The following is a 107,461-nucleotide window of genomic DNA, read 5'->3' as shown; positions in this document are numbered from 1 at the left end:
CTAATCCCGAACCCTTTCCTCGACGCGTTCACCATCGCGGGCCCATCTCTTCGACCCTTCCAGCGGGGGGCCTCCCTCCCGAAAAGTGACCGCTACGACTGCAATTTGGAAATCAATTAATCCAATAATCAAAAAATGATTCCTTGCATCGTACTCCTGCCAATCGTGCGATCAAGTACGTCTTTGAACCGTGTTTCTGCGATGAAAAATAACGATTTTGTTAAATTTGCTAAACACGTGGCTGCGGACCACCGGAAAATGGCAACAGCGCTTGGGGATGGGCAAGGTAGCGGGCTGTTTGAATGAGTTACGAGTATGATTTGGCCATCTGCTACCGCTCATTTGCACGCCAAGGCTTCAGTTAATTTCAATTTCAGTTAGGGTCAATTTATTCCATAAGGCGGATATTGAAGGGTTCAAGCACCTTAACCAAAAGCGGGACTCTTGGCTACCAGTTTGCGGTTTTGAATGACAGAGCAGTGGCGCCGACCCCATGGGGCCCGAGGGGGCCCGAGCCCCCCCAACAATTCGTTACAGACGTGAGGAAAAAATGTGTCAGGCTTGTTGATTTTCCCCGGAGTGTCCAGATATCGAGATTTGAGTGATCAGGGTTCTAATGTTGATCATATGACTCTTCTAAAATGATCAAAAAACTTAAAATTCACTACTTATAAAATTTACCGGGGCAAGGTCCCCGGTTTTGGCCCCCTCCCAATATTTTTTGTAAGTCGGCACCCCTGGGACAGAGTAAGTGCAAAAACAGGAGTGTGCGATTGAAATTGTCTGAAACAATTAAACTTTGACCTTGGGATTTCCCTCTCATTAAAATGGCAAAAAAGTAAAATTTTATTTTATTGTTTTTTTTTAAAGAGAGCGACACACTGCAATTAATTGACATTTTTGTGACCACGTAACAACGCACAAATTATATCTACATCTACATATCGTATCACCCAGTAAGCCGCATAAAAGGCGTGTGGACTAGGGTGTTAGGACACCACCCATTTACAGATAAAAAGGGAATTCGAAATTATGAATAGCGTTCATTAAAGTCCTTTATCTACCATCACTAGGAAAACTATCACCTCATCAGTCACGATAGGATTAACAAAGTTGGTGGTGGAGTCGGTGCCTTTATACACCAAAGACTGCACTCAAAGGTCCTGGATACTTCGCCTCAGGTCTACGAGAAACGACCCGAGTTCCTGGTCATCGAAATAGCGGGGGTAACTTTTTCTAAACTTCTATTATTCATTATCTACCGACCTCCAAAAGTTGGGCATATGTCAGATATTAAAAATGTATTTTCTAAATTTAGCCCAACGTTTAAAAATATTATAATTGTTGGTGATTTCAATGCAGACTTGTTCCGCGATACCTATTACAGCACATTCAGCATAATTTTATATATTCCAATGATCTTTACCTTCTACCGTTGAATGCCACTCATCATACTGAGAACAGCCACACGCTCCTCTATCTTTTCATTGTTGACTCACGAGATAAAGTCTCTTCTTTTAGTCAATCTCCAGTTCCATTTCTGTCGGCCCATGATAAAATTATGGCAACTTATAAATTTAATGTTACCAAAAAAATCTCAGCCTCCTCTGGTTATTAGAAGTAATGCGTGTTTCAATGTTGAAACTTTCCAAAAATGTGTGCAACTTTCTCAATGTTAATACAATGCTGCAAAGCTTCAACTCTGTTTTCCATGAGTGCCTTGATCGTCATGCTCCAAAACGACTCATACAGCCTAAGTGTTCCAGAGCTCCATGGTTTACCCCAGCAATAAAGGAGCGAATCAAAGAAAGAGATAGACTTAGACGCAATTTCATTCGGACGAAAAATCCTGCCTATTACCAATTATTTGTCATACAACGCAACCTTGTGAAAAAGTCCTTGATGAACTCAAAAAGAGAGTACTACACAAATGCGCTCTCTAAACCAGCCTATCCCAATGAACTCTGGAAAAAACTTAAAAACCTGGGACTCATTAGAAAACCGGACAATTCAATCGTAAGTGGGCTCTCTCTAAATGAACTAAACAGCTACTTTTCAACGAGTGGTATTCCTCCCCTGAACTCAGCTGATGCTCGCCTGACTAACTTTCCTTCTCTTTTCGCCTTTGTGCCTTATAACGATAAAAATTTTTACTTTAATTATGTTACGCCAGACGCTCTGCGTAAGGTACTCACTGCGTCGAAATCTAATTCAGTTGGTATAGATGACATCTCTGTTAAATATTTGAAAATTGCTTCTGATGTTGTGACTCCTGCTCTTCTAGAAATATTCAACTCTTTGCTGATGTCTGGAATTTTTCCCACACTTTGGAAATCTTCCCTTATTCGTCCGATTAAGAAAGTCAAAAGTCCGTCTTCCCCTTGTGATTACCGCCCAATATCAATACTTTGCGCCATGTCTAAATGTCTTGAAAAGATAGTATTTCAACAAACTGTTGATTACCTCACAACAAATAAGTTATTCGATCCATTTCAGTCAGGTTGCCGCAAAAACTTCTCTACTCAAACGGCTTTAATCAAAGTTTCTGATGACATCAGATCTTCTATTGACAAAAAATTGTTGACCATACTGGTACTGTTCGACTTTAGCAAAGCCTTTGACTGTGTAAACCATAAGTTGCTCCTACAAAAATTGAGAAATCTAAATTTTTCCTGTTCGTCATTAAATTGGTTTAATTCATACCTAACCGGACGACGCCAATCAGTAAAAGACTCCAATGGTAATTTGTCTGAATGGGCGTCTATCTCACATGGAGTACCTCAAGGATCAGTTCTTGGGCCATTACTGTTTTCGTTGTACGTGGGAGACCTTTCTGCATGTATCAAAAGATGCAAATACATGATGTACGCACACGATCTCCAAATTTATATACACTGTCGCCCGCACGATTTCTCCGAAACTGTTAAATTAGTAAACGACGAAGTAACTGCTATTGTGTCATGGGCTCAACACAACTGCTTAAAAATAAATAGTAATAAAACCAAATCAATGATAATCGGCCACTCTAGGATAATTTCTTGGCTAAATATTGCCGATATGCCAACGATTGAAGTTCAAGGAATTTCAATACCTTACACAAAAGCGGCTAAAAATTTAGGGGTCATATTTAGCAATACCCTTTCATGGAAAGATCACATTTTATACGTGTCAAATAAAGTTAATGCTGCTCTTCATCAACTAAAACTCCATAAAAAAAAACTTCCTATCCATGTAAGAAAGCAGCTTGTCTCAACTCTAATTTTTCCACACTTCGACTACTGTTGCCTGGTGTTTTACGATCTTACAGCCGAACTTGTTATTAAGCTTCAACGCCTCATGAATTCCTCAGTAAGATTCATATACAACTTGAGAAAAGATGAACATATAACCCCCTATCTTATAAAACTCTCCTGGATGGACATTAAAACAAGAAGAAAGTTTAAATTGGCCTGCTTCATGTTTTCCCTCTTTAAAAATAACGAACCGCAATACATCATAGATTTCTATCCCAAGAGAACAACTTTACCTAATGTCATTACCAGAGCCGATCCGAACTATCTCCATATATCACATTATAGGTCCACGACGTTTAAAAATCATTTACAGTTGCCGCCTCAAAATTATGGAATAGCCTCCCCATAACACTTAAGGAATCTTCATCCCTACAAGTGTTCCGCAATAGACTATACTTGGTGTTAGGCAGCTCATCCTGATTGGCTGCTTGTACGTTGCATAGACGTGTTTTGTGTGTTCTCTATTGATGTTTTATATACTTTTCCTACGCTTTATTTTGATTGATTTGAAAGTTTTTGTAAATGTTCGTTTCTATCGATTGTTTCAATTTATTTTCCTTCCATTGTATTAGATTGACCTTAAAATTTTGTTATGTGTTAATTTTTGTTAATTTGTTCAAGTTGTTTTCTGCTGCACTTGTTTGACTTGAATCTTTTGTGCATGTTGGTTTCTGTTGATTGGTACAATTTATTTACTTCTGTTGTGTTTAAATTGTCTTGAAGTTTTTGTATAATCCCATTTTTTGTTAATTGGTAATATTTTATTTGGTTAAATTTATTGCTGAGCTAAAATCTGGCTACATATAAATGTTCTAACGGATGTAAATCTGAGAATAATAAATTATATTATTATTATTTATGGCTCGGGGGAAAAGCGTATTACTCTATCTATCCGTTCGACTAAATATCTCTCTTAATTTATCGCTTTTGTAGGACCTGGTTTATATTGTGGGTCTCTAATGTTCTCCGTGTCACTCTTAAAGATATCCATTCTCGGTTGTTCAAGCAATTTAAGTCTTGCATTTTCTAAGGACAGAGTAAGTGGAAAAACTTGAGTGTGCCATTGAAATTGTCTGAAACATTTAAACTTTGACCTTGCAATTGCCCCGCCATCAAGTTGGCATAGCAGTGAAATTTTATTTCATTTCAACCCATTACCGGTCGAGTAAAGAAATACGTGAAAATATATATTTTTTCTCTTCATTTTGCCTAATAGCATGCTAAATAAGGTAAATTGAAAATATGGGCCGCCAAAAAAATTTGCTTGTGGTAAAAGAAATTGTTGCGTTATCGCAACTTTGGCCGAATCTGGTATCTATAAGCAGTTAAGGAACCCACATTACAATATATATTGCCGTCTCATAGGAATATGCCGTTTTTACTGTCAGATATAATCCTAAGCCTTTTTGTGACATGCATATGACAAATTTCGTCATATTGGACAAATAAAATCCTTAGATATTATGTTTCCAATCAGATGTTGTATTAATTGACCTAGATCCACTATAAAATAGACATACTTTACGGTTTGAAAGAAATAAGTCAAAGGGAAAAGTTTCTCAGAAGAGCATGTATTTCGCATTTTTTCATTGGCATTTATTTTATCATTGCAGATTGAATTACGACAATTAATAACTATTTATGAAATACTCCAGCATTTTGGGAGCAACACGATACAAAATTTTGTACATTCATATATGGTTTGGCATTTACACTGTCGTTTCGGCAACTACTTATGGTCTGAATTTTTTTTTTTAACTCTGTGACCAAATTCGTCCTTTCATGCTTCACGAATCCGCGATGATAGTCTGCAATAATCTGCAAGATGAAAAGAAGTTATCGAAAAACACACGATGATACGAGGGTTTAGGGGTAACCTTGAGAAATTCAAGAATAACAGTTGCTTCCAAGCCTAACTTCCGATCGAAGTAATTTCCTATCGCCTGTTTGAACCCTAAAGCCGTCTGAAATAACATAAGCACCTAAGTTAAAAACTAAATAAAAAAGGCTTCTTTTTAAAGAACATTTATGCACTGTAGTGACCAAAGTAAGGTACCATTTGCTCATCATTTAAAAAATAATGCGCAAATATACCGAATTGTAATAACATTTAATTCAAGTCGTCAAATTGAGGTCATAATTTACAAATCTGTCATTTTTGCCCAGACAGGACTTGCCTGAAAAGTGTAGATTATTTTTTATTAATCTAAATATGCTTTGGTTCAATGATTTCCGAACCAAATCCACGCCTTATCGTCTTCTTTCGATCAATATCTTGTTGTGGAAGTCGGTGGTATTGCTGAATCGTGAAGTAAGGAAGGACTATTTCGGAATGAATGTACATAGTTTAGTTTTCCATTGCACCCGAAATACTTTCATGCATTTCATAAATAGTCAATATTTGTTGTGATTCAATCTGCTGTGATAAAAATGCTAATAAATAACTGGAAAATACCTTATCTTCTGTAAAAATATCCGCTTTGACTCATTTCTTTCAAAAGATAATGCATCTCTATTTTATATTGGATTTAGGTTAAATAATGCTGCATCTCATCGGAAACATAATATCTAAGAATTTTAACTATCAAATATGACGATATCTGTCAAAACGTGCCATAAAAAGGCGTAGGATTATATCTGACGGTGAAAACGGCATATTCTTAAGAGACGGAAATATGTGGTAATACGGGTTGCATAACTGCCTATAGAAACTTGATTCGCCCAAAGTTGCGAAAACGCAACTTTATTTTCCCGATCCGATATTCGCTTAATGTCGACTCTTTGACGAAATATAAGCTTCAAAATCTATTAATTGAAATTCTGAAGTTCATATGGACGAATAAAAAACTTAATAAAGGGAATAGTCACTCTTAGGAAAAATTATTTATCTAGCGTAACATGTGACTTGAAAATTGACACATTTTGATTAATTTTATAAATATCGAAATACTTATGAAATGTCTCACAAAAAATCAGTTTAAATTTACTTTTATCGAAAAAAGCGAATTCTCGCCGGTGAATTTTTTTATTATTATTTAAAAACCAATTTTAGGAAACGATAGAAATATTTAGGAAGTAAGATATGCCATCGCATGTTCTTTGATGAATTCTGTGCATTTTGGTACCTCATTTGTAGAGTTTGGTTGCGTATAAGTTGAGAATAAGGTATCTATACAGTAGAAATAATATAGAAGATAATAATATTCTGCATATACCATATACTCGCTATATAATACATAGTACTTGTGGAGGGATACAAACCAATATACTCGCATCACTGTCATCGAAACCGCTACTACATATATGTATAATTGTGTATATTCTGCATCGACAAAGTATACTCGCTATGTACACAGTACTTGTGGAGGAGTACAAACCATTATCTCCCATCACCGTCACCGGTCCATACTCGTGCAGAAGAATATCCTCGTTACAAGAATAATGAAGGTTGGTACAATATTACTCAATATTATTTTAATACGTTCAATTTGAGTAGCATATTGGAATGTTGTGCCATAAAATAATTTTTAAATTGGAGGTTTTTACAGTTATATATTTCATAAATATAAAAAAGGAAACACGCGGTGAAAATTTTAAACCAATAGTGTACAATATCGCAATAAATAAATATTTTACTTTATTATATAAATGATACTACTTTCTACTGATGAATAAAACACTTCATTAGAAATTATTCTTTACATACAAAAATGCTCAAGTTTTCACTCTGATGCTTTGTCGGCACTCCAGGAGTGCAGCTTTTTTTTTCTTTCTCATTTATTCTTTCCTTTCCCTTGGGCTACAACCTTGTCGCGGAGGAAAGGCTTGCGCGTTCCTATGACCCCTAGAGCTGCACTGGCGGGATTAATTCTAAATTATTCCCAGTAGGGCCACCCATGCCAGATAGGTCGAAGGGTAGGAGCCAGACGAAAGGTAGTCCACGTGATGGTGTCACGTGAAAAACACTGTTGGAATGGAAGTGGGAAACCCTACCCACTATCTCTTCCCTGAACACATGGAGTACAACCAAATGAGCCTCGGAATCTCATCGCCCGGGACCTGTCCGCAAAGGGCGGGTGTCGGGCACGGCAGCGAGGTCGGCAAGGTCCTCGGGGTCGTCAACATGCGAAATCCTTGCAGAGACTTATCATCACCAGCAGCAGCAGCAATGAAAAAAGAAGAAAAGAAGACCAAGAAGATGGAGAAGAAGAAGTCGCCTATAAATGTAGGGACGAGGAATGTGAGGACAATGATGAGGGCGGGGAAGTTAGAAAATATCAAAAGGGAAATGGATAAAGGGAGAATAGATATCTTAGGATTACGCGAGGTGAGGTGGAGGGATGGGGGGGACTATTGGACTGATGGGTATAGGTTATATATAGTGGAGGGGAAGAAAGCCAGCGAGGGGTAGCTTTAGTATTAAACGGGAAGATGGGTAAGCGTGTGGTAGGCATAGACCAGGTAAGCGATAGGATACTGGTGGTAGAAATTGAGGCGCGGTCCACCAACCTTGTGGTGGTCCAAGTTTACATGCCCACTAGCAATCATAGGGAGGAGGAAGTAGATGAGGTGATTGAACAGCTCGATGAAATAATTAGAGACACCGGGTAAGAAAAATCTGGTAGTGATGGGGGACTGGAACGCCTCAGTCGGGGAAGGGAGGGATGGAAACGAAATAGGAGATTTTGGTCTAGGAATACGGAACGACAGGGGAGAGAAAGCAACAGAATTTTGTAGGAGAAACAAATTATTCATCACAAACACGTGGTTCAATCATCATAAAGGGCAAAGGTACACATGGAAAAGTCCAGGGGATGTGGGGAGATATCAAATAGACTACATTATGGTAAGACAGAGGCTTAGGAATAGTGTGAAAAACTCGCGCAGCTTCCCTGCAGCGGATGCGGATTCGGACCACAATCTAGTGCTCATGAAATGCAGCGTAAGATTCAAAAGACTTATGAAAGTTAGGAAGGCGAAGAAATGGAATGTAGAAGCCCTGAAGGGGAGTATGAGGAGAGAATATCAGGAACTAGTGGACATTAGTATACGGGAGATTAAAAGTACACAAACTGTAGGGGAAAGATGGGATAATATTAAAACGGGAATAGTCAAAGCGGCGGAGAAGTCAATTGGTTACGTTGACAGTAGAAGGATAAAGAAGACGTGGATAACGGAGAACATGATAAGGGAAATGGAGGAGAGGAGGAAATGGAAGAACGTGGGCACAGAACAGGGCAAAATAATGTATAGACAAATTAATAATCGATTACGGCGTGAAACAAAGAGAGCAAGGGAGGCTTGGTGGAAAAGACAGTATGAGGAAATGGAAAAGTTCCAGAAGAATGGAGAAGTAGGCGCGTTGTACGCCAAAGTTAAGTCGCTATCGGGCGGCAAAAGAGGACAAGCCATGTCTAAAATTAAGGCTAAAGATGGGAGGATGCTAACCGAGCGAGAAGAGGAACAGGGTAGGTGGAAGGAACATGTGGAGGACTTGTATGACGGAATGAACAGACCAGAGAGATTGACTCTAGAGGAGGATAGTGCAGTGGAGGAGGATAATGTTGGGCCAGAGATATTAGATTCGGAAATAGAGAGAGCACTTCGTGATATGAAGGCTAGGAAAGCAGTAGGCGTGGACAATATCCCGTGTGAGCTTCTGAAGAATCTAGGGAAGGAAGCTAAGAAAAGGTTTTTCGAACTATTGCGCAAGATCTATGAGGAGGGATGTTGGCCGGAGGATTTCGTGAAGACGGTTTTAATTCCGCTTCCGAAAAAGAAGAAAGCTGTGGAATGCGGAGATTATAGGACTATCAGCCTAATATCGCATGCGGCGAAAGTGGTGCTGAGGATATTGAACAGACGAATGAAGGCGAGGGCAAACGAGTATTTGGGCGAAGATCAGTTTAGTTTCAGAAGAGGGAAGTCAACTCGTGATGCAATAGCAATAATGAGGTCCCTAGTGGAGAGGAACCTAGAATATATCCAGGACGTATGTGCGTGTTTCGTTGATTTTGAAAAAGCGTTTGATGTGGTGAACTGGGTAAAGTTAATGGATATCCTCAAGAGAATAGGTGTAGATTGGAGGGGTAGACGACTGATTCGTAATCTGTATATGGCCCAGACTGCGCAAGTGAGGGTAGCGGACGGAGAACCTGGGTGGGCAAGCATTGGCCGAGGTGTGAGGCAAGGCTGTCCTCTATCGCCGCTGCTCTTTAAGGCGTTATGGTAGTGACGGCTGGGAGCCGCTCTGGGCGACCGATGCCGATCGTTTTTTCCTCTGCCGGAGTTCACATACCACTCAATTGCGGAAAAACTAGAAGATATAGAGACTTGCTGTTTTCTTTATTGTATTTAGGAGACGTGTATTCACATACAGGGAGGAAATAAATAGTAATATGTCCTCAGGTGATCGAGAAAATCAAGTTGGACTTTGGCTAATTATAACTGGACTCCAAGCTAAAACATGAAATTTCTAAAACGAGTATTCTGTGGCTGCACCTTTCTTCCACAATCACCTTGAGACCCACAGTTCTATGTCAATTCGCGTGGCCTAAAATGGGTACACCGTGGAGTACTGCAGGCCCAAAACGGTGACGAAGGACGTGATTCGGGCCAATTCGAATTTCTTACCTCCCCTCGCCCCGCTCCGCCCTCCCAACAACGGCAACGTCGCAGAAAGTGGAATGGGGAGTGATATCCTCAGACCCTCAGACTAAGGCCTCGCTTCCGCCCGTCTCGCCGACGCATGGAGACGAAGCAAGTATCAGGTTACCTATCGTTTTAAGGTGAGGTGGTGAGGTCGAAGAGAAGCGAATGAAATTCGCTTGGCCTATCTCGATTTGTGGGGTGTAATGGATCCTGCATGAGAGGCTGTCTGGCCCGCCCTCCCACCCATGTTTGATGTCCGACTGCCGTGACTCCTCAGCTTCTTCGCTTTTCTCCACCTATCGTGAGGACCCGGTAAGAGAGAGCAGTCGCGTCTGTCAGTTGAATATCTTCTGTTTCAGAGGTTGTGTGTGTCTGAAAGTGAGCTGAAGATATGGCGAAAGGAAAGGATAAGCGTCGCAGGAAAAAGAAAAGGAATATCGGAATACGGAAGTAAGTCACCGTATTATTCTGCATCCTCATTCCCTGCACAATTTTCCCCTTAACAAAAATGAAGCTTAGAGACGGTAACATTTTTTGGTGGAAAATGCTGCTAATTAATTGCTGAATTTGTTCAAATAGGCAATAATTTATCATTATACAATCCAGGGCCGGCCTTAGGGCGGGGCGACCGCCCTGGGGCCCGCGTTCGTGAAAAAATTAAAATATACTATAGTTTTGAAAACGCAATTTCAACTATTACTGTATTGTATTGTAAGGGCCCCGCATGAAGGTTCGCCCCTAGCCCCGCACCTGCTAGGGGCGGCCCTGATACAATCTTATCAACCTAATAGTTAGCTGTTTAGCAGGTCAGGTTTCGTTGAATAACCTCCTGATAATCCTGTCTTGTGCATTCCCTTCATCCCCACTTACCATTGTCTCCTCTTCTAAATCAACCGTCCTTTTCTTTCGTTTTCTATCTCAGTTATTTCTACATGCTCCAGCCAGCTTTACTTCCTTGTTTTCATCAGTCATCTGTTTTACCCCTGCAGTATCGCTTAATATATCTCTCGTCTTCCCAACTGAAATATAATTATCTGCTCCACACCTACAAAACCCACAAATGCCTTCTTAATTTTTTATCTATTAGGGCTAAACAATACTCAGGTGATTTGTAACCATCCCGGCTATTTTTTAAATTTATAGAATAAGTACTAAGTCATTTTTTCCTACGTTTTAATCGCTCGATTTTTTACATTCCCTCATGCCATTATTTCCTGGTCTTATACGTTTCTCTTCAAAATTCAATGTTTAGTTTATTACATGTCTTTCTACCTCTCTCTCTCTCTTTTATTTTTTTACATTTTCTTCTTCATCGCATTTTAGCCATCATGTCTAGTTAAATCCGTGGTTGCTTCTCTCGTCTTCCACTCCGATACCCAGCGTCTCCCTTTGTTTTTTTTTTTCCAGTGCCCGTTCACATTGATGCGGTAAATACATCTTTCATTTCCTGTCTCCATTTATTTACAACTTCTACTTACTGTTAGTCAAACCTTTAGCTTAAAAGCTCATCTTCACCATAGTATGGCTCTTAATTCTCCTTAATCTTCAAATAATAACACATAATCACTAAATCTATCATCGTTCGGAAGCCGCCGAAAACTAATTCTGCTCACTTATTTCAATGACTCATCCCAAAATGGCCACATCCCTATCTTTTGTTCTTTGATAACCTTTCTATTTATCGAACATTTCCTCCACTTCTTCTCCTCTATTGACACTACCTGGCGTGTTCATGCATCTGGATGGCAAGTAGATTTTTAGTAAGTAAGTCTATTGAAATGTCTATCACTCTATCTATTTCCTAAAATACTTTATCAAATACAAAACTTCGTTTTTTATCATGATTCGCACTCACTGTCTTACTCTTTTATTCACATTGCCGTAATATTCATTACCTCTACATTCCTCTTCCTTCTGTCCCAGCCTGTTTCATTTACTCCAGTAGTATCCATATTGATTTTTGGAAACTCTCTTCTCACTGCATTGCAACTCTGTTCCTATCGTAAATCATATGGTGGGACAATTCCGGACAATTTTTGTATTCAAATAATTCCTGTTCCATCGCTGTTTTTCTAAAGCTACTTTTGTCTTAGATCTTCACTGCGGGGTTTTTCCGTTGCCTGTATCGCATCCCCATGCTGCTGATCAGTGTACAGCTCATCTACGTCGAGGAGAGACTCAATGATCACCGCAGCTCTAAGACATCAGAGCACCATGACACTTCCACTCGCTTATTGTTAGCTAGAAGGATTCTACGTCTCTGCATCGTGTTGAAAACAAATGATGCACGACACACGGTTTTTCACGGAGTTTATTAGGATGTGAATGTTCACTCGCAAGTAATTAATGCAAGGACTTAGCCAGCTGAAAACCCATTTCAATTCCGCATTAAAAATTATATTCAAATGAAATTGTGGCCATCTTGCGAGGCATTTCTTTCATTCATCTACGTTTTTATCGTTCTTTGCTGTCAGCGTCACCCGGATTGTAAAGCTAAAATAGTCGTCCAACATCGCTTTGCAAAAATTTGGTGTAAATATTTTCGCAGCAGTAACTATTCGCTTCTTGAATGTACAACCCTGATATTGATTACCGTCGTCAATAAAAACTTGTATTGAGGAGAGGAGGCGAGGTAATCAGCAAAAAGGATCAAGTACCCAGTCCTCCAACCTCTCGCTCCCCTCCCCCCACCACCTGAGGCGGATACCTATATATATGAATTTAAATTACCATCTCTTCATAATCCCTCGAGAAAGCGACCAGCATCATTCGGGAAACGTTGGGGCCACCTAAGAATTGACGCGGCGATTAGCCCAAAAGCTTTTATTCAACATGACGAGTACCCGCGAAAGTTTTAACGAAGAATTACATAGGCACGTGTCCTATATTCTCCTCATACTATTTTAGAGGATGATTTCGCTGTCGCCATCAGATCTAAAACTGAATGCGTCATCTTCTGATGATGGGTCTTTCAATCTTTTTGTTCCTTTGTCGGATTTTGGTCTAGGTTTTTTCATGGCGCCTTCACTTTCGCACCTTTTTCCTGACGGGTGCTGATTTCCACAGAGGCATTGGAAGAGAAGAAGTCGGGCACTCTTACACTTTATCCAGGTGACACTTGGAGTTCTTTTCTTCTAAGTAGGGTGAGGTGGAACAAACTCACCTATCTTCTCTTGCAGTCATTGAAGAAATGCATTCTCAGTCATAGAAAATTCTGCATTTTCTCTAGATTTTTATTGATTTGGCAAATGGCTCGTAATCTGAATTTCGTCTATAGGCACTACTCCAGCTTTCTTTAGGCCTGCCTATGGGTTGCTTTATATATTTGCACCAATTTGATCTAAAACAAAGGGAAACAGCGTCGGGAACTGATTCTTTGGAAGCACCGATCCTTTTACCAGCACCTTATTCTTTCCATCGGTCAAGAACGCCCTTCCACTTCATTTTGAGTGGCGAAAAATACACTACATCCAGTAGTTGAGTGAGGTAGGATGACTTAGGGGAGACAAACGAAGTATGCATCACAAAAATGAATAAAATTGATACTGAGGTGTGAAGTAAGATTGTATCCTGTTACCACCTTCTTCCCTTCCTATTTCTTAAAGAAGCTGGTAATTGGTGGCACAGTCCTTAAACATTAAAAGAGTGACTAAATTGTTGTGGGGAACTTGAGCCCAAACTCTGTATACACTCAAGAGCAAGAAAAGTAGCAGTGGGTTAGCAGGCTGGGCTCAAGTAGCCCGAATTTTTCGAACATGTGTACTAGTTGTACTTAACAACATACTGTACAGTTAATAGCTATTCAGGATATAAAAAGGTCTCGATTTGCTTTAACAATACACCTGGTATGAAATATACGCACTTATCTCCAGTTTTAGTTATTCCTAATGTCTATACAGACGAAAGTTTGCAGAGTGAAATAATTAAAAACACGAGTGTAAGTTATATAACCAGTACTGCTCTGAATTGCGGTGCTATACTGATGTTGAGAGCACGCAAAGAACCAAACTTCATTTTTCAGTTTTGGGCTCAAGTTAGCCCGCAGGGCTCAAGTAGCCCGTTTTTACAGCATGCAAAGTTGCTTTCCACATCAATTCAATGCATGTAACAAAAATTTATCGATGACAAATTTTCGTATTATCAATAAATCAATGTAAAATTAACTATGCCCACCCAATCATCTGGTGTAAACAAAAACCGCTATATTTGTTCCGCGAAGGGGTCCCTCCGGGTTTTCACCCCACTTCATCTAACAAATATCTAAGGTCTTCACTGACAGACTGACTTTTTGCTGGCCAAATGATCTTAATGATAGAAAAGCAATAAGAACATTGAAGAAATTCTGTGTTCCGAAAGGAGGATGAAAGAGCAATTTAAAATGCAAAGAATAAAGGAAGACTATTTTTATGTATTCAGTGTGAGACTGACACCATTTCAAATGTTATTTATTGATTCTAGCTTGTGGCATGCTAATCATCGTAAAGTACAACAAGACAGAAATATTCCAAGAAACTGTCCTGTTCTGGCAAAGGACAGTGATGCTTCTGCTTCGGATTGTATTGAAATATCCACAAGGTAGGTTGAGAATATATATAGCGGTGGCCGGTTGCGGCATTTATATCTCCTGTGAAAAGAATACTACTAGTCATTGCCATGTTAGGGCAACATGTTCTTATTTATTGAATATCGTTACATTTTTAAGCGTATCCAAGGATGAGGGACGAATAGAAACAGGAGGCAAGGGGTTAATTCAAGCAGAAGATACCATCTTTCTTGCGAAGGCAAACTGCACCCCACGCCGCAAGACGTTTGAAATGGGAGAAGCTTCCACTCCTCGTCTAGGGAGACAATCCAACGTCGACGAATATGATATGGGCATGCCGATGGACGTATCTCCTATCAAACCGTTTGAATCGCACCAAAGGTGATTATACTAGTACCATGAATAGTTGTTGGATACCTGCGTGAAGGAGGCGTTTACATTTTTTGTTTAAAATGTTTCTGCAGGTCTCAAGCGTCAATCATTGAGAGTGAAGAATCAGGGCTGGATCCTCTTCATGACAGGAGCCGTAGTATAGTCCAGCATTTCTATATGTTTTCCCAGATATTTTCAGATAAACACCAGTTAGGATGCTCATTTATGGACTGTGAATACGTAGGCGAATGGATGACTGGTCTCCTCTGTCACTGGAAGTTTAAGTGTAAAATGTGCGGGAAGGAGACAGTGATCCACAGTCAGGATGATTCTGGCACTGTGATGGACGTGAACGATGCTGCAGTAACAGGGACAATTGCTGGTGGCGGCGGCTACTCAAATCTAAGCCCCCTTTGTGCAGCACTCAACATGCATTGCATGACCGCCAAAACATATGCAAAATATGAAGATAAGCTGGGAGAAATAATATATAGTGTTGCATCGCAGGAGATGGCCACAGCAGGGCAGGAGGAAAGAAGAATTGCCTTAGAGGAGGGGTCATTTGACAAAGATGGTAGACCTGTAATCACGGTCATCGCTGATGGTATGTGGGGCAAGCGAAGTTATAAAACGAAGTATGACTCACTATCGGGGCAGGTAAGGAGTCAATATTAGGTACCTGTAAATTATTTAATAAGTAGGGGTTCTCAAATAGGCTAACCTATTTTTAATAAATTATAAGTAGTTACGCCTCGTGCAATTTTTAATCACTATGAAAAATATTTCCGAGGTTGGCTACATAGCCAGATGATTTTCATGTTGCTTATAAATTAGTGCACTTACATTTTATATATAACGCGCAGGCAAAAATTCCCTGCTGGAAAAAAAATTAATCAGTAGAAAAGAGTAATGGTATTAATATCATTTTAAGATGAATGTTTCATTTTAGGCAGCCATAGTTGGTGCACGAACAAAAAAGGTGTTATTTCTGGCAGTAAGGAATAAGTACTGCAGTTATTGCGCTTTGAGGGAGGCACGAAGCGAACCTATAGACCCAGCTCACAAGGTTAAATGTGCTAAAAATTGGGATGGAAGCTCGACCAGCATGGAAGCTGACATAATTGCAGAAGGTTTCGCAAAGAGTGAATCGATGCATAATCTTATATTCCACCAATTAATAGGTTCGCTCCCTGTATTTGAATTCAATTGCTCAAAGGGAACGAGAGAATATTCCAAACAGTTCAAACACTTATCTTGTTTATAATAGGTGACGGAGACAGTAGTGTCCACAGACGCTTACTGGAGACCAGCCCATACGGAATTGCAATGCCCGTGAAAAAAATTGAATGCATAAGCCACCTTCTACGAAACTTCTGCAACAATATGCGCAAAATTAAGGATGACACGCAATACCCAGCCCACCTTCGTCATAAACTGGATGCAAACGTCATGAAGATTCGCACAGCTATTTCCTGTGCTAGTATACACTGGAAAAATCAGAAAGGTATTAAAATTAGAGGTTATTCATGGCATATGCGACGAGAAAATACGTGTGATTAACCTTAATTTATTTTAACAGGTATCTCCATGCAAAACCGAATAATGGCACTTCGTAACGACATCATCAATTGTCCTAGCCATGTGTTCGGGCAGCATGATCGATGCGCCGATTACTTTTGTAAAGGGCCAGACGGGAAAGAGGATGAGGTTAACTTAGTGCCAGACTTCATAGCTGCTAATATGTGGACTCCAATACAGAAATTAGTTGAGAAGATGGCAAATAATTCAAGAAGTTTGATTTTTCGCGCTACTAATAGTATGTGCGAGACCTTGAACAGCGTAGCTGCGAAATATCTGAACGGAAAACGCATTAACTATGCTAAAAGTAAATCATTTGGAACCCGGTGTCATTCTGCAGTCGTATCCCTGAATTCCTCTTGCCATTTTCAAGGAAAGATTCACAAGGCAACAACGGGTGGTTACAGTCCTGGTAAGTAATTATCATAACCATCAAAATAATTTATGAATAGAGAGGAATGAAGGCATAGAAAAGTAGATTTAATTTTTTTGGAATGTTGACTGGGGATTCTTTGTGAAATAAGTGTCAAGACGTTTTTATCTCAGGAAAATACACCAAAACATTTGAAGATAACAATATGAGGCAGACCAAGAGAATGAGGGAACGAAGAGCGCAAGGGCTGCAAAGTAAAAAGAAATTGAAAACAGGAGCAAAAAGAGCTGGGCCTGATAAAGATTACGGGATGGTGGATGATGATGCACCAGAGTCACTAGAATTATTGGAACGCATGAAAGCCGATTTCATTGAAAAATTAAGCAGAATGACCGCAGAGGATAGATTTCAACTGCAGAAGTCTACAACGCTTCAAGTAGACAGAAGTATTTGGATGACAGAGCGTCGGAAAAGATTGTCCGCTTCCAATCACGGGGAGGTTTGCCATATGCGACCATACACCTCCTGTAAAAGGCTTGTGCATTCCATTTTATACGGATCCGTATGCACTCCGGACATGGTGAATGGAAAAAACATGGAGGAGATAGCGAAAGACCACTTGCGAAGCATGGGATACAAGGTTGAACCCAGCGGCTTATATGTTGATGAGGAGTTTCCATATCTTTCGGCTAGTCCAGGTAATATCAATGCTGTCTGTAAATCATTCAGATAAACCTCTTATATTAAAATTTACCTAATGTAAACTCATTCTATCAATTTAATTTTCCCTATTAGACGGTCTGATTGGAAGCGATACTGTCTTAGAAGTGAAGTGTCCTGGTGTCACCGCTGCCTCCTTTCCAACATTTGAAGAAGCTTTTAATGCAAAAAAGGTTATAAATAGTAGCATATGCAGCTAAATATATAAAATTTGGTCGTTTTTTCAGTTATTAATTGTTGACATTTGTAATTTTCAGTTGTGTTTTGTCTCTGTTGGTTGGTTACCAAGATTGTTTATTGATCTGTATTTGTTAACAATCCTTATGTGTGTGAAGTTAAAATACGGTACTACTAAAACTTTTAAAATATGAAGAGTTATTGCATTTAATTCATTTACAACTACCAGTGCTTTCCAATAAAATACCAACAGAGGTTATGGGCCCAGCACTGGTAAATTATAAGAAGTAAGTGAAGTCTTCATAATGTCGTCTGACGCATCCGGTATATCGTCTCACATTAAGCCGTTGTGTGGGCGTGAAGGATATCCAACTTGGAAATTTAAGCTGAAGGCGTATTTAATAGATCAAAACTTGTGGCATGCTGTTGATGGATACCCAAATGATGATCATACTGATGCTGCTTCAAAGTCCAGGAAGGATGAGCGTGCCCTAGCTAAGATTTGTTTGTGCGTGGACGATTCCGCTATCATACATGTAAGAAGATGCAAAACAGCTGCTGAAGCATGGAAAGTTCTTGCCGATGCATATGAAGATAAGGGTTTTGCCCGGAGACTTAACCTTCAAAAGACTTTGTACCGGTTATCCCTCGGAGATTATACGTCCATTGAAGAGTACCTAACTGCCGTAATGGATACCGCTCAGAAGCTTGCTGATATTGGGAAGGAGATTCCTGATGAGGATTTAGTTGCTATTTTGCTTGGAGGTCTTCCTTCACATTACGACCCCCTAGTAATGGCACTCGAGAATTCAGGAGTTGAAGTAACGGTGAACATGGTGAAAACTAAACTCTTAAATGAAATGTCCAAAAATGATGGTGCAACTGAGACTGCATTTGCATCCAATGCGTCTCGAACTATTCCGAAGAAAAAGAAGTTCCCGAAACGCGACAACTCTCAAGATGGTATCGTCTGCTATGGATGCAACCAACCCGGCCATAAAAAACCAGACTGTCCAAACAAGACCAAGAAAACGGCACAGACATCGAGTTCAACCCACAAGCAGCTACACAAGAAACAATACACTTTATTCTCGGATTTAGGTGTTGGTGGTTGTGCTCAAAGCAATAAAAATGATTGGTTTGTGGATTCCGGGGCAACTGCCCATATGACTCCTCATAAAGATATTCTGTTCAATGTTAAAAGTAACTCTGGTTTGGAGATTGTGTGTGCTGATAAACGTAAGTTGCAGAGTGACAGTATAGGTGATGTCATGATTCACAAAAGTAATAACAACAACAGTATTAGTAGTATTTCTGAAGTTGTTCATGTGCCTAATCTTGCTACAAATCTTATATCTGTGTCAAAATGTGTTTCAAAAGGTTTTGTTGTAGTATTTACGAAAGAAGGTGCTAAATTTTTTCATGATAATGATTGTAGTATTTCAGGGAATGTTTTAATGACTGCTCTTCCCAGTAACGGGTTATATAAGATAGAGTCACAGGTATCAGAAAAGTCCCTGGCTGCTACAACTAACCCTTCTCAGCAAACTCTTTGGCATTGGAGGTTGGGACATCTCTGCCGCTATGGTATGAATCTACTGAGAAATGGATTAGCTGATGGAGTTGATTACGCCCCTGAGGAAAATAGAACTGTATGTACTGCATGTCTAGAAGGGAAACAGAGTCGAGAATCTTTTCTTAAAATCAAAAGTAAAAGGGCGACTAAATGCCTAGAGTTGATTCATTCTGACCTCTGTGGACCATTCAGTGTAAAATCATTAGAAGGAAATAAGTATTTACTTGTATTTATAGACGATTACTCTAGAATGATATTTACCTATTTCATTAAAACAAAAGATCAAGTTAGAGTAAAGTTTCAAGAGTTTAAAAACCTCATGGAAAAGCAAACTGGCCAGAAAATTAAAATTTTACGATCAGATAATGGTTCTGAGTATGTTAATAGGGAATTCTCAGATTATCTTAAGTCAGAAGGAATTATTCACCAGACTTCCATACCCCGTACTCCTCAGCAAAATGGTGTTGCTGAAAGGGGAAACAGAAGCATTGTGGAGAAGGCTCGTTCCATGTTGCATAGTGCCAGACTACCTAAGTCATTTTGGGAAGAAGCTGTGAGAACTGCTACGTATCTCAAGAATAAATCACCTCATAGATCCGTTACAGGAATGACTCCAGAAGAAAAATGGACAGGTGAGCGTCCCAACTTGACACACTTAAGAGTATTTGGCTGCCGAGCTTTTGTACATATTCCAAAGGAGGAACGCAAGAAGTGGGATAGCAAAAGCAAGGAACATATATTTGTAGGATATAGTGAGAATAAGAAAGCTTACAAATTTAGGGATCTTTCTAATTATATGAAGGTAGTCCATGCTAGAGATGTTGTGTTTTTAGAAAATAATTTTTCCGGTGAGAGCAGTACTGATGCTCAAATTCCTTTGGATTCTTACAATGAAAATGCAGATTCAACAAAAGATGAAGCTGCGGCTGCTGTTAAAATTCTTTTGGATTCTCCTTGTGAAAATGCAGACTCAACAGAAGATAAAGCTGGGACTAATGTTCAAGAAACTGCTAAGAGTCCTAGATATCCTCAAAGGGTACGTAACAAGAAACAATTTCCTGATCATGTTGTTTTACAAGCAAAAAATTTCTTTGACAAAGAACCTACCACATTTGAAGAGGCTATGCAAAGTGAAGACAAAGAGCATTGGATGAAAGCAATGATGGAGGAATTAGAGTGTCTTAGAAAAAATGAAACTTGGAAGCTAGTGCGAGTTGCAAATAAAAGTGTAATACCATGTAAATGGGTTTACAAATTGAAAAGAGACAATGGTGGTAAGATCATCAAGTACAAAGCTCGTTTAGTTGCTAAAGGTTTTGCTCAAACTCATGGTATAGACTTTGAAGAAACTTTTTCTCCGGTAGTCAGAGGTTCAACTATCCGTTTGCTGTTGGCTATGGCAGCAGAACTGAATCTTGATGTTGAACATCTGGATGTCGAAACTGCTTTTTTAAATGCCACTTTAGATGAAACCATCTATATGACACAACCAGAAGGTTTCATAGCTGTAGGTGAAGAGAAGAAGGTTTGTCTATTACAGAAGTCTATTTATGGACTCAAGCAGGCTAGTCGTGCTTGGAACAAAACAGTTCACAAGTTATTGTATGAGATAGGGTATATTAAATCAAAACATGAACCCTGTGTCTACTTTAAACATATTGGAACTAAAATAGTTATTATTACATTATATGTTGATGATTTCTTTATATTCTCCAATGATGAGAAAGAAAAGAAGAAATTGAAGGAAGAATTGAAGAAGAGATTTGTCATTAAGGATCTTGGCAAGATCAAACATGCCCTGGGAATGAATTTTACAAGAGATGAGAAGAGGGGAGTATTCAAGATAGACCAGAAACAATACATTAAAGATGCTTTAAAGAGTTTTGGCATGGAAGATTGTAAGATTGTTTCGACCCCAGTTGACATTAGTCAAATGAAAGAGAAGGGTAAGGATATCATAGATGTCCCGTACCAGTCATTAATTGGAACTCTCATGTATCTCTCCGTCAACACGCGGCCAGATATTTCCTTCATTACTAGCTATCTCTCCCAGTTTAATAAGAAGCATACAGATATACACTGGAAGATGGCCAAGCGGGTACTTCGTTATCTAAAAGGTACTATGGAAATGGGACTCACATACAAATGCACTGAGAAGCCTATTTTTGGTTTTTCTGATGCAGATTTTGCAAATGATCTAAATGATAGGCATTCATACTCTGGATATGTTTTCACTTGTGCAGGTGGACCAGTCTCCTGGAGTAGTAGAAAACAAAAATGTGTTGCCCAATCGTCTTGTGAGGCAGAATATATTGCTCTTTCCGAGGCTACTAGAGAGGCTATTCATCTAAAACATCTTATTTCCGAATTATTTCAGGAACAAGAAATTATTACTATTTTTGAGGACAATCAGAGCGCTCTCAAGTTAGCAGAAAATCCTGTTTTCCATGATAGAATGAAGCATGTAGATGTGAAATACCATTTTGTTAGAGAACAAGTAGAAAACGGTAATATAAACGTAGATTTTCTCTCCACTGAGGAAATGACAGCTGACATACTTACCAAGGGCTTAAATCGTATAAAACATGAAAAATGTATGAGAGGTTTAGGCATGGTTTAAAAATAATTTTAAAAAATTTGTAATTCATTTGATGGAAATGCTAAAGAGCTGTTTCAGCACATCTTCAATTACGGGGGGGTGTTGACATTTGTAATTTTCAGTTGTGTTTTGTCTCTGTTGGTTGGTTACCAAGATTGTTTATTGATCTGTATTTGTTAACAATCCTTATGTGTGTGAAGTTAAAATACGGTACTACTAAAACTTTTAAAATATGAAGAGTTATTGCATTTAATTCATTTACAACTACCAGTGCTTTCCAATAAAATACCAACATTAATTTAACTCATTTATGCATTTAACTAATTTCCATTTATAGATTTGTAATTAAACTTATATTTTTATTTACTACTAGTCTACTTGCTTACCTAAAACTTATTTCGAAGGCCCCTTAATTTTTGATTTTCTGCTGTTGATACTGCCAAATTTATCGAGCAAATATCATAACATGACACAGCGTTTTGAATACAACCATGTCATATATGCAGTGAACAGATTCGCCCTAATTATTTATCATTATCATTACAGCTTCCCTATGTGCAGCTAAAAGATGGAAAATATATCCTTAAAGAGACGCACAATTATTTTTATCAGGTGCAAAGTCAACTAAGGATGACTAAAAGGGCCAGATGTTTATTTTTTGTGTATACGAAAGGTTGGAGCCACGAATTAGAAATAATTCCGCCCAACAATGAATGGTGGATGAAGGAAGTGGAGCCAAAGCTCACAAAGTAATTTTTTTAAACTTTTACTGAATATCCAATAGAATTGAAATGTGGAACAATTACCTCTAATTTTCTGTTATAGATTCTTCATGGAATGCTTGTTGCCGGAAATAGTCCTACCTAGGTACGGCAAAAGGCTTTGCATTGAAGATATAAGAGAAGCTGCTCATATCAGCAAGGCAACAGTGGAAAAGAGAGCGAAGATATAATTTCTCCAAAATGTAATTTAATAAAATATTTCACGCAGCTATTTACGTCGTAATATGTCTAATCATTTGGATTTCTGCTTCTCAATTTAAGATGTTTTATCCTATAGTATGTAAGAAATTTTTTTTGAAAAGTTCCTCTTCTCAACTGTATTTCCTCACTTCACTCTTTCTAATCGTATATCAACTTCCAAAATTAGTAAAAAAGTATTACTTAAATATGTTCACTATAGCTGCCAGAAATGTTTTTGTAACTGTATTTTTATATCTTGATTGTTTATTAAAAAGTCTATTCATCGTTTACACCGATAATATCTCTTCCCAAGCTAATGTTGTCCAACTAAACCGTCCAAAATTCCTTCTCCTACACTCGCAATCAATTCAAACATCACAATATTGCAAAACCCCTTTACTTCATTCTTTAAAAATCCCAATATTTTATCAAAAACTTCCTCAACTTAATATGGAAGACTTAATTTTGTGTTTTGAAAAGAATAGGGTTGTTCAAGCCTATCAAAACGGTCTAAAAAAACGAATGTATATCACTTCTGATGTAATTTCATTTTGATTGGGATGAATGACAGATGCGTTGAAAAAGTAATGATGGAATTATTAGCAATCAAAATTCGAACAATTTTAAACGCCGCCAAAAACGGTCGGCCATCTTGAAATAGAGGTGATGACGAAACAAGCCTGTACGGCTGGCCTGTACCCTCGATGCCAAGCTGAGTACTCTGCATGCCGACTGGACATTTGCCAAGGTTATTCCTTATTTTGAAATGGCCTATGTTGTGCATGAAGCTTCCGGATGGATCAAGGCGACATGAAATCCATTCTTCAAGTTAGACAGGCAATGTATGTAGCGTTGACAGGAATTGAAAGTTTTGTATTGCTGCATTTGCTAGGAAACTACGTGCAGTGAACTTTCATTGTGCTTCTAGTGCAAGTGAACACAATTTGTGCCCTTAATGTACCCCTAAGTGAATGATTGCATATAGACGATGAAGTAAAGAGTGAAGTGAGTTGTGAATGTAACTGCTTCGACGAAATTATTTATTTCTTCCATGCTAGTTCAATCAACCCTATACATTTCGATCTAAGGTATCTAACTATTGCCTAGGGGATATTTTTCATATTTGAGCTAGTTGTGCTTTAGGGATACATCGAACGCATATTAATTTTCAATCGTTTGTTCGCTTCTAAGTTCCGTTTGATTTTATTACCTATTCATTTTGAGCATTCACGAGTGTTTACATTTCACGAATTTCGTTGCGCTGTTGTTTGTTTTTGTTTTGGTCATATTTTGGTTACGGTAAGAGTACGGGTAAGAGTAATAGTGAAATTCGAAGTTTTTTGATGTTACAATAACCGGTTTAGCTATTTGTTTCAGCCTATTCATTTCATTGTCCTCGAAATGTCAATGTGAAATAACGTAAACTGATTCTAAGTCGTTAGTGATGAGTGAGAAGTGAGGTGTGGAGAATCTTTCGAACTTCAAGGAGTGCAAATTCTTTTAGCGTGTGCATAGTGATTGGAAAACCGATTATCATGTTTTATTAGTGTTTTATATTTATTGTGAGTCAAGTTTTTCATTGAATCAGTTGATTCGGAATATATTCGAATAATTCGTATCAAAAAGACAACTCGTGAAATGTGTACGTTGTAGTGCTATTTATGATATGATGAGCAATAAATATGTACAAGTAAGGGTAATTTTGCTTATTATTACTCTTATTTAAGGATAAATTTGGATTTTCTTTAAACACTGATCTGGCGGCAGACGCTGGAGATCTTGAAAAAAAGTGGAATAACCCTGCTGAGCCACTTAAACAACACTGCAGTAGGGCATCTACAGGCTTGTGACGTCACACATCAATTCAAGATGGAAGTAGGGCTTTTTGGCGTAACGTAAAATTTGTCACTGTTTAAAGCCTTCTCTAAACATGTACAATGAAGAAAATAGCATAATATTATTGTCATTGCTCCTTCTGAAGCACGATCTTTCGATTTCTTAAATAAAAAAAATATGGTGAACAACCCTATTGAAGAAGCTATTTTTGAAGCTGCAACAATTAAACGAGCTCAAGGGTTGAGGCTATTGCTTTTACTATTGCCGATTCTCCCAACGAAGTGAAACTTCAGAGGCACAAGATTTTACTCCGTGACACTTGGAAGTTTCCATGCTCCTACTCAGCGAAGTCGAAAATAATTTCTTTCTCTCCCTCTCCATGGCTTCAAAGCTGGGTTTACACGTCGAAGTTGACTACTATAGCATTTAACTATTACGCGCGACTCGTAAGGGTAGGCAGAGAGTGAAAAGCATCGGGAAGAAGGTAAGAATCGATTGAGGTCTTCATTCAACATGTTAGTGAAGTTGAAGCAGTTAAACTAGGAACGCAGTAGGAGCCGATGGCTGTGTACATATCGCAAGCGGAAAATGCTGATTTATCTAGGAGGGAAAAAAATATAATGACAGATTACTATTTCAAGTTACTTCTTGTGAGGGATCATTGGTTAGCCAAAAATTCATTTAATTTTCTCATAATAAAGAAAGATGAAATTATATCTATTTCGCAACTGTCAATTCTTTTGTTTTTCTATATGAAGCGTATTGGCACTCTTGAGACTTATTTGTTGAAATTTGTCGCGAGTAATCCTTTTGGAGCTACTGCTATATCAGCCTGCTTCAACTTTTGAACCCAGCTAAGAGTACTAATCTGATACTCGCTAGTCAATCTCCCTGTGTTGACTGCGACACGGGAGAGCTGGAAAGGTGGGCCTTCGTATGAGGGGCTGAGGGGAGCGGTCCCCATTCCACTTTCTGCGACGTTGCCGTTGTTGGGAGGGCGGAGCGGGGCGAGGGGAGGTAAGAAATTCGAATTGGCCCGAATCACGTCCTTCGTCACCGTTTTGGGCAAGGCCGTGAAAGAAGTATAGGCCGCCGGCTTACCTAATGTTGTGGATAAGACACCGCGTGAAGACCTGGGGCGCTAGTGAAAATTCATCAAGTTCAGCATCCTATTCGATATCCTTCATGCTATTACCAACATAATCCTTTTAGTGTGAATTACTTTTCATTGGCAAAATAAAGAGCAGTGCAGCGGAAGAAACATATTTTAATATTGTGTAATGTTATCTGCGGATACATATGAACGATATTTTATACGGATTAATGCATATTGTGCAAAAGTAACCTACGCCACTGTACTATGCGAACATTGTGCAGTTGCTTTACCTGCCTATGTTTTTGTTGACAGAAACATTCGTTTTGCTCGAGGTGTTACCAGTATTACTCAGTTATCTCGTTATCTGGACAATTAAAACATGAAAATAAGTGGAAATAATTATGGATGTTCGATATTTGAGTAAGGAAGGATGTGTCCTTGAATTGAATTTCTATCATGTTGAGGTGTGAATGTTGGACGTGGTCAACTCTATGGAATAGGTAATTATTTTAATTAAATTCTATGACTAGAACCTCTTTGATTGTGCACCTTATCCCATTTGCTTTTTTTCTTCATAGTGTAATATATGCTATTATTCATCAGTCACATATAGCATGAGACATTGGACGTGTATGGTGTATTTTGTTAAGTGAAAATTGGCGTATTCTATTGAAAAAAGCTCTTCAATTTCTATCACGTTGAGGTGTGAATGTTGGATAAAGATCAACTCAATGAAATAGGTAAGAACTCTAATTACATTCTATGAATATGACCTCTTCGAATGGGAACCTATCTTATTTTTTTTCTTCACAGTGAAATTTATGCTATAATTCATCAGTCGCGTATAGCATGAGACATTGGCTTTGTATGCTGGACATGGTTAAGTGAATATTGGCAAGATCTGTTGTAAAATGCTCTTGGATTTCTATCATGTTGGGGTGTGATTTTTGGATAAATTTCAACGCAATGGAATAGGTAATGATCTTTGAAATTTAATTTTACGATTACATCCCCTTTGATCTGAACTGGAGTCTTTCTCTAGTAGAACTTTTTTTCTTCGCTGTGTAGTCAATGGTTTCATTCATTATCCTCTTCTATCGTGAGACATTGGATTTGTATGATTGAGGTTCTGAACTGTTGGGTGCCCTTTACTGTTGAAAAATCGTAATTTTAATATTGTTCAAAAGTGGTACACCCATAGCTGGTTCTGATACTAAATATCTACCAAATTTTAAAATTTATATAAGTTTCTTTATGGAATAAGAATTCTTATGTTTGGAAAAACTGGCTCATACATTAATGGTGTTGTTTCAGCTATACTTGTGGCAGTCCTAATGGAGCTAGAGAGCTGGTTGCCTAATGGAGGCCATGTTGCAGGTTATTTTATGCTAATTCCAGTTTTACAGATCACATTAAATGATCTAGTCTGAGTAAGGTTACAGTAATGAACTGAATTTTACAGTCAGAGTGGAACATGTTAAATTTAAATTTACTTCAAGGGAGTCTTGCAAAGTTTTAGGTGTAACAGTTTCTCAAGGGCAATATTCAGAATTATGTACGTATGTTTCAATCAATTGGTGATCAGTTGAAATGCTATTTTACACTGCATTGCTTGTTATTACTTAAGTTATTTTCTATGCCACATTTTGCTTGGCATTGTCACTCATTCATTTTATGATTTGTTGAGTTGAATATTCACAAGTGGGGTGTGGCCACTCAGTCCAGCTAATAATTAAGCTAATAAATGAATCACTCAACAGATTTGATCATCATCATGACATAATGTAATAGCTTAGCCATGTGGTACTTAATTTTATCTTCAATAAAAATGTAAGGAAAAAGTCTCACCAACAGAGAAACAAGATAGTCGTTCATTATCTGGTTGTAGATTAAGTCTTGTGAAGTACGGACTCAGAAAGCCTCAGATAGGCCCTTAGTCATGTGCATCTATTTTATCATCAGAGGTTCTATTGCATTATGTCTCAAACTCCTAAGTTATGACTTAATTTAGATGTTCCACCTGTCAAAAGAATATTCTTTAAATGTCGAGAGTCATCAAATTTGAAACATCTCACTCTCCAAATTTTCAAGTTCCCCCACTTTAGGTGTTTCTGAATAGGCACTTGTCCATTTTATTTATGTCAACTCAAGCTGATTTTTTAATTCAGTTGACATTTTTTTTCATTTGAACCTTGACTTCCAGCCTGAAGAAGCAGACTGGAATGCCTGCTATACATGCCATCTTCAGATGGATAAATACAGCAGAGAACTTGAAAGAATGTTGCATAACCCTTCTGCAAAACTTTCTATCTAATACTTGTATCTCACTGGAAATAGTGTACAAAATGTTGGTATATGACACCTTTCCCATCTCTGCAGCTCAATTAAGACAGCACAAAGAGTGATGAAAAATATTTGTTCTCCCTTTTTTGTCAGTTTATGAAAATATTACTTAGCCATATTTCTGTAACTGCTTCAGATAAAAAATTGAAAATTTGGTAATTATTGCTCCAGCACTTGCAATCATCGTAACAAATTTCCACAAAATCTAAAATGGTGAGGTAAACACTTTATTTTGCATTGATATGGAATGGCTCGTGTTGAACTTGATGGAATTGACTATGTACTTTGATATTCATATCTATGGCCATCTCTCTTTTACCAGGTAACATATTGTCATTTATCTTTTTTTTTACCTTGACAGTATCTGAATTGATGTCGTTCATCACCCAAGTACAATGTGAAACCTTAGATCAGGATAATGGAGCAGTTAAACTGATGAATGGGATTGAATATTGAAAAATTCCATTGGATTTCTAACATTCCAAGGCATGGAGCTTAGAGGTATGTAATCAACTTGATGGGATTGCTTATGTACTTTCGCATTCATCTTTATGAGTACCTGCTTTTTATTGGGTGACATATTTTTATATATTTTTTGTTTGCTCTGACAGTATCTTGAAACTGAAGTTGCTGAAGTGGTTCAACCTGCAGATTTCTCCTGCGGCAATGGACATGGAAATGAAGCTTTGCTCTTAACCAAATTAATAACCTTGATAGGAAAATATGCAAAAGTAAAATTTTTGACATTGCCATGGTGTACATCTAAGGTATTCCTTATCTTTGCCTACAGGCCATCTTATAGTCAGTGTTTTTATATCAATGGTGTAGCTGTATGTATTTGGAATTACAATGATGCGTAACCAATTGGGATCATGACCACTTAATTGTGCCATTAGATTTTTAAGAAATCTTTGTATTTCATTTACATTTTTATTTATTATGTTATGCAGTGCCATACAAAGTGTTTTTGGGGTAAAAAAGCATTTAAGGGTGCGATTCATAGAGACACTAAAATTCCTCACTTTACAAAGTCTCTTTACGGTAAAGTGAGAGTTTAGCTAAAGTTCACTTCAAAGGCATCCCCAGGATCTCACTTTATAAAGTGGAACTGTAGCTGCTTAAGTCTCGATCAGGCATTGAAATTTTGAGTGTTGGCAATGAACGCTTCATAAAGGTTAACAAAAAGTTGACTCAGGATATGAATTGCTAAGTTGTTTACAGGTTTTTGGGGACTAGGTTTCCATGTTGTATTGTGCAAAGATTTTATTAAGCTACATTTTCTCGTTCTCTCATTTTGTGTGCAGATGTAAATTAATACTGCGTTGTCCGAAGCTTTTCCCCACTAACTTTTTTGTATGATAATGACTGAGTTAGGTGAATAAAAGCTCACTTTTAATTAGCTTCCTGCATTGGAAATGCACTTCGATGTTTTCAGCAAAGTAAAGATACAAATGCTGATATTTTCACATCATTTTATGATAATCTTGCCTGTTTAACTGCACACGGTTGTTTGGACTACATGTTAGTCGAAGTTTGATGGTATAAGTTCATTGAAGGTGGGTGAAATAGTGAAATTCTCTCACGTTAACTTGAAACTGTAGTAATCAATTTGAAGATTTTCCAATCAGTGGTTGTCTCAGGTGGACGCATATTTTGAAGTAGGTATTGGTGTTTATTGAATTTTTTTGTTCTTACCAGTATTTTAATTCTTGGGATGTTGATGTATGGGGCTGTATGTATATACATCCTCGATAAAATATTGCTTAGCTGCAGATAATATGACTATGAAGGAAAGTATGTTTTACTTATTTATTGCTGCCTTTCATGGCAAGATACTATTTCATCATTGTAAACATTCAAATGACTAATCGAAAAACGAAACAAAAACTCTCTAGTTTCAAAATGACAGAAACAAGAAAATGTTAACATAATATGGAGGCATGTGGAAAGAGTACATAAAGCAATTATGGAATGAAAACGCTTAAAATACAATGAAACGTTTTGAAAATAGCATTTGGTTTGCCAAACGATATGAAAATCAAGTCTGCTTAAGAGGACCATTGGCTCCAATATAAACAGAAATTTGCTATCATTTCTAGGGGGGAAATTCTAGAATATAAACACATGCATAACCTAAGAACATAATTAGCTTGTTTTAAAAATCAACACAAATTATGCCAACCTATTCAACCACTTACTGTGCTGTAATTATCACATAATCGTAAAAATTTCCTAGGTAGTATAACAACTAATAGAGTTCAACTGCAGAAGTAATGGGTCATCTCCAGCAATACTGACTCGATATATTTTCCGGAAAGAGAGACACATTACGTGTCTGGTTATTTCTTGAAATATGCCTGTCTTCTGCTGAGTCTCACCAAAGAATTAATTCCTATTAATTTCCGTAACCCAAATATCTTCATATTTCAACTTCAAAAGCAGCCATATTTATTCATCCGTAAAGAACACTTTACCCTAAGTGAGCTCCGGTTGGGCACTTTACGGTAAAGTGACAATTCTGCCATTTTTCTTCTAAAGTGGTGTTTATGAAACAGAGAAAGCAGACTTTAGCCTGGCTAAAGTAGACTTTAGTCCAGCTAATGTATACTTTAGCTTAAAGTGCCGTCTACGAATAGCACCCTTAGGGATTCATTTCATTATTAATGTTGAGGTGCAGTTCTCAAACTTTTCTGTTGCACATTTGATTGTTACTTCACATTTGTGGATATAATCCCATCTTTTTGTATAATTGTTTTGCATCATTTTATTGTTCTGTGTCAAAGGCTACTGCGGTGTGATCACAATGTAATATGCAAGAAATCTTAATAAATGTGCTTTGTATTACTCAATTATTTTTTTTAGTGTTTTCACCCTAGCGAACCGTAATGGATATCAACTATGATAACGGGTCATTGGCCCGAGTTGTTAATAAATAGTAATATTGGTAATCCTTAGGAAAGGGGGGCGGGGAAAAAGGCTATTCAATTTGAATTTAGCGTTCTAGCATAGCCGAAGTTACTTTTTTGGCCGCTGCAAAAGTAGGATGGCGCTACAGTAGGCGGCCAAAACTTGCTACGTCATTTTTAACACGTACATACACATCTTTCTAGAGTATATAATCTTTGGTTTTGGGCCTGCAGTACTCCACGGTGTACCCATTTTAGGCCAAGCGAATTGACATAGAACTGTGGGTCTCAAGGTGATTGTGGAAGAAAGGTGCAGCCACAGAATACTCGTTTTAGAAATTTCATGTTTTAGCTTGGAGTCTAGTTATAATTAGCCAAAGTCCAACTTGATTTTCTCGATCACCTGAGGACATATTACTATTTATTTCCTCCCTGTATGTGAATACACGTCTCCTAAATACAATAAAGAAAACAGCAAGTCTCTATATCTTCTAGTTTTTCCGCAATTGAGTGGTATGTGAACTCCGGCAGAGGAAAAAACGATCGGCATCGGTCGCCCAGAGCGGCTCCCAGCCGTCACTACCATAACGCCTTAACGTGTACGCTGAAGAGATGGTAAGGGAAGCGTGGGATGAGTATGAAGCCGGGATAAAAGTGGGAGGAAAGATGTTCAAATCAGTAAGATTCGCGGATGACCAGGCGTTGATCAGCCAGTCAGCGAGGGGGCTTCAGGCTCTAGTGGATGCGTTATACGAACGTTGCGAGGAGTATGGGATGAGGATAAATCACAAGAAAACTAAGGTAATGCGGTTTTGTAAAGCATCACGAGCGAGGAATGTGAGACTTAAGATAAAGGTGGGTGGTGAAAAACTTGAGCAGGTTGAGCAATTCATCTATTTAGGCAGTACGTTAGAGGAAAACGGATACAGTAGTAAGGACATCAAGAAGAGAATAGCATTAGCGAAGGAGGCGTTCATGAACAGGAAGGAGCTTCTGAGAGGATCGTAGTGTAAGAGTTTAAAGAAAAGGTTAGTGAAGAGTTTGATTTGGAGTGTAGCTCTCTACGGTGCGGAAACGTGGACACTGAGGAAAGAAAACGAGAGAAGATTGGAGGCATTCGAGATGTGGGTATGGAGAAGAATGGAGAGGGTGAAATGGACGGAGAGGAAAAGGAACGACGAAGTGCTGGACATGGTTGGCGAGGAGAGGCAGCTTTTAGATGAGATACGCAGGAGACAAAAGGTTTGGATGGAGTTAGTGCTTAGCGGTGATGGGATGTTTAAAATGGTGTTGGATGGTAGAATGTTAGGGAAAAGAGGGAGGGGAAGGAAAAGAATAGGATTTTTAGATAGATTGAAAGAGAGTAGGCCTTTCAGTGAATTAAAGAAGACAGTGCTGGAAGGAAAGGGAGGCTCCCAGATCACTTCTTGAATACTCCATGGAAACCTACCTTAATCGGTAGAATACTACAATAATAATAATTTATTCTTTGCACGTAATGAGAATTGCACACTCGAAAGATTGATGTTTCTACTACGCACCGTATTTTTCCACATAATATCCGTCCAGGGGCGGATCCAGGATTTTTTCTGGGAGGGGCACAAGCAAGGCCGTATCCAGGATTTTGTTCTGGGTGGGGCACAAGGATACCTTGTAATACAAAACGAACGCAATGATAATGGGACCCTATTAAAAATCTTGCATATTTTTGAGGGTCTGGGGGGGGGCACGTGCCCTCGTGCCTCCCCCCCTGGATCCGCCTATGTATCCGTCCATTTATTTTGCCGTCATCCAGCTCGAAACAAGGGCGCGTATGCACTGTTCGTATTAATACTTGTTCTGGTCCCTGACTGTTGCAAATCTTGGTGAACCGCCGAACCGCCTTCTGATGTCCTCGTCCCTTCGGAGTAAGCCATATTTAATTTTCGCAATATGATTATCGTTAATAATACGCGGTACTTATGAATGGTAACATGTGACCACGATCTCTGATATCACGGATCATGCATATGTATAACAGCGTGGACAGAAATATATTACTGTTTCTATTCGAGACTTCATCGTTTTCCAACTCGGAAGATAAGATACGATTGATTTTGACTGCGACTGATATGAAACGAACACAGAGGCGGATACAGTTGGGGGCGCAGGGGGCGCCACCCCCTTACGCGCCCGGCCGTATTGCCAATCATTGCAGTACCACAATTATTACTTTTTTATATCATAAGATGGCATTGCCTACGTGAGTAATAAATTTAACTAAAATTTTCTTTAACTCTGCATGTGACTTAATTATTTTTTATTAGGATAAAAGCAAAGGTAACTCTAAAAATCTTTTGCGCCCCCCTCCTCGAGTTTTTTCTGTATCCACTGCTGAACGAACATGAAAGGGATCATCCCACTTTATAAATTTTCTTCCTTATTTTCTCTGTTTATCGAGCTCAAATATCAAAGATAAACATTTTCCCTGCCTCTCAGGATGATGCACAAGAGTAGTCGTTATATTGATATTATCGCCACGGAAATATTATCTTAAGCGGGTTAGTTTTTCTCCATAACCATATTGGGTGCTTTCCATTTGTTGACTAACACGACACAAGTCGACTCGTGCAGCGGCTTTCGTGTTCCATTCAATTTGTGTCGCTGACTGTTGTGACCATGGCCTCATTTAATGCATTAGTAATACAGTATTAAAGGAGGCCACGTTGTGACAAAAGCCCCTGGCGCTGAATCGTACGTAAAGGCCTGTTTACAATTTATATACATTATACCTTAACGCGTTCTAGTAAACGTCTGTATGCACGAACGATTTTTTGTGGAAAGGAACATGTTCGAATACAAGAACCAAAATTATGGAACAGGTTCTGTTTCCTGTTAATAATTTAGCATAATAAGTTGGGTGGTTATCCGGAGCATTTTTGCGTTCATTCATTAGACATTTTAGCATGATTTTAGTTCGTACGTGTCCAGGGGCGGATCCAGGATTTTTTTCTGGGAGGGGCACAAGCAAGGCCGTATCCAGGATTTTGTTCTGGGTGGGGCACAAGGATACCTCGTAATACAAAACGAATGCAATGATAAGGGACCGTATAAAAATCTTGCATATTTTTGAGGGTCTGGGGGGGGCACGTGCCCCCGTGCCCCCCCCCTGGATCCGCCTATGTACGTGTCGGTACTTACGTGTGAATGACAATCAGTGAGAATACAACATGGCCGCCGTGCGTAGGACGATACCATACGCAACGTAGAGGTCCCTCTATGATACGAAACGAGCCTGAGCTCCGTTGGATGCGATCTCCACACATGCCTCAATCTCAATGACGCAAATGAATGCTATGCACGGTGACGTGTGAGTTATTTACAACTCAGCGCCTTAAGTGCGATAAATGATAACCTCCAAAAAATCCAGCCCAACCTGTGATGTTTGTGATAATTTAATACATATAGCGATAAGTCGCAGATTCACTCGGTGCTTCTCGTACCGCGGTGAAGGATTTAGCTGAGGCAGTGACTTGTTGAAACTGAACGAAGTAGCTAAGCTTGTATCCCATAAGCACATTCTCTCACTGGCAATCTAGCGACAGTTACGTTCGGTTATTTCAGCTTTACCAGCTCCAGTATATAATCTTTGCTAGCAATGCTCCGTAGAAAAATAATTTACTTGTCTTGAGCCTTTTCCTGAGCGGTCAAGTCACTCAAGAGGGCGTAGCCTGCGGTGTTTCCTCTGCGCCCTGATTATGTAAATGTGACAGCGACGACGGCTAGAGATGACCATCACGTTCTCCTATCACGTTCCGCTGTATCACGCGATCATGTAAGCCACCGTCATCGCGCGTATCATACAGGTACGAGCGCGTGAGGTTGGTATCATTGAGAAATCTGAAGAGCCAATGAAATCCTTCGACACATCTCTGTCCAAGAATGCGTCGTCTGCGGAGTATTTGAAATAACAATAACAAACAACGAAAACATAAAATGGATGCAGTTCAAAGCTAAGTACTTCGCTTCGCCAATAGATAATATTATAATAAAGTACTCGTATTATGGTAAAGTTATGGGGAAAGTGTTGTATTACTTTCCGATGTGTGATAACGTAATCCATTATGCTAATGCTCGCCGGGAGATGCTGCAGTCATTATATTTACTATATCGTAGAGAATGGCCAAAAAGTCGTGATCTTGGATTGAAACTAATTAATGTTGAAATGATAATGGAAGTGTAATCGCGCTAGCGATTTGAATGTAAGTAGTTAATAGTTGATTTCATCATCATCACTGGTCAACAATCCTAGGATTGGTTTGACGCAGCTCTCCACTCAGTTCTCCTAGCAGCTAATCTTTTCACTCCTACGTATTTCTTCTCTTTCACATCTCTCTTTACTTGTTCCATATATTTTGTTCGTTATATAGTTGATTTATGATGATTAAAAAATCGAAAAGGAGTTTAACGATGTTCATGGTGAAACAAAACTCAGTACTATTCCACAAACTTTTATTGTAACAGTCTACTAGTTTCGACGTTTATACCGTCATTATCAAGACTAACCTGTCTGTTAAAATAAAAGTTTGTGGAATAGTTCTGAGTTTTGCTTCATCATGAACATTTCATCGTCCCAACGCCCAAATCAGTTGAGTTTAACGATGTTGATATGTTGGAGAACGTACTTGGCAAATGTTGATAATTAAACTTCGATATAAAGTAATTGACGTTTAAATCACGGATGTACTTCAATTAGCAGTACTTTCCAATTTGCTGTGTGGAAATAAAGCAGCTCTATCGAATTCACTACCGTGCGCATATAACAATTGAACAACGTGGGCAACTATAAAGTCAACAGAGCACTCCAGTTGAAATAATTAAGAATTATATTGGTTTTTAATCGGTTATAGGGCATTTTTAAATTAAATAAACAATAATTGTTTGCTAACATATGCATTTCGTGCTCGTTTTTATGTCAGCATATGCTTGTCACCATGGGTTTCGAACGTGATAGGCCGATGACGCTCGCAGCGTGATAAAGAGAGCGATCACGGTTTCATAATCGCTGTTATCACCTTCCGTCGTGGGAATCGCGTTGCCCCTGGCAACGACATCGCTCTCACCCTTCTCACAGTTACATAATCAGGGCGCAGGTGTGCCACAGGAGGTTAGTTGACTCTGTAGCCTTAGAATGTAACCTATTCTGCTTAGCGGCGTGGTACTGGTCCACACTTTACCTATTCCCTCAAGTGTGCTGCAAGCCTCTCATGCCTCAAAATTTGTAATTCTTCCTCTCCTCGACCAAACGCACCTCGTCATAATTCGACATTTTCGTCGATCGTATTGTCGTTTATGTCATACGGATGTCAGTGGCGGATACAGAAAAAACTCAAGGGGGGGCGCAACATATCTTGAGTTGTCTTTACTTTTATCGTAATAAAAGATGATCAAGTCACAGGCAAAGTATATGAAAATTTTATTTAAAGTGATTATAATCATGTAAAAGACAATGCCATCCTATGATACAAAAAAGTTACAATTGTGGTTTTGTAATGTTCGGCAATACAGGCGGACCCGCAAGGGGGGGGCGCGCGCCCCCTGCGCCCCCCATCTGTATCCGCCACTGGTTTATGATGGCTGCTGCAGAGCGAAAGTTACCCAACCGAAATCAAAACAAGTACCGTGTTTATCGTATTTTAATTCTACTTGGTGTTTTCGCCCACCCCTAAGGATTGTTAAGAATGTGAAATAAGTTGTAAGTTTTAATTTAGGTGAATATTCGGCTAAAATTGGCATTTCGATAAAAGCATGGGCGCTGTTATCGATATAACCGGCAACCAGATTCATTATACAGAAAGCTGTGTCTTTTTTAAACTAGCTTGCTTACGGACAGTAAATATAGGTTTATAGACTTTGAGCATGACGCACATTCGAAATGAGGACTAAATTTCCATGGATACATTAACCATTACTTCCCAAGGAGGAATGAAAAGTTCTTATGACATCATCCCAATGTTATTTTCAAGTCACGGCAAGGTTGTCACAACGTCATCAAAACGGTCCCTTGAAATGACATCCTCTGTGGCTCATGATGATGCCGTCATGATCTTAAATGACTAGCCATCATTTTGACTTCTTCTAAAACAGATTTTACAGGGAAAAAATGCTCAGAAAATTTACCAGGAAGGCCTTCCATTTGCTGTCTGAATGATTTCTGTTATCCCTTGGCCATGAGGCCGCAGATTTATTCACAGGGTTGTATCATAATTTTTTCTATTGCTAAGCCACTCAACAAGAAATGTGTATATTAGGGTATACATTGGAAACTGGTGCCCAGGGTGGGCTTGTAGGGTTACACTCCTGATGGCCGGGAACCAAGACGGAGCCCGCACTCCTCAGGAGAGGGGTGGAGAGGAAGGAAAATGGTAAAGGAAGCGCCGCAGTGATAGTAGCCCAGCAACGCGTCCAGGGTAGGGATAGGGAGGGAAGGGTTTGGGATGGAAGAATCACACACTGTCATCAGGGTATTGAAATTAATATTCTTGAACACATTAATTTTTTTAAGAAACATTACGATAACTCTTTTTAGCTGCAGATACTAGTCTTTTCCTTTTATAGGTTCCCTCTTTTTGTTGACTTCATCCATAACTACAAAACATACTTAACTACAAAAAAGGCGTTGCAGCGCCATCTCTGGATCAAACTACAAACTTGGAATGCAACTTGATTTTAACATTATAACTTTAACACTTTCCCTTGTTGATTAAAGTTGAATTTAACAACATGTTTACAATTACTGTCTCAGACAAAAAAAGTACAAAGTAATTGCTCACTGTCCTTTCTATTTTACATTAGTCCTGTTTTCACACACAAGATCTTCAGACGTTTCTTTGGCAACGGCTTCGTCATGATATCAGCCACTTGATGTTCTGTGGAGATCTGTTGAACTTCAAGCTTGCCTTCTGTCATCTTCCCTCTGATGAAAAAGTGGGAAATGGAATTATGTTTTGTCCTGGGATGAAACTGGGTTTTTAGCCAGTCACACCACTGCTGAGTGGTCAACTTGAATGACTGGAACTTTTATAAGTTGTGTTATTCCTCTGAACAGTCTGCTAAGCCAAAATGCTTCTTTAGCTCCTTCACTTGCTGCGATGATCTCTGCTTCAGTAGTTGAAGTCGCTACGACAGCTTGTCGTTGGCTCATCCATGAAATCGCCCCTCCTGCATACCTAATGATGACTCCAGAGGTTGAACAACCCATTGAAGTGCATCCTCCTAAATCTGCATCTTTGTAGATAGCCAGAAAACCCTCATCTACATTGCTTCGATATACTATCCCCAGATCCAATGTCCCTTCTATGTATCTGAAAACTCTCTTGACTCTTACCACATCCGCTTGAGTTGGATTTTCGATTGTCCTCAAAAGGAATCCGACTCTGTAAGCCAAGTCTGGTCTTGTGCCAAGCATCAAATACATCAGAGCTCCAAGCCTGTAAGGAAATCTTGGTGCCTCATCATCTTTCCCTGATGTGGAAAGTTCTGCACCTTTCAGAATTGTGGTTGATACTGGTCTACATTCTGAAAAATTGAAGTGTTCTAAAATTTGCTCTCTGACTTATCTCAATGAACCTTTCTTCTGGTTGAAATTCAAGGCATAGAAAATAGCTTGCTTTACAATGATCAATTTTTCAATAAAATCTTCCATCTCTTGTATATTTATTGCTACCATCAAGCCATCATCTACATAGATCACTAGTATGATCTTCCTATCATTCCTCTCTTGAATGCATAAACATGGATCGGCATCGCTGGCCTTAAATCCATGTTGATGCAGGAATGCTCCAAGTCGCTTATTCCAGCATCTGGGTTCTTGCTTGAGTCCATAAAGACTTCTCTTCAGCTGACAAACCTTGCTGATTCCATCTTCATATCCTTGAGGCTGCTTCATGAAAATGGTTTCTTCGAGTTCTCCGTAAAGGAGTGCTATCAACATGTCGAATCGTGTCCGGTGCATCTTCTCACTTGCTGCAATGCTGAGCATTGAGCGTATCGTTTACATCTTCACCACTGGACTGAAGGTTTTGCAATAATCGATGTCATGATGTTGACTGAACATCTTAACAACCAATCTCCCCTTGTACTTGTCAATACTGCCATCTGGATTTTTCTTGAGTCGAAATGCCCATTTTCAAGGAATTGCCTTTGCACCTGGTGGAAGCTCTGTCAAAATCCAGGTTTGATTCTCTTTCAATTAAGCAATTTCACGATCAATGGCTTTCTTCCACTCGACTGAATCCTCCCTTCTCAGTGCAACTTCAAAGGTCTCAGGATCCTCCATCACTCGATTGAAGAACTCCTCCACTCTCATGGTGTAATCTTCAAGATGTTTCGGTCTCTTCAAGGTTGATCGATTTCTCAGAAGTGATTCTACATCACTCATTGATGATCATTTCTCGATGTCGATCTGTGGCTCTTCTTCCTTCTCTTTTTTGTCAAATTAGTCTCAGGCCCGATATCTTTCAATGGTAGCTTGACTTCGTCCTTACTCTCTTGGAATTGAACGTCTCTGGACAGGATAACTCTGTGGTTAGTTGGAACATAGACTCTGTATCGCTCATCTCTGTCATATACTATTAGGAATCTTTCCACTGCCTTTTGTCCATCTTTTTCCTCTTTTTGGATGTAATGTGAATGTAGCAGGAGGATCCAATAATATGCAGATGTTTGATTCTTGGTTTCTTTCCCATCCACAGTTCATGAGGACTGACTCCATCTTCTGACGATTTTCCTGTTTTGTTAAGAATGTAAATGGCTATAGTCACTAGCTCTGCCCATATTGCATCAGGATATTCAACTTCACTGTTTGAGTGCTTGAAGATCCTTGCCATTTCGACGATTGTTCGATTCACATGCTCACTTCTACCATTCTGCTGAGGTGTGTTCGGCACTGTCAGTCTGTGTGTGATTCCGCTCTCTGCTAGAATGCACTTAATCCCTTCACAATCAAATCCTCCTCCATTGCCACTGAGTAGCTCTTTAATATTATGCCCAAGTGTCTTTGCATGTGCTAAGAGCTGTTTTAACACAATTTTGACTTCTGACTTTTGTTTAATTACAAAGCCATAACGAAACTTTGTGTAGCTCTCCTTGAACACAACTAGAAATCATTTTTGCTTTAGAAAAGATTCACAAAATGGGCCTACATCATCAGAAGAAAAAAGTTCTCCAGGTCTTGCTGCCTTTCTCCTAGTGCCAAACGGTACATGATGTGACTTGCCAAAAATGCAGGGCTCACTAATTTCTCTTGCCATCTTCACAGTGATACCCTACTCTCTCTTGAGCATCTCTCTCACATGTTGCTTGTCTTGGTGTCCCCGTCTCTCGTGATACAGCTGCAGAGTTGAATTTTCTGCTTCAACAACTTTGACCCATTCTTTATTCTTGGAAACAACTTGTTCAATGGCTGCCTTGTACAGAGTTCTGCCTTTCTTGGGACTTCTGTGCAGAACTACGTTTTCATTAACTTTCAGCCAGCGCTTAGTTGTCGTGGAATGAAATTTGCTATTTTCATTTCTATCTGGGGAGGCAAAACCAAAAACAGGTTTCTAGAAATATTTGGAACGTACCAAGAGTCTCTTGGAGTCATCTTCAAGGCCTATTTTCTTCAGTGAAAGATAAAATTTCAATGGTGCCTTTCCCGATGGCCTTGAGAACTTCACTTCCTGCTGCCTTTGAAACTCCTGGAACTCGACTAACAGATCGGGACAATGCGTCATATGCTTCATCGTTCCATTGTCGATCCACCATCCTGATAAAACTGTTTTGACTTGAAACACATCTTCAGTAATAACACCCACAGCTACATTGTTGTCCACAGTGTTGCTCTGAGGAGCGCTCTTCTGTGGTCGTCCATCAGCAATCCACTTCTTGCGTGAAATTACGCAATGTCATTTCTTCTTGCAGTTGTTACAAGTGTCATTTTCTTTTGACCTCTTTAAACCTTGACGTGACCTTGGTTTTCTGCTCTTCACGAACATTGCTTCTCCTGCAATGTCTCCCCCTGTGCTAACGCTCTTCCCAAAGTTTTGCTTGTACATACACAACTGGGTGATCAGCTCTTCAAAAGTCTTTTCTTCATCTTTCGACAAATTTATCCAGCTGGGTCTGAAATTCTCGTATTCACCCAGTAAAATTTGCAAGACTTGACTTACTAAAATCAGGTCTGGCAGCGCATTTTCATTTTTGGCTTTCAAGCCGTTATTTTGCTCAAACCACAAATTTTTTAACCTCGTGGTATGAGTCAAAACATCCTCTCCATATTCTAGCTAAATGCAAAAAACTCAGTGCATATTTTGAACAGCTGGTCATTGGATGACACCTCAAAATATAACTTTAATGCCTCCCACGCCTCTAGTGCTTTTTCTTTATCCATGATTTTCTCATAAATTACATCAGTCACCGAACTTGAAATGATTGACTTTGAGTAGCTATTTGCCTTACGGATTTCGCTTCCTTCTTGTGCTCTTTGATTTCATCTTCCGCAGCATTTGGCGACAGAGGCTCAGGTTTCACCAATTTACCATCAATTACATCTAGGGCTCCTGTGTGGTAATCTAACAAGTCCTGCAATTTCCTCTTCAAAGTTAGCCAGCCCACCTCTCCAGCCAGGGGTTTGATGTGCTTCGCCAATTCCATTCTTGAAGAACACTGAATTAACGAGACTTCACGGAAAACTTTATCTCGACGTAATTATCACAATGTTGCTAGCAACTCCCTAAGTATTTAAAGGCAACTAGCGTGAGCTTGGCATGCTGCATCCATAATCTATTGAAATTAAAATTCTAGAACACATTAATTTATTTGAGAAACATTGTGATAACTTTTTTAAGCTGCAGATGCTAGTCTTTTTCTTTTCTTTTGGTTCCATCTTTTTGTTGACTCCCTTAGTAACATACATAATCACAAAAGTGGTTACATATGTATGTTACTACAGGATATGTGTGGTTATGTATGTACAGGATACATACTATCAGTTTGGATGGAGTGAGTACTAGGGACTGGGAAGGAGATATTGAAAGCTACTAAAGCGCAATCTCTGATCAATCTACAAACTTGGAATTCAACTTGATTTTAACATTGTAAATTCAACACAATGAGGTCAATAGATAAGAGTATTCAGCGGGGTGTAGTCGCACACATCACCGCTGAAAGTCACAGGTCCATGGCTACATCTTTTGATCAAATAATCACAGATTGTGTAGAAATTTAGCCTCCAATTGTCAATTGTTCATGAAAGATGAGCAATTGAAATTTGAGCGTGACCCCTAAAGAGCCGCAGAGTTAAACGCATGGTGATTTTTATTTTCATCCATAACTCCATTCCTGTATAATGAAAAGTCATGATTTTTCTGGAGCTAATTAGTCCATAATGATCCCACGATTATCATTAACTATTCACTGCATTAAGTACTTCAGCTGCAAAAAAATTAAGTTTACAAAAAAATCTCGCTTGTACCATTTTTCAATGTCAGCATCTACAGGGAAAGGACATGCGAATACAGACTCATGGTTCAGTTTAAAGTAATCATTAATGTATGAGCAAAGATCCTGAGGAAAAAAAAGTCATGAGTCCGGCATACCTTTTACTCAAAAAATTCTTATTCTTGGTCGATGGAAAAAAATGGCATCTTTTTCGGGACACACAGAAATTACATGATGTAGAGGAGAGATAAGCTTATACTTATGGTATTGAACAATATTGGAGCATGCATTATCTCACTATAGTGTTGCTACTGGCTAGTAGAGTAGGAAACACATAAGCAATCATGTGAATGTATGCCCCCACATACTGTTGATTTCGTGAAAAGGAGATGCAGCAGTATGGGCATCAGTAAGAGAATAACGTTACCAATAGGGAAAGAGCTGATTAGAGGATCATTGAGTGAGAAATTAAACAAAATCCTAGTGAAAAATTTGACCTGGAGTGTAGCACTATGTATATGTTGCAGAAATATGAACCCTGTGGGAGGAGGACGAGAAAATAATGTAGGCCTTCAAGATGTTGGTGTGGAGGAGAATAGAGTGGATGAAGTGGACCCAGAGGTAGATGAGCATATACTTGAGTGGAAGGAGGGGAAATATGCAGGATACCATCAGTTTGGATGTAGTGAGTACAGTGAAACCTCGATATAACGACACCCCACGGTGCACTAATAAACACTCGCTATAGCGAATTGTCGCTTTACCGGAGGTGAAGCGAATAATAGTCAATATACCTGTTGCGAACAGATATACAGGAACAGGAGTGGTGCGGCGACAGATAAACATCTATCCGATAAACGTAAGCATAAATCCAGACGAAAGGTGATGTTTTTTTGCATCACTAAATTTCCTTACTCAAATAACGACGAACTATTCAAACAATTTATAAACGCCGCACTGAATAAAAATCATGCAAAGCATTGTTTCGTCAATCATTATATTTATCAAACGACAGTTTACCACATAAATTCGAGACTGAGCACTCCATTAACTTCATTTCTAACAGATCGCTAGCAGTTACAGAGGTTAAGGAGTCTTGATGAAAGTCTTCTGGTGGTGAAACCCTCGCTATGGCGAGAGCCAACACCGAAAGGGTCTCGTAATAACGAATTTTTTAACACGCTTATTATAGGGTCTATTGACGGTGCATCGGCTATCTCTCGTTATAGCGGGGGTCTCGCTATAGCCCGTACTCCTTTTAACGAGGTTCCACTGTACTAGGGACTGGGAAGGAGATATTAAAAACCTCTGTACAGTGTAGAATGCAAGGAAAGAGGGAAAGGAAAAGAATGACCTTGGACTATTTGATGGAATGAAAGGGAGTGGGTCTCATTGTGAATGGAAGAAGCAAGTAGAATTTGGGAGGGGAGGCTTGCACATATGATTCATAAAATGCTCCATGTAAGTGTGAAATATTCAGTTGATTACTCCAATAAAATGAGTGAAGGGGGTTAGGGTTGTGTGATATTAACCTGGCCTCAATTAATACACGAAAGTATATTCGACCACATTTATTCCGATTTTGAGCGATACAGATCTCTCGACACGCGGAAGTCCTTCTCTCTCGCCTTCTCGTCCGCGTCTCTCTCTCGCGGAGCCTTGCTGGCGCTATCTTCCGCGTACCCTGGCGGCAGCGGCAGGGACCTTAGGGTCCCAGGGCAATGACCTCAACCAGGTGGCTGACCTTGGTGATGGCGCTCGTAACGAAGGGCTCCACCATAATGAGCATGAATTTGACCCCCCTTGACCCTTAAAAAGATATTTTCTCTCATGGTAGATTAATCTTTCTTTAATATCACTCCAGGTAGAATGAGATAGCCAAGTGGGTAAAGGGTATAGCTTCTGCCTCAAATGCGCAGGTTTTAATATTGGGTTTAATGGACGTTCACAACAAAAATCCTGTCAGTGTTTGGTGGTTCAAGGAAGGAATTTCCCTCCTTAAAATGGAAATAGTGAACCTGTGGCTTATACTGGGGGAGCTCCACCTTTGCCTACACAAACCATAGAATGAATTTTAGCTCTGAGTGAGTGAATAGCACTATCATAAGATCTAAATAAACGAGTATGGATAAATGAGTCCTCTGTACAACATAGCTAAATTGATCAAATTATAGGTAGATAAGTGTTCCTACCAAAATTGAATCCTCAAAGACTGTGACACAAGATGGGAAGGTCTTTTGGTTCATATGCCCTACCAAACTTAGTAATTTTAGCTCATATAATGACATTTTCAATTTTATATTTATAAATATGTATAAGGCATCTCAATCCTCACATGTGGTGAATACATAATTTTTGTAGGAATGCAGTTAGAAATACTATAAAATTTAGTATGTGCTATTTAATAAAAGGATTATCCTTGAAATATTCCAGACGTACGTAATGCATCATGGTGAACTGGAACTCTCCTGACATTGTGGATTGGAAGAAAGAAGCTACTGATTTCCAGCAGGAGCTTTATGAGAAACTTGGAGATAGGACTTGGGATTACTTCAAAGATAATGAAAGATGGGCCCTGCAGAAAAAAGTTGGCTTCGCATTATATGGTGAACCATCAATATCATGTGATGATGAAAAAGATCTTGGCTACAATGGAGACCAAAAAATTGAAATAGATCGCATATGTAAAATAGTGTATGAAAAGAGTGGTACAAGTGATTTATATGTCGCATTTTTGTTTATTGTGGGAAAGACCCATGAAAACAAATTTCTTATTCCCATTATTAAAGTTCGCAGTGGTGATGATGCTGTATTTTTAGATTCACTTGGTCGTACATACAAAAATTGGTTGGATTTCAAAAATAATAACAAATTACCCAAAAGTTTACTTTGCTATCCTTTAAATGGCACGTATCAATCAAATGGTATGTATGATGTATTGCTTGAATTCTCCACATCGCCAGCTTGCAATGCAGGAGCAAGAGTATGTGGTGTACTTGATAAGACTACTTCTGGAGTGGGCCTTGTTGCAACAGGTGTTGGGCTGGCAGGGTTAGCAATCCCTGTTGCTGCCCCATTGGCAATAGCATCTTCGATAAGCCTTGCTGTGTCTGGAGTATATGGATTATTTCGGGGTTCTCAACATTTGCATGATCGGCATACTCATGAGCAAACCATCTCACCTCGTGATAGTGAGGCTCGAAATTGTTGGCTCTCTGTCCTTGGTGGTGCCTTTGGCATTGGAAGTGCAGTGGCTGTTACTGGAGCAGCAGCTGTGGCAGCAAGAGGTGGCCTGCTTGGGACCACAAGTACCTGTATCATAAATTTTTTAAATTTTGGCTCCTTGTCAATCAATGGCCTTGGCATTGTTAATGGCTTGGCATACCTGGTGGAGAGGGGAGAGAGGGGTGAATTGACCGCACTTGATGTATTTCAGTGGTCAGCTTCTCTTTTCTTTTTTTACAATGCTGCTGTTAATATAAAAACTGCAAATACAATAGTTAAAGACGTGCAGGATGGGATTAAGAGCGAATTTGTTGCTGGTATAGACAGCAAAAGGAGAATGAAAGCTTGGAGGAGATTAAACAGGGAAACTGTGGGTGAGGTTCCAACGATGGAAGGCAATGCCAGGTTAATTAAAGGTATCACCAATATTGGATCAAAAGATGAGTTATTTAGATTAGTCATCAAAGGACAGACAAAGTTTGACAAAGGGATAAAATTCAATGAAGGTGGATTCCTTATTGCGAAAGGGCAGATGTTTTTTGACACAAAAGCTGGAATTAACTATCGCATTAACTACAATGCAGGAGGAAATTTCTTTCATGCACCCAAGGTGAACTCAAGTTGCATTTTGCTGTTAATTCGGGAAACAATGAGGCTTATGAAGGAAGTGACATCAGAAATACAAAGGAACTCTATCATTATTGATGGTAATATAGTTTTGGAGCTGAATGATGACCTTGTGTCTAAACTAAGTGAAGTGTTCTCCAGATATTGTGACCCTGGACAAGATGAAGGTAAGGCAAAAGAAGAAATGGTATCCATGTTATCCCAAGCAGAAAAGTTTGCGAAAGATAGAGGATGCCGAACAAAGAAGACTTTCATTAGTTACTATGAGTTTCTTTTCCTCTACAAAAAAAGGTTGCTGAAAACGAAAATTAGAAAATATGAAGATAACAAGATGGAAGCAAAATCATGGTTTGGTGATGATTATAATGAAGATATATTCAACAATAAATGGAAAGTTCAAAATTCAGAGTGTGTCGAAGAGGAGTTTTTGAGCCAGATTAACAAAGAGATTGAATTTTCAAATGCAGATCTTTTAAGAGAGTTTGATGAACACAATACAGATGTCATGTGTCTCAACGAAGATGGAAGTGTTAAATTTCGTACATGTGCCAAAGCCCTTGTTCAATTTTATCGTTGTTTTGTCATTGATCTTGATGAAAGGCTGAGACTCCAAGATTATTTTAGAACAATTAGAAGAACAGTAGATGAAGAGAGTACAAGATTGCAAATTGATGTAAATAGTAAAAAGTACCTGTATTATGACAACAAAGTGCCAGTTGTTGTTATAGTACAGGAGACAGATGAGGGAAAATACTTTAAGAAAACATCCTTTAAACCATTTAATGCTCCAGAGGAAGGGTCTTGAAAAGTGAAAAATGATACCTGCATGAATTTAATTAAGAATGTTGGAGATATATAGTGTGTGTATTTTTGATAGCATTTAACTTCAGGCTGTTTTAGCTGGCCACATAGCATACACTTTCTTGAAGATGGAATAACACATTGATATCAGTATGTAGGGTGAATGCTAGCATTTAGAAGCAGAAGACCATTTTCCACCTTGTGTCTTTGAAGTGGTTTTTCTTGATTGCAACCAATAAAATGAATAGCTTTCCCAGTTGACAATGCTTGCTAGTGGCAGATGCAGGTCTGCACCCCAACCTTGACCTCTTCAGTCATATAGCTGTATCATAGCAATTATATTTTTTGCTTGCGTTGAACATTCTTTTGCATTTGATTTTCTGAGAATGTAAAAACAATTTACTAGCTGCTTCAAACATATCACAGTTACACCGAGTGGATACTTTTGTTTTCCTAATTTTCTCTTTAGTATGCTTACATTTTATTTACTGAAGCTAAAAATTCACTTTCTTGGTGACAAAAGCTTAAAAAATCCTGTGGCAAGTGTGTAGATGAGGTTATTTATTCATTGGCTTTTATCAAAATCCTGAAATTAATTATGGTTGATAGCTATGTGGAGCTGATATTATGAAATTGTAGCATTTTATGCAATAAGCCACAAAATGAAATAAAAATGAGTATTTTTCATTTGCAAAAAATTGTTGTAACAAAAGAAAGCGCTTAATTATTATTTTTTGGCATTGCCATGAGATACAAAATTTACCTCATATTTTTTGGGCAGTAAGTTGTAACTTCATGTCATTTATGGCTCATGAAAAATGTATGTGACATGAAAGTTGAAGATAAAGGTATCAATGATAATGTAAATTTGAGTACCACAGTGGGTTGATATTTGATGAAAGTTAATGAGATTTCATGTAATTCTAAGGAAATAGTGGCCTCAAGGGGTATATTATGTGCCTTTATAATATGTAATTCATAATATCTCACTTTGTGATCACCATCTGATTGTCAATGTTAGCGCTGCTCTTTCCTAGTGAGTAGACAGGCTAACTCAAGCCTAATCAAAAATTATACTCTGGGTAAAAGTGTAATGTTCTTAACTCAAGAATCACGAATCACTAACATTTTTCTGTAATTTATTTTTCTTATGAAGACTGAGACCAGTTGTTTTCTGTATTAATTTGTTCACTGCAGTGTCTTATTCTGCTCTTTTTCTTGCATTCATTTGCAACGTTTTTGTATATGACATATATTATCAAAGGAAATTAACTGTGATCTTATATATGTACCTAGTTCCTCTTTCATCTGCCTGGAAAATACAGGCTTTGTCCAATGCACCTTTTTGGTAGAGTTCAAGTGCCTTGTGTTTTATTGGGTTGACATTATAATATTTCAAGTGTGTTATAAATTAACCAAAAAGGGATTTTATCATTGTTCACATGAGATCCTGACTGGAGGTGGATTCAGTAGGGACTTTCACTTCTCTTTATAATCCTTGGGAATATAGAAATATGGTTATTTTAATACGTTTTACAGTTTTCCAAATTTTTGCATAGCCATTTTAATATACATGGAATACCTTTACATTGTTCACATTTTCTTGTGGTGGTGGGATGTAGAGTTGCTCGCCTGATAATCCTGATGTCATGGGTCCGAACATAGGTGGATCCAGGGGGGGGCACGGGGGCACTTGCCCCCCCCAGACCCTCAAAAATATGCAAGATTTTTAATACGGTCCCATTATCATTGCGTTCGTTTTGTATTAAGAGGTATCCTTGTGCCCCCCCCCCCCCCTGAACAAAATCCTGGGTACGGCCTTGCTTGTGCCCCTCCCAGAAAAAAATCCTGGATCCGCCCCTGGGTCCGAATACTGGGAGGGTTTTTCAACATCTAGGGCTTGGATGTGCGTAAACACACACAACAAGTTAAATATCAGAAAGGAATTCATAATCCTAATTTTGCTTGTAAAATGAAGTAAAAATGACAAAATACATTTTTACATTTTCACGTAACACACCTTTCCTAAGGTTTTCAAGAGGCCTGTTTTGTTGAAAAGTACTGCGTACCTATAGGGTATACAGCTGTGGCACCATTCAAATGAGTTGTATCATCACCCTCAAAACAATTGTCATTATTTGCACCTGGTCTTAATTGCAGACAGAGACATTATGACTGATTTTTGCTTTACTGCAGTATTAATCAATAATATACCTTTATGGGGGCATGTATTGATTACTCTGAAGGTGCAGTTGTATTCTGTGAATACATATCGTGATGCCATAGGAATTACATCTGATATGGTATGATCACATGGCATACACAAATACCGAATATTATGTGTTTATTTGTACATTCTACATGTTATAGTGATTGATTTCATGCCATTGGTACAACTTTCCTATCATGGTGAACTCTGAAATGTGTATTTTCATTATTGATTGTATATATGAAATGGCCCTCTGAATTTTACAAGGAAATTATTGAATGGCAATATGGATGAAACAGTATTTTATGCTATTTTGCTAATAAATATATTGATCCAATGACAAGAATATTTTATTTTTTGAAAGGATGCACCCCATAGAAAATGGCTGAAGCCTTCACTGAGAATTGAAATGTTATTGATTATTGAATTCCAACGGTGAAATTTGCCATGAAAAATTCATTTGACGTAGCTGGGATTTGAACAAATTCCCAATTGCCTGTCAGGTATGGTACCAGGCATCTATACCACCTCACCATCTTCCTGCAGGATGAATTTATGACTAGGTTTTCTGAATAAGGTTTTCACCTCCCATAGGTACGTATTGTGGCACAGAAAATGGTGGTTGTGCTCATAGAAAACCTTCTTTAGGTGGTATTCAATGACAGCCAGTTTACAAATTACTGCTATAGTAACATTTTACTGCCAGCAGTCAAATCCATCGGCGTATAGATACAAGTTTACTTTACTTTGACCATGATGGAATGATCATATGAATCCATATGGAAATATTGCGGAAAGCAATGGCAAAAGTACCAAAGGCATACCCAGGATCAAAACTAGGGGGCGCAAGCAATCTTTGTTCAAGTTGTAATATTTTTAAGCATGGAAAAGGTGAATGAAACCAATATTTTAAGGAAACTATTACAGCACTTTATTTTTTAAATAATTTGCTTAAAAAATTATTTTAGTTACATGTCTTATACTAATGTCATACTATAACCACGATTATTCAATCCTAGTCCTGATTTTCCCTTAAGACTTTTGCGATTTTTGCTCTCTTGGGGGGGTAGCTGCCATCTACTGCCGCTCGCTGGGTTCACCCATGAAAAGTACCCTTAAAGCCATGTATCCATGACGAAGTTAAATATAAAATCCTGATGGTACCTTCTAATGGAATCCATGTTGAAACCTTAATAGGAACGAGTATCTTGACCCTGAGCCTAAAAATTCAAATCCTTCTTCCCTTTATTTTCTTTCATTACGATGGTCAAGGTGTTGAGCTTCCTTAATTTTTTTCCAGTTCCTCTATCCCATGAGGCCCTAAAACAAAGGGCTGAATGAAGTACACATCTCTTTCAAGCTGAGGCCGCTTTCATGTAAGTGTGTATGGTATTGTGTTCAAATTCAGGGGCGCCGACTTATAATAAATGTTGGGGGGGCCCATATCGGAGGTCTTGCCCCGGGAAGAGGTTAAATTCAAAGTGTGTCGCAGCATCGAAACACAATCATGATTCACACCACCTGATTCAGTTGACCTGCTTAACCTTGTAATTATTTGTTTTAATACTTTGTTGAATTTATTTTAAAAGGTAACTATCGTCAAACATGGGAAATAAAAATTACCAATATATTTTTGTGATTTCACAAAGCATAATATAACTTAATTATTTTCTTGAATTATTGAGGGGGCTCCGCCCCCCCAAACGAATCTTTGAGGGGGCTCGGGCCCCCTCAGGCCCCATGGAGTCGGCGCCACTGTTCAAATTCCTTCATGAAGTTACTGCTACTCCAGGGGGCGGAGCTGACCATGCACAAGCACTTTTATTTTGATAGCAATATTCTCTATTTCTGATTAAGTAGGTAGTAGATTTCAGGCAGAATTCTGCTAGGTCATGCATGAACTTAGGTAATCCTTTCATGGTGCGAGATACTTTATTAGGTGGTTGTAGTCACTAACAGGTATGTGCTAGTATAGAAATAAAGTTGCAGCCCAGTCAGACCTTGTTCCCAGAGATTCACTTCCTTGATTAACTTTAATGAAGTGGATGGAGTACCTTGAGATTGTATTCCCATCAAATGGCTGCAATGTATGAGCTTGTTATTATGCAGTGCTATAAAGTGCTGCACTAATACAGCTTGTTAAGGGTTATAATAATATAATAATATTTATTGACGGGTATTGATTACCCATTTCAAACATATTGAAAGTACAGAATTTCACATAAAAATCATGCAACACACAGAGAAAAATTATCAATCTTAATGAAGAAAATAATTAAAATTATATTGAACATAAATAAAAAAATGAAGTTCACTCCAAAATCTAAGACTATCAATTACACCAAATGAATATGTCTATAATATTATGCAATATTGTTCAGAAGCTTCTTGAGCTGGTTACTTGAAAGTCTAAATAAGTCGATATGTCCTTAGGGATGGAATTAGAATCACGCATTAATTTTGATAATGGTGAAAAGAAAGAATAATTGGTGGAGTGATGTGGAATATTAAAAATGACAGGGTTTCTCAAACCATTGGTTGGCACCTTGAATGTAATGGCCTGTAGTAATTCAGGCACATCTATAGATCCATATATGGAACTCATAATTAGCCTATGTAAAAATAGGATACCGAGATTCCTTCTCCGCACACATAGCGGTTTAAGATTTAAAATAGAGAGGATAGCCTCATTGCCTAGATTATGTAGACCAAACCTGTACTTCAAAAATTTAAGAAATTTATTCTGGTTGTAGGAGAACTTCTATTTCGATGGCTAAGTTCTAACAACACGTATCTCAAAAATAGCTAATTTTAAGAAGAGACAAAAAACAATTAATTTATTTTAACTGTGCACGGAAATTAAAAAGCAAAAGTTCATAAAACTGAAAAAGAATCATTTAGTTGCAAGCAAAGAGTTGTTTTTTTTTTTGCTTGTATTTTTTTAATGTAATTACACTTTGTGCGATACATATGTTGTTCGAACTTCGCCATCGTTATGTACCTTGGTTAGGCTGAAAAGTCATTATGGGTTAGCTACCAATGAAGTCAGACTTTTGGTCATTCACGGGAGTGATTGACCATTAAAGGACCCTGATTAACTGGCTTTAAAGAAATTGCTCCAGAGGCTTGTCTTCAACAAAATTACCATCTTACATGTAGAAACACAGTTTTATTTTTGTTAATTGTAAGTTAGAAGATCAATTAAGAACATGAATGATATTAAAATCTCATACATTTCTAAAAAAAATATGAAAACCTTTTCGGTAGGCAATAGCAAAAAATATTTTTTTTCGGTTTCGCCCATTCATTTAGTAGTTTTTTTACGGTTTAAAAAATTTAATCCCAAAACGACATTTATTACCTCTTACTTTACTGCTTGCCGCTCCTATGGATTGTTCTGCGCTTTTGGCCTTAACTTTTGTATTTTTATGCGTACTTGTAGATATGCCGTACAGACATGGAAGAAGGAGGGGACCTCCTTCTTCCATGGTACAGACGTGTATAGGACCATACGATTTTAGCGCCATCTGAGTGCCAATTTTCCCAACTATGTATAATAATAACTATGGACATTAATAACTATGTTCCTTCGACGAATAAAATTGAGCATCGATTTACACAGCTGACAATGACGCGCACTGACGGAATGTTATTAAATAATATGTGACTCACGAACAGCTTCTTATCTCTTAAGATGCGAGTTGATCAACCCGCCTATTCTCTCATTGTTTTTTATATTTGTCCTGTTGCATCGCTTCATCGTCACACTTGTGTTATTCACTGATGAAGCACAAGAAATTGCTGTGTTTGATAGAATGAGGTTACTTCCTCGTATGCAGACCTTTTTTCAAATATTTACTGTGATTTTTTTCAGCCTGAGTTAATGTATTGAACTGCTGTCTGTCAATATCCAACGTGACTTAATGTTTAAGCTTGATAGGTGAACGAAAGTGTCGAATGTTCCAAACCTTAATTAATTTATCGTTTTATATTTTTTACGTTAATTTAAGTTTTCATTTGCCGAAAAATGTCGCGTTTGATGAATAGCGAAGAGGAAATTCTGGTAGCTCATGAAGAAATTGGTACGTATTACTTGAACGTTCTCTTTTCAATTATTTTTAGTATGAGTTTGCGTTTGATTTTATCGTTGAAGAAATTGAGTCTGCAAAGTTTTACTTGTGTTGGAATTTATCCATTAAGTTCATTTGTGTATTTCTCGATGTTTTAAAAACAGGCATTTGTATGTATTTTGGGTGGAAGCATTCTAAATGCGTGCGTTCTAAGTACTATAAGAATGTCATCCAACGCTCCTCAATTATACTGACTTGAGTGCTTTCATTTTTGTTGTTCCTTCCTTGATAACTTGATGAGAATGGGTAGTGGATATCCTTCCTGCCCGTTTCCCTTTATAGTCAAACTCTATTAATTTCTCTCAGTCTCAATTATATTTTTTTCCTCGCGCACAGGTGAATATCTTATATTAGCATTCTCACCTTATATTAGCACCTCGTATATTAGCATTTGCCGCTCTTCATCCTTGTGAAGAATTGTCTTGACAAACACAACGCTTGACGATTCTGGTATCGGTTTTACACTGTTCGTTGCTTTGTTCCCATATTTGCCAATATTTTTAAACAAATGAGTACTCTTCTCATACTAAACCTTCTGAACACAGTTCCATGCATTTCATCCATGGCTCTCCTTCACCATTTTTCTCTTCGAGTTGACCTTTCACAGTTATCTTTAGCAGACCATCATGCCTTAAGGCATGTATTATTAAACATTTCGGCCTCATTATAAAGAGTTTTTGAAGTTTACCTAAATCTTGACTGTTCCTCCTCCATACCAGCTGCGTTGTTCCATTTGATGTACATCATTCTTAGGGTGACCAGGCATCCAGATTAATCCAGGCATTTTCTCCTTTTTAGATGTTTGTCCAGTGTCCAGGCGGACATTTTTAGTAGTATCGGAAAATGTCCTCCTTTCTAGTCATTATGATAACATGTATAGTAAATCTGTTGATAGCCAATCAGAACCAGGCCACAATGCAGAATGCAATGCAAATGCAGAAATGGTACTTACTCATGTGTCACTCATGGACTCATCTTTCATCTTATCAAGAATTGCCTTCACCATGGAATTTCCACTATCAAGTGGAATGGTTTAACATGTTTTTATAACCCCAGAGACCCTCAGCAGAATCGAGGATGCCCGTAAAGCCTCGAAAATGGCATGTTGGCGTGAGCCTTCTTCTTTTAAAATAAGCAAAATTCACAAGAATTACAAGAACCAATGGCTACCAATTGACTACTGCAGTATCACGACTGTAAAACTCAACATTTTGAAGCATTTATCTTGAAAATTTTATGGGGGAGGGCACCTGCATCTCCATTATTCCATATCATCCAGTATTAATTGTGCCTTAAACCCCCCCCCAGCCATAATTCCTAGCTGCGTACCTAGTTATCGCTTATCAAGATTTGACTGTATTTCCCCTTTATTCAGAACATTGCTGATTTAAGAGGAAATTACTTTCTTGCCACCCTAGCCAGTCGCTAGGTGGCTTACTTTGATTTCCAAAATGGTAAAAATTACCATTTTGGTTTCTCTTATTAAGTCTTATCATTACAATAATCAGGTCTTTGAGCTTAAATGTTTGAGTTGTTTAAGATTATAATTTCAACCCAGATTATGTTTTGCCCATTTCAGTAAGACACTGTCCAGGTTATGCTTAACCTAGTTGAGTTTAAAAATGTAGCAGGTTATTTTTGTCTGAAATGCATGACTTAAACTGTTTTAATATGATATTTAAATATCTTTATGCAATCGACTAGGCTATTGCTTTGTACCTAGTTTGTTCAATTCATTTTAAAGCTAATCTAATTGCTCTTTTTGGATAAATATTTCCCTTATTTTTTAAATACTTTTCCCCTTTGGTTTTCAGAAAATGGAGAAGATCCAAGTCCTACAGAGGACACAAAAAGAAGAATCAAGACTCGTCACATTTTGGCCTTTCTTGGTTTTTTGGGTTTTGCCAATGTGTATGCTATGCGAGTCAACCTTTCAGTGGCAATTGTTGCCATGACTAATTCCACAACCAATGAATCTGAGAGTAGTTTGGCATCGAGACATTCCATGTTTGGATTATACTCGCCTCTTCAGTCAACATTTTATGAATCTGTTGCAAGTTATGGAAAAAACTCCTCTCATAAAGATGTTTGCCCCAAAAAGCCCAGAGCTAATATAGAAATGGTAATTATCGCTACTATTTCTCTTTAATATATACGTATACCGTATTTCTTAGAATATAGTCCCCCTCTGAATATAGTCCCCCCCCCCCCCATAATTTTGAGGCTTCAGTTTCGGGAAAAGTTGAAAAAAATGTGTTCGAATATAGTCCCCCCTTTACTTTTACTACAGGCATTTTTTGAAAAAAAAGGGGGGATTATATTCAGACATATATATACGGTATATATTAGTAGTGGTGTAGCCAGAGGAACCCCCCAAAATTTAAAGACAAAATCATTTTCCTTCATTGATGAAAAAATATTGAAACATCATGAATTTAGAAAATATTTCCGTGACAAATGAAGTTTTTTCGATTATGAAAAATGTTAAAATTAGTTTAAAACCCATTACTTAGTACCCTGTTTTTAAAAAATTTTCCCCCATGGTTGTGGACGCCTACTCCCCCCCCCCCCCCCTTTCCCCCCTCCCCCGAGTGAGATTCCTGGCTACACCACTTTGTGTAAGTATAGATATACTATTGATACAAATGTACGTGTTTATCTCTTTTAAAAGTCATGGGAAATATCTGCATACTAAAATCGGAATATCTCATTTTTGATGGAATGTCCAATGCCAAAATGTTTTCAAACTTGAGTCAAATGTGATGATTTTGTTTCTAAAGGGGAGGAATTTTGCTTTTTAAGTTAGAAGTTTCTGAGTAGTTGGGAAAAATTTTTTTCAAACATGATTAAAAACACTGTATGACTCCATTATTCCGTAACTTTTTTATTCTTTTTCTTCAGTTTTCACAACTTTGGTATGACTTCCAGGAATTGGCGGTAGAATGAAATTTTGTTCACCATTCAAATCTAGGGTATTGGGAGGAGTTTATGGAATACGGAAGGGGTGGGGCGGACAGTTGAGTAAATCAATTAAGCAGGGGAGAGAGGAATCCCAGTTGCAATGACCTTAGAGGGTTGTTTTTTGTTCATCTCTTATTACAAGTTATAATCAAAGCCAGGGAATCTAGCTATGTCAACTTTTTAAAGATATCTATTTTAACACTTTGCGTGCCATGGACGTAATATTACATCCTGCTAATCCTTCTGAGGATTGCCATGGACGTAATATTACGTCTTTCCATTTAATTGGCTTTGTATGCGTGAAGCCTTAATATTTCGCCTGTGGTACTTTTCCAGTCTACTGCTTAGGGGTTCTGTTTTTTCAAAAATCAACTGCTTGATGGAAAAAGAGTTCAATTTATGTCTTGAGGACGAATGTAGCTACCGGCATCCTCATCTAGGGCCACTTAGTGTGGAAATTCTTTGGGCCAATGGACCGTTCGTTGAGGGTGCATTGAGCCTTTTTATCATCCAGGATTTATAAAGCTTTGCTTGGAACAATGCTTTTTTATGATTTCCATGCTTTAAATAGTTCAAATTGAGTGTATTAAAAAAATTATTATGCATGCTATGGCGATACGTCATATGTTGCAACTTTTTTATTTTTCAAAAACAGTAGGTTTTCATTATTAGGTTAAATTATATATTTAAAAATTAGCTATAAATGTTATTCAACTCATTCATAAAGAAGAGTAAAGTCCATTTTTATTGAAATGCACATCAATATAAATATATTTCTGATGCTAATGTTTTAAAAAATGTATGAATATAGTAAAAAATGGCTGGATTTTTCAGTAGGGCTTTAAATTTAGCAGCCGGCACTCAAAGTGTTAAAAATATAACTATCTACCTAATTGCCTTGCTCTTCTACTTTTCTCGCAGATCAAATGATAATGCTTGGCAAAAATTGACAACCCATATTTCTTCATTGATGTGTTTTGTTTTCAAATCAATGAATACATATATTGTTAGAATTTTTGTCCCAAAGTGTCATACTTATCTAAAGATAAAATTCTCATTCATTGCTTTTGGTACAGTTACCATAAATGTAAGGAAAGAGGTGGTATTAATGAAACTATTGGCATTGAAACCTCAAATTTCATTTTTCACCCATCCATTCATCCCTAAGATCATCTGCATATAGGATAGATACTACCCAAGACAGAACTTTGCCCCATCTTCTTCAATGTATGTCATATATAAATTAAATTTTTAAAAGAATTAAAAAATTACATGTGTTGTTAAAAATCATGTACATGTAAAATGTGTCATGAAGAATTACCTACATCAAACCATAATCAATGTATAGTTTTTTTTATCATACTTATAATTTTTCAATTAAGATCGGTTATTCCCATATTCAATTTTATGTTCTAAATTTTAGAGTTTGAGTAACCTTCACTTATAGGAAATTCTAATGGCCTAACATCAATATTGGATGTAATTTCTTGGTTGATGTATGCCATTTTTTTTGGCACAATTACCTATTATTGTTTTCAATTATGTTTAAAATTCTACTGTGTTTAAGTAACCTATGCAATACCTTAAGGGAGATTATAATGATCTCATCTCAATATTCCTAGAATAGCATATAACAAGTAACTTCGTTTGCAGTCAAATTTCATTCTTGGTGCAATTTTAAATATAAATGATTCGTTTTTTTATGCATATGTAATGCTTTTTTTTATATAAAAGTGCCATTAATCATTTTGAATTTTGCCTAAATTCTACAGAGTTTCAGTGACCTTCGTGATACTTCAGGAGGGGAATTTCCTTGGAATGAACGTACCCAAGGATTGATTCTTGGATCCTTCTTCTATGGATATGTGGCAACACAAGTCCCAGGAGGTAGATTATCTGAACTTTTTGGAGGTCGTCATGTTGTTGGCCTTGGTGTTTTACTCACTGGAGTATTCACTCTGGTCAGCCCCATTGCAGCGAGGATGTATTGGAGCTGGGGTATTGGTCCATTTTTGGTGCTCAGGATTTTTGAAGGATTGTCTGAGGTAATAAAAGTCATTTTATTCCTAGAAAATAAGTTTTCATTGTAATTTAATTTAAATGAGTGCACCAGAAGTTATTGATGGATTCACTGCGCTATTGAGTAATTTTATGATATTAATGGCTGCAGTTTTAAAGAGCAGTGCATTTGCTAGGGACAATGCTCTGTCACTGGTCAACAATCCTAGGATTGGTTTGATGCAGCTCTCCACTCAGTTCTCCTATCAGCTATCTTTTAAATTGAGTGGAGTAGCTGCGACTCCTCGGGATGATAATGTGGTGGTTTCCCCTTGCCTTCCACATCGCAGTACTACAGCCGTTAAAGTAAATGTTACCACGCCCGTAGTGAAATGTGTGTTGCTGTACCGACCAGTATGGTTTCCACCTTCGCACATGTGAAGAAGGGCTGCTGCCCTTTCCCCCGGGTGATGAGAGGCATAATTGTTGGCGGCCCCCAGTCGCCAAGTCACGGTATCTTCACAGGTTTCGGTATCATTTAAATGGCCTACCTTACCCAAGGGTAGCCCAATACCCCCTCAGAACACCGCCGCTTTTTGTCCATGACTGCTTATTGAACGAGAGAACTCGCTTATCTCGCAGCTAACCTCTATATCTAAAGGTCAACCCACCATCTGCAACCCGGTGGACGCACTCGGTGGCTTTAAGCTCAGCCGCGAGAATGCTCTGTATTTCACGTAAATTTTATATATGTATTGTCATGTCCACTTATGGACAGCTGGACAAGGCACGACTCAGACTTAGGATCTTGACTGACGCTGAGGGATTCCGGACTGTGAAGGTGGTCCGCTCGGAGGGACAGTATACATAGGTGAGAAATGAAAGATACTGAGTTTGATGCAGGAAGTGTATTTTAGACTGTTGGTTCTTGGACAATAGTGATCTCCTCCCATGGATTCTCGTGGTGAATCGAAGAGCTTCCCTTCCACGGACCTTGAGGCACCCGCTATACAGGCCCCGACTCTAAACAAAATGACCTTGAGTGAATGATGAGTGCAGTTTGAAAGGAATCGTGGCATCCGACCGCCCCCCAGTGCGTTCTAGAACTTTACATTTGTGCACCAGTCTTTTCTGAGAAGTGAACACTGTCTGTCCGCACAGACTGTCAAAAATGCATTCCCTACTAGCAGCACAATCAGCACAGTAGAAGCATAATGGAATGTAAAAATGGGGGTTGATCTTCTACGGCCTCCGAAATTGTAGAAAAGAAGTACTCAATTGGCTGTATAATTCTCCCACTGCTCGTCCACCTTGCAAGTAAAAAAAATTTTACTGCGTTGGTGTGCGAGGATTGGGGAGAAATCCACCGCAGGGTTCATACACCAGCCTCTCAACCGGAAAGCCCAAAACACACACACACACACACACACATACATTCACTCACAACAAACATACACAAGATCCTTTTTATGTTTTGATTGTCCTCCCGTCCCCTCCACTTTCAGCCTCGTGTTGTAAGTGTATTTGGTTCTTCCTTCAGCACGCTGAAGAGGGCTACTTTGTAGCCGAAATACGTATATGTGTGTTTTCCTCGTCTCCTTGCCGATCCCCGACTACGCTCTCTTGGAGCAATATTTTTTTTTTCTCCCGGCAAAATTGAAGCCATCTATTGGTGAGTAAATGTGTGAGTGAATGCTTATTGAGTGCGTGTGTTTCCAAAAATCACTGGCTTTCCCTCACAGGCCCATCCTTTGAAGATTCCCGGTTTTTTGTGGAACGATAATCCTTATTGGAGGTCCCTAAAGCCCCCACAAAGGATCTTGTGTATGTTTGTTGTGAGTGAATATGTGTGTTTTGGTCTTTCCGGTTGAGAGGCTGGTGTATGGTCCCTGCAGTGGATTTCTCCCCCCTTCCCACGCACCAATGCAGTAACATTTCTGACCTGCAAGGTGGACGAGCAGTGGGAGAATAGGGTAGTTTCCTTCATCAAAGAAAACGAAAGGCATTGATTGCGATTCGTTACCCACCATTAGTGTATTCATAATATACAAATTATTTGGTTTTAGAAATACTGGTTTTGACGAATTGCAAGGGTCAATTTTATCTTCATTTGAAAAAGGCCAGATTGGCGCCCATGCGATGCCACTCCACGTGACGTCACAGGGGCCTAGATGCTATGCAAGTCGTCAGAAGTTTTACATCGCCTGAGATTACCAATGCATACATGAGGCACAGAGCTCAGGGAAACATCTCTCAATAATCACCCTTTAAAATTACCTAAGTTCGGAAAGGTTCCTTCATTTGATAGGGTATTAATAATCCTTATTTAAGCCAAGCGCTACCAGCTAGCATGGTACCCTGCTACCTGCTAGCATCCTGCGTCGTATCAGCGCTCAGAGCCTCGCCCCAAGGTCACCTCACTTGCAGCAGTGGGAACCAGAATGACGTCACACGGAGTTTACCCGGCATTCATACTTACCCGTCGCGTTATCGCGCACTTGAAAATTTTCACTTTTCATTTGATAGCGAAAAATAGATATCGTCATTTAAAAATCTGAAAGCGTGAAATACGTTCTCCAGGAGTAATAATCTTTCGATTTAGGCAATAAAAAAATAATAGGATACCATCCTATTGTACAGCCAATTGAGTATTTCTTTTCTACAATAATGGAATGTTCCAGAGACTCATGCATTAACCAAAAAAAAAAACTCATGGGTCTCTATAATACTTTTCTCTTATCTCTTTTCGGTAAAACTAATGGTGGGCCAATTCCAAAATTTTAGCAATTCTGATTCTGGTTATTACATTTCGATTCTGATTCTACCAATACCAATTCCATCGTTTCTGATGCCATAGGCTCCAAGAAGAATATCACTAAATTCCAGGCAACAAGACAACCACGCAAAAAATTATTTCTCAGTTGAAGAAACAGGTAACAAAAGCGTCACTCATATCATCACTATGTAATTAAAATATAATTGCTAAATTTCAGAACTGAACTTATGTATCTTTGACGTCTCTATGGGACTATGGCATGGAAGAAACAGTCATTACGCTGATTCGGATGTGTTTTGTTTTTATGATTAAGTGGTGTGAAAATTCAAGTGATTGCTAGAAGCACAGTCATGCATAAATTTGTGGTTTGAAGTACCACTGGAACTACAATCAATGCTTCACCTTGGTAAATACTCATTTTTGATTCCAATTCTCGGTCTAGAATCAACGAATCGAATTGACTCATATCATTAGGTAAAACCCATCCCGTAGTTCACTCTGAGAAAATGGCTTGGTGGTGTGATAGGCTGACATGCCTGACAGGCAATTCGCAGATCCGGGTGCAAATACTGGCTAAGTCAAATATTTTTTCATAGCAAAATTCATCCATGGTGTATTTTACTTTTCGTTATATTTCTTTATCATTGATTGGTTTCTCATTAATGAGCCAGGTCATGGGTGAATACTCAGAGGATGGGGTATTTATAAATGGAGAATTTTTTTATCCATTGCCTGGGTAAACATCCAAAATTAGGATATTTATGGTTTTATGATAAAGCCCTAAGCAATATTTTTTAAAGGTTTTGGTGACACATTGGTATAACTGCTGATATAGGCCTTTCGAACATGCGTCTCCCTTTGCAAACACCTATTCTTTAATAAAAAATGTAGTTTATCATTGATACCTTTCCCAAAGATATGACTTGTATTCCTGGCCTGTGATGCCTAACCAGTTTATGCTACAGGGTTTTAAAGTCAAAGTTCATGACACATTGTGATCTTAGTTGTTTAGTCCCAGGTTTTGTTAATTTTTGGGGTAAATAATCAGTATATTTAACCCAGGTACATACCGATGGTATTGAGCATATGCAGATGGGTGTTTTACATCACTGGGAATATCTAATTTTTAATTTCTTTCTAATGTTGAAAGGGAGTCACATTCCCAGCTATGATGGCTATGTTTGCGCAGTGGGTACCGCCTTTGGAAAGAAGCAGAATCACAGCTATTGTTTACGCTGGTAAGTTTGCTCAACCTAATATATGTAAATTAATGTGCACATTGCTTGAATTGGTTTTAATATTTTTTGGGACATAATATGGGATCTTGGTATCTCCATTGTATCAGTGACAAGGGGTTCTAAGACTCCCCCTCCCCTGGAAATGTGCGTGATTGCAGTTATGCCTCTGATTACATGCATTATGCCAACCTTACACATGGTGATAATATTTCTCATCTCTTATTTTTCAGGAGCTCTGTTTGGAACTGTGATATCAATGCCTATATCAGGCATTCTTTGTAATATAGACCTTCCAGTTTATTGGTGGCTGCTGGGTCCCGGAGGATGGGTTTTGTGTTTTTACATTTTTGGTGCTTTAGGAGTAATTTGGTACATAGCATGGATGGCCCTGATAAGTGATTCTCCTGCCACACATCCTAGTATTTGTCCACAAGAAAGACGGTTCATAGAGCACTCCCTCAAGCAGCCAGACAAGCACCACCACAGCCGTGGCAACCATGCAGTAGGAATAACTTTTCTTTTTTCTTTTTTATGTTATTATTTAACTCTTCCACTGCCCATTAGTTAGACAGGTAATTCAAATACTTTTTGTGCATTGAAAAATCAGCAAATGACTTGAGTATCCCATCAGAGTTAAAGTTGGTATTCTAGCTCTGTGTACTGTGAATGAAAGTTTTTCACAGGGTCGGATCTTCCATTGCCAATGTATTTGATCTTCAGAGTTCAATTAGTGTCCTGTGAATGAGGGACAAGTTGACCTTTGGCCATGGAAAACTTGACCGAGTGGAAAACCTGAAAAACGTAATTCTGAGGATTTGAATTAAAAACTAATCAACCTGGGCTACTAACCTGTTTACCATATTAACAGCAGTTTTGAAGTCTTAGATTTCTGCAATATTGGATAGTTGAGACCAGGGCCGGATCCGGCTCCAAATTTAGGGGGGTTATTACCTGGGTGCGGCATGTATGGAATAACCCCGTGGAGAGAGGGACATTCTCCCATGTAAAATGCTTTTGCTACGCTCTACGATAAATACATCTCTAACTTCTCTCACATATCGGACTTTAAGCAATGAATTTGCATGTACACTCACTCCCTTTTCGCTTTTGTGTCCCAGTGAATGACGCCTTATTGCAGACAAGTAATTATATCACATTCTGTGCCATGGAGCAATTATGCTTTGAAATAAAATTTCTTGATAATGATAATTTGACAAAGACTGATGCAGCACATGAATTTTCCATCATATATTGCCATGCATTTTATTATATATGTATCTTGCGATATATTTTCCAGTTATTTGATTGCCAATCACATCAATAAGCCTTAAATAATGCTATACTGATAATGAAAGTAATGACACTATAACATGAAAGTTATACTAAATTTTGAAGTACATATTTGACAATTACCGTATAAGCGTGTGTAACAGGCGCACACGTGTAAGAGGCGCACCCCTATTTTGAGCATCGAAGCTAAGAAGAAAAAAATTTTGCGGCATTTTTTATCCTATCGTGCGGTGTTGCAGACGTATGCCTGGAATTTCGACAGTTGTCGAAATTTCCTCTTTCAACGCTAATTGAAAGAGAAAATTTTGATAACTGCAGCGGTAATAGCGGCATAAGAGGGAGTAGAAAGAGCTCCGATCCTCTCTTCGCATACGCAGTTGCTCTACGATGCTCGTCCTACTCACGAACAATTTTGTTTAGAAGCTCTCGCACGAGTATTGCAATAGAATTGCAGCGGTGGAAAATTTTAAGTCAAAACATGACAGTCACATAGCATGAACCTTCCCAAGAGATTGGACAACAATCGGGGCAATCTCAGCGCCGTAGGATAATAACCACGTCGTAGATTTAACGGAGCTCCATTCGGCCCTCCATCAGCTGATGCCTCTGCCGTTTGTTTTCCTTTCCGAGACCCCACAGGAAAATAGGAAAATATGAAGTATCAAAAAAATTTCAGGGAACAATGGAAATGTGTTTCATCCCTACCCCATCTCACCAACTGACCTATTTCGGCCTACCAGGTTCAATTCTCCTAGTTTCTGGAGGCCAAATACTAGGTGAGTCACCTACTGAGCTCAAAGATATCTCGATATCTTTCAGCAATTGTATGACGTGCACGAGGTTTCTAAAACGAATGAGACCTAATGCGACGTATATCTGATGGCATTTAAGTTTTTTGAACTCTAATTGATTGACACAAAGATTTAAAGTTAAAACAAGGCTACTAATATTCAACATAGTCCAAACAGCACAATTTCGGAAGAAACAAGCGTAGCATAAGCGCACTCAAACAAGACGAGACGGACTGGAAACTTCAGGACGCGCAAACTACGTATATCACATTGCTGCGCCCTCGCCGCTTCGCTTTCAAGGCAACAACATCAAATGCAAGATCGGACGTGGTTTCCCTTGCTCCTTCGCTCATAGCGGCTCATAGCCTCGTAGCTTGAAATATGGAGGTGATACGCTCCTCGTAGCTTGAAATACGGATACACTCCTTCCCCTCGACCTCTCCTTCAGCGCTCTTCACTTATAAGTATTTCCGATTGCTTCTATCCACCATTTAGTCCAACAATGAACACACTCGTTTAAATTTTTTAAACTGCAGGTTTTGACACCAATATAATTTTCAGTTGCAAAAATCCTCATATAAGCGTCTGAAGGTAATTTTTGAAAAATCATGTGCTCAGCGTAATGGAAATTGCTCGGCAAGACAGATATTGACTATTAACCAGGCATGTCCTTCAAAATTATGCGTTTCTCTACGTTTGATAAGCAATTACTATACGCAGTATAAATGCCGCGGAATGCCCATTCGTGGCAGTAAATTTATCGCACGCTCCGGAGCGAATCACCCCGCGCGATCTTTTCCAAGTTCACCTCTGGGGTACCGACGTGACGGCGCGATGCTTACAATAAATGCAAACAGGAGCATTTTACAAAAACGTCACTAAGGGAGAAACTCCCCTACCTGCTGCTTGATTTTGACCCAGGGTTTCAAATGACTGACTGACGCTGAAAACCAAGGCGACTCAGTTCCCCTTGGACTTGCGGCCGGCGAAGGGGGAGGGGAAGATAAGAAGTTTGTGTAAGAGGCGCACCCCCCTTTTTGACTTCAATTTCTGGGAAAAAAGGTGCGCCTCTTACACACGCTTATACGGTACTTGATTTTTCTGAAAAGAAATGGTCATGCTAAGGTCATTAATATGAATCTCTGAAGTTTTGGTCTGGTACTACCAAGAATTAACTATGACACAGATGCCACCTGATAGTAGTCTGCCTCAAATATGGAACACTGTAGACATCTGAGACTTGAAAATACTGTTGTTAATCTAACAAACAGGTTGGTTGGCCTCAGTTACAAATTTTAAATCAAATTAATGAACCAAGGCTTGTGAATGAGGAGACAGTAATCATCCAGAATACCAACTTTAGCCGATAGAATACTTTTTAATTGGAATAAGCCTTTTCTATTTTCATAATTCGTAACTAGCAATATAAATCAGCAAGTACTTCATGAATCTATGCTGTTAATTTTTAATACGTTTAAATGGATTTTTTTCAATGAGTAAAGTACTTCCTCAAAATTTTTTGGATATACATACTCATTATGATTGGCATTAATCTGTATTTTTTTTGACAAGGTTTTAGTGGTAATTTTAATTAATGATGAAGTCAATTGATAAAACTCCTTTTTGAAGTATGATCTAATTGTAAGTGTAAAACGTACTTTCCCTGCATTTTGTTTTTTGAAACAACAGAAATGCAGTATTCAAAGCACATGTATGTTAATATCAAGTTTGAATTATATGCATCTTAAACATAGCAATTGAAGGATGGGATCTTGGTCATTTCTTTTGAAACTAGGTTTTAATTGGTTGCAGACTAAACTTTGTCAAACTAATGAATGAAATTATCTGGCAGTGGAAGTTGTGGCGATTTTATTTGCATATTTTAATTTTATTCACTTGCTGGCTGATAATTCACTAATTTTGATATGTATCCTTTGCTTTGCAGACTGTAACATCTCCAGCAGATGATGACCTTGTTGATGAAGGCATTCCATGGTGTCAGGTCTTGACATCCCTTCCACTTTGGGCTATTCTATTGACAATGTGTGGACAGAGCTGGGCATTCTATACTCTTCTTACTGAATTGCCTACCTACATGGATAAAATATTGCACTTTAACATTATGCAGGTGAGCATTAGAAGGGCATTTTTAGATAATAGGTTGTAATTTTGCTTGGACTGATTGATGTGGTCAGAAAATCCATTTAGCCCCTCGCTGACTTCATTATTACTCTTAAAAAGTAAGGAGTAACTGATGGTTTCACCTGTAACTGATGGAAATGGATATTTCTGATTGACTTCATCTAAACTTGACCAGTTTCTTCTTAAGATATTTCCTTAAGCCTGAATCAAACGATCATTTTATCCATCATTTCCCAGTGATCACTTGCAAATGATCGTTGCCGGCAATTGTTTTTTGCGATCACGATTGCGATGAGGATTCCCATCACCATTTTTCATCACTCTTCTGGTTGTTTTTTCCATTGCTAAAACTGTCAATAAAACCCCTTATCTACCGATTCAATCGATAGATTTTTCTTCCTCATAGGAAAATATACTAGGATTGGTAGAATATTAATTGCGTAAGCTTGGTTTCGCTAATAGTAGGACCCGCCCGCCTTTGTGACGGTGCGGGATTCCTCGTCCCCTCCCTTCCTCCCCCGTCCTTCCCCTGGAGGTGTCGTCGGGCTCTCATCGCGGCGATGCCTCCATTCCTTTTTCCTTCCTCTGTCCTTCCCCTCTCGAGCAGCACGGGCATATAAGTCTCAGACTTGGTTCCCGGCTCTCGAGAGTGTAACCTTTGCGGGGCCCGCCCTGGGACCCCCAAATCCACTGTCACTAAAACCCCATATCAGCCAATCGGAACGCATGCCTGCATGGAGCGATTGCAGCGCAGGGTTTGACAATAGTGGGAACAACATAGATAAACAAACTACACTATATATTTTTGTTGTGCAGGTCTTATGACAATGAGCTGTGATATTGAAAGTGAAGGCAACGGCAGGAGGGACTGTATGATTCCGAAAAATGATCACTGGCACGATCACTTTTCGCGACAAGAAAATGATCGTGTGATTCAAGCTTTATGGTTTGGCCATGCTGAAGTAATTTTCCTCACAAAGTTAATTCAACGCAACTGGTTTTGACACGCTGTGTCATTCTTAAGGGTAAAACTCCAAGTTGACAGAAATGATGGAATAAGTGCAGTAACCGATTTAGTTTTAATTTTTGAAGAATATGACCAAGTCATTATTGCTAGCATCATTATGAAATTCCTCCAAGGTGTGCCAGCTACAATTAAATCACTACCTCACTGGAGAAGAATTCATTATAGTCATGAATTGAGTGTACCATTTTTTGTTACCTGCACTTACAGTTTTTATCTTTTGAAACTGGAATTACTGTTAATACAGTTACAGATCTTACCTCATGGATCATTGGCATTAAAAAACATCATTAATCCCTCTATTGTGAATAAATTTCTTAACTAATTGCAAAGTTGCTATAAGTTTCCTTCTTCATGGACTAATTTTCACTGAGGCTCCTGCTCACAATATGTTAGTGCATATTTTTTTAGTAATCTCTTTTTACTTTCTATTGTTGGGTTATGAAATTTTTGTCATTAACGTGCATTTTTAGTGGATATACATAGTAAAATATGACTGTACATTTTTCCTTGCTAATTATTAACTTCTTGCATGTATTGTAATCAGAACAGTTTCCTATCAGCTCTACCATATTTGTTGAATTGGCTGTGCTCCCTGCCATTTAGTTGGTTGGCTGATTGGCTTCTCTCAGCTGGCTATCTCTCTACCACAGCATCATTAAAAATTTTCAATTCTTTAGGTAAGCAATTAAACTAGTTATTACTGCATTTTTCCATTGACTGCTCCTTATTTCATACAGAGTTTGCTTCACTCTTATTATTACTTCTCTTAAAGTTATTTCTGCATTTGACGATACATAATTCTTGTGTTATGCATTGTGGTTTTCATTTTCAGCTGTGATCGTTCCATCCTTGAGTTTTGTTGGAATTGCTTATGCAGGCTGTCATTCGAATTTCATCCTTGCCTTATTAGCCATCAGTGGTGGCTTTGCTGGAGCTGCATATTCTGGTGTGCAGGTGAGTCTTAACTCAGGAATTAAGTAAAAATAGGCCATTTTAGTATTGTAATTAAAGAATTTCTGTCATTTCTCGTCCCTCCACATACCTATGTAAGGCTACATAGAACTCGGGGGACCAAGTGTCCTACTCTGGCTTCTCTGAAATCTGTTCATGGACAACTTAAAGCATACATAGGATACAAAGGCAAATTAGGGTTTGCATTTTCGATGCAAATGTCCTAATTAGATGATTTATTAAAAAATATATTAAAGACATCATTAAACCAGGAATACAATACACACCAGTGGCGTAACTGTGGAGGGCGGGATGAGGGGGCTAGATCCCCCCCCAAAGCCTCAGAGAAATAAAAAAATTATCTAAAACTATTGTCGAGTTTGACATATAGTAACTGCATTTGCTTAAAGTTAAAGATCGTGTATTAATATCATGGTAGTGAGATGAGTCGCTGAACACCAACTGGTGACTAACCACCAGACCGCCGTTGCCTGGAGGTGGTCCGCCCTCACAGGCCCCATATTCCCCCTCAAAGCACAGTCCTTGTTACGCCACTGCAACACACTAATGGTACTTTTTATTCTTCTCTCCATTATTTTTACGTCTCCAGGATTTTTTCCTGGGGTGTGCGCAAGGGTCTCCTCATTTTGAAGATTAAAAACAACATTCAGCAATTACTGTAAAAAATATTTTATTTTGATAAGAAATTGATTTAATATATGTAATATTATATTAAATGATTGAGGCTCCATAGTACATAAAACAAAACGAATGTAAAGTAATGGTAACAAAATATCTTGTGTATTTTTTAAGCATCTGGGGGGGGGGGGGGGGGAGCACGTGTACCTGTGCCCCCCCCTAAATCTGCCTATGCTGGGAACTTCCCACGCATAAATTTAGCTGAGAATGGCAAAATTTTGTATGTTGTGGAATTTTAGCTACTATGTAAATTTTTTAGTAAATAAGTAGTTGTTCATATATTTGACTTTTAATTTACATCAATGATTAATTTGTTTTTTTCCCCCCAGGTTAATCACTTGGCTCTAAGTCCTCGTCTTGCCGGTACTTTGTATGGACTCACAAATGCAATCTCAAATGTATGTGGTTTCTTAGCTCCTTATGCCACAGGGAGTATAGTTAATGGCCATGTAAGTTTCCAAATTTTTCTTTATACATCTGCTTACTTCTTATTAAACATACTTCTCGTGATTCAAGGTTAGCATAATAATTTATGCCTGAATTTGTCTCTGTACATTAATTATTATAAAATAAGATTAAGGGGGCTGATTTAACCATGAAATTTAGCTAGTTGTGGAAGCATTTATAGACCATTGTGTTATCATTTAATACCCTCGGGTAATTTTTGTATCTTTTAAATTTATTGTTAAAATATCTCATCCTATTCTACAGGCTCTTTCACTATCACATATGAAGTAATGCTTATTTACCAATCAATTTTTGTAGTTGCAGGGGATAGTTGAAAAAGCATGCATTTTGAAATACACCCATGTCTCGTATAGCACAATTTCGATTAGCGCAATTTCGATATAGCGCAAATTCGTTCCTCGGGGAAACATTGCAACGCAGTGTAGCCTAATCAAAAATCTTAAACGCTCTCGTGATAAAACGTGAACTTGCGCTAAGTACACACGAAATTGCTATCATTTTACGCATATTAATAGTATTGCTTGCTTCAAATCTTCTAATTTGTTTACGTATTAATCGAAATCTATTGCTGTGGAATGGCCAAAAGCATTACTCGTCATTGGGTCCAGATAGTCGGCCTACCAAGTAATTTATCTCGTCTCCTTAACAGAATGAGTTAATTTAGATCATAAATTAAGCGTGGGGCTAGTGGAAATGAGTTTTTTTTAAGCAGTACTGGTTGAGACGTAATTTTTGCCGTCATAGGTTATCGGGCGATTGACTTCCAGGTAGAGGGCTAAAACCTTCAAGGTCATCGGTATTCACGGGGGAGAAATGGAGCGGTGGCCGAGTTGCGTATGAATAGCATCAACTCATAGAAGGGTCCGCTATAGAGTCTCAAACACAATAGCTTCGTTCCCTCCCGCAGTCGTAGGCCCTCTGCGTCTCAAGAATACAGTCCAGCAGTAGAAGGTGATTTCGATAGAGCCATGCAGAGTAAAAAGAGAAAATGGCAAAAAATAGGAATGCGGGTAGAAAAATCAAGAATTTATCAAGAAAAACCATAAACCTAGAAGAGAAATTGATATAGGTCAATTGCTTTGAAAATGGAGAACGTCAAAGCGATATTGCGCGGAAGTTTAAACGCACGATGCCTTATTCTGAATAAAGACGAAGTTAAAACATCTGTGACCTCAGCCGCACCAACTTCAACCAAGCGGTCTACACATACGGAAAGTTCATAGTGAACCAGTACAAAAAGACGAGAGTGGTAATCGCTCCGGTTGGTTCCAGAATTTAAACGGCAAGCAGGTATTTTCAGTGCGGCGATATCAGGTGAATCTGCAAGTGTTGATAGCGCAGTCACCACATCATTTTCTGATGAACTCCAAGCTGTGATTGAAAGTGGCTCCTTTCCCCCTCAACTAGTTTTTAGTGTTGACGAGACGATATTCTTTTGGAAAAGAATGCATTCTCGTTCATTCATTTTCAGGGAAGGAAAACCTGGGTCAGGTTTCAAGGCATTTAAAGACTGTTTCACGTAGCTGCTAATGACTCGGAGGACTTCAAATTAAAATGATTTATCATTCATAAACTCCGCTAGCTATGAAATGGCATTCAAAGTAGCATTTGCCTGTCATTTCGATGAGCGACAAAAGGGCCTGTGTGACACAATAGTTGTTTTTAGACTGGTTTTGAAAAATCGTCAACTGCCGGCAATGCATTACGAACCCCTGAGATAGCAGATGTTAGCCCACCCGCACGACAGGAGGGAATTTCAAAAGCACGTAAGAATTTTTTTTAACGTGAATAAAAGTCTTCAAATGCGTGCATACTATCTTTAAAGATGTTTTAAACTATAAAAATTTATATAAATAATGTTTTCTAAGGCTATTTATGGGAATATATATGTTTTAGAGGAAATTCAATACCCAAGACCTATGCTACCAGGAACGCATCCCTATCTTCCCAATGTTAAAACGCTCTCGTATAACGCAAATTCGTATAGCGCAAAGACCCCAAGGAACGCATCCCTTGCGCTATACGAGACATGGGTGTAGTTGCATTGCCTATTTCATTATTTTAGGCTCTTGCATTGGGAGAAAAATGTTAGTTAAAAATTTAAAAGGAAAATGAAAATCCTTTTCCAAAAATAAGTTATTTATTTCAACCCAAAAATAACCACATAAGTAACCATGTAATAAATTTCACCTCATTCCACCACAACTGTTCAACTGACATTCACGCCATCGACTTGAAGCTACTACAGTAAAACCCCTTATTTACACTTTTCTAGGAACCCAAGAAAAAAGGTGTAAATTGCGGGAAAATGCAAATATGTAGTGGGAAATACAGAATTTTCACTTTAACTCACATACTGGCTTTGGAAATATTAATTTTGTAATTGTTCACTAAGCATTATTCCATAACATAATTGTTACCCTCTGAAGCACAGTGTTTTTGCTGGCAGCAAAAATTAAAAAATAATCCTGTTTCATTGAAAACATCTTTTGGGCTGTAACCTTCTAGAAGTCTAATCAATTCAGATTCTTTCCACTGAGTTGCTGTCTCTATGTTAACATCTTTGCTTTCACCACTCACTGTCTTGTATACAAGACTGTACCTATTTTTGAATCAATCCAACCAATCATTATAGATACCGTGGAATCTTCAATTCTCAATCTTGCGGGGAAATAAAATGCTTTTTCTCAGGGGCCTTTGGGCCTGTTTACATGATATATTAACACGTAAGAGTTAATATCTATTTGCATGAATGATTTTTGTGGACTGGAATGCTACATGTACAAATGCATGCAGGGGCAGATCCAGGATTTTTTCTGGGACGGGCACGGAGGGCCTGGCAGGCAAACGATCTTCTCTTGAGATTAAAAACAAGATATAATGATGGCTTTACAAAATTCTTTTTATTTTTACATCAAAGTTATTAATATTGAATTAAATGGATTTCTTTCTGGGGGGGCACATGCAAGGCCGTATCCAGAATTTTGTTCTGAGGGGGGCACAAGGATACCTCGTAATACAAAACGAATGCAATGATAACGGGGCCGTATTAAAAATCTTGCATATTTTTTAAGGGTCTTGAGGGGGGGGAGGGAGGGCACGTGCCCCCCCACCCCTAGATCCGCCTTGATAACCGCGTTCAAATTTTGTCTAGTTTTTAAGCATCTGGGGAGGAAGGGCTCGTGTCCCTCCCGAGGGGCTCGTGTCCCTCCCCTAAATCCCACTATGAATGCATGAACCAAATTTGAACAGGTTCAATTTTCTGTTCATGCATTCGCGCTAGTTGGGTGAATACACGGTGCATTTTCGTGTTCATTCGCGCATTCATAAATTTAGACATTAACTCGCACGGGTTAATGTACTACGTAAACAGGCCTTTAGATGACACCATTTGCAGGGACATTGGATGATCTTGAACCTAAAAACTACTCTTTTAGAATTTGTTCTAATTCTTCTTACCTGGAATTCTACACATATTTTCTCTTTTTTTAATAAATGTCCGCACTGGTTTGCATGTTTTACAATGGCATTGCGATTTTTCACCACGGTATTGAATGTGGAGACTGGCAATCCGATCGGATCTCCTCAATTAAAAATGTCCGTTTTTCACATCGAATTTCCATTTTCAAGCAGGATAAATTCTATTTCCCGTATTAATTGAGGGTAACTTGGCAACAAACGAGTATCTGAACTACTCCTTGACGATCAAGTAGTACAAACTGTCGTGCGACTTCATAATTTTTGAAAGTTACAATAGTTTGCGATGCACTGCGATTTGAATGGGATAATTCAAGTTTAAATAAGTTTTCCTAAAAGTATGTAACTAACCCATAATTACTTCGCAACTGTGAATGAAGTCAGCGCAAATGATCCCAGTTGTCGGTCAAGTTTTATAGTTCCGGCATTTATCACGTTTCATCTCGTATGCTTTCCTTTCAAACTCTCGTATCAAATTATAGTTTACGTGATTATTGTCATCATTCCTTCAGGAGTTCTTACGTTATAATTATTACATCGCTGGATTGCTCAAAACACCTACTTTCATATCGTGAATCTTTTCGCCGCTGGCAGAAAACGAGATGACGTAGTTCAACTTTCCGACCATTTCCGACGCTAGAGGCGTTTTGTCCCGCCGCATTCAAATTCTTCTCGAAAATAGTTCTCATTACGCATATCTCTCTTGTATTTTTAAATACAAATGCGCGAAAGGAAGCCAAAAGACAGTTTTTAAGGGCTGATATGCAAGATGTATTGTTTTAGTAGGCAAATATTTTTTTTAGTCGGCACCATGGTCGGCACGTCGTGATGCACATGGCGGGAAAACGAAAAAAACACGGCGTAAATACAGGGTTCTATTTACGTTAGAGAGATAGGAAATATGATGGGACCCAGAAAAAAACTTGCAATTTGCGGGAAAACGTAAATTCCGATAACGTAAATACGGGGTTCTACTGTATATATTTCTCCGAAAATAGTAAATGGACAGTGGGGAATCTAGGATAGGGATATGGGGGGGCTAAGTGAGAGCAGTCTCCCAGCAGTAGTGGGGGTCCAAAAGAAAATAACACTCTACCTAGTGTAAATTGGATAACCAAGGGGGAGGCTATAACCCCCTTGACTCCCCCATAGATCCAACACTGCCCATGGGCCCTTTTACCACGGGCATTTTTGGAAAAAAAGTGGGGACCATATTCAGATAAATACTGTAATTATTGCCATCCCGTTCGAACTGCTGTCTAAAAATAATGAAAGTGTATGGGAAACCCCATCTTAAACTTTATCATGCTGCTGAAACCTTACAAAAATACAATTTTACATATGGAATGCATGTAAACTATTAACCCGTCAACGCCCACGGGTGCCATATGGCACCCAGTGCAGTGCCGAGCCAATACTCCTGGAATGCATTTAATATGTGAATTTTAGCGTACATATCAGTGCACATACTTAGTAGAAGATTTCCTCTATTATTCAGTCAGTTTGGATTGTGTTTATTGTGTTGAGCTCATATGTATCATATTTTATACTTGTGTGAATTAAAAAAAAACTTTGGGCTCTGACGGGTGTTAAGTGAACCTGTTTCTGTGCCTCAATAGCATGATGTAAGGTACATACTTAGTTGTACCTACCTGTATTGTGATTGGTGTGTAACTTTTTTGTTTTGTTTCAGGAAACAATAACCAGATGGAGGTATGTTTTCCTGATCTCAGCTGGCATCAATCTCGTGTTGAATTTCATTTACATTCTCTTTGCATCTGGAGAGGTACAGCCTTGGGATAACCCACGGAGGAATTCAAACACAGCCAATAATCCTCAAGGTGCATTTTCCCGACATTCTGTTAATGAAGATAGGGAAGATGAAAGCTCATGATCTGAATACAATTGGCATTAGTTTTACTTATGCCAATTTTTAAACTCAAGTGCACCAATTTTATGGTGTGGTAGGAAATGGAGTGAAAAGGAATGTAACTGAAATTGCCATTTGTCATTACCCTCTATTTTATATTATATCCATAGTATTTTGTGTATTTTATTAGGTTCTGAGTATGTAATAATGTTGCGTACCGGGATCAATTCTTGGATATTATTTTAAGTATATGTTATGTATGTTATTTTTATTTCAGAGCCTTATTTTTAGAGCTTTATTCATTCTTGGCATTCATCAAATACAAAATATTACAGCAGCTGAAATGCATACAATGATATCGCTGTTGTGTTGCGTACATAATAAATATGCTTCTTACATCTTTGATGCAAGGCAAGAAATTTCTTTCTCAGTTTCCATGGAAACTTGAAGAATAATTTTGGCTCTCTTTTTTTGATTGTTAATCAAACAAAGGTAGTATAATCTTTGCTTTGATGCATTTTATCGTTTATACTTCTTATGTTATGTTCTATTGCTCAGTAATTTTCACATTCCTGTTCCCTGTGATACGTGAATTACTGCTCATAATTGTTACTCAAAAGTGTGCAAAGGAGTATTTAGGGGCACTTTCAACTGTTACTTACATTTATTAATAGCAGTCAGCGATGCAGCTGGTTATTTTGTCCATTTTTTCATGCTTTGCATTAAAATGCGCAATGAAACAGATACAGATATTAATTATGTGAACGTAAGAATTGCATCTGGATGAGAAAAATGAAATAACCATTGATGAATGCTATTGTATATTAGACATTCCATACCTATTATTCCGACATTTGCAAAATCAGGTTTCCATTGCTCAATGATCAATGGTGAAACTGTGTAGAATTTACAGTAATTTAAAATAGTAATAACTTCATTGATTCCTTGTTTGTTGTCATCTGAGAATCTGCAGGATGACAGCATTGAATGGGTGTGTTGCCTGTTTTAATGGGTTCGAATTAAAATTTAGCAGATCTTCCGATAAAAACAAATATTTTTCTAATTTCTTTTGCAAACACCTAGTAACTCATATGGTTGGATCCTTCGCGTTGAGTTATTTTAGGTGTAAAAAAATTGTGATGTGGTATTGAACCATTCTTTACTCTCTTGTTGGTCATATGATTAAGATTAAATTTTAGATATTAAAACTAAATCCTTTTTCCATTAACTTATAAAATGTTCGTAATCATTACTTATGGTTTATTTTATACATAACAAATTTGATTTAGAAAAATATTTGCTAATGTTCAGATCTGTAGCCTGTAAGCTTTTTATTATGGTTGATTTGGGTGACTGAATCAAAATTTTCAAATCAGGGTGTTTTGAAAAAAAAACATGGCAACACGAGGACTTCCCTATTATTTATTAATAACCATGAAAAGCAATAGTCGAATAAACTTTTGGGTCGGTGAATTACAGCTTTTAGTGTAGAATAACTATGTATGTTTTATTCAACAAGCAGTTACACCAAGTGGAAGCCTGAAAATGTTCACTTTAATGCTACTCAAACTAAATTTATACATTGATATACCGTATTTCTCCGAATATAGTCCCCCTCTGAATATAGGAATAAATGATATTAAATTTATTTCTAATCCAATTCATATTAATAATCATGATCTTGATCTAATTGTAATTAATGTTCCTGTAATCAATCTCGATATAAACCCCCCCCCCCCTAATTTTGAGGCTTCAGTTTCGGGAAAAGTTAAAAAAATGTGTTTGAATATAGTCCCCCCCTTTACTTTTACATTGGGCATTTTTGGAAAAAAGGGGGGACTATATTCAGACATATACAGTAATATTATTTTTCATTAGTTATTTATACTTTCAAAGAGGATAGCTATTTCATTTATTAGCTTTATAGATGGCCGAAAATGTGTGCAAACAGGTGTCTTATAGAACAATATGAATGAGTGTGATTGAAAGTTAAATGAATGACTTGTAAAAAGGGCAGGATATAGAAATTAATGAACAGTAGACCCCTGCTTTACGATAAGTCCAACTCAAGATGGATGCGGCATGCTAAATGAGCTGATTTTGTGCAAATTTTTTAAAACGAAAAATTGTGCCAATTTTTTTTTCTCTCACACCATATGTAATGAAATGCATAACTCCATGCTTTATTTGCTAACAAAGTACATTCTTAACATAGTCTCACTTACTGCGCTACATGTTCGCTGGAGGGAGGAATTTTTTCCAATTTGTGATCCACTGGTGGGTCATTTGTAGGGCTATCTTTTAGTGGTGCCAAACTGAGGGACCTTTTTCCAATGGGAGGAGGGTAACTTGAGGAACATAGGGCAGCTACTGATCGGGCCCACTCCTTCTAGGGACTACCCTATAGGCCATTTGTTTTGAGAGCTCCCCAGAACCTCAAGAAAGTGACACTGGTTCACTTTTAGGCCACAGGACATTTAATTTCTAGACATTTGCATCCTGAGCATTTTACTGAGGCCAGTGTCAGACTGAGCCACCTGGGTGATACTCCAATCACATTTTTTTCAACTGTAATTGTGAAACTCCATTCTGAAGTGGCAGCGGGGAGTCGGGTCACATAATACACGGAATGTATGCATTTCACACAAAATTGCACATCGACAGGTTTTCTCCGATGAAAAGTGGTGCGCCAAGTTGTCGAAGGTTGGCCCAGTCTGGGAAGGGCGTAATCCACTGGTGAGTCACACTTGCACCTGCGTGAAACGAGTTTCAATCTGGGTGGCATGATCCACCAATCGGGCAAACTTAACTTGTGGTCGTACCACATTAGTTACCATGTATTATACAGACACACCAAGTTTTATGCCTCTAAATTCTTATTTCGCTTACTGGCGACTGCTGAAAAATGAAGAAATATTGTAGATTTGCAGTTCCGTAAGGACCCACGCATGTGTCACCCTGTAGCACCTGGAAATAATGCAGATTTGACATATCGATGGAATTTGCTTTATGGGGGGTTCTGGGGAACAGATTAATATTCTAAAGCGAGGGTCTACTGTACGTACCAGACAGCTAAGCACTGTTGCCATATTTGCGGTCATTAACCAGAAGCAAGACCGAAACTCATCTTCTCTCATGTATTAGTAATAAAGGAGGACATGTTCAACTAATTCCAGATATCTGGTGACTCAATGCATGGTCCTCATTTATCTGTGGTATTTGAAGGGCTCTTTGCTGCAGGGTTGCTCAGATGGGGGAGGGGAACACGGAGGGTAATTCTCTTTGCCCCCAGTCTTTAGAGGTCCTAAGTGTGGGGTCTTCAAAAATATGTAATTCTCAGCATTCCTCTGATTTCCTTAAGGTTGGGGAGGGTAGAGGCTAAACACAGCATTTTCTTTGGCCCCTAAATGTCTCTGAGTGACCCTGCTTAGCTCTATAAGAAGCTGTGATGAACCCATTACTTTCAAGGTACCTGTTTTGTTGGCGCTGGGTGTCAAACAATTATGTAATTGATGTTTTTCTCTGGTGCTGTAGAGAGCCACTTTAAAAAATTTAATTAGAAATTGATTTGTGCTCGCAAACATCAATGGATGAAGTGGGTAACCTCTTTTCGAGATCTCCACCAGATTAAATTCTCCATTTGAGCCACTTTGGCTAAAATGGGGAATATAATCTGATGGAGATCCCGAGAAGGGTTTACCAACATTATCCACTGGGAAAGCATCAAATCTTATGTCATCAATAGATTCTGTTTTATTAATTTGCTTTCACAAACTATCTACTGCACATGGCTGGTAACATGGCAGAAATTGCATTGAAATGTTATTTATTATGTTAAAGTGACTTTCAATAACCATATCATTCCTATAGATATTAGTTTTTTGTTGGGAATTTTTCTAGATGATATGCGTGCTCTTTTTTACAATCTGTCATTATGACATGGTTGTATTAGAATATTTAACTCATGTATATATGATAGCTTAATTAATGAAATGAAATGTTAAATTGGTATGCAAACTTGCCATTTGATCCACCTCATGCAAAGCAGGTAACAAGACTACTTGGTATGAAAAAGAAAATGTTTTTCCCTCAAAATTTTTGGAGGTGATTTTTCATGTCATTAATTGACATTTTTGATGCAATATTAGGTAGCCATATTAATGTGCCTTTGGTTCAGTTGGCCAATGTTAATTAAAAAGACAATGTAAATGGATCATTGTAATCCAGGATTGTATATGAAAACATATGTATCAAATATATATGCATGTTTTTATGTTGTTTTTACATTAATTGAAATTTTATTTAAACAAAGTGATTTCCAGCATCTTTCAACAAAACTTTACTAAAACAATAATTACCATAATTTTAATTGCTAATAGCTTTCTATGTCTCGACATAAGTTGAGTGTAACAGTTTCATTCAAAGAACTCTTATAAGTGGGAATAATTTTTGAACTATGCAGAATAAGAAGCAAGTGCGATGCCTCATATTGAAGGAAATAACACAGAATTGGGTTTAATGGCTTGCTTTATTACTTAGAGCTACAAATAAATAGCGAAACTACAGAATTGATCCTCCCACTAATGTGATGTGTTTAACATGTAATCTAATTCTTTGAATACAGAATGTAGAGTTGGGACTCATAGAAGACTGGTATCCTTACACTATGCACAACTCAGAGGTCATACTATGAGTTAACTATTGCCTATGGTTTCAAATGTTGCATATCTATTGCATTCCATGACTCACGGAAGGCATGTGACTTGTTGTGGAGGAAGTTGAATGGGATTTAAAGATCCGTCCAATGATTCTAGAATATTAAGAATTTTAATATTCCATAATGATGGCTGCTATAGGAGAGATGTATAAGTTAGCATTTTTGTGGCATGTGTGGGTGAAAAAGGTGCTACCAACTGATAATAATTTTAGAGGCATTATAGCAAGTTACAAAAACTATGTTTGGAATAAAGTTTTCCCATGTAACTTTTTATATTGCACATAGAATAATGATTCAAAGTAGACAGTAATTCTCACATTGCTCAGGGTCCACTTATCATGTAAGGAGTAAATTACTCCGTAACTTGAAGTCGGGAAATTCTGTAGCCCAACTCTCTTATTATTGAACGTGGAATTACCGTTAAAAATGTGCATTCCTCATACAATACATAACTGAGAGATCAAACAGCGAGTTAACTATTTCTAATCATCTAAATTTGAACAAAACAGTACTGTGCAATGACTCGCTTCAGCCAGGCGACCTTGCTCTGCTGAGGAGAGAGTTTGATGGATCAGTAAATATTCTTCCAATTCTTGTGGTACATATATATATATATATATATATATATAATCATAATAACATATAATAGAAATTGAAACAAAGAGACAGAAACATTTATGCAAGACGATGACACACTGTGGCGTGGAGATGGAATGAAGGCCGAAAACACATGGAAAAAAGTTCACCTGAACCGGGAATCGAACCACGGACCTTCTGCTTTCCAGGCAGATGCTCAGACCACCGAGCTATCCAGGCTAATCTAATCTCCAGTGTTTTCGGCGGGGGTTTATACACCAAATCCCCCGAGGTCTAGCCCTATCATTTGGCCAAGAGATGGCTCTGGGCGTAGGTCCCGCCACGAACGAAGAATTCAACGCGGACAGAAGAAGAAATGGAATTAAAGATGGTCACAATCACACACACAGTAGGATAGATATAGCACATGCGTTTCGGGGAACGCTGATCCCAAGAAGAGGAAACGAACCATGAAGGTCACAAACATTTCAAATTCACATTCACACAGGTCGCCACAGGCGAATATATATATAATATAAATATATATATATACTTAATGAAAATATACCATTCTGCTGACATAAGTTGAGCGTAAAAGAGGAATCCAAGGAACTGTATTGATGCAGTGAAATGCTCAGGCATATCATTAAATGGGACGAGATATTCAGAACAAGATGTTTCTTCATTACTTTCTTAATATTGAACATTTTTATGATTTAAGGTCAAGGACAATTCTCACCCCAGCTTGCTAGAAAGAAGTAAATTACTCATTGGGTTACAAATTTGGCTAAAATTGAAACACGCTGCGTCAAAATCTCCCTCTTTACATTGCAACAGTGGCACTTCAATTTGAATGTACAATAGACATCCAATTCTATTATTTGTAGTATAAATAACTGAAACGTCCAAGAAATATGGAATGTGGAGGTGAGAGTGAGGTCGTTCAAAGTACATATACCACATACAAGAGTGAAAATTTTATTAACCTTAGAATGCAGAGGAAAGAGTGGCAACTTAACTACCTATCCATCTATACATATAGAAAACGAGGGTGCTGCGCTCGCTCACAGCGGGCTTCCCCGGCTCTTTTCAATGCAGGTCCACAGAGGGATATGCGTGTTTCTAATTTTAAAACATAGAAAAAAAAGGCAGGGTCTTATGTTCAAATTTAATTGGAATGTTCGTGTACAAATTGAGGTCAGAGGACCTCTTTAAACATAACATTGGAAGTAATTACACTATCCTCTGTTAAACGCACATGATGACTCATACTTACGTATCAACAGGAGACTTGAATGTGGAATCAGCCGCATTTTGATAAAAGTTATTTAAAGAATGTGAGATATTGTTGCAAATGAACAAATGTATCAGTTTGTGCGCTGTTAACGTCAGGAATATTTACCGGTGGTTGTTTTTTTGTTTTTTTTTCTAAATTATTTAAAAACCAATTTTAGGAAACGATAGCAATATTTAGGAGGTAAGATATGCCGTCGCATGTTCTTCGATAAATTCTGTGCATTTTGGTACCTCATTTGTAGAGTTTGGTTGCGTATAAGTTGAGAAAAAGGTATCTATACAGCAGAAATAATATAGAAGATAGGATGTCTGTTTGTTTGCCCGCTATGCATTTCCATACGGCTGCATAGATTGCAACTAAAATTACTACATAGGTGCATCTCATTCATCCAAACTCCATAGTGATATTTCTGGTTATGACCGACGCGTTATTTGCGTCGTTTACGCAATACCGGCTGTCACGTAACGTCTTGCAACTTTTGTGGTCGGCCATCCTTCAAGGCCGTTTTACACGGTACACGGAATTGCGCAGTCTGACGTACGTGTGAAGGCGCAATCAAAATTGCGTCGTGTAAAGCGGTGAATTGCTAGAACACATGCGAGAATGCGTGGATGCGAGACGGCAAAATAGCCCCTGTTCTAATTTCGTTCATGCATTCGCGCAATTCCACGCCATTTTAGAAATTAATGCAGCTCTAGCCTGTGCAATTCCGTGTACCGTGTAAAACGGCCTTCAGAGTAGGCACACCTCTCTACACGTTCAAAGGGAAAACATAACTCAAAGGATTCTACATTTACCAATTAATCCTCTTGGTGCAAACATTTTTGCTGTCATTCACGTGACGTTTTTGGTCTACGCGCAAACGGACACACGTAATGATCAATGATTGGAGCGGGGTATAAGCTGATCCCGTGCGCGTTTAGGGAAATAATTTTTTTCCATTGTTCGCTGTTATGTGTTGTCATAGGCGGATCAGGGGGATTGGCATTGGCACGTTCCCCCCTCCCCCAGACCCTTAAAAATATGCAAGATTTTTAATGCGGACCCATTATCATTGCGTTCGTTTTGTATTACGGGGTATACTTGTGCCCCCCCAGAACCAAATCCTTGATATGGTGTTGCTTGTGCCCTCCCCCCCCCTCCAGAAAGAAATCCTGGATCCGCCCATGTGTGTTGTTTTCATAGCATGCTTCCATTGTTCGATGTGTGTACCATCATTATACCGGCTCCGTTCATTTATCTAAATTCCTGTCATGTGACCATTAATTTCAAGTTCCAATCTTTCCACTTCTCTGGCTACTATCCTTCCCGAGCAACGCCGGGTGGTCTGCTAGTGTTGAATATAAATGATTTATTTTGATTGAATAGCTTGCTAATCTAAATCTATAAGGCCATATGGCCGTATTTTTAAACGAATCTCTTTCTCTTACTCTTCGCCGGAGTGGGGAGAGTTAGAGATGTATCTCCACCTACTATTCGCAGTCAAGAACGTTCCTACTACGAAAGCAATCTCTTCCTCTTCGAAGTAGTGAGTGTTGAGCTGCTCGCTGAAATTCTCATATCTACGTCACGCGTCCTTGACGTTTCGTGTGGCGTTTGCTGCCCACAGTTCATTGCGCGAAACAGAAACAGACAGAAAGATGGAGGACCGCCGTATGGTTCGGCTCACAAAGGAAGAGACGAAGTTGTTGGTTGACATCATTGTTAAGCATCAGGAGGTTTTGGAGAGCAAGAAGACGGATGCATTATCAAATGCGAAGAAGGCGAAAGCCTGGTTGGATGTGCAGGAAGAATTTAATTCTAATGAATTTGTGCGGAGGGTAAGTAACTTTGGAAGTATGATGGTTATGAATGTATTGTGCGATTGTAGGAAAGGTTCTGCATAACTCGTATAACTCTGTTTAGAAGAAGGACTTTTTTGAACGCTACTTAAGTTCCTGGATCATTCATTGGCTTCGGGGTTTAGAATCGGTTGATAAATCTTTGAAGTTTGTTTTCCATTCTTTGCTGGAATCCTCAAGTGCATTTTGGTAGTAGATTGCAAAAAACCTTTGTGATTATGTCGCTGTCAGAGATTCACTTGTAACGTATTTCCCTTCATTAGCAATGCAAGATGAAGTATGATTCACGCCATGCAATACAAATAAATGTTACTTTCCAACGCCGAAACCAAAAGCTTCACAACAATAATTCCATGTTATGGGCTGCTATTATGGATGGAATAGCATCATGCTATTCTTCGTTATTGCAACCGATGTTGCTATAATATAGCGTATTGCAACGCCTATGCTATTTGGTATTACGAACGGTTGCAATTCGTGTTTTTACTACACCGGAAGACGTAATTCTCAGAATAGCATAGGCCCGTTGCTATTTACTATTATGAACGGCGAATTGCAACCGGTAGGCTTGCTATAATATTACGCGGTCTTCGATGCCGAGCAATTCGGTATTGCAACCAGAAAACGTGCGCATTGCGATGTCGAATTGTTTTTCTGAGGTTAAAGTAACCTAATCAAGCATTGAAAAATGGAATAATAGCCAAAAATAAAATGATATCAGCTTTATTTTAATTAAATAATAGTAGCATAAGTGATGAATATTTAACTAGTTAAGTGATTTGGTTAGGAATTAACATTCGAGCTTAATATATGAAGCACAAGCTTGCTTCATCGACAGTACGAAAACAATAACAATTAATGCAAAGAATTACTATCATTAGCCCAAATTTTACGTGTTTTATTCATATTTACAATTCATAATTTTATTTCATCACTTGACTTGCTACTAAAAATATCCTCAATGTAGGCTATCAGGTCGATTCTTGAAAAATTTCAAGCTTGTGTTAACACACTAACTCGCCAAATATATTAATAGTTATAGCTTTCAATGAAAACCATATATTACCATAATAATACCATATACTTTGATCAGCCGTTCATTTCCTCAATTGGACAGTATATACAAATACATGCAACGAGTCGAAATTGTTTTCCCCACTATTCGCTGCCTTCTACAATTAAAACTAAAAATTTACTAAATTATAAACACGGGCAGTCGACTTGAATTACTTGCTTGAAAACAAAGGATTTCTCCGAACACCAATAAAGTTTCCGAACAAATATGATTCACCACAAACGTTTAATGGAATATCCATGCACTACATCATTAATGCAATATATATCATGTGGAATTGAATACAAATTGTTTCCTCTATAGACAAGTAAGTTATTCACACAATTAAGTTTCAGTTTATCGGCACAGTTCAGGTTCTATCAAAAATTTCAGTGAGCACATAATAAAATCAGCTGATACGAAAACAATGATAATTAACTGACACAACAGCACTTTCCACACGATTCACTATTGCTAGATTCACTTTTTCACAGCTGTTCCATCCATCCTCAAATTCACCATCACCTCCCTCTGCTTTTTCCAAATATGCAGCTGAAATATCGATACTATTCCATCATAATACATGAAAGCACAGCTGTGACGTTGCCACCTACTTCATTTCCTAAACAGAGAATGAACACTGAAATTAGGGAGTCATATAATATATAGATAACATTAGAAACGAAAGCTTCTAGTTCATACAGTAAAACGATATCGTCACGAGCAATACAATAAAAGTTGATACATATTAACTCTGATATGCAGCAAACAGACTTCGAAGCCTAACACATTTACGAAGAAAATCAAACATATTTAGCTTTCAATGATTATTTCGCATAGCATATATCTCACGGTAAAGGACCGATCGGATATAGGTAAATCATTGAATATTTATGTCCGATAAATCATCATTATAACAACGAAATTATGACCTAACCCACCTGTCTGAAGCCATTGGGAAATTATCACAACCACAACAAACAGCTGATTTCTTAAATGAGATTTTCAAAGCGTATTATATATTTCCAAGGTTTAATATAATTTTTAAATGTAAATAAAGCAATTATTTATAATTTCAAGTCAATATTCTGTAAAATACAGAAAAATATATAAAATATCTTCTCCCTCATTGGCTACATAAACTGTTCAGAAAGTTTTTCATACGGGAAGAGGCGGAGCTTCCAAATAGCTCGCGCAAGAAATAGCATGCTGCTATTCCGAACAAAATTATTACTACGCTTCATTCATAATACGGGGTCGTTGCTATAATGACCCGCAGAATAGCGTATGCTATTTTTTGCAACGCTTATCCATAATAGCAGCCATGGAATGCTATTGGAATTATTGTTGTGAGCTTTTGGTATCGGCGTGGTAGCGGTAATGATTACAACTACTCCACAATGGTGGCGGAATAGTTGTAATTGTTTTTTTCGTGGTAAAGTAAGTAATTTTTTTTATAAACGTAGCATTATAAATTGTGGCTGTAGTGATGGATATTGATTTTTAGTTTGTCCAGTAATTTATTTTGTGCCGTAAACCTCAATGTTACCGATAATTTCTCGCCCTTATAGCGCACCGCCAAGCAATTGAGGAAGAGTTGGGATAACCTGAAGATGAGAAAGAGAAAAGAGCTGGCTGATGAAAGGCAGGAGAGGATGAGGACTGGTGGCGGACCTATGCCGTCCACCAGTCGGGAAGATTTGCCCCCAGAGATGGAAGTAGCTATGCCGTCCATCTCCTACTCACCGTTGAATGCTGGGGATTGTGACGAGTTGCCGGTCCCTAGCGTTTCCACGGTGGGTAGGGTTGGGACCTCGGAGTGTTTGCTTCCTCTCAACGTTTCTGAGATATCAGGCAAGTTGATTGAAAATAAGGATTATGTATCTATCATTAACGAAGGGAATTCCATAGTGTCACACTGAGATTAACAACAATCAAAAAAGTATCACATATAACATCTGCCAGCCAAAAATTAGTAATGGTGTACAGTATCATGATTTTGCATGAAAGAATAACACTTCTTTAAAGAGAAATTTAACTGTATCGTACTAGCCTTTGTGTATTGTGTTCTTATTTTCCTGCGACTTATGGAAGTTGTTATTGGATATCAATATATAATTATAATGACTAAGGTTAAGTTGAGTTTCTTGACACCATTTCCAGGAATGTAATCGGATGTTTTTCATTAATCAATGGTATACTTTATGATATTTCCTCAGATTTTGAGGACAGACCGGCAGAGGAAGTATACACTCCGAGGATGCAAGGTGCAGGGACCTCTTCCAGTTCGAAAAGGGCACGATTTACCTGGGAAGCGGCCATTGAGAAGGAGATGGAAGCTAGGCTGGAGCACATGGCATCTTATAATGAAAAGGAGGATGCCATCCAGCGGATCCGGAAGAGAGAAGCAGAGATTGCATGCGCAATCAAGGAACAGGAGCTAGCCAACGCCAAGGCTGCTGGAAAGACCATCCAGATGGAGGAGGAATTCAAGAGGCGTATCTTAAGTATACAGCTTCAAACGGAGGAGGCGAAGCTGAAGCGTGTGGTACTTGTTATGATATATTACTATGCTGAAGATAAAACAAGTTTAGTAACAGCCAAATACATGAGTAGAATCTTAAATGTGAACATGAGGCAATAATCATTCCTATTGTGAGTTCATAATGCATCAGTGTTCATTTCAAACTTTTTAATACACCTCTTGATGAATAAAATTTCTGCAAATAGCTAACTTACAATAAGCATAGCATTCCCTTTAATTTCTAGGACATTTCATTGTTCTTTATCTTGTTGTTTGATGATGTGCTTGGAATAGTGATAAATGAAACATCTACAGCATGAAATAATATCTCTTCCAGTGGTAGACTGCTATTGGAGGGAATGCCTCCAGTTCTTCATGAACACATTTCTGTTTCCACTCATTCCATTTGCCCGTTATTGAACTTTTTTATTATCCCCCATTAAAAGATTAAATTCATTAAGGTATGAAGTACTTCCTTTAATTTGGTTTTATTTGAAATTCCACTGAAGTGTGTATTGACAGGAATTGACAATGAAGCTTAAGGCACTTTCTCATTGGTTCTTGAATAATGCATGTCACGGTCACACATCTTTTCTATTATTTGATTTCTCTATTTTATCTTAATAGCTTTTAATTATAGGACTGGCATGTCTTTATTTTTCAATAACTTTAAAATACTGGAAAATGAAAAGTTATTTCTTACTGGATTCATTACTTGGTTACTCATTATCCCTAATATGTGCGTTCTTTCACCTAGGTAAAGGTCTTTCTTGTTAAAATTCTCCATTATCTTGTTATCTGTAAAGTTATTTGCTTATGATTCTAATCCAATGGCTATTCAGGAAAGTACATTCATTCAAATCAGCCAATTTTAGGGATAATGAAAACAAAATATATGTATGTTAAGTTTGATGCATGTTTCAGTTTTCTGCAGAATTGGCATATTAGTTGTGGGAACTCAAACTTTCAAATGCATAGCCAACTTTTCAGTGTATGAAGTCTTGCAGTTATGAAACCCAGCATGATAACATTTAATCCATGCAATGCTTCCTTAAATGAATGATTGTAAATAAAAGCATGTGAATGACCATTGTATTTGCATATTGATATGAAGGTGTAATGCATGATTTGAGGGGCCAAATTACATCTGTATTGTTGTGTGGAGTTTGTATGCATCATATGCTTATATGCCAACTTCTTTGTAAGCTTTCAGATACGCCTCTATGAATTCCTCCTCTATCTTGGCGTTGGTTTGCTCCCTGTTCCTGCTTCTCTCTCCCGGACTGCTGGATGCGTCTGTGTCATTTAAGATGCCATTACTCCCGCCTGCTTCCATGCCTTCTCGTGGACCATTTCCCCTGGTGATGGTGCCCTTTTTGTAACTGGAAAGAGATCCTCTGCACCTGCATAGCTATTTCCATCCTGCTTGACTCCTGCCTTTCATTAGCCATATCCCAACTCTTCCTCATGTAATTCTGCACATCCAACCAGCAATTTTGCCTTCTTTGCATTTGATTTTGCATCGTCTTCTTGCTCTCAGAAATATGTTTTGTCTGTCAACCAACAACTTCGTCCTTCCTTTGTAATTTTTTTGTATTTATTTATTTTTAAATTTTAAATAAAGTTTAATTCAATTGAACATGGCTAATGTTATTTAGCTGCATTTCCCATTCCTTAAATTACTCTTTCTTTCAATCTGTTCAGGTAATTCGGTGACGTAGGTAAAAGCAATACGTAATGTAATAATTATATTTAATTTGATGCATTCCTTTCTCACCATGAGTGGTCACCATTAAAGGTGTAGTTTTGTGGTTAAAATAAAGCAGTTTTTGGATCACTTTAACATGTTGCTGAAGGTAACACAAACTATTCATTGGAAAAACTTTCGTTTAGCAAATTGAGTGAGTAATATTTATGTTGACATGTCAGTCATTAATGCATCATGGTTAACCATAGTGACTCTAGCATATAGTTGCTTTCATGTGAACGATCTCTCTCAATACCTCCCATGAATGAAAATAATTTAATGCTAATGAAATACTATGCTTACACAACTCCTCTCATTAGTAATTTCACTGCTGTGCAAGGCATTGCTGCCTTTGTAGGAGACTTTTGTTTAAGATTTCATTTGATATTCTATGTAGTTCATCACATCTGTCATCAATATGAAGGTTGATTGCGTGTAGCTCTCGATTCAATTCTCCAATGTAGTAGTGGTCCATTGCTGAAATCAAGTTCCTGCTTTACATTTTTTATTACCTTCTCCTTGTTGTAAGATATGTTAGCAGCATAGAATATGGAAAGTGACCTTGAATAACCCTCCCCTGTTGCTCTTCCCTTTGATCAGTCCTACCATCATACAGTCATGTTTCATGATGGGACTGACTACCTCTTCAGGTTTTAATGAAAAGTAATTTTGCTAAGGTTTTCTTTAAATGATGCTAATTTCAATACAGAATTGTTTAATTTTATTAATTTCCTAAAATTTAATTGTCGAAGCCCATTTTTTGTCATATTATCTGATTGCCTATTCATCGTTCATGATTATTTTTCCATGAAATTGTATTTCCTCACAAATATGAAATGGACAAATTGAAAGGGCATAACATGGTCCGATGGTCCATGGATGTGCCTGCTAGATAAATTTTAGTATGTATAATACATAAAACATTTAATTAATTTCCACGCAGATAGAGGCCTGAAATTAGGGTTATAGCTATGAGAAGTAATTATAGCTCTTTTCTTATGCTTCATTTTGCTATCCATATTCATGCATTGCAAGGAACATGCAAAACTTGTGGGAGCCTAGAGCAAAAAGGGAAATGAAGGAACTACATACATGGTTTTAAATCAGAATAACATAATTTATTTATTAAGATCCATTGCAATTGCACAATTCACTATGAAAGTACTAGATGGAAGACACGTGCATTTATGTTGGAAGAATACACAAAAGGGATTGGCAGAATCCCATTAATTCAGAAGTAGAATTCCTCAGCAACCGCGGTTTGCCTCATCCGGATATTTTCAAACCATAATTTGCCTCGAGATGAAGTTGCCAATTTCAGCATAAGATACTGCGCAATGCAAGCAGTCCTGGAGTTGTGGATTGCACTGCAACCATGCTCCCTACTCGGCGAATTGTACAGAGATGTTTTACCCAATAATAGAAATAATGGATATGTTTACAAATGACAAGTTGAAGCTCATGATGTAAAATTTTCCAAAAAAGATGGCATGCATAGACCAATGAGACAAATGATATCCTTGGAGTCAGTAAGTATCCTCTATACCTTAGGTCTGCTTCCTGGGACAAGGTGCCACGCCACATGAAGTTATTTACTTCACACAAGATTTTTGGGGTCGTGAAGTTCTTCTCATTGTGTTTATGCAGAATCAAATCCTATGCCACGTTCTGAGGTTCAAGAACATTGACCTATTTAAAAGAAAAATGACATTGTATGATTTCGTTAGAACATGCATACCTTACAATTTCAGGGCTACATATAATGAGTAATCTAAGTCAATAGTACATTGTTGTTAGATCTGAAGATTAACATGGTGAATTCTCAATGGAGTACACTGAATATAATCTTAAATCAAATCGAATCATATTTTATCAGTGAGCTTTCAAAATAAATGAAATTATGGAAGTTAAAATTGAAATCTTTCCAGCCATTGTCATACATATCTCCATTTCTGCATATCATTTCCTTCTTTGATATCACATAAAGTAAGCCAAATGGAGTTGAAATGGTAATTTTCATATCATATTAATTTTCCCAAAAATAATTACCTCTTCACCAAAATGCCTCTCTATGAATGCCGCCCGGATGGCATTTGGGCTACCGTGAACAGGTTGGAGTCTTTGTACAGGGACTTCCAACCTGGGCATAGCTGGCATACGATCAGGCATAGGATCATGATTCTGCATAGCCACATTGTGAAGAACTGCACAAGCCAAAATGACCTTCTGTGCAGTAAATAACTTCACGCGGAGCTTCATACTGAGGCATGGAAATCTACGTTTCCACACCCCAAATGTACGCTCCACGGTGCACCTTGTCCTAATGTGGGAGATGTTGTACCTGAAAGGTTAGTTTTCATAAAACACCATACTTAAGGCATTGAGGTGCTATAACTTTTGTCAAAATTACAACGTGAATCACAAATTCTCTCCTTATTTACCTCCTCTCAGAAGCAGACTCTGGTCTTAAAACTGGTATGAAAAGATATGGCAATAGAGGATACCCACTATCTCCGAGAAGGATGCCCTTCACCTCATTGGTCTCAAATTTCAGCTTAAGGCGACTATTGTGGAAAATTCTAGCATCATGAGCTGAACCTTGCCATCTGCAAACTATATCCATTATTTCCATATTTGGACCGGCAACGACCTAAGTTAAAATGAAATTATAAGATTCCACTTTAGCACTTGTTGACATAAAAACAATGAAATTGCATTCTAAATAGTAGTGCAGAAGAAACTTGAATAAATAGTAGTGTAACATCGAGAAATCTAACAACTTGGTGCAACATGATGACGATAAATTGGTAAATAAAATATACATACCTGCACATTTAGGGAAAACCACCCCTTCCGGTTTCTGTACAACTCGCCAAACTCCCCCCCCCCCCCCCCCCCCCGGACTCACAATCGGAACATGGGTGCAGTCGATACAACCCACCACTCCAGGAAATTGAGCTTTTCCGTAAAAAGATCTCTTGCATCGAGCAGTATCTTCATCTGAACTTGGCAACTTCATGTACCGAGGTAATACTGCCACCAGGTCATTACTGATGCTCTGTAATGATTACCAAATATTTGTCATGAAACACCTTATAACTCTCCCCCTACAAATGGAAAGTTTACGCTCATACAATTACCAAACTAAGGAGAAAGCATACCTTAATAATTTTGGACACCGTCCCCTGAGTAACCCCGGCCAGATCGCCGCAAACTAACTGCAAAAGGGATTTGAATATATATTACATGATCAACGCGACAAAAACACATTTATAAATATTAAGTAAAAGATACCACATACCTGGAATGACCCGGTGGCGTAAAACCTCAAGGCAATTAGCAGCTTCAAAATATCCGGAATCGGCAAACCACGGTTGCTTAAACGCTCACTCCTCACGTAAGGTAATAAGACGTCTGATACCGTTCTCTTTGAGAAGCGATACCTCTGGAGGAATTCCGCTTCTGAATAAAACTCAATGGGATTCTGCCTATCCCTTAGGTGCATTCTTCCAACATAAATATACGGCTCTTCCATCACGTACCTTGCAAATTCTGCGTCCATGTTGATGCAATGGTTGTTTACTTCATTGCTATTACAGACTTCACTTTTTCGTTCTTTTTATACGTTTCCTTATAACAGGCATATATGATGAAATAAATAAACATCAACAGGTTAAAGAAGCGACATTTTAACTACATTTTGATCGCATATTGCCACATGTGTCTAAAAAAAAAAGCCAAAATCCGGAGGTGATCAACGCATTCCGCCATGTTAGGCCTTGAAACCGTTCCTACAATTTAGGGTGCTTTCCAATCACCTTGCGCAGATCAGCTCACATCGCAACAGAACGGAACACACTAGCGCAAACTGAAACAGACGATTGGAACGCATCTGCACCGTTGTGTTTACAAATGGCGGACCGTTCGGCGGCAAAAGTTGAATGTTCAAATGACCTGATGCTTCTGACCTGACCTTCGAAACATAAATTATGAACACAATTGGTCGTCTATTTCATTTTGTATTTAATAAATGCATTAATAAGTGTCAATTGAAAGAAAATAATGGAATTATTGCTACTTAATAATCAAATATCGCCGTAGAGCTGCGCCTTGGTTCTCTATGTTGTTTTTTGCGCCTTAAACATTTCAGAGCTTCCGTTCACCTGACTTGCTTTCCAGCTGTTTAGTTACTAATAATTTACATCGACGTTTATTGATCACATCGACGAATCATTTCGTTTCCTTCAAGGAGATCGACGTATTCTTTCAACACATTAGAAGAGTAGTAGCTCACCTTGCCCCTTTGGTCAGTCTTCCTGCTTCAAATTATTGATATGTTTTATGTATTTGAATATGTAAATAACTTGGCATGAGCGCGTGCTTGTTTATTAGTATAAACTTTTTTTTAATATATCAGAAACTATCGGCAGTGTATTTCCGTCCTCCGTGATGGAGAACCAACTGGTTCTGGATTATGTGATGCAACCCATGTCGAGTAGCAGCAGCAGCAGTGACGATGAATGGGAAAACATGAGTAGTTCATGTAAGAATAGTAATTAATGATCTTTTATCGATAGCTGCATTATTTAGTAATCGGTTAGCGATCGGCCATTTCCTTATATCCTTGAGTTAATTATAAAAATGTGGATTTAACTGATGCGACCATTCTGAAAGCATTCAAATTCGAAAATTTTAATTTAAAGCTTCCGATGAGAATGAGGGGGAAGCTGACCACGATGCAATTTTCCCCTTGTTCGAGCTGCTTCTACGTGGCAGAAGAAAGGTGCGCGTCCACAATTTCCTTGCCACAGCACACGGCTACGATGATGAGCAGTTCCGTAGTCACTTTCGGCTGAGACGCATAACTGCATATCGTTTGATAGGTGAGCATCAAGACTGCAATTATTGTACGAAGAATATCAGAGCATATTATAGAGCCAAATTCAGTAGTATAAAATAATATTTTCTTCCTTCAGACGACCTTCAAGCAAGTGGATCAATTCCACACCATCCAGATGGCATGGCTAAAATTTCATCAGAGCTAAGTTTACTCCTGACCCTGTGGTATTTATCTAATACTGAGCCTCTGAGAACCATTGCAGATAGGTTCGATATTTCTATATCTTCTTCATTTAGAGTCATAAAACGTGTTGTGGACTGGCTCAACAGCATTATAAATGACCAAATCAAATGGCCACGAGGAAATCGAATCGCAGCAGTTGAGCAGGGTTTTGAGGACCTGAGGGGCATTCGTGGGTGTATAGGAGCAATTGATGGGACCCATATTGCTGTTAAAAAACCCCTGGAAAATGCCATGGATTACTGCAATAGGAAAAAATTTTTTTCTATAATTCTGCAGGGTATTGTGGATAACAACATGAGATTCACAAATGTAGTGTGTGGGGAGCCAGGATCACTCCATGACGCTAGAGTCCTCAGGAGGTCGGAGGTTTTCAGGTTTGCAGAGGAGGAAGTTGAGGAATTGTTTCCTGGCGATAAATTCATCATTGGAGATTCTGCCTACCCTTCCCTGCAATGGCTTGTGCCTCCCTTTAAGGATAATGGTGCTCTTTCTCCCCAACATTTAGAATTTAATTTTCTGCATTCTTCGACAAGAATGGTTGTCGAGAAAGCGTTTGGTCTCCTCAAAGGTCGCTTTCGACGTTTAAAATACTTAGAAATATCAAACATCCAGATGATGACCAAAATAGTTTTAAGCTGCTGTGTGCTGCATAACATATGCCTAGAGGAAGGGGAAGATGAGGATTTTATGATAGATGAGGAAGATGCAGGCATGAATATTGAGGGTCATGCTGATGGTCATGCTGAGGGGATTAATCCTTTGCAGGTGGATAGGAGGATGAACCTTTTCCGGCAAATGTTTCCTCAGTGATTGTGTTTTTGGATTTATTATTATTTTGTAAATTTGGATAGTTACGAATCACCTGGGCCAGATGGTATTCCACCAATATTTCTTCAGAATCACTGGCATTTTCACTCACCTTGCTCTTCAACCATTCATTAGATAATGGTCTTTTACCCTCTTACCGGAAATTCAGCCACATTACACCAATATTTAAGACTGGTGATAAAGCTGAAAACTCCGCTTTGCCGGTGGCAAGCCCGGGGCCTGTCTCTCAAGGGACAGAAAGGAGGAGTAACAACCTCATAAGAAAACCTGGGTCCATCTGGCCTGGATGGTAGCACCCTGTAAGGGCCCCTTGCCAGGGTTACTGTGAAGTCTTCAATGGCAGTGAAGGTGGAGAAGATGGACTTCAGTAAGGCTGTACTGGCGGAAGAGGCAACCCGACTGACATGGACATTGACAGCAGTTGGAAGAATGGTGAAGATAAAATCCATTTGATAAGGTCATCAATAAATTTTCTGATTTGAAAAATAAAATACATTATACATAGAATTAAAAAATATAAAACCCGGATTAAACAGAAAAACAACCAAAAGAGTAATATTTAATGGCAAGATATCACAAAAAATGGTTATGTAATATAAATAATTGTGCCTTCACTTGGGGATATGAATATCTCTCACCTTCTTTGGCTCCATTGGGGAAATAAAATAATACAACTGTGAAACAAAAAAAATAAAACTTGACTTTTCCAAATATAGCAACTTAATCATTGCTGTTAAGGCTCCCCTTTTTTGTGAGAAGGTTCTGCAGGAGCCTAATTTTTTCCCTCTCTACCTGCATCCTTTCCCTGTGCCTATCCCTCCTCTCATCTTCCTTTCTTTGCTCATTTAACCTTTTCTCCTCGACCATGGCCTCCCAAATTTCTAATTTTTTCTTTTTCAGTTCCATCCTCTCTCTTTGTATCATCATCAATTGTTCATTGATGACCTTCTGCCTGTCATCCTTCTCCTCGCATCTCTTCAAATGATGCAGCCACTGCTGTTCCAGCTGAGACCTTGTTCTTGCTGCTTTAGTCCCACTGCCATGGGGAGGTTTCTTTTTCATCACATCCACAACATTCGTCCTGGCTCTTTCACCTCCCTCTGCATTAGTGGAAAGCATTTCCTTAGTTAATGCGGAAGTTCCAGGCTCAACAGCAATGTGAGATGAGGGGAGCCTAGGCTCCAATGATGTGAGAGGAACATTTGTGGCCTTAGCAGAGCGGATGGGATTGGCCATCAGAGATGACCCTCCCACATATGAGGAGCATACATTATTCCTATGGCCAAATATCTCCTGAAATTGGTCAAAATACTTAAACCTCATGGGTGCTCTTCCAGAGGCATGAGGTCCCATATTGTCAACACATTTTTTATATCGGGCAAGTAAATTATTGAATTTGTTTCTCGCCTGTGATGCAGTTACCTTTCAAAAATAAAAACAAAAAGGAATGATTGACAGAATTCAACTAGAATTATTATTATTAATGAGTACAAAATGGAAAATTAGATAACCTTGTGGCCAAGGTCACTCATCTGCGCAGACAGATTTTCCCAAAATTTAGGCCTTTTCTTAACAGAATTAAGCTCATCTGATTTTGCTTCATATGCAGTAATTAATGCCAATACGGCAGGCTCTGGCCAATCAAATTCTGTAAAGTAAGGCATAATACACAAATGTTTTGGGCTATGATGCAAATAATTAGGATCAAAATTAGAGCAAAGAGTGTAACACCATTAACACCTACTATCTGTAACTTGACATTCCTGTGCCGTGTCTGCCTTTTCCCCTTCCACATGTGGAAGTGGAGTGAGTGCACTCACTTCTTCTTCAGGAAAGAATAAGATGTTAGTATTTTCTTCGAGGAAAATTTGTTTCCTTCCAAGGAAGCATCCGTGGGACAATAATTCCCCCATTTCTCCTGTGAGGCTGCAGTGCCGGCAGGTATACTTTACTTCGCATTTCTGGATTGAGATACATATACAACTTATTCACATCACGCAGGTAAAGCCGTAAAAAATGTTAGCACCGTATAATAAATCTGCCGCTTTTAAAGTAATTTTGCAGTACTGAATTACAATTAAGGGAATGCAAATATAACGTCACTTGAACATTGAAGGATACTTTGTATATAATTCGCTCAGCTTTAAGGATATCCATGTAAGTTAATGAAATAAATCAGCTTAGAATCTAAGCAATATAACAATTTCGTTTAGCTTACATTTTCCATTTCTAACTCTTTTGATGAGGCCAATTACTCGAGAAAATCTCCTCTTGCTGACGCCTTTTGTTCTATTGTTAGCAATGTTATGCTTCATTATTTAATTATGTTTGACGAAAAAAATATTATGCTTCCCAAATTACGAGGTTAATCTTATCTAATACATTAGACCAAATTATTGTTTATTATTCTCAAATGATCATCATATTTATGTTTGAGATGGTGGAATTCATTTTCCGTCAGCAAAATATCTTCCCGCCATCATAATTTTCGTCTGCTAGCGCAGACGAACAACGGTGCAGGATGTGTTTCCATCTGTTTAGCGCAGATGACGTCACAGGTGCGATTGGAACACGCTCTGAGCTAAACAGTTTCAAACAGATCAGCGCAGATACGTGATTGGAAAGCACCCTTAGTAGCATGGTCTGAGCCACAGAAATCTGTGGTCTGAGCCATGCTCAAATTAGTAGGGAGACAATCGGTATGCTTGTAGATAGAGTTGGTTCTACAAATGAAGAGGTACGTTTAAAAAACGCTTGGAGGTTGACTTCCCCCAAGTAACGCGTCATACGGGAAGAGTCGTTCCTATAGGAACGTCTTAAAATACGGCCCATAGTTTTATTCCTCCTTCAGGTTCGAAATCCAAAGTATGCGATCCAAATCTCCTAATAATGAATGTAGAATCAGGACTTTAAGATCAATGTAATCCTTACACCGTAAATGGATCATGGTAACTTAACGTTTGCTAATAGTTTTTATTGAAAAGCAAATTAACTACATTCGATAGTTTGCTTAGACACTATCGATATATCGATGGTTGGTTGTAGCATGCTGTGCGATTCACACCATGTGCTCAGTTGAAGTCAATTCTGTTTCGTGTGAACAAGAAGTTCTCATTGTATTTGTGTTTGATATTAAAATAACGTTACCACTATCTAGAAGGCAATAATTCCAACAGGTTATGGACCCAGTCTGCTTGATCACCGGAAATGTGCGGTCAGTTTTAGTGAGAGAACGTTATTTTTGTGAACTCCAATCGCAACTTTAGTTTTGGCGATTTGTTCTTCGGTTCTATGTTCCAAACGGACTATAAAATGGATTTCCGAGCCAATATTGAAAAACTGAAGGGTGCGGAAAATTGGAGTAGATGGAAACGGCAAATAGAATTATTCTTGAAGCATCACGAAGTGGCCGATGTAGTTCACGGACGAAGACATCCCGGTATGCTTGCCACGGCTGCTTCTGAAGGTGAAATTACTGCGCATAGACTTGCTGTGCGAGAGTATGAAAAAGCCGACTCTCTGGCACAAATTATACTCGTGAGTAGCATGGGTGATGCTGATGTTGAATTGACTGCGACATGTGCCACTGCTGAAGAAATTTGGAAGAAGCTGCAGTCAGTATATGAGCAAAGTTCGGGCCAAAGAGTGGATCGGTTGATGGAGAAATTTTTCTCGTCGGAGAAAAAGGAATCCGAAGACATCGCAGCGTACGTTGCTCGTCTCCAGAAGGACTTCACGGACCTGAATGACGAGCTGAAGCGATTGACGGATGCTGTGCTCCCTGAATTGCTCTTGATGAGCAGAATTATGTCGACTTTGCCCAGGGAATACTTTGAATTCAAAAGTGTGTGGGAGAGTATACCCATTCCTGATCGTTCTATCAATCTTCTGATTGAGAGACTTCGATTAATTGAGATGAGGCTTCCGGAAAAGGAAATAGACTCATCTGCTTTTGCTGTGAAAGCCGAATCGAAGAAAGGTAAAGAAGAGACTAGAAAATGTTTTAAATGCCATCAGCGTGGTCATCTAGCAAACAAGTGCCCTGAACAAGGTAAAAAGAGGAACAAACATTTTTCAGGCAAGGGTGCAAGTTTTTTATCTTTCTTAGTTGAGGGTAATAATGTGCCTAGAGAAGCATGGCTTGCAGACACTGGTGCCTCTCAGCATATGTCTAATAATAATTTCAACAGGTTATGCGCCCAGCACGCTTCCACTGCGCAAGTAAAGCAGCCTGCATATCTGAAGGACTATGTCATGGCAGCAGAGTCAACATCTCCATCATCTTTTAGTGAAGCGATAAATTCAGAAGATGGAGACTTGTGGAAGAGTGCCATGGAAGATGAGATGAACTCCTTGAAAGAGAATGAAGTGTGGACTCTAGTTGATTTGCCAAATGGAAAAAAGGTCATAAATAATCGGTGGGTTTTTCGTGTGAAAACCCATCCAGCCAATGGGGCAGTCCAGTGCTACAAAGCACGTTTGGTAGCGAAAGGTTATACTCAACGCCTAGGTATTGACTACGAAGAAACTTTTAGTCCAGTGGCAAGATTCGAGACTGTAAGATCGGTTCTTAGTGTGGCTGCTGAGGAAAGATTGAAGCTTCAACAATTTGATGTGAAAACAGCTTTTCTTTATGGAAAACTTAAAGAAGAAGTGTACATGCAGCAACCACAGAGGTATGAGGATGGTACAAACCGAGTTTGTCGCTTAAATCGAAGCATATATGGACTGAAACAGGCGCCTCGCTGCTGGAATAACAGACTGGTTGCATTTTTAGCAAAACAGGGGATGAAGAGGAGCTCTGCTGACCATTGTCTATTTGTGAGGAATAGGATGGACAAAAAACTGTTAATTGTAATCTATGTGGATGATGGGCTGATTGCTGGAACAGATGAAGGGGAAATGAGTGAGTTTTTAGAGCATCTAAAGATGGAGTTTAAAATCACTATGGGCCCTCTTAGTTCTTTCCTTGGGATGGGAATTCAGCAGCTAAGCAATGGTTCAATTTTTGTGAGCCAAGGTTCATACACGAAGAAGGTTCTGGAGCGGTTCCGGTTTGCTGATGCAAATGCTGTCTCGACACCCGCCGAACCTGGTGCCTCTGGTGGTGACGATGGCACTGAGGATCAACCCTTGGATGCCAGTATACCATATCGTGAGGCTGTAGGGAGCCTTATGTTCCTAATGGTGGCTACACGCCCTGATATAGCCTATGCCGTGAGTATTGTCTCCCAATCCCTTGAGAGCCCCTCAAACAAAGACTGGAAAAATGTGATAAGATTATTCAGGTATTTGCGTGGCACAGCTGACTATGGATTGTTGTATAAAGTTGATTCCCCAGAGCAAGTGTTGCATGGATTCAGTGATGCAGACTATGCTGGTGATATAAAAACTAGACATTCACGGACTGGGGTGGTTTGTATGTACTCAGGGGGTGCCATTTCTTGGTTTAGTCAAAAGCAAAGAAGTGTTGTATTATCCACCACTGAGGCTGAGTATGTGGCAGCAAGTGAAGCAGCTAAAGAACTGGTATGGTTGAAAAGATTATTTTCTGAAGTGACATGTTTAAAAGACTCACCAAAGTTACTAGTTGATAACATGAGCGCTGTAAAACTTGCAAATAACCCAGAGTTTCATAAGAGATCAAAACATATAGATGTTAAATACCATTTTGTACGGGAAAAGTGCAGTGATGGAACATTGAACATTGGACATGTCGAGGGTTTAAAACAAGTGGCTGACATTCTCACTAAGCCATTGGCAGGGCCACGATTTAAGACTTTGTGTGAAATGCTGGGTCTAGTTGATGCAATAAATTTAACTTGTGTGTAGTTAGTTTGAGAGGAAGTATTGAAAAGCAAATTAACTACATTCGATAGTTTGCTTAGACACTATCGATATATCGATGGTTGGTTGTAGCATGCTGTGCGATTCACACCATGTGCTCAGTTGAAGTCAATTCTGTTTCGTGTGAACAAGAAGTTCTCATTGTATTTGTGTTTGATATTAAAATAACGTTACCACTATCTAGAAGGCAATAATTTCAACAGTTTTAATTTTGGCATAATTTATGCTCGTGGAGACTCGAGCTGCGCGACCTTGTGCTGTCGCGGAGTGAATTTATCGGGAAGTATGAGATACTTCCATTTCATGCAGGATATAAAGATTGACAATATTCCACATCAGTGGCGCCGACTCCATGGGACCTGAGGGGGCTCGAACCCCCTCAAAATTAAATTCGTCATGGGTGTGAGGAAAAAATGTGTCTGGCTTGTCGATTTTTCCCAGAGTGCCCAGATGTCGAGATTAGAGTTGTCAGGGTTCTAATTTTGTTCATATGACTCCTCTAAAATGCTTAAAAAACTTAAAACTCAATACTTCTAAAATTTCCCGGGGCAAGATTCCCGGTTTGGCCCCCCTCAATATTTTTTGTAAGTCGGCATCCCTGTTCCACATCTATAGAAAGTAGAGATAAAATATGTAAGTCATTATGAAGTTAAACTCAAGAATGCCACTTGCTGAAGATATGCATGCAAAAGGCGTATCCTACAATTAACAATATTACTAACGAAGTGAAAAACGAAGGCATATCAGTAAGGGGTACAAGCTTCACACTTACTTACACACACTCACTTCACTTCAACTTAGCAATAAGTTTTCATTTAACAGTCATCTACATAGACAAAGAAAGGTACGCAGGTGAATTAGTTGAGGTTAGAGCGATAACGAGCAGAATTTCTTCACCTAAATTTCTTAATATCGTACTTAGAATAATGATTCAAAGACGAGTTCTATGCTTACATAAGGCGGGATACATTTTACCACTAGAAGATAATTGATTCAATCGAAACTCATTAATTATTATAGTAGCGCGTGGAAAGTAGGTGCTTTACATAGTAAGACCTTGTTGCAGCCTTGGAGAGAATTGAATGGGCCACAGAAGTGCGGACAAATCCATTAAATCAGTAATCCTCAAATATGCCAGTAGGTACGTGATATTTAGAGGCGAGACGAACGGTAGAGAGATTATGAAGCTTAATTATGGGGCATTATGTTTCCATACGCCTTATCGGTAGAATAAATGCTTTCATCAGCAGCAAAGACGCAAGCAATTCGCGGGCGCATTATTTCGATGTTGGAGTGATTCGGAATACAAGTTCTTCCCTTAACTTTTTTAAATATTGAACCTAGAATCATGATAAAAAGATAAATCTAATTCTAATACCATGGGGGAAACGGTAAAAGTTTTGGAATCATTGTTGCGCGCGTGGGCAAGGTATCGGCACGGCGACCTTGCAGCTATCGCGGGGAATATTTGATAGGTCGTATATGTGGCACGTAATACTCTCGTTATACATACACGCATTAACGCATAGAATAAATAGAGAACCATGAAATACAGGGGGTACGTGAAAATCTAATTTTGTTGGCTGTTAAAGATGTGTGTATTTAATGTATTTTTAAGTTCCGAGGAACTTTCTTTCTTTTCTAAACCGTCAAGACAATGAACTGAAAATTATCGCTTAATCTTGGAGCTTTGCATTACGCAGTGTAAAGTGCTATGTTGCCAATGACTCAATTGGTTCCAAGGGTATTCCTGTGATTCCACCTTAATAAATATAATTTTAACTATAAAAATAAATAATTTTTACGGCCCCTGAAGCTGCAGTATGATAATTAATCACATGCGTAAACATTGTGATTCAGGCTTTAAGACGGACTATTCGCCAGTGTTCAACTACATCTCAATAGTCAAATAACACTTCTATCAAATTCGTTACCTCGAAATGTTTAATATATACATTCGTAACCAAAACAAAAAATTGCAATAAAATTTAAATAATAACTTGTAATAAAAAATCCACAGAGTAATATTTCAGTTCCAAAAACAAAGTTAAGGAAATTGCGTACCGGCTCTGCAAAGTTTGCCATGACGTCACTGCTATTCACCAACTTTAATATCTGATACAAATACTATGAAGTTCAATGTAGAACATTGGCTCAAAGGCAACCGTAATGACCTCTGGGAGAAAATATATTATCGTGAAATTTTGAGCTAAGACCAAGGAAATTTTTTGGGAAGATAATATCGTCATGTGAACGGCTTGAATAGCATACGAAAAGTTCATTCATTCCAAATGATTTGATTACATAAAAAATTCGAGCTCTTAAGGATTTGAGTTGGAATAAGTAGATCGAATAAAAAATAGGGCTTTGAACGATCGGATTAATAACGGATTTTAATTGGACATTGAATGCAAAGGCCATATTCCAATCTTCATGGTCATAAAATTTGGTTTATTTCTCCCATCCTTACGTCATATTCTTTCATTTTCATTTATTAATAATCTTTTAATATCATAATAATAAGTTTCGTATTAAAACAAAGATAAAAATTCGCACAGTAATTGTTGTATGTTGTTTTTAATCTCAAATATGAGGAGATCATTTGCCTGTCACACCCTTGTTCCCCACCCAGAAAAAAAGTCCTGGACCCTCCCTTGCTCTTATAATTTAGTTAACTCGAATAATGTTAAGCGTGTGACACAATGTAAAGATAGAAATATCTGCAAGTTGAAGACCAAGAAAAGACTATAATCTTTGAATGACTCGAAAATTCCCGGCACCACTCCATTTTTAATGGTTCTTCAAGGGGGAGAGAGAGAGGAGATAATTACAAAATTTGACACGCACATATTTACTCTATCGCCATTAAGGTCAAAACAAAGTGAAATGAGGAAAAAAACATTCCTGGGTGTTTCCGAGTATTTTATTGAGGTCGCAGAACTGCGCCTCCACAGTGAGGGGTTACCAAGACAGTGAACTGCACATATTGGTTGTTGATTAGCGTTGGTTACATTTTTATATCTTCATCAGGACTTTTTTTTCAATGCATATGATTTTTAATAATTTAATTTTAATCGAATTGATAAATATGAATTAATTAATGATTTTTTCAATAAACAACTCATATATTAATTGTAAAAAAGCCCTGATTAAGGTAAAAAAACGGGCAAAAAGTTGGCATATTTATTCTAAATACTCATCATTCTCATAAAAATTGAGGTCAAGAGAAAGAAAAAACTCAATTTATATCGGTAGTATCAATAGCACGTTAATCGAGATAGGAATAAAACTTTTCAGGTTCAAAAAATACTTGCTTAGGGTTCATAGCGGAATAAATAAGATCGGGACATCGACAGGGGTCTACTGAGGCTAGGCACAAAGATAAAGTATTTAGGAAGTAATAGGAACCATCATAAATGATAAATGAAAATAAGATTACCAATCACTCACAGGTGCTGCAACCATTTTGGCTCGCTAAATTATTTACCACGAGAACGAAATTCATCAATTACACAACAAGAAACATATACAAATGAACATATCAGGCTAGGCAAAGTACTTAACTAAGGTTAACTGGGATAAACACGATTGGTACATTGGCAGAATATAATGAAGCTAAGTATACAGAATTATTTATGGAGTAATTGGGATAAATGTGCACGAAAAAATGAAAATAGAAGTTCACTTTCAAAATAGTTTGAAAGAAATGTGACACAAAGTCAAAGGGTAGTAAAGGGAAAAGCCAAAAACAATAATAAATCTTTTATGCATGCACTCGCACATATAATTGAATGTACATAAATCACTTCCAGCAGCTCATGGTACGTAAAGAACGCGACGCTCCAGTTACCGGAACTATTTTGAAGTTTTCCATGGGGAATAGCATCTAACAGCAGTTGCAACGAACGATATCATCATGAAATTTCGAGGGGGTAAGATGTCAACAGTCAATGAATAAGACTGATCGAAAGGCAGCGATGAGCCCTCTTAATACCCCACTTTAGCCGACTACGTGGTCATAAAATGGCTATTTTATTTACTCCAACTGCTGGCTTTAGTTCAAACAATTTGTTTTTAGTATTATTAGGGGGTTAAATGTTCAGTGAATACTCTGAAAATGTATACTGCCCTATTAGAACCCCTTTCCAAATGATCCTCTCTCGCTAAAAATGTGGCTAGCCCCCAGTTCAATATCATAATCAGATGAAATATCTTCACCATCGGTAAAATGGAAATATTAACGCTGGATTCAATTTTATAAGCAATACTTCCCCAAATGAAATGTAAGTGTGTGCACCCGGAAATGAAAAATACGGATATCTTTAGCAAAAAAATTCAATTCAAGGAAATGAAATTTTACCCAGTCTTCTACGAACACAGGAATGAAATGAGAAGTTAATAAAAATTTTACGGCTGGCAGATATGATCGATGACTCTTTCACTAACCTTGAAAAATCGAGCTAAAACAAAGAGGGTGAATCAACTCTCATTGGCTTGATTTCAAAAGTGAAATTTATCTATCTCCATCGCCATTTTACTGCCATGTTTTCCTTCCCAAGGAACCATGAGCTTGAATTGAAAGAAACATGAAAACAATTTTAAACGTCTTAAGCCCGTTTTACACGGTGCGCCGCGGCGCACGTAATTGCGCAGGTTAGAACTGCATAAAATTCTCATTATGGCGTGCAACACACCAACGAAATTAGAACAGGGGCTATTTTGCCATCTCACGTCCAAGCATGCGTTCTCGTAATTCACCTCTTTAAGCGACGCTATTTCGACGGCGCCTTTGTACACACGTCAGATTGTGCAATTATGCGCCCCGTGTAAAACAGCCTTCACAATGTATAATTTCGCTACTTAACAAAAGACTTCACGCTCACAGCTACAGTGATAATTCTTCAAAATCTCTCAAAATTAACAACGCTATTGGTTTTTCTTCCTTGAAAAGGTACAAGCAGTAGTATCAGTAAAAATTCAAATTATATGGAGTTATTTTTCATCAAGACAAAATATCGGACCTAGGAAAGAATTCATATTGAATGCGATGGCTAGATTTGCCTAAAACAGTTCAAAAATACTTTTCATATAACGATTAGTTAGCTTAAAATAAATCTAAACGTAAATTAAATGATAGCCTGCGAGATTACTGGCATAACTCAGGATTAAGTGAGCAGTACCATGGGGATTTAGAAATCGACTAAACTAGAAAAATAAGGCTGGACTATAGAATACAATTAGAGAATAACTTATACAACGCACTAAAAGACAAAATAGCAATAAAACAAATGTACTCAAGGAGAAAAGTGAGCTACTAGAAACACATGGCAACAGCAACCGCGATAGTAAGTCTTGAGTATTAACGTGCGACTAGCATCAATAGGGTAGTTTCCTTCATCAAAGAAAACGAAACGCATTGATTGCGCTTCGTTACCCACCATTAGTGTATTCATAATATACAAATTATTTTGTTTAAGAAATACCGGTTTAGACAAATGGCAAGGGTCAATTTTATCCTCATTTGAAAAAGGCCAGATTGGCGCCCATGCGATGCCACTCCACGTGACGTCAAAGGGACCTAGTTTCTATACGAGTAGATAGGAGTTTTAAATCGTCTGAGATTACCAATGCATGCATGAGGCACAGAGCTCAGGGAAACATGTCTTAATAATCACCTATTAAAACTGCCTAGGGTCGGAAAGTTTCCTTCGTTTGATAAGGTATTAATAATCCTTATTTAATCCAAGCGCTACCTGCTAGCAGGGTACTCTGCTACCTGCTAGCAGCCAGCATCGCAGCGGCGCACAATATCCTCGCCCCAAGGTCACCTCACACCGGTAGCTTCATACTTAGCCGTCGCGTTTTCTCGCGCTTGAAAATTTTCACTTTTCATTTAATCGCGAAAAATAGATATCGTCATTTAAAAATCTAAAAGCGTGAAGTGCATACTCCAGGAGTAATAATCTTTCGATTTAGTCAATAAAAATTATAGGGAACCACCCTATTCTCTAGCAAGAAGCGACCGATAGGGGTCACGAAACTTCGGGGTTCCTGAAAAAGCAAACGATAAGACCAGAGAAAGTTAATTATAATTTTCGCAATCGTATAATGCTGCAACACTTTATTTATGCATGTAATTTTGCATGGCTCTACATCTACGTAAACCCCGCAAACCGCCTCGATGGACTGGGGCGAAGGAGGGGAGAAAAGACGCAAGGACACGTTACCTATTATGAGGAAATAAATTCACGTGCGCTTTGTGAGAGAATTGACTACTGGAGTACGACCTAGCATTTATCAGCCCTTCGTTGTTCGGGGGAAAAACGATTTCCCATTCTTATCCGTTCGGCAAAAAATTCCTGTGATATTATCGTTTTGCCGGACCTGAAAATTTAGTGCGGTTTAATATGCTATTCTCTGGCTCGCTCTGAAAGCTTTCTGTTACAAACTGCTCAAGACATGTAAGCCTAGCACGTAGCCTCCGAGTATACGGTGGCTCCCGCTCCAATTCGTGTAAAAGCTACGTAACTCTGTTGGCTCGCAACAGTTTTTGATTAATCGCGTCTTTTCCTTTTGTATTTTTTTAGTTCATGTATCGCAGCTTTCTGCGCCGAACCCAAACGTTCATTGCGTATTCAAGGCGCGACCTGACGTTTGCGAAGTTGTACAGTAGAACCTCGTTTACCTGGATTAACTTGGACAGGGCATGGTCCGGGTAAGTGAAAATCCGTATATACCGGAAGCAAGAGAAGCATTAATAAAAACAATAAGTACTGCACTGT

At 38.4% G+C, this 107,461-nt stretch overlaps 8 protein-coding genes and 1 non-coding gene across 11 annotated transcripts; 5 read left to right on the top strand and 4 right to left on the bottom strand.

Annotated features, from left to right (window-relative positions):
• The first annotated feature begins 13,939 nt into the window (after positions 1 to 13,939).
• Positions 13,940 to 22,942, top strand: LOC124169732. Its single transcript, XM_046548422.1, has 10 exons — positions 13,940 to 14,519; positions 14,647 to 14,868; positions 14,952 to 15,516; positions 15,809 to 16,040; positions 16,127 to 16,363; positions 16,439 to 16,849; positions 16,984 to 17,508; positions 17,606 to 17,703; positions 22,429 to 22,631; positions 22,708 to 22,942. Exons 1-10 carry the CDS (start codon positions 14,305 to 14,307, stop codon positions 22,832 to 22,834), a joined length of 2,835 nt encoding a protein of 944 aa, XP_046404378.1. The 5' UTR covers positions 13,940 to 14,304; the 3' UTR covers positions 22,835 to 22,942.
• An 11,397-nt stretch (positions 22,943 to 34,339) lies between these two features.
• On the top strand, positions 34,340 to 48,545 carry LOC124169134. 2 transcript variants are annotated; one of them, XM_046547637.1, is made up of 4 exons: positions 34,340 to 34,749; positions 36,157 to 36,171; positions 44,919 to 47,129; positions 47,914 to 48,545. In XM_046547637.1, the coding sequence occupies exons 3-4, from the start codon at positions 44,935 to 44,937 to the stop codon at positions 47,927 to 47,929; spliced, it is 2,211 nt and encodes a 736-aa protein (XP_046403593.1). In that variant the 5' UTR covers positions 34,340 to 34,749; positions 36,157 to 36,171; positions 44,919 to 44,934; the 3' UTR covers positions 47,930 to 48,545. The 2 variants fall into 2 exon arrangements, with proteins under 2 accessions (XP_046403593.1, XP_046403594.1); XM_046547638.1 differs by having other exon boundaries at positions 44,919 to 48,545.
• LOC124168664 (secreted RxLR effector protein 161-like) lies at positions 38,044 to 39,372 on the bottom strand. The gene is made up of 2 exons (XM_046546928.1): positions 39,270 to 39,372; positions 38,044 to 38,582 (listed from the first exon to the last, which is right to left on the bottom strand). Exons 1-2 carry the CDS (start codon positions 39,370 to 39,372, stop codon positions 38,044 to 38,046), a joined length of 642 nt encoding a protein of 213 aa, XP_046402884.1.
• Positions 48,546 to 52,979: 4,434 nt separating the features above from the next.
• LOC124168932 (putative inorganic phosphate cotransporter) lies at positions 52,980 to 76,877 on the top strand. The gene is made up of 10 exons (XM_046547342.1): positions 52,980 to 53,429; positions 55,292 to 55,599; positions 58,211 to 58,483; positions 62,363 to 62,450; positions 62,681 to 62,952; positions 66,477 to 66,659; positions 68,245 to 68,377; positions 68,533 to 68,654; positions 69,680 to 69,799; positions 74,989 to 76,877. Exons 1-10 carry the CDS (start codon positions 53,375 to 53,377, stop codon positions 75,187 to 75,189), a joined length of 1,755 nt encoding a protein of 584 aa, XP_046403298.1. The 5' UTR covers positions 52,980 to 53,374; the 3' UTR covers positions 75,190 to 76,877.
• Positions 76,878 to 80,625: 3,748 nt separating this feature from the next.
• On the bottom strand, positions 80,626 to 80,698 carry Trnas-gga. The gene has a single exon. It is a non-coding gene; the product is annotated as a tRNA-Ser (tRNA).
• Positions 80,699 to 83,137: 2,439 nt separating this feature from the next.
• Positions 83,138 to 88,806, top strand: LOC124169476. 2 transcript variants are annotated; one of them, XM_046548093.1, is made up of 4 exons: positions 83,139 to 83,575; positions 86,222 to 86,504; positions 86,870 to 87,198; positions 88,381 to 88,805. In XM_046548093.1, exons 1-4 carry the CDS (start codon positions 83,396 to 83,398, stop codon positions 88,399 to 88,401), a joined length of 813 nt encoding a protein of 270 aa, XP_046404049.1. In that variant the 5' UTR covers positions 83,139 to 83,395; the 3' UTR covers positions 88,402 to 88,805. The 2 variants fall into 2 exon arrangements, with proteins under 2 accessions (XP_046404048.1, XP_046404049.1); XM_046548092.1 differs by having other exon boundaries at positions 83,138 to 83,575; positions 86,870 to 88,806.
• A 1,208-nt stretch (positions 88,807 to 90,014) lies between these two features.
• Positions 90,015 to 91,801, bottom strand: LOC124169700 (putative nuclease HARBI1). Its single transcript, XM_046548385.1, has 4 exons — positions 91,748 to 91,801; positions 91,363 to 91,571; positions 90,971 to 91,262; positions 90,015 to 90,610 (listed from the first exon to the last, which is right to left on the bottom strand). The coding sequence occupies exons 2-4, from the start codon at positions 91,551 to 91,553 to the stop codon at positions 90,578 to 90,580; spliced, it is 516 nt and encodes a 171-aa protein (XP_046404341.1). The 5' UTR covers positions 91,554 to 91,571; positions 91,748 to 91,801; the 3' UTR covers positions 90,015 to 90,577.
• Positions 91,802 to 93,370: 1,569 nt separating this feature from the next.
• On the top strand, positions 93,371 to 94,814 carry LOC124168663 (protein ANTAGONIST OF LIKE HETEROCHROMATIN PROTEIN 1-like). Its single transcript, XM_046546927.1, has 3 exons — positions 93,371 to 93,464; positions 93,625 to 93,804; positions 93,898 to 94,814. The coding sequence occupies exons 1-3, from the start codon at positions 93,371 to 93,373 to the stop codon at positions 94,812 to 94,814; spliced, it is 1,191 nt and encodes a 396-aa protein (XP_046402883.1).
• Positions 94,815 to 94,839: 25 nt separating this feature from the next.
• On the bottom strand, positions 94,840 to 96,937 carry LOC124169462. The gene is made up of 3 exons (XM_046548077.1): positions 96,577 to 96,937; positions 96,344 to 96,480; positions 94,840 to 96,254 (listed from the first exon to the last, which is right to left on the bottom strand). The coding sequence occupies exons 1-3, from the start codon at positions 96,743 to 96,745 to the stop codon at positions 95,553 to 95,555; spliced, it is 1,008 nt and encodes a 335-aa protein (XP_046404033.1). The 5' UTR covers positions 96,746 to 96,937; the 3' UTR covers positions 94,840 to 95,552.
• Positions 96,938 to 107,461: the final 10,524 nt, after the last annotated feature.

This window comes from Ischnura elegans, chromosome 12, assembly GCF_921293095.1.
Source record: "Ischnura elegans chromosome 12, ioIscEleg1.1, whole genome shotgun sequence".
In the NCBI taxonomy this organism is placed as follows: Eukaryota; Metazoa; Arthropoda; class Insecta; order Odonata; family Coenagrionidae; genus Ischnura; species Ischnura elegans.
Note: the sequence above shows the minus strand (reverse complement) of the source record. Positions and strands in the feature narration are given on the sequence as shown.

What these genes read in the sequence shown, in the direction of transcription:
- LOC124168932 (XM_046547342.1), top strand. Translation starts at nt 53,375, where the DNA reads ATGTCGCGTTTGATGAATAGCGAAGAGGAAATTCTGGTAGCTCATGAA. An exon ending in CACAGCTATTGTTTACGCTG is followed by an intron (nt 62,451 to 62,680) that starts GTAAGTTTGCTC and finishes CTTATTTTTCAG; the next exon opens with GAGCTCTGTTTGGAACTGTG. An exon ending in GGAGTATAGTTAATGGCCAT is followed by an intron (nt 69,800 to 74,988) that starts GTAAGTTTCCAA and finishes GTTTTGTTTCAG; the next exon opens with GAAACAATAACCAGATGGAG.
- LOC124168663 (XM_046546927.1), top strand. Translation starts at nt 93,371, where the DNA reads ATGGAGAACCAACTGGTTCTGGATTATGTGATGCAACCCATGTCGAGT. An exon ending in GGAAAACATGAGTAGTTCAT is followed by an intron (nt 93,465 to 93,624) that starts GTAAGAATAGTA and finishes TTTAATTTAAAG; the next exon opens with CTTCCGATGAGAATGAGGGG. An exon ending in AACTGCATATCGTTTGATAG is followed by an intron (nt 93,805 to 93,897) that starts GTGAGCATCAAG and finishes TTCTTCCTTCAG; the next exon opens with ACGACCTTCAAGCAAGTGGA.
- LOC124169476 (XM_046548092.1), top strand. Translation starts at nt 83,396, where the DNA reads ATGGAGGACCGCCGTATGGTTCGGCTCACAAAGGAAGAGACGAAGTTG. An exon ending in CTAATGAATTTGTGCGGAGG is followed by an intron (nt 83,576 to 86,221) that starts GTAAGTAACTTT and finishes TCGCCCTTATAG; the next exon opens with CGCACCGCCAAGCAATTGAG. An exon ending in CAACGTTTCTGAGATATCAG is followed by an intron (nt 86,505 to 86,869) that starts GCAAGTTGATTG and finishes ATATTTCCTCAG; the next exon opens with ATTTTGAGGACAGACCGGCA.
- LOC124169462 (XM_046548077.1), bottom strand. Translation starts at nt 96,745, where the DNA reads ATGGGGGAATTATTGTCCCACGGATGCTTCCTTGGAAGGAAACAAATT. An exon ending in GGAATGTCAAGTTACAGATA is followed by an intron (nt 96,481 to 96,576) that starts GTAGGTGTTAAT and finishes CTTACTTTACAG; the next exon opens with AATTTGATTGGCCAGAGCCT. An exon ending in TGAGTGACCTTGGCCACAAG is followed by an intron (nt 96,255 to 96,343) that starts GTTATCTAATTT and finishes TATTTTTGAAAG; the next exon opens with GTAACTGCATCACAGGCGAG.
- LOC124168664 (XM_046546928.1), bottom strand. Translation starts at nt 39,372, where the DNA reads ATGAGAGTGGAGGAGTTCTTCAATCGAGTGATGGAGGATCCTGAGACC. An exon ending in GTGGAAGAAAGCCATTGATC is followed by an intron (nt 38,583 to 39,269) that starts GTGAAATTGCTT and finishes TCAATTTTTCAG; the next exon opens with AATGTAGACCAGTATCAACC.
- LOC124169134 (XM_046547637.1), top strand. Translation starts at nt 44,935, where the DNA reads ATGGTGAACTGGAACTCTCCTGACATTGTGGATTGGAAGAAAGAAGCT.
- LOC124169732 (XM_046548422.1), top strand. Translation starts at nt 14,305, where the DNA reads ATGAAAGAGCAATTTAAAATGCAAAGAATAAAGGAAGACTATTTTTAT. An exon ending in ACACTGGAAAAATCAGAAAG is followed by an intron (nt 16,364 to 16,438) that starts GTATTAAAATTA and finishes TTATTTTAACAG; the next exon opens with GTATCTCCATGCAAAACCGA. An exon ending in GTGGAGCCAAAGCTCACAAA is followed by an intron (nt 22,632 to 22,707) that starts GTAATTTTTTTA and finishes TTTCTGTTATAG; the next exon opens with ATTCTTCATGGAATGCTTGT.
- LOC124169700 (XM_046548385.1), bottom strand. Translation starts at nt 91,553, where the DNA reads ATGGAAATAATGGATATAGTTTGCAGATGGCAAGGTTCAGCTCATGAT. An exon ending in GAGTCTGCTTCTGAGAGGAG is followed by an intron (nt 91,263 to 91,362) that starts GTAAATAAGGAG and finishes CTAACCTTTCAG; the next exon opens with GTACAACATCTCCCACATTA. An exon ending in AGAGGCATTTTGGTGAAGAG is followed by an intron (nt 90,611 to 90,970) that starts GTAATTATTTTT and finishes TCTTTTAAATAG; the next exon opens with GTCAATGTTCTTGAACCTCA.